Source organism: Erythranthe guttata, chromosome 10, assembly GCF_056151865.1.
Source record: "Erythranthe guttata isolate IM_541 chromosome 10, IM_541, whole genome shotgun sequence".
Lineage (NCBI taxonomy): Eukaryota > Viridiplantae > Streptophyta > Magnoliopsida > Lamiales > Phrymaceae > Erythranthe > Erythranthe guttata.
Genome location: NC_142542.1, coordinates 2,655,936 through 2,798,420, shown reverse-complemented (window position 1 = coordinate 2,798,420; position 142,485 = coordinate 2,655,936). Strand labels below are relative to the sequence as shown.

Genomic DNA, 142,485 nt, shown 5'->3' with positions numbered 1-142,485 from the left:
ATATCTGATATTCTTAATACCACTTCTTTTGTCAATTTCTTTTTATTTTGGCAGAGCTACTCCCCATCAATTTCATGTAGTGTCGTTCAACCTTAAGCATGTGAATTTAAAAAAAATATATTAAATTTATACATTAAGGGTAAATTACCGTCAATCCTGAGTTAAAATTAAATTACAAAAAATCCCTACCGTTTGAATAATTATAACCATTCCTCAATTATAAATTTTCTCACACGTCCACCCTCGTGCTTTCAAATTTAATGGAGTGTCTGTTTTAGTTTTTAGTCTGTATTCGTTTTATCTTATTCAAACTCTATATTTTGAAACAAGATGATTATACGATGTGCACAAAACAAGTACAAATTAGAGAACATTGCACAAAATCTAGAAGATTTTGTTGTATTTGACACTATAATGGTGGATGTGTAACAAAATTCATAGTTTGGTGATTGTAATTATCCTAATAAGATGGTTTTTTTTTTTTTTTTTTTTTTAATTTAACTTTATCTCAGAGTGACCGTAAATACCCTACTCTATACATAAATATAAATTTATATATTTTTTCTAGGTCCTATAATTCTTAAATAAATTTAAACTGATTACATATTTATGGTGTATATTAGTTGAATAAATATGCAAATGATTTGACACAACTGTTTTTATAGAAATAGAAATTGGATCAATCCATCTTATCTAACTTATTTTCACTATGTGATTTAACTATAAGAATGTTCTCAATCATGATAATATTTTGAACATAAACACTATCGTAGAACATCGATACTTTAATACTCTTTTAATTCGTAACATCGGTTAAGTAATTGATTATTGTAACAAAATATGATATATAGAAAACTTCTAAAAATTGACAGTGAACTTATCAAAACTTTGAGTAAATTAACAAATTATGATAGTAAATTTATGAAAACTGATAGAAAATTAACTAATGAGAATCAACAGTAAATTTCTAAAACTGACAGTAACACTGCGTAATCGAGTATTTAAAAAAAATGTTAGTGATAGTCCGAAAAATGTCAAATAAATTAGTGGCAATGGATTTATGAAAATTGGAGGTGAAGTTCAGAAAAATCGTTGACATTGGCACATTGAACTTCTTAGATACATTGAAATAATAAAATACGGAGGTATTTTCGTAAAAATGGCGATCGATTAATAGCAGACTTTGATTTTAATAGAAATAAACGCGGGCTTAGATATTATTTGTCAACATTAAAAAGAATACGTGGTGCCTTGTTGGTTTCAACAACATACGTACTTTTTGCATGGTTTTGTGCATGAAAATAGTGGTGCAAAACAAAATTGTAGATGAGAAGTTACATAGGAAAGGAAATAGAGATGGAGATCAGAACATCGGACATGTTGTGTTTATATATACTTTTTTTCTTTCTTTTTGTACTTATAACTTTCCAGTATGGTTTCTCTCTCCCAAATATCATCTATTTTATTTATTTATATGTTTACTTTATTTTATATATTTTTATTTCCAACAGTTTCAACATGGATCATGGCCGATCTTCGAAACTAATTTCGTTTTTTTTGGGAATTCAGATTCATATCTCCTGATGGTTGACAACCACATATATATATATATATATATATATATATATATATATATATATATATATATATATATATATATATATATATATATATATATATATATATATATATATACATAAATGATTATGATTTTAATAAAATATTTAGGAGATATTTGAATAATAATTATTCTCACAATTACTCTACATTTTGATAGGACCAAATGATTGTACAATAATTTATTAGAAGAAATATTTTATGAATATTTTCTATTATTTCATTTTTGAGTGATTTTGCAAGAAAGACGAACAAGTATATTGTAACTCGTGTTCCCTAGTCAATTGAAAAATATAATAAATACACAATTGAAAAAAATAAATGGTGTGCGCAAATAAATAAATAAATGGCGTGTCAATTGTGCCGCATCATTATAGACAGCTCCAAATTTGGTGACGAAAATGGCGTATGGGTTTGAAAGCTGACTCTGTACTCATTTTGGCGTCAACTTTCAAACTTGAAATAACACTATATATAAACCCTTGAAGCATATCCCCTCCTCAAATATTTTGTAAATTTTAAAAAAAAAAAAATAATAATAATAATAATAATAATAATAATAATAATAATAATAATAATAATAATAATAATAATAATAATAATAATAATAATAATAATAATAATAATAATAATAATAATAATAATAATAATAATAAGGGTCATTACAAATAAGCCCATCAATGAGTACTTATTGATAAAAAGATCCAGACAAAAAACTCCAATAAGTCCACACATGGTCCAGGTTTTTGAAAATGACTAAAATAATCCTTCATACTTTAATATGCTCCAATTTCATCCTTAACTTTATTTAACCTCAATTTGACCATAAATTTCACAAATTATTCAATTTTGACCCAAATTTTTTTTATTATTTTTTTTTTATCATTTTATTATTTATACTCTATATTTTATCATTTTTTATTCTTCAAATCCGGCAATCGGCCACCTCTATTCGATCACCCATTATTATATCCGACAATCATTCGACCCCTCATTTTAATGTTTATACTCTTTATTGCCGGGTCACGATCGAGCCGGTCCGACCAGCCGATTCGGTCCGATTCTAACAACATTGATTAAATCATAATAAAATTATATTTCATTAACAATAATTCAAATTATAATAATTATGAAAATTATAGAGATTAAAACTAATTGCACGAAAATTGGGTTATTGCTATTTAAGATTTGTGAAAGGGCGTGATCTTCGTGCATGGGATCCAGGACTCTCCGTTCCGTAGACGTCTGCTGCGTCGATCTAACCCCGTTCCGAGATTATTACGAGATTAATAACATTGTTTATTAATTAATTAATTAATTAATTAATTAATTTACAAAAACAAAAAGACACTAGTCCCATGAATACAAATTATTAATTAAATATTACAAATTAATTGCTCATTCATATACGCCAAAAAAAAAAAAAAAAATCGAGTTCCAAGAGCTGAGCGTCAACCATATTTTATTAGAACATATGACAAGAATTGCGATAAACAAGTACCAATGAAGTCTGACTTCGTTAAAATGTAAAAAAATAATACTAAGCTGGTGCATGTGTTTGCAAAAACTCTTACAAAAACAGAATAGGAACTTTTACTTTTGTTTTTGCTTCTCTTGTAATAAGTTGTTATAAGTTATAGTTTTAAAACCACTCATCTATCTTGTTTTTTTTTTTTTTTTTCCTCTCCAATTTAGTTGATTTTTCAGCTAATTTGTTCAAGATTTCTTGTTCTATATTGTCGAGATTCTGATTTAGGTGAAATTAGGGTTCCATCTTGTTCTGCAATTGTATATATATTTTTTGCTGTTTCTTGTATCATAACGAGATTTCTGAAGTATAGTAAAATAATATATTAGTTGTATAATTGATGAAATTCTTACTAGTAGGTTAATGCATGTTTTCTGCTGTTAATTTTTGGTCGTTGTGATGCAGTTCAAGTTCTCATTGTACTAAAACTTAAATCAGCAAGACATAATCTACCTTAATAAGTTAATCATTTGAGTTTATTGAAACTTGTGGCATACATATTTTTATTAATTATGTACTAGCAACAAGTTCAACTTGTTTTTGCAGCCATATTTTGGTTTTATATGTATATGCACTGGTAGGGTTGGGCATGGGTCGCTTATATCGGCCAACAGACACTACTTCGATCCGCTTCTTTTCCGTCGATAATTTTGTTTTCGGACCAATTATTTTAACTGACCCATATATAAATGGGTCGTTCGGTGGTTTTCAGTTTACTCAAAAGTCGGTTGACCGATATTATCGGCCTACCGACTTTTTAATAATTTGTTTATTATAAATATTTCATTGTAATTTTTATTTTATTTTAATATTAAAATAATATAAAAGACGTTAAAACTCAAAACACAAATTTATAAACCCTTAGGTGCTATTTGTATTTTATAATTCTTATTTCATATTCTTCATTATATATTTACTTATTGTAGAAGTTTAATAAAAAAACTCTTAATTTTAAAGTAAAGATTTTTACAACATAAGTTTCCCAAAAAATTGAATATTTTTTGAATTTTTTTTTAAAACATCTTATTATTGTTAAAACAATAATAAAAATAGATGACCTGTAATACCAACCAACCAACCATCCATTGTTTACTCGACAAAGTCAGTTGACAACTATTATCCAACCCATAGTGATTGGACCAAAAATGATTTTCAATTTTCAAAAAAATTAGGTGATCGAGTCAATTAGGTAATTGACCGATAATTACCCGATCCGACTCATACGCAGCCCTATGCCCTATGCATTAGTATGTAGAAGCCACCGCAACCAATTATTTAGTTAAATAAATATTATTTATCAGCCACTAAACGTATAGTCATAGCAACCAAGTTAATATTACATTGCAATTGATTTATAATTGGTTGCTAAATAAATATTATTTACCAGCCAAAATGACACGGTCACTAAACTTGGTTGTGTTCTTGTTGGTCGGAAAACCATGAATGTTTTTGGGATTGTGTCGAAGATTAGCCGGTGATTGCCTTTGCTTGGGTAGGTTTTTTTTTCCTCCAGGTGGTGATGCGGCGGCGGAGCAGAAGTTGTGGCGGGGGTGGTGCCAAAAATCTCCCTCCTGTTCCGCAACATGAGGGAAAGAGGAAGAAGATGATGGGTGCCAATAGGGTTGTTCATGGGTCGGGTCGATTGAATATCGGTCGATTATCGGCCCGACCCGACCAACCGACTATTGCAAATATGCAAAACTATTATCGGCCCGACTATTGTGGGTCGGGTAACGGTTGGCAACCGACTTTGTCGGTTGCCGAAACAGTTCGGTTGCAAATTATCGGCCGATATCGGCCACATTAAAAAAAAAATCAGATTTTTAATTTATGAGGAAAAAAAAATACTATTCTCGTTAAGTAATTCTCGAGAAAAACTTCATTTTTTTTTAACTCATAAATAGTATTCTAACAAATATAAAGAATCCCACATATTTATGTTATAGATATATTCTGGCTTGTTTCTTCTCGTTTGGCTTCTTTGATCTTTGTTTAATGTGAGATATAAAAAAAAAAAAAAAAAAAACGAGAATTCTTCCTGGACAATCAGTGAGATTCTAATATTGAAAAAAAAAAGTGAGATTCTAATATTTGAAAAAAAAAAGAGGTCTGATTCAATGATTCAACTACTTCAAATACAGTAACACATTCTAAATATTAGCATCTCTCAAAAACTCAAACATTATTACTCAAAAATTAAATGTAGGGTCAAAAGGCTAGAAAAAAAATATAATATAAAAATAAAAGTCGGTTGGTCGGTAATATCGGCCAACCGACTTTTCAATATTTCAGAAACCATAACCGACCCGACAATGCATGGGTCGGTTGATATTATCGGCCCGACCAGAACGGGTCGGTTGATGGATAATTATCGGCCGCAATAGTTGGGCCGATAATGGATCAGTTGTCGGGTAAAACCGACCCATGAACAACCCTAGGTGCCAATTTCTTCATTCTTTTTCATTTTTTAATTCCTTTTTTCATAAAAATTGTGTGAGTTGGCAAAATTGCCCCTCTATTTTTACTTGTGAGTTGCATATTGATGTAAAGAATATTAATTTGGTAGATAATCAAATCCCATATATTTCGTGATTTCGTATCTATAGAAAATCTTGTAATATGATCAATTGTAAAGGCATTCTTTTGCCAATATACTAGTGTGTTGTTCAATGAATATACGCATATTTTCCCACTCAATAATTATATTCTTATTATGGCACCAGAGCTTAGGTTGTAGAATATACTTCCACTACCATAATTCCTTCCACTACCGCCGACCATCCGTCTCGGCCTAACTCCGTCTACTTCCACCGACCTTTTGTCTTGGGTTTCTTCTTCGTCTGCCATGACTAAGGACAATGAGAAATCATATGCAGCTCCAAAGTCCGAACTCATATAAAATTGAAAGGTGAAAATTACGCATCTTGGGAACATGCTATTATTTTTGCTTTTAATTCGCAAAATAAAACTGGTTTTCTGAATGGTTCCATTACCAAACCAGACAAAGATGACCCAAAATTTGTGGCATAGGAAATAGTTAATTCTATGTTATGTTCATGGATCGCAAATTCCCTTGATGATCCCATTAGAGCTACTGTTTCTCGTCTTACAAACGTCAAAATATTGTGGTAGTGTTTGAAAACTAGGTACTCGGTTAAAAATAGCCCCAAAATCTACAAGGTCTTGTCTGATCTTACCGTAACAAAACAGTCTGGAGCGTCAATTATGTCATACTATACTCAATTCTTGGGCATGTGGGAAGATCTTGATGTATTATCTCAGTTAGAAAATTGTTCATGTGAAAATGGTTCGCTTATCTTAACTTGGTTTAACAATCTAAAAGTTTACCAGTTTTTCATGGGTTTGGATGAGTCATACAATACCCTGCTTACACAAATTATCAATATCGAGCCCCTTCCGGATCTCGATCGTGTATACTCTATGGTTACTCAAGAAGAAAGTCATCGATCTCTCCTACAACTCCGGGAAACAGGACCAGCCGTTGGGTTTGCTGCTCAAGCTCAAACTCCATCTCCGATTACTCAGTCTGGTCGACCATTTTGCACCTTTTGTCAACGTTAAGGCCATATATTTGAGCGTTCCTGGACCAGACTTGGTATAATTCCTACATCAAGTCGCGGTCGGGGGCGTGTTCAGTCGGGGGGGGGGGGTGTACCACTACAACCAAATGACGACAATAATAGCTTCAGTGGCTCTGGCAACAGACTCTTATGACTTGTGGCATCGTCGGTTGGGTCATCCCTCTACCAAACCAATGTCTTATTTAAAAATTGATGGTGATAAACTTATTCCCCAAACAGAGCAGTCTTTATGTGACATTTGATGTTGTGCAAAACAAACACGGGCTAGTTTTCCCACAAGTAGTAGTTGCGCTACAAACTTGTTTGATTTAATACATTGTGTTATTTGGGGTCCCTATCGAAAATCTACTCCTTCAGGTGCAACTTATTTTCTTACTATTGTGGACGATTTTAGTCGTGCCGTTTGGGTTTATCGTATGCATGAGAAAAGTGAAGTTAGCTCTTTCTTGAGACAATTTTGTGAATTTGCTAAAACTCAATTTGATAAAGTAGTGAAAATCATTAGAAGCGATAATGGCTTATGCCCAGCATGGTATAATCCACCAAACTAGTATCGTGAGCGCTCCACAACAAAACGGTCGTGTTGAGAGAAAACACCGACATATTTTAAATATCGCTCGTGCCTTGTAATTTCAAGCATCTTTACCTATCGAATTTTGGGGAGAGTGTGTCCTTAGTGCTGCCCACTTGATAAACCGGACACCCACTCCCCTATTGCATGGCCTCACGTCTCAAGAAAAATATTTTCTAGAGCACACTCTTCAGCATCTTCGCACGTTTGGGTGTTTATACTATGCACATAATAAAGATCGCTCCAAAGACAAGTTTGCACCTCATGGTAGAAAATATGTGTTTTTTGGTTACCCCCATGGACAAAAAGGTCGGAAGGCCATGGATCTAGAAGTACATAGCCTCTTTTTATCTAGAGATGTTCAGTTTGATGAAAAAGTATTTCCATATGCATCGTCTATGGAAAAATCTACTTTGTTCCATACGTCTGATTGGAATTATGAAACTTATGAAAATGAACTTTCTAGTTCTCCACTGATGGAGTCAGGGGGAGCAGCCCCAGCCCCAGTTGATATCTCACCGGAACCGTCTGTCAAACCCAATTCCCCAGAACCATCTGTTGAGCCCAACCCCCTAGAACCATCTATCCAGACCTCTACCTCGACACTTTTGGTTCAAAATCCCGAGCAGCCTCTCGGTTGTGGTCTTCGTTGTCGCCAACCACACCAACATCTTCTGGTACACGGTTCTCTTTAGCTAATTATATTTCTTGTCACAATTTTTCAAAGTCTCACATCAAATTTGTAGCTGTTGTTTATGCTGGGTTTGAACTTCGTACATTTAATAAGGCTGTACAAGATCCAAATTGGCGTCAGGCAATGCAAACCGAAATTGATGCTTTGGAGCGTAACAACACTTGTGCTATTTCTGAACTTCCGCCTGGCAAAAAACCCACTAGTTGTAAATGGGTTTACAAGCTCAAGTATAATTCAAATAGATCAATCAAACGGTACAAAGCTCGAGTTGTGGTTCGCTGTGATACTTAAGTGGCAGGTATTGATTATGACGAGACGTTCTCTCCGGTAGCTAAACTAGGAAGTGTACGGACGTTTTTTGCCGTAGCCGTAATTAAAAGTGGGAGATCAACCAACTCGATGTAAATAATGCATTTCTCCATGGCGATCTACGTGAGGAAGTTTATTGCGTCTTCCACCAGGTTTCTCTTCGTCTCACACTGCGCCAATCGCATAGAAATTGGTTTGCCAAACTAGCTGCCGCTCATCGCCGTTATGGTTTTCTCCAATCTCATGATGATCATACATTATATACTTATCGTAACGGTGATATTTTTCTCCATTTCCTTGTCTATGTGGATGACATAATTGTGGCAGGAAACAATACCCACACGTGCAAGGTCTTTAAAACTTATCTGAACGATTGTTTTAAACTCAAAGACCTTGGACCCCTAAAGTACTTCCTTGGCATTGAAGCAACACGTAATACTTATGGCCTTTTCTTGTGCTAACGAAAGTATACACTTGATATTTTGAAAGAAGCGGGTCTCACAGGTGCAAAAACGGCTATTACACCAATGGAGAAAAATCACAAGCTCTCTATCGCCACAGGGCGTATTCTTCGCGAACCGGATCATTCTCGCCGTTTAGTTGACCGACTTGTCTATCTCTCTATCACTCGATCCGATATTTGTTACGCCGTACACATACTTACTCAGTTTCTGCAAGAACCTCGACAAGAACATTTAGATGTTATATATCGTGTCCCCCCGTTATTTGAAAGGTTCTCCGGGGCAGGGTATTCTTCTTCGGTCCGATAGCTCTCTTCAGTCATACGCATTTTGTGATGCTGATTGGGCCGCTTGTCTCAAGACTCTTCGCTTTCTCACGGCGTACTACGTGCAGCGTGGACATCTGCCATATCTTGGATAACGAAGAAGTAACCAACGGTTGCCCGTTCATCCGCCGAGGCAGAATTTCGAGCTATGGCTATGACCACATGTGAGCTTACTTGGCTCAAATCTTTTTTGGCCTCTCTAATTAGTGTGTTTCATACACAACCCATGCGTCTTTTTTTGTGATAATCAAGTCGCTTTACATATTGCGTTGAACCCAGTCTTCCATGAGCGCACCAAACACATTAAGGTAGATTGCCACTATGTTCGAAAACAGTTGCTTGTTAGTTCTATTGCGACGTCGTATCTTCCATCGTCTCAGCAACCCGCTAATATCCTTACTAAAGCTCTTGGTCATCAACGGTTTCAAATCTTACCACGCAAGTTAGGAGTCATTAATCATTACTCTCCAACTTAATGGAGAGTATTGATGTAAATAATATGAATTTGGTAGATCATAAAATCTCAAATATTTCGTGGTTTTGTATCTATAGAAAGTCTTGTAATAGGATCAATTGTAAAGGCATTCTTTTGCATATATATTAGTCTGCTATTCAATGAATATACGCATCTTTTCCCACTCAATAATTATATTTTTGTTATTGCACGTGTGCAATGCTAGAAACTGTTTTGCTATAAATGGACCTTTAGGTCGTCGGGATATTCTTAAAAACTAATACATATAAGGGTAAGTTAAAATTTCCGTTGATGCCCGACAACACCCCTGATTTTTTTGGGGTTATTCACAAAAAAAATAAAGAAATAAGTTTATATATTTAATTTTTGATTAAAAAGTATAAATTTTAATAGTATTAAATTATATTTTAATAACAAATAGAAAGAAAAAAAATCTAATTATACATAGTGGAGTAGAGAAGATAATTTTTTTAGGAAGGGCAAAATCTCATACTTATAAAGTAATGTGTAAAAACATAATTAAAAAAAAATTAGATATCATATTAATTATGGGTAAATTCCACTTTCCCCCCTTCTACTTTGGCTCGATATCACTTTACCATTTTCTACCCTCAATTGCATCGATTTGTTCCCTTGTACTTTGACTCGATATCACTTTACCCCCTTCTACTCTCAATTGCATCGATTTGGCCCCTTGTACTTTGGCTCGATATAACTTTACCCCATTCTACTCTCAATTGCATCGATTTGCCACACTGTACTTGAAAAATTGTCTCAATGTGGCCCTCGCCGTTAGTTTTCACACCTCTGACCTTAACACCGTTTGATCTAAGTTTGAAATTACAAAAAACTCACCCCTCCCAGTTTAAGTAATTATTAAAAAAATAAAGAAAAAATAGGATATATGAGGGTATATTGGGCAATTTAAATTTATGAGAATGATTGTATCAAAGGAAAGGGGTTCTCTCAAATTTAAAAAAGATAGGGGTTGTCTCTTACACGATTTCCTCAATTGAGGGGGGTCTTGCTAATTTTCTTCTTTTTTTTCACGTCTCAATTAATCTATGACATTCGGTTTCCTATTAAATTAGGCCACTCTAAATTTGTACCCATTTTTATTTCAACTAGCTTTTTTTTGGTACGATGCACATGATAACGTTTCAAAAGTGAAAATGATGATTAGTTTAATAAATAACAATAATAATTATAAAAAAATATTAATGATATTGATAACATTAATATTTATACAAATCTAATAATACAAACTCATTCCGAAAAAAACAATTATTCTCATAATATGAAATTGATCATTAGATAAATGAAGGAAATAAGGATTAGATTAGGGGTGGCAATCGGGCCATGTGAGCCGGTCGGCTCAAGCTCATATACAATCGGACCTCATCATTATAGGCTCAAGCTCAAATATCATCTGGTCTCATGTTATAGACTCAAACTCGGCTTACATATTTTTTCAGATTTATATGGGGCGATAAATAAATTACATATTTTACAACTTTCCAGTTAGATATGTTAAAAGAAAAACAAAAACAAAAAATTGCAATCTAAGAGAAAAATATAAAATACTCATTGAAACTAAAAATAAGATTAAAAAAGACCATAGTATGTTCATTAAAACAAATGAAGTTTAATGTTGCAAATATTTAAACCTTAGTTAATTATATGAAAAAATGCATCCGAGTCCAAAATAAAAAAAAAAAACCTAAAATAAATAGAAGCAATTCGAAATGTCCTCCCAACTCTTTTCGAAAATCTTGAAACCTGAGGGGAAAAAAAAAAGACAACGAATATATATATATATATTTTTTTTTGTCTCCTATTTTGCAGTAACCTTTTTTTTTCTAATTACTTTCGACTAGTACAATCCTAATTAATATCAGCAATTGAACTGGGCCTACCTGAAGCCTGATAGTTCGGCCCGATTTTATTTGAGTCGAGCCCGATAATTGTGAGTCGGGCCAAGTTTTAGCCAATTCATTAAACATGGTTAAAATGTATATATATATATATATATATATATATATATATATATATATATATATATATATATTATAATTATTAATTTAGTCGGACTTTATTAGGGCTGAGCCTTGGTAAGCTCAAACTCGGCCCATCGTTTAACCATGTTTAATGAATTGGCTAAAACTTGGCCCGACTTACAATTATCGGGCTCGACTCAAATAAAATCGGGCCGAACTATCAGGCTTCAGGTAGGCCCAGTTCAATTGCTGATATTAATTAGGATTGTACTAGTCGAACGTAATTAGAAAAAAAAAAGTTACTGCAAAATAGGAGACAAAAAAATATATATACACACATAAATTAATTTCTTTTTATAAATATACCATTACGATTTCTCAAGTTGCTCTAGCGTTTCTTTATTATATACAATTTTTTTTTATTTCTTCTTAGTTAGTTCATAACACCCTCCAACAAACCCCTATACATAAGCAACCACCCTCACTTCCCTAACAACATTTCTTTTCCACACTAATTTTAGCGACAAAAAGAACAAGAAAGAAGAATCATGAGCCCTTGGAATTATCAAGACAGTGATCAGGTGATGAAAGGAGTGACGACGACGATCAACGGATCACGTCCCTCGCCGTTGCGAATCAACAAAGATTCTCACGCCATCCACAAAAGTTCTTCCGATCAGAATCTGATCCATTCATCGTCCGGATCTCCCGCGAAGAACCACGGCGGCGGTGGCGGCGTGGCGTCCAAGCGCCAGCAGCCCCCGGTGATCATATACACGCACCCCCCCAAGGTGATCCACGCTCAGGCGCGTGACTTTAGGGCTCTGGTGCAGAAACTCACGGGAATGTCACGCGCGGACGACGATGTGAAAACCACCGTGAAACCCGAGCCGGAAGAATCGGGGTCTTTGTACTTGTCCGCGGCCGACGTAAAAGATCGCGGCCCTGTTATGAATAGTAATAGTAATAGTAATAATAATGATAATAATAATGTCGGGTACGAGGAAACAAAGCTGACGGATGAGATTACGGAGCAGCAGGATTGTTCGCCATTGTACAAATTTCCTAATTATCCGTGCTATGATGATCCGATTTTCGCGCCGATTTCGAATGATTTCTTCTGCTCGAATAATCCGATTTCACCTTCACTTATGGAGATGATGAATGGTTATCAGTAGATTAATTAAAGGAGGTGGCGTCGTTTATTTTTTATTTTTTGTAGAATTTAGGTTAATTTGATTTTTTGGAAGATTGATTGATTCAATCGAGTTTTAGAAGAATGTTTGATTTTATTCTTTGGCCAGCATCCTTTTCTGCAGCAAGTGCTAATAAAATTAATTTTGGCTTTTTTATACAAGTCAACGCCTTTGTACCTTTCTATTATTTATATTATTGGCAGGTATCGAATTGAACATACTATATACTCTGCATTATGTAGAGTTAGTTTATGATTCTATATGAAAGGGATTGTTTATAATTTGTGAACGCCTATATTGCACGGACACTTCTAGAAGGTGAAGAGTTTAGAGTCTTCGTGTGCGATACTTGGACACTTGGATACACCCGGACACGGCTCGGACACCCGTGTTAGGTCGTGTCGTAATTTCGCTAATTAGGCAGTGTCCACAATTTAAAAAAAGTTGGGATACGACTCCTAATAAAAAAATACGCATTTTCTTTTCTCTATAATAGACATTTCATTTTTCTTCTTTGAGAGTACTCCCAAAAGTCCTTAATTCTAGCGGGGACGGTGACCAAGAACACGAGCTGCAAGGGCGAGCGGTTCTCTTATGCGATTTGGCGACTTATTAATATTTTTTACAATTTATAAATTTACCCCTCTATTTTTTATAATTTATAAATATACCCCTATATTTTTTATATTTACGCGTGTCCGTATCCTAGTTTTTTGGAAATGCCGTATCACCGTATCCGTTTTCGCGTATATCCGTGTCCGTGCAACATAGGTGAACACAGGTACTTGAAGTTCCAATGTATATTTAACTTTTTTTTAATTTTTTTGCAAATTGTTTTTAGAATTTATTTTTACGTACTTATCTATTAAGGACTCGCTTACTTTGCACCTAAAGGCGAATCCCTCGCCCTAGGGGCCCCCATCCCTTGGCCCGACAAGGATTGATGGAGGATGTAAATCATGGTAACTCAACGGCCCGTTAAGGTAGCGGACCCGGACCTGGTGCCCACAAGGAACCAACCCTCATTTGGAGTTGAAATTCCCACACTGCGGCTGCCAGGATTCGATCCTAGGACCTTGCACCAACTTACCACCTCCGGAACCAGTTGAGCTACACCCATGCGGGCTGACTCGCTTACTTCTCCCTATGGGATGTGGAAGAATTGATTAAAAGAAGTAATAATTGTAGGATGAGAAGAAGTAATATATACTTTGTTTACTATATTGTATAATATAAGTGGTATTATAGAAATATGTTGTTTACTTGACAGGATTGACAAGTGGAAGTTTGTGATATGACATTATTACCCTCATTTCCATCTTTTCTTGAATCATTGATATAGAGTAGAATCTCGATAAATTAATAAAATCGTTTAAATAATAGTTTTTCTCCATCCTGGTTGGATAAATATTAGTACATCCATGCTAATAACTAGAAATAAACGAGGCCTAAATACACTAGTAACCATACCCGTAACAAACATATCGTCGTTTCTATAGAAATCGTATCGTATCGCGATACATTTGCACTGGTTTGAAGTCATTGATATATACTTCTTTTTTTTATATATAATTTCAAAATATATAATTTAAATTTTGTGAAAGGTTTTGGCAAATTTATGTTTTGTATTCATGATTATTTGTTCTTTAAACTTATCTTTCGGATACATATATGATTCATTATAATATTTAAATATACATATAAAAATATGCATAAATTCTAGAAGGTTTATCACAAACTTATAAATTACTAGTACAAACTACAAATAAGCATGAGAATATTGCCCTAGATGAGCTTCTATATACAACGTTTTTTATTTATCAAAAAAATAATTATATATCACGCTAATTATCCTAATTAATCCGATCTGGATAAATACAAACACACATCTGAAGATTTAACGTTATCCAAATCCTATCAATCCTAGGGTTTTAAGAGTCCATGTTAATTAATCCATCTGCATGCATATATTATAAATAACACCTTCTCCGCCAACACAATATTTTCTATACTAAAACAAAAAAAAAAAAACAATGGGTTTCTTCAATATATTAATATTAGCAGTCATTTTGTTCACAACTTTCAATTTTCCTGTTAACGCTACCGATGTTTCGTACGATGGAAGAGCCATCAAAATCGACGGCCAACGACGAATCATCATTTCCGGTTCCATTCACTATCCTCGTAGCACTCCCGAGGTCCGTCAGTACAAAAAATATAATATATTTATACTGTAAATTGTGAATATTATTATTATTATTTTTTTTTTACTAGATGAAAATTAAAGTACAAATTTATTGTTTTTTTTTTGGTTATTAGATGTGGCCATCTTTGATCAAGAAAGCAAAGGAAGGAGGTCTTAACGCAATCGAGACTTACGTGTTTTGGAATGCTCACGAGCCGCTTTATCGACAGGTTTAATTTCTTCGATCGTTTACTAGATCTGATTATTTATTTAAAAGATATACATATATAATTTGTATCTATTTGTGACTATTGTTAATGCATGATTTTTTTCAGTATGATTTTTCTGGAAATTTGGACCTTGTCAAGTTCATGAAGCTAATTCAAGATGAAGGGCTTTACGCGATCTTGAGAATCGGGCCGTACGTTTGTGCCGAATGGAACTATGGGTAAGAATATATATACTGTATATATTTTTTTAATTATAACTTTTTATTCTATTTTAATTAGTTCATATCAGTTCTAAATTTCTTAAACTATTTATTTTAATTCTTATGTCCAGAGGGTTTCCTGTTTGGTTGAATAGTTTCAACAACATGACTTTCAGAACCGAAAATGATGCATTCATGGTAATTATTTGATTTAATAACTTATGTTTCGAACATCGAAAATGTCTTTTTTTTTTTTTTGAAAAATAAATATATAAAAAATATTAAATTTATGATTTTTTCAGAGTGAAATGAAGACATTCACAACCATGATTGTGGACAAGGTGAAACAAGCAAATCTTTTCGCTTCTGAAGGCGGCCCGATTATACTTGCTCAGGTTCGTAATACAAAAAAAATACATAATGTTTCGTTTTTTCGTATTTGTTTCAAAATATTTTTTGCTGTTAATGGATAATCGAATGTCTGATATTTGTTTTCTGTATCGAAAACAAAATAAAACAGATCGAAAACGAGTACGGAAACATAATTAGTTCTTATGGTAACGAAGGAAAATCGTATATTAATTGGTGTGCGAATTTCGCCGAATCTTTGAATATCGGTGTCCCTTGGATCATGTGTCAAGAATCTGATGCTCCACAATCAATGGTCAGTAAAAATAACCCTTCATTTTTTTTTAAATACTTATTTTATTTTATTAATTTTCAAAAATGTTTTAATTTATTTATTTATTTTTATTTTTTATTTGGGAAAAGATTAACACATGCAATGGGTGGTACTGTGATCAATTCTGGCCTCATCAAAATAAGCCAAAGCTTTGGACTGAGAACTGGAGTGGCTGGTAATTAGCATTTACCAACATTTATTAGCTAATAAATTATTTTTATTTTTATTTTAAATATAAATTCTGTTTATTTATTCATAAATTTAATTTCGATTTTCTTGTTTTTTCTTACCACCTAAGGTTTAAGAACTGGGGTGGCAAAGATCCTCACAGAACTGCAGAGGATCTTTCGTTCGCAGTCGCACGATTCTATCAGTACGGCGGCACGTTGCAGAACTATTACATGGTTTGTAATTTCTTAAATCTTAAATTATTAAATCCAAATTCGCAATTTTAGTAAATTTAAATATTAACGATTTACTAAATCCTGTTTACGCATTAGTATCATGGCGGAACAAACTTCGGTCGAACTGCCGGTGGACCGTACATTGCCACGTCATACGATTACGACGCCCCCATCGATGAATACGGTAATAAAAACTTCGATAATTCAATAATATCATAATGAACAACTTAATTTGTGATTTATTAATTTTTTTTAAAAATATTTTTTTAGGGAATCTAAACCAACCTAAATGGGGACATTTAAAGAAGCTACATTCCCTACTTATGTCAATGGAAAAGATTCTAACTTACGGACAATACACGAACACCGACTACGGCCGAATGATGTCTGTAAGTATTTTTTATTTTGTTCTTTTTTTTCCCTATTTAATGATTTTTGTATTCCAATTTATTTATTTCGATTTTTTTCAGTCGACGGTGTATAGTTTAAATGGGACAAGGGTATGTTTCTTAGGCAATGCAAATAACAAAGATGACATCACAATCAATTTCGAAGGCAGGAAATATACCGTGCCCGCTTGGTCCGTCAGCATTCTTCCCGATTGTGTCACCGAAGTTTACAACACGGCCCGAGTAATTATTTATTTTATTTTATTCTTTCTTCGTCGAATATTCAATTATTATTATTATTTTTTTTTTTTATATAATTCTTGAAAAACCTGTGTACTAGGTTAATACTCAAACGTCGGTGATGGTAAAGGAACTACCGGCAGAAGCCGAGGAAAAACGTCACTACGATTTCGAGTGGCAATGGAGAGCAGAGCATTTCGAACACTTGAAAACCTCGTTGAATAAAAGTAGCCCTCTTAAAGGTGTAACTTACGCCAATCAACTCCTCGATCAAAAAATCGTTACTAACGATACAAGTGATTATCTTTGGTACATGACTAGGTACTATTGCATCTTTCTCTATTTTTCGAAAAATTGAAAAAAGAAAAAAATATTATATTATTATTATTATTATTTTTCTATTTTTGAAATACTAATCGATTATTGATGCATGATGCTAGTGTGGATGTAAATGAAGATGATCCTATTTGGGGCGAAGAGGTTACTTTAAGAGTTAACTGCGACTGCCATGTACTTCACGCGTTTTTCAACGGCAAGCATATCGGTAAGGAGACTTTAAATTTGTTTCGAAAAAAAAATCGAAATAAACAGCTTCATTTTCATTTTCTAATTAGAGACGACCTGATTTTATAATTGTAGGAACTAAGTGGGTGAAAAACGGGCAGTACAGCTTTGTGTTTGAGGAAAGTGCTAAGCTCAAACGAGGGACTAACTCGATTTCGTTGCTCAGTGTCACAGTTGGACTCCAAGTAAGATAACTTGTAGCGCAAGATTTTTTTTTTATATGTAATATATTTGTTCTTGTGTTAATAATGTTGGATTGTTACTCTTTAATTGTGAACAGAATTACGGAGCTTACATCGACAAAGTAAAAAACGGAATCCTAGGCCCCGTAAAACTAGTAGCACCAAACAGCATAGAGAAGGATCTTTCGACAAACGAATGGGCGTACAAGGTTGGATTGAACGGTATCGAAAGAGGTCTTCAAAATATCGACACTAAGTACAAGCGTGAATGGCATTCGAATATCCCATTCAACCGAATGTTTGTTTGGTACAAGGTAATTAGTATATATTTTATTTCTCAATTTTAGTTTCATTTTTTTTTTTTAGTAATAAAGAAAAATCTCGTGCAGACAAGCTTTAGAACTCCGAAAGGAAAAGACGCTGTCGTTTTGGATTTATGGGGATTAGGAAAAGGAAGTGCTTGGGTGAACGGACATAATATCGGAAGATATTGGCCGAGCTATCTCGCAGACGAAAATGGCTGCGTTTCTTCGTGCGATTATAGAGGAGACTACACCGGTTCGAAATGCTTGACTAATTGTGGAAATTCTTCACAAAGATGGTTTGTTTATTATTAATTTTTTTAATTTCATTTTTTTTTTTCAATTTTCACATGGTGATGTTTCTTTTTTTTTGGGTGTTTATTAAGGTACCATGTGCCTCGATCGTTCTTGAACGAGGAAGAAGATAATACGTTGGTTCTGTTTGAGGAGTTTGGAGGGAATCCAACACATATAAGCGTACGAACCGTGACAGTTGGCAAAGCGGTTGCACATGCTTACGAAGGGAATCGTTTGGAACTTTCTTGCGATGGGAGTCGAGTTATATCGAAAATCAACTTTGCTAGTTTCGGTAATCCAACCAGTAAAGGCAGCTGCCACTCTCCCAACAGTTTATCTATCGTCGAAAAGGTGGGTTTTTTTTTTTGTTTTTTTTTTCTTGTTGGATTATTAAATTATTTTAAATTTTTATTTATTTATTTATTTATTATTATTATTAGGCATGCATTGGCAAAGAAAGTTGTTCAATTGAGGTATCAGAGAAAACTTTTGGAGCAAGTAGATGTGGTAAATCCCAGATGAAGAGGCTTGCTGTTGAAGTTGAATGCTAGAGTTATAGGGACTTTTATTTATTTTTATTTATTTCCTAATTACTAAAGTTTTAGTAGTTTGGAACAATTAATTTATCTAGTTTGTTTTAGGATATGTTTTTTGCAACTTAGGTTACATAAGTAGGTTTCTTTTATTGCTTTTCGAATTTTGTAGTGAACTTCTTATCTTAGTTGGTTTTTTTTACGGGGGCAACTATTTTGAATACTAATTTTTGCTTAGTTGAATACTACCTAGTTGAAAACCATAATTGAGTACATATTTATAAGTTTTTTCTTACTTTAAAACCAAAATAAAAAGAAAATTACAAAAACACCCTTTCATACAAAATATCAATTATATCAAATTTTATTAGAAATTACCTATTCAAAAACCAAATAAAAAAAAAAGAAAAAAACCCTTTGTTGTTAAAAAAAAAAACCTCCACCATTTCTTCTCCTCTCCAACCCTGACCGCCGCCGACGCCGCCGCCGCCGCCGCCGACGCCGCCGCCGCCGAACGCCACCGTACGTGCTCGTAACTGCCGCGACAACCCAATTAAACCCTATCTTTTTCATCTTCTTAAATCCTCCAAAACATCTCCAAATTCAAAAAATCAAAACCTCACAAAACTTATAAAATGGAGTTATAAGACAATAATATGGTAGTATATGTGGAAAGAGAAGCCATTAAGGTAAGTATCGATGTCTTTTTTGAGCTTCGAAGTCGATTTTGAAGTTTTTTTTTTTGAAACCCGTCGGCAATTTTCGACACATACAGGTCGATTTTTGGTCAATTTTCGACACCAACGTGTCGAAAAAGGAAAAAAAAAAAAAAAAAAAAAAAAAAAAACCAAATTTCGACACCTACCTGTCGAAATTTGGACAATTTTCGACAGGTAGGTGTCGAAAAACACTATTGGTAAAAAAAAAAAAAAAAAAAAAAAAAAAAAAAATTTTTTTTTTTTTTTTTTTACCAACAGTATTTTTTCGACACATACCTGTCGAAATTTGGACAATTTTCGACAGGTAGGTGTCGAAATTTGGTTTTTTTTTTTTTTTTTCTTTTTCGACACGTTGGTGTCGAAAATTGACCAAAAAATCGACATGTATGTGTCGAAAATTGCCGACGGGTTTCAAAAAAAAAAAACTTCAAAATCGACTTCGAAGCTCAAAAAAGACATCGATACTTACCTTAATGTGTTCTCCTTTCATATATACTACCATATTATTGTCTTATAACTCAATTTTATACGTTTTGTGAGGTTTTAATTTCTTTAGTTTTGATATTTTTTAGAAGGGTTTGTTGTGAGATTTTTTAGAAGGGTTTGTTGTGAGGAAGATTTTTTAGAAGGGTTTTTGGGGAGGGAGAAGAAGGAGGTGGAGAAGGAGGGAAATGGTTTTTTGAGTTTTTGATTATTTGGTATTTAAGAAAGAAAAATAGTATTTGTAATATTTTTTTAGTTTTAATTTCATTAAGGGTATTAAAGTAATTTACAATTAATTATTTATTTTTTATTTTTTTGGTATTCAAGTAAGCAAAAGTTGGGATTTGAAATACTGATCCCCTTTTTTTACATGCTTGATTTAGGTTTCCTTTTTTTTTTTTTTTTTTTTTTCCTTATATGCTTGATTTAGTTTCTCTTACTAATTCATCGTTTTTGGTTATCACAAAAGATTAAAAAAAAAAAGGAAAAAAATCATAGGGTTTTTTTGTGATAAAATCAATAGATAGCAACTATACTTATTTGTTGAAAAGAGCTTTATAAAAAGTTTAAAGTTCATAAACTATTCTAAAGTGTTTGGAAATTATTAAAAATAAGATCTTGAAAATTCAAAAAATAAGCTTTTGGTAAGCAAAATAAGATATTTTTTAAAAATTACTTCAACACCATCTTTTTATTTAAGATCTTATTATGACTAAAAATAGCTTATAAAATCATTATCTAAACACTTTATAAACTAAGCCTAAAAATAATACGTAACAACTTATCAACTCTTAAAAAAACTTATCAGATATAAGAGTTTATCTACCGTGTTTCAAATGCAATGAACACACACAACCCTTGTCACACTAGGTTTAATAACAAAAAAAATACTAATAGCAATAAAGTATTCCAATATATGACAAAAAGACCCTCTCCATGGAGATGGAACAAAAGAAAACTAAATCTGAGCTCACCACAAAAATGTAAAGAAGTTTGCTTTACAACTCTGCATATTATACTTACATATATGTTAACATTAGCTTCAGACAAATTACTTAATCCGAAGCTTCTAGGACAAAATAAAAACATTAACACACTAATAAAACTAATAAATAAATAAATAAATAAAGAATTGCATCACCAGTTATCTCTGCAAGAGCATTCACCATCAGCAAAGCAGTGAAAACCAGAAGCATCTCTCACGTGTATCTCCCTCTTCGTAACAACCGTAACATACTTCAAGAAAGTGTGGCAATCCCCACACATATGTATATTCTTAACCACCCTAACCGGTTTTCCAACCCTAGTCGTAATTAGACCGAACGAAACGGCTAATTTCGCACTATGGCACAAGAGGAAATTCACCTTCTGATGCTCCTCCACATCGTGCAGCACAAAACTCGTATCGGGTTTATACCCCGCTCTCAAGCACTCCATAAACAATATATCGAGCACACTGTAAATATCCTTCGATTCTGGATGCGACTTATCCCTAGCAAAAAACGAATGTACCTCTTCTTGATCGATAACCCAACTCCTACCCGGGAACTTCCGGAACCTTCTTTCTTTCATCTCTTCCCTAACAAGTTCCGAGCAGTTCCACCTTCCGGAAGCAGAGTAAAGATTCGATTTTAATATGTACGTCGACGGATCTTGCGGCTCCATGCTCAGTATCTTCTTGGCAGCCCTTGTTCCGATAATGGCGTTTTTGTGAATTCCGCAACTATCAAGCAGGGCCCGCCAAACGGAGGCAGTCTCCTCGAACGGAATATTCTCGATTAATTCCTCTGCTTCTTCTAGAAGACCCCAGTTGCCCAAAACACCAACCAAACATGCGTAGTGGTCTGAATTGGGTTCGATGTTGTAAACGGGCTTCATCGACCGAAAGAAGTCTTTGCAGTGTTCGATTAAATTAGAGTTAGTGCGGCGATAAGCTGAAATAATTAACACACATGTAACTGTGTCTGGTTGAATTTTCCCTCTTTGCATCTTCTTCCACACTTCCAAGGCTTTTCCACCCTGCCGATTAACGTTATATCCAGCCAAAAGACTGTTCCAAGAAACTATATCGTGCGCAGGCATTTTATCGAACACCTTATTTGCTTCCTCCATGTCGCCACATTTCGAATACATGCTAATTACAGCATTACCAACTCCAATATCATGCAACAAACTACATTTCAACGCACGGCAATAAAATTGCTCCCCTAGTTTCCGGAACCCTAAATCTGCACACACTCCAAGAATCGAAGCTATTGCCACTTCATCCACGACATCATCGTGTACTTGGTGTAGCCATTGGCAGATTAAGGAGATTGCTTTTTCCGGCTCGGAGTTTCGGGCGTACCCACAAATCATTGCCGTCAGCATAATCGAACTGCTCCGTTCGAGCGGCGAATGATGGAATATTCTCTCGGCATCCTCCATTCTGCCACACCTTGTACACATATCGAGCAACGCTGCCTTGATGTGATTGTTGGTGCTGGATTTTATCTTGAGAACAAAGGCATGAATTTGTTCGCTGGATCTCGAATCTTTGACCAATCCACAAGCATGTAGAACGCTAGTCAAAGTGAAGTCACTTATCTCCATGCCCTCCTCCACCATTCTGCAGAACCACCGCAACGCCCTAAATCCTTCTCCGTTTTGGCAAAATCCAGCTAATAGAGCATTGTACGTGACGCAATTTCTATCGGGCATCTTACTAAAAATCTCCAGAGCCGAATCGACATTCCCAAATCCCATATAAGCATCGATCATTTCAGTCCATGTGTAAACATCGCGTACATGCATCCTGTTGAACAAAGTTTCAACATCTTCCACACATCCACACTTTGCGTAGAACTCGATCAGCGCATTCTTCACACTCAAATTTGTTCCGTACCCTATTTTGAGCGCATATGCATGGATTGCAGCGCCTTCCTTTGTTGCAAAACATCTCGCACATGAAATCACGAGACTTGAAAGTGTAAAGTAATCAACTCTAAAACTCTCCACAGCCAGCATACGATGAAACAATTCAAATGCTCTTTCATGCATACCATCCTTTACCACACACGAAATTACAGTATTCCAAGAAGCAACGTCCCTTTCGGACATTTCATCGAACAGTTTGACGACATAATCCAAACAACTGCACTTAGTATACAATCCCATAACTGCATTGGCCACATAAGTAGAATTGATATGGCCCGTTTTAATCGACAAGGCGTGAACTTGGAAACCCAATCGTAAATCTATCAATCGCATACAAACAGTCAACAGGGCAACAAAAGAGTAGGCATTGGGTTCAATGCCGGAATCTCTCATCTCAAAGAAGAACCCTAGGGCTTCGTTCTCGCAATTCGATTTCGCCAAACCCGAAATCATAGCAGTGTAGGAAACAACATCCGGGGCTAAAATCGAATCGAAAACTCTCTCAGCATAATTTAACTTACCCAATTCGAAATAAGAAGTGATGAGAGAATTAAATAAGCGAACGTCTTGTTCGAATTTGAGAACCGAAGCATGGACTGCTTTACCGAGCTGAATATCGGCGTATTCGATGGACAATTTAAGAAGACGAGAGAGCTCATGGTTCGATAACGGTTGAGAGTTATCAAGCTTCTTTGGGGTAGAAGAAAATTTGGAGAGAGAAAATGATGGGTATGGGAAGAAATGGGGATTGGAGGAGGAGAGAGAAAGAGGGGTTTTAGAGGGAGAAAGATAAGAAGTGACCTGTGAAGGCGTAAAGGGTTTCAGACGGCGGTGAGACGGAGAAGAGATGGCGGCGGAGGCGGTGGCAGGATGATGGCAGTGGTGGTGGTGGTGGATAAGGGCTGCCATTGAAGTGAGGCGCCAAGCCAAGCATAATTAAACTCAAATGAAATGAGATGCCATTTTTCTCAATAAAACAATTTTATTCCTAAAATGAAAAATCCTTTTTTTTTTTTAGGAGAAAACATTAGCAATTCTATTCATGGCTAAGATAAGTCATAATACATATATGTTACATTGTCTTCTTGCATTTTTTAATTTTTTGTAGTTTAAATTTTGTATGCAAATAAAATATTGCCCCATGTAAGTGCTTGCATCATCTGCAATCCTAAAATTTATGTGGCGTTTCATCTTGTAATTGATATTTCATATATTGTCTATGGATAAATTTATTGATGATGTAAATAATTGCATGGTCTACAACTCGATTTTGGAAAGAAAAATTCTTGCAGCAAGTTATGTTAGGTTGTGATGTGATGCACAATATGATAGTCGGAGAAGAAGAACATTGTAGTAATCTCAACGCTATGGTATGCTTAAACAACTTTAAAGTACACGTGGTATACGTAATTACTGCCACACACTTGAAACAATTAATAGAGCCAAAATTTCATGTCCTGGAATTGATATGCAACCGTTAATGCTACCATCAGGGGTGTAACCATGATCAAAATGTAGGGGGGGCTAGCTGCCCCGAAAAAAAATTTAGATGCACAAAACATTGCAAAAAATAAGTTTATACAACTAATTTTTAATTAAAATATAATATATATATATATATATATATATATATATATATATATATATATATATATATATATATATATTTTTAATCATCACAAAAAATTCTAAATTAATTCAAATTATTCTAATAATATACTGCACTTAATATTTCAGAGATTCATGGCACGATCTCATCTTTTTTTTAAGGCGTTAGATAAAAAAAATTCAAAAATAAGTAATATTCATAAATTTTATTTAAAATAATACAAGTTTTAACCATCTTATTTTATATTTTATATTAAATATGATATATTTATCTATAATTTATATAAGATTTTGGAGAAAAAACAAAAAAACTATTGGATCAAGATAAATATTTACAAAAACTTTGGGGGCCAAAAGTAATACAGTACCAAATATCTAAAAAAAATCATTCTTGGGGGTCAACGCCGGTCAACGCCGGCGACCGACGGTCTCCGGTGGTGGCGGGTCAAAATTGAAATTAGGGTTAAAATTGATTAATTGATGAAATTGGGCTAAATTGGGGTGTAAATCATGAAATTGGAGTTGAATTGGGTTTCATTGAATTGGAGGTAATTTTGTATATAAAGAGATTTTCCTTATTTGCAAATAAGTTTGAATGGGGTGAATTTTTTTTAAAGACAAAAAAATTGGATGTCCATATTTTAATTAAGTGCCCTTGTCATGGGCCTATTTGTCATTACCCCAAAAATTATTAAACATATATAAAATAATAATAAGGATTTAAGAAATGTTAGAAGAGTTATGTAACTTCATAACTCAAAGTTGTCTCCACCATCGTCTGAAACTAATAGTCTGTTAGAACCCTAATAGAATAACTTATCCAGTGCATTATTCCGTTAGGGTTACTAACAATATTTGAGGGTGATTGTAATTACTAATACTACAGGGACTTTAAAGTTATTTAAGCATACATCAAGGGTGTATGTGTAATTTACCCAAAAAAAAATCTCATGTTTAGGAAATTACTACCATCCCTCAATTATGAATCTTCTTATACGTCTACCCTTGCCGTGTCAAATTTAGTGGAATTTTCTAGATTATATGGAATCTTCTCCAGTTTGTATCCGTTTTACCCCATTCGAGCTCCATATTTTGAAACAAGATGATCTTAGGATGTGTCTCTTGGCTTGTAAATATCATATTATGGTTCATTCGAAACTGCATTTTTGCGCAAAACAAGTACAAACTAGAAAACATTCCACGGAATGTAGAAGATTGTGTTGATTTGACACCATAAAGGTGGACGTGTATGAAAATTCATAGTTGAGGGGTGATTGTAATTACCCAAACATAAGGGATTTATTTTTTAATTTAACCTTACCTGATACGATCCTAGCAAGCTCAAAGATGAAGAAGTGGAAGAAGCGCAAGCGTACGAGTTTGAAGACGACATTCGAGTTTTCCTTGGAGAAGAAAGGCTGGAATCAAATGTTTGAGATATCTATGGTTTGGAATTGGAAGAAAAGAAAGAGAAGAATTCGTTGGACAAGTCGAATTCCATGCATCCGAGATTCTCGCCTATTCTGGCAGAGTTTACCATTCGAGTTATAACTCTCGCATCTAAAGTCCATTTGACCCGATTCAAAATGATTCGAAAAGCTAACTGAGAGATCTACAACTTTTATGTTTTGAGCAAAGAGATATTCGAAGTGGAACGGTGTCGAAATTGAGCTTTAATTGCATGCACGTGCACAGCCCAATGTCGCGAGTTAAGAAGGGTGATCGAGAAGTCGACTTGAAGATCAAGTTATTTAATTTACTTATTCACGTTTTTAGTTTTTAATTTAGGATTTATTATGTTTTTTTATTATTTTAGAGTCTTTTTTGGTTAGGATTTGCTTATTTATAAGTTTGCTTATTATAGATTAGGTAGGAGTCATTTTCCTTGTGAAAAATGAGTCTTTTTAGATCTTATAAATAGGTTGTCAATTTGACTTATTTTATTGGACGAATTTTTAATGAATATTTGAGTATTTTGAGAGTTAATTCTCCTTCGCTGTTCTACAACAAATTTCGGGATTTTGCAAGTGGATTCTTGTAATTTTCCTAGCGACATAATATTTGTTTCTGGTTCTTTATAACCACGGGGTCAATATTCCACCTTGATAATAATGGTTTGTAGCTATTTATAGGTATGGGGTCATTATTCCGTGCTTCCGTCAAACTTGAATCATTATTTTTTGGTGTTTTCGATCTTGCTTCCGCGTATGGTATTGGGTCTCGTAACGAGTTCTACGGGGTTTGTATCATTACCTCAGGGGTGACCGTAATTTACCTTTAAACTTTTGAATTAGTTATAAAATCCCAAATATGGGTGGAAATTGAAAGTATCATATTGGAGCCAGCACTTTTAAAAAATATTCATTTTTTTTCCAAAAAATTAGTTACAATTTCGTCACAAAATATTGAAAACTGAAATTTCAAAAATTAGAATGGAAAAAACTTGTTCTAAAATCGGATTTTTTTCAGATCGAAAACAACAAAATTCCAAAATTTAGATTTGGGGTGAGTAAATCGGACCCATCAACCCGTTGAACCCCTCAAATTCGGTAAAAACCGTCCCGCTGGGACCGGACCGATAGATCCATCTATAGGATTGGGTCCTGAAATGGACAAGATCCGCGGGATTGGGTCTAAGACGCGTTCAAAAAATTTAATACCCGTGAACCCGTCCCGCCCCGTTATACAAAACAACGTCGTTTTGTTTATATTATGTAGTACAATAAATTAATAATGTATAATACATGAATAAAGTGTCAAAACTTATATCTATAACGACACCATCGCCTCGGATTTATGGTTAAAACGTGTATTAATTCTGATTTTCTCGTGACATTTATCATTGATGTTATTCAAGATTGTTTCAATTCAAAATTTTACGCTTGGTCATCCATTTTTATCTCTAAATAATTTCGCGTAAAACTTATAAATTATTAAAGAAAATAACTTTTTTAAATTACGATGGGTTTTGACCCGTGAAGGTTGGGTTCTACTTTAAACCCGCAATAAACCCGTCTATCCTAAACACCTCAAAACCCACAAATTTGGTTTCTTAAAATCAAGAACCGTTGATTGACGGCACGAGGGCAAGTTTTGTTAAAACCCGCGGATTTACGACTCGCGCAGACCCCTACTTTATATACATTTTATTAGTGTAATTTTCGGAATATAATCAAAAAAATTCGGAAATCGAAATCTAATATGTATTCCAATTCCACTTACAAAAGAACAATTCGGAGATATCAAAAATAGGAACTTTTGGAATTCATAATGAAAAATATTGTTTCGAAATCGAAAATTTTCTGATGGAAATCAACTGGGTTTGGAAAGTTCAATCCAATTTCCACCACAAACGCAACACTGAAATTGGTTTGTGTTTATCAGAAGGAGTCCCTACGGAGAAAACTTATTAGAACTAAATGGCAAGACAAACTTGACATTTGCTTCACATCCTTTACAAAATTCATTCAAAAAATGTCACTCCACTAACAAAATCGAAATCTGAATTCAGTAAAATTAAAATAACATTTTTCATTTTTCATTCTAGCATTTTTTACATTATTATAAACAAGTTATTATTTACCTTATTTTTTACATTATATTGAAAATTACGAAGAAAAAAAAACCATTTTTTCGTGTTTTTTTAAATAGGGGTTTTTTTGCATAAGTCCTTGGCCAATCATCTTTATTATTCTATGTTTAGGGGTTATATTTCTTTCGTCAATAAGGCCATCTCTTTAATATATATTATAAATAAAGAAAAAATTAATGTACATGACAAAATTACCCCAACCCTTTACACTCAATTCTTAATTGTACCCCCAATTTGGCCCAAAAAATTCAATTTTGACTTTTTTTCTTTTAAAAACTTTTATATTGCTTAAATTATTTTTTTGCCACCTGTTTCAGGCGTTGACTTTTTGATTTTTTTTTCTGGTCTGTTTTTTCCGCCGCCAATCTCCAGCAGTCAATTTTTTTAGTGATTTTTTTTTCTCATAAAATTTTTATCCTTTTTTTCCCGCCCGCCGCTAAACATTGACCGTAATTGTACTGTCATTAACAGTAATAATACTATCACTGACAATACATTAATGTAATTATATTATCATTGACAATACATTATCGTAATTGCATTGTCGTTGACTTTACATTTATGTAATCATACTGTCAACAATTAGAACAACGACAAATCATGAAGAAGAAAAAAATCACAAAGAAGAAAGAAAAAAAAGTCCATGCCGGAGACCGGCTGTCAACCGCGGCGTCAGACGATATTGTCCATAAAATTGTGTTTTGAGTCAAAATTGAATAATTTGTGAAATATGCAGTGAAATTGAGATTAGATTAAATTAAATGATGAAATTGGAGCATATTAATATGTGATGGACTATTTTAGTCTTTTACAAACCTCTGGACCATATGTGGACTTTTTTGTAAAAAAGTTTTTTGTCTCGACCCCTCTATGAATAAGTACATATTGATGGACTTATTTGTAAAGTGTCCTTTTAAATAATACACCAGATTGTAAAAATACTACGGTGTACTATGATATGATTTACTATAGTTTACTACGACGTACTATTCTGAAGCCTACCGTCCAACAACTCTCAGCCGTCACCGATCCCTAACGTCCAACATCTTCCAGCCACCTTCAAACCATAGGTCCATAACATATGACAAATTGCAGCCGTCGTCAAACCCTAACAACCAATAACTCCCTAGCAGACGCTAAACGCCTAAACCCCATCTATCAAAACCTAGCCGCCCCACCAACCCTAGGCGCCATTGTTGCCGCCTCCACCATAGATCTAACCTCACACCACAATAGTCATCGCCTCCTTGCCTTCATAACCATCTCCTTTATTGCCATAATCTCCATAACCACCTCCATAATCACCGCCACGATACCCACTGCCTCCATAGCCGTTGCCACCTACCATAACCACCGTCATAGCCTCCACAACCATAACTGAATTTAACATTTATTAAATTTAGATATGTTAAGTAGAATAGAAAAAAAGAAACAAAGAAGGAGAGAGGTTCGGGACTACATATATAAAAACGCGAGAAAGAGGGAGAGAGAGAAAGAGCAAACTAGAAACATAGAAGGGAGACTTGTTTGTCCTTTTATGTCCATAAAAGGTGTTTTATGAGTAGACTCAGTTTTTAATTAGTTCACCATGGCCTGTAGATAAATTCCCCTAATTAATAATGTTTTTGTGAGTACATAAATTACATTATCAAGAGAATTCGAAGGCTTCTTCAGCATTATTAAAGTGTGAAGCGTATATATATATATATATATATATATATATATATATATATATATATATATATATATATATATATATATATATATATATATATATATATATATATATATATATATATATATATCGGTAAAAAAATCGGGTTGCTGATGATTTGGCCGATTTAGCTCACGAGCATAAGGGAGAAGCCTCAATATACTGCTGCAGTTGACTTACCTCATAGTCTTAGGCACGCACGTTGTGTGTTTTAGATACAATTGGTATTAGTCGTTTTCGAAAACAAAGTAAACAGGGGATACTATTTTCCTTGTTCTATGCCGACAAAGTTTTTAACGAGGCCCCCTCTGTATTTCATGCAATGAAATTTCTTTTTTCTTGGCCAAAAAAAATTAATAATTATAAAACAAAAATTATACCTCATAGTCTTAGGCACGTAGTTTTTAGATAGAATCGGTATTGGTCTTTTTTCGAAAACAATGTGTTACTATTTTCCTTGTTGTATGCCGACAAAATTTTCAATGAGGTCCCATGTATTTCATGCAATAAAAGTTCTTTTTCCTTGGCCCAAAAATATTATAATTGTAAAAAACAATTATAAAGAAAAACATTAAATAAAGAAAATTAGCTGTATCTACTCTCTGCGTATACGCCATCTTCTAATAAGTACTTTAATTTCAACTATAATGATTTATTTATCTGGATTATAATGATCTCCATGTATTTTTTGATACGGAGAGCTATATAAAAGTATTTGAAAGTGCAAGTTGTGAACTAATTAAAAGTAAACAACTATTAGAAAATTCGAAAGGAATGCACACAGAAATTTCAGACGGAATATTCCAAGCTTAAAATAACTAATATGGTGATCATGGAAGTAACCAGAAACGTAACGAAATAATCATAATACTCATTCAACTACATAATTATGTGTATATATATAGCCCTTATAATGCACATATTTTAAGGGAAGATATATCCTCTGAAAATATAAATTAAATAAGATGACTAGAATTCTAGGCATTGGGAATTATGGGGGAAGTGAGTCAGGTTTTATGTCAATCATGTCTGTCCTCATTTTCGCCTGCGCTGATCACGGTGGCTCCGCCAAGCCTCCTAGGAAGAGACGCCCTGGCGGTGGTGGTGGTATTGGCGGCGGCGGCGGCGGCGGCGGTGGCGGAGGCGGAGGGTGCTGAAATTTGTGGAAGTTGTATAAAAGTTGATGATGTTGTTCTTCAATATTGGAGAAACATTTATATTTTTTACTTGTCAATATTGTTTGTACATTGTAATTAATGTTGCCAAATAATGTGTTATATTTGTCATATAATAATTATATAAGAACCTGTAATATTAAATGTAATATTGATGTGTGATGGAGAAAATTGCCTATAAATATTATGTGTGTTCATGGCTCCATTTTGTTTGTAGTGTCTATTTCATAAAATAGAGCTTTCCTCGGTAATTACATGCTCTAACAACCTCTGCATCTTAGGTACTTCCATGCATCTTAGGTACTTCCATTCCAAATTAGTTGTCAATTTACGCAGTTTTTCTTATTTCATATTGTCTGTTACTTTATAATTTCAATGATGCATTAATTACTGTTTTCTCAATTATGCTATTAGTTATTAATTTTAATTAGTTGATGTAATTAATTATCTGGGTATTTTAGTCATATTATATGTCTTTTTCTAAAATTCACACATATTTATTAATTTTCTTAATATGTGAACGTCAATTATTTTGAAATGGAGGGAGTAATATGATTTCGGTGGGTAAGTGATTAATATAATTTAACTGACAAAAGGGAGTTTTTGTAATTCGGACATACCTAATGGGATTATTTGTGATTTATATACATGGGAAAATTTGACAAAACTCCCTCATCACACAAATGTAATTCAACAAAATATGCTTAAATCATAAATGCTCAAGTATTTTCTGTTAATATATTCTTTAATTTTTTTGTATTTTTATTATTATTTTTAATTTAGGGGCAAATTAGATATTATCGTGGTCTGCTAAAAGAATTGAAGAACCGTTAATTTTATGGGGTAAATGTAATATTAATTTTACAATAAACAAAAAAAAAAAAAAAAAAAAAAAAAAAAAAGAGTTTCTTGCCCTTTATTTTTGTTTGTTTTAAAGTTTGACCTAAAGTGTAAATGATATGGTTCAAAAGACGTGATTGGTAAGATTATGTATCGATTTAAACATAAATTTATTGTTGAAGATTGTATAATAAAAATTAAAAAAAAGAAAAAGTATATTGCAGAATTAACATTTCTGAATATGAAATACCGTATCAATCGTATTTTATTTAATTTGCAGTCAAAGTAACACAAAATCTTTGAAAAGTATGCTCGAGAAAGTTTTTTTATTAAGATGGTGATTATTTTATATGGATATTAAAAAATCATTTAGGTGATCAAGTGTTTAAGTGTATCGCGTCACCGAATTTCAAACAAAAAAATCGTCTTCATTGTTTGCATGACTTTGATAAATAAAGGTTAATTAAAAAATAAGATTCATTCACAAGTCAATAGATAACATTTTTCATCTCCACCAAGACAATCAACAGGATATACTTAATCCAAATGTAGAGGGTACAAACTTTAATTAAGACAAGCTTAATAAACAAATGACAAGCTTAATTAAGAGATAAGATCAAATCCCTGTTCAAGTAGAGACTGTGCCAATTTCTCATTAGCAGCTTCAGAGGGGTGGAATCCATCCCAGAAAACATACTGTGTTGCATTTGAACACGTGCCCACTGATCTCGCATTGCACAGAAATGATGTTTCTATTGTACCTGTCCCACAACACGCCCTCCTCGATTCAAAAAATCCTGCCCCCCCCCCCCCCCCCCCCCAAAAAATTATTAGTAATAAATTACGGCGTCAAATTACGAAAAACTCCCTTATTCAATTGGTAAATTTGACAATGTAATTTAATCGGGTGCTTTATTTAATTTGTAGGATTGATTACCGTTGTCAGTGGGCTTAGTGATCAAGTCAAGAAGAGGTTGGTAGATATCAAACACAACAAGCTTGAGTCCGGGCAAACTGGGTTTGAGGTTTTGTGACGTGGCGTTCAGTTTATTGTTGAACAAAACGGCGTCGTGGTTGAGCCTGGCCACGCATTGGTTGCTTCCGCCACCGAATAGTGTTATCGCCGCCGGCAAGCATCCCGTCGGCGGGAGAGACGTCACTCCGATTCTCCTTGCTCCCAGACTGTACAGATTCTGTCCAAAATAATAATTCTGTCAATTACACAATATTAACTCAAACCGAAAATAGCAAACTAATATATATTTAATTATTTATGAATATAATGGAAAAAATAAAGTTTTCATCCCTCAAGTTTGCACCAATTTCACAACTCGTCCCTTATGTTCACAAAAAACATATTCCGTCCGATCCCTTATATTTCAAAATTCAACAGTTGTAGTCATTTCCGTCAATTTTCTGTTCAAAACGGAATCAAGTGTGTGCCCATCACTGCCTTAACTAACGGATCAACGGTAAATTGACAAAAATGACTAAAAGTGTTAAATTATTGGAACATGAGGGTCGAAATATGTTTTTTGTGAACATAAGGGACCAAATGTAAAATCGGTGAAAACTGTAATTAATTTCCCCATTTATGAATATAACATGCATGATGACCTGGATTAAGGTAGAGTAGGATCTGATGAGAGTGTCGGAGAAACGATCAGGTGTGTAAGCAGTGTTGAGAATAGGGTTAATGTAATAATTCTGAATGAAATCACTGCTCCCTGCACTTATCAGATGAATCCCTCCTGAAAATATGTCATTAGCTCTGCTCCTTCCCACCAAATTCACCACTTTGCTCTGCCAATCCTTGTAATTTGCTAGCTGCTGCGTCAATGTCAGCGCCCTCTGCAAAAAACACCCGCTCAAAATACATCAACTAATTATAGAGAAAAATGCATTTCTCGTCCCTTAAGTTTACCTGAGTCCTACATCTGGTCCTTCTTGTTGTTTACAGAAAAATAGGTTTAGTCCCTTGTGTTTCAATTACACAACGGAATCATGCATGCATACATGTGCAGGCTGATATAGGGGGTTTTTGGTGCGGGGCCGAAAAATATGGGTTTGAATTGAGAGAAGGAAAAAAATATTTTTCAGGGGCTATACGAAATTTAAATCTTGGGGGGGTCAAAGTCTATAAATTAATAGAAAAATACCAAAATAAAATTAAAAACAATTTGCAGGGACATGAGTCCGCCCTGTGCATGTGTGCTTAGTTTAACTGACAGATTAATGCCAAATTAATGGAAATGACCAGAAATATTAAATTATTGAAACACGAGGGATCGGAGTACATTTATTTTTTTGTGAGCAAGAGGGGCCAAATGTTATACTGAGGTAAATTTGAGAGGGAGAAAAAGTGTATTTTGCTCCTGATCTCTTTTTCTCTGTGTGTGTGTTTTTCTTGTCTGAATTATGAGCTGATCATATATATGTACAGAGTACATAAAGAAGAGAGCTTACATATAGTTGTGCAGTTCTGTCATAATAACCAGAAGCGGCGGAGGCGAAGTTGACACCGGTGAGAATATTCTTACCTGATCTGGCTTCTTGGCTAAAGTACGCCGGCGGGTAAGAATTGAAACCCAGATACTCGGCTGTAAAAAGTATATATACATATACATAGCATGTTATTTACTACACATGCATGTATCTATATATCATATATAGTGTGTGAAAATTAATTAATAAAAAAGATGAGAAAATGTATATACCAGTGAAGTCTGTGGCGAGCTTGCCATTGGAGAACCTTCCGGTAGGTTTGTGGGTGACGAAATCTCTACCGTAAGGAAGGAAATTAGCCTTAATCAACGTCTGCAAATTGTTGTTGTTTCCGACGTCGACAACCGAGTCCCCGAATATGATCAGTGCTGGTACAAGGGGATCTCCATGCACACTACTAATACTACTTGATAATAACACCACCACCATGGTAATTGTTAGTACAACAAATGCACCTAAATTACTTCTTGATATTTCCATTTTATTTTTCTTTCTTTTTTTTTTTTTTTTAATTTATTATGGGTTTGGAATTTGGAGTTGAGTGGGAATGATGAATGGAAGAGAAGCGGTTGTGGGGGTGAAGAATTTATGGAGGTCTGTGGTCTGTGTAAAAAGGTCAAAGAAAATGGTAATAAAAAAAAAAAACAGTATGGGCACCTCTTGAATTGATCAATGGGTGTTTGTTGCAATAAAGTGACTTTAATTTTTGTCATTTATTATCAGAAAGCCATGGAAGTTGCAAAAACAGCATGAGACAATTGATTTTTTTCTTATTTTTTGGAGAGTTTGTTTTTGGTTTTGGGACTAGAAGCTAGAAGCAAAATTTGCGTGACAAAAGAAAAATTCGTTTTTCTAGGATTTGTTCTTTTTATTAGCTCTTTATAATTAGCAATATTGCATTGCAAAACACCTTTAGCAGCTTAACTTATGTTGTGATTTCATCATATGTATATACTTGCACGCTTTTCAAGTAAAAGAGGGGGAAAGAAGAAAAAAGTGTCGAACTTATTGTGCTTTTTGAACTAACTAGTAGATCGGTAAGTTAGATGCTCCACCTGATAAGCATATACCGATTACAGTTAACCCTCTATAAATTAATATTGTCTGGACCAGGAAAATTCTATTAATTTAGCGAATTATTAAATTATCGAGTTAATAATTTAATACGTTTTCACCGAGTCGGGACCGGAAGAAACTATTATATAATCGAGGTTATTAATTTATCGAGTATTAATTTATCGAGGTTCTACAGTATATTAAGGTATTAAGCCAAATGTGTCCAAAAAAATAAGCCGATGAGTAAAATTTAGAATATTCATGAAGAGCAACATTGAATAAAAACTATAGTCGCAAAATAAGATGAAAACCATAGTATGTTCCTTGAAATAAATGAAGTTTAACTTTGCATATGCTAGGATAGTAGACTAAAAGTCTCGCTTTTAGCTACATAATTTTATTATTGAATTAATAAAATAGTATATTAATAAAATTTAAACCGACTAATCTAGAATAGATTGCGAATTTTCATTGACTCGTGGCCCATGGGCTTCACACTCCAACATCATGTTTAATCCTCAAGTAATTATATGACCAAATTAAAAATGCATCAGAAGTCCAAAGTGAAAAACATAAAACAAATAGAAGGAATTCTAGATGTAGGGGTGAGATCGGCTCGGATCGGGTCGGTTTTAGCCTCAAACTGAACCTGGAACCGAAATGGTCGGTTCACAAAGAACCAAAAACCAAACCGGTCGGTTCATGTCGGTTCGTTCTAGTCGATTTTTCGGTTTTTTTTTTCGGTTTCGGTTTTTTTTTCGGTTCCTAAATTATCGGTTCGGTTTCTTAACGGTTCCGGTTTTCGGGTCGGTTTTCAGCCTTTTTTTTCTCTAAAATAAATCTAAATAAGCCCAAAATATGCTAAAAATAATTCATCCCATTTTGAACCAACAAAACCCAAAAGTGTCAAAAAAAAAACCCAAAACTCAGAACAAAATCAGCCCATACACAAAAAAATCACATCACAACATTAAAAAAAATTAAAAAAAGAAACAACAATCACTAAAAATCAGGAATATATATTAGGCCCTATCAAAACGACTTCATTTCGGGTCGGTTCGGTACATCGGCTCGGTTAACCACTTGCAAAACCGAGTGTGAACCGAAAATTTCGGTTTGGCGGAAATAAAAAACCGTGTATGCGGTTCTTGCTTCGGGACGGCATATTTCGGGTCGGTTTTTCGGTTTTCGGTTCGGTTTTTCGGTTCTCGGATTTTTTTTGCTCACCCCTATCTAGATGTACTCCTAACTATTATCTAGATGTTGAGCCATACTGTTTCTTTGTTTATTGACTTACTCGGGCGGGACATATTCGGATTGAGCCATAGTAGGCTCAAACTCGACACATAAATGAATCGATTTCAATAAAATGGCTCAAATTCGGCCCAGTTCACTAAACATTTAGTTCGACTCAAATATAACTAAGTTGAGCCGTTTGACTTCGGTTAGGCACAACTCAATTGCCGTTCCTAATTATAATTTACCTAATTAAATATAATTAATACATATTTTATATATAAAAGTAAGAAATGCTAGGTCAACCTAATAAACTCTAATAGCAAAAAATTTAAATATTTTTTTTTACATTTCCTATTCTCCAGTTTTTTTCTCCAATACCTTTCATAGCCAGTGAGAAACGTTAGGTCAACCTAGAAACCCTAATGATATATTTGTAAAAACAAAAAAAAAAAAAAAAAATTCGTCCCCTATTCTCCAGGTTCTTTTTCTTTAATAACTTTCTTAGCAAATCAAATTTGCAAATCAACTTACAAAATCCTAATACATCCATCCTAATACATTCCGGTAGTGTTTTTTTTTTTTATATATATATAATTTTTTTTCCCTCTCTTTTACAGAAATCCATGTGAATTTATTTGTTAATACAATCTAATTATCATATATTTAAATTTTCTTTATTTATGTATTCCCGTGCATCGAACGGGGAGAATTGCTAGTTAAACTAAAAATTTAGTTAATTCAATTGTAAATTCATTTAACAAACTTATTAAAATTGGTGAATTAATTCAAACCAGTTGACTCAACTAAGTTGATCAACATCTGAACTGTAACATTTGAAAAGGTGAACCAATTTCTACAAACAAATTTGTGAGATTATTTATATGAAAGGGTAGTTAGTGCGAGTAACTTTACCCAACCAAAAAATATGTTGACCTACCTCAAATGAAAATAGAGTTGAGGGATTCGTCCCGCGATGGATGGTCTAGCGGTTGGAGCAAGTAAGAATTGAAACCGGAATGAAATTTTTAAATTTCGTCAATTTCGATCCAAAAATATCCGAATTTGGAACTGTATTTTTCATTCTAGTTCACGAAGTTCCAATTTCCGACTTTCCAAGTTTATTTGAAACGAAATCGGAATGGTATATAAAATTACTGAACATTCCAATTTTCGATCCAATTTTAGTGCTGAATATTTCTATGATTTTTCTATAATATATAATATAAGATATATTTTTTAATTCCATAATACCATAATATAATTTATGTTAGATTTTATATGAAACCTTATAAATATCGAATGGTCAAGTAAATTAAAACCTTAGAAAATATTAATTTGGTAAGCTTTTGGGCTTCCATTTCCATTTTATTTTGGGGAAAGATGTTTTGAGAGAAGAATTTGAAAATTAAATAAAGTTTGTTTGTGTTTTGGGAGGAGACAATTTGTACTGTAGCAAGTCAAATCATGTCTGAAAGGTGTTGGAAAAATGTATTTTGGAAGAAGAATTTAAAAGATAAAGTGATTTGATTTTGTATTTTAGTGAAGACAATTTTCACTGAAGCGGTCAAATCATGTTTGTTAGAGAGAGAAATATTTGAATTTGTTTTGGGGAAAGTTTTTGAAAATAGTGTAGAAAGATAATTTTCATTTTGGGGAAAGTGTGGAAAGAATTTGAAAACGGTAACAAACATAGCCTTTATGTTGCATTTTTACTTATAAGAAAATATATGTTTCAATTTGTTGTTCCTACACGTGTTTTTATTTATTGCATTTTGTGGAACTATCTTTTGGATTTTCTTGTATTTTCCTGAAAAGGAAAATATTGTTGAAAAATTATCTATTATATCCGAATTTAGAACAAGAGATTACAATCTAATGTAATTTCCGAAAAACCGTCGATTTCGAGGCATTCCAAAATCGAAATGATTTTTTTGCAGTGCGATATTTTTGCAATGAAAATTAGACCCACCACTTCCGAAACAATTATAAAAATTTCCGAAAAAGCCATTTTCGATCCATTCGGTTCGATTTTCATCCCTAGATCAACGGTCGTCAGATCGAACTTGTTACACATGGTTAGTCTAGTGTGATTAATGTGACTCATTCTGTTTGTAAGTTATTGTACAATAGTGTAGATTTTACCCAGTGCACATGTATGATTGGCTACGGATTCCTCCATTAAAAAAAAAAAAAACACTAAAAACTTAAATAGGGATTCTCGCTAATTGCCCCAAAACATAAGGACCAATTAGCAAAATATTGCTAATTGTTGTCGATACTTGCGATTTTTATCTACTTTTTTCCGAAAACTAACTGTAGCATAGCATCATACAGAATTGTTTGAAACTGAATCACAGAATTGTAGCAGTGTCTTAAATACTAGATGCAGGCTTCGAGAAGTGTGATTTTCGCTAAGAAGATACTGACACAATGCATTATACACAACTTGGATAGAGATACCAATATGTAAACATATACGCAGAGCTGTATCTATCGTTATCAATTATCATCACCTGAATATATTGACGATAACTCTATTCTTTTTTCCCATCATATATTCGATACGCATAGAGACATCAACAAAAATAGAATCATATCAAAATAAATGCATTTTGATAGAGAGCTCGTGAATATTTGGCAATGATACACGCCATAAACAACAACTATACAGAACGTGTTCGAATTTTCTGAGGCTCGAATTGCTATATCGCAGATGTATTCTTAATAGGCCTTGAAATCTCAAATGTAAAACTAAATGTTCACCAAAAATAAGATCAGAAAAAAAGAAAAAAAAAAGAAATTGAATGTAAGCAAACACATACTAAATTTATTCTTAAAAACATTACAGGCCATTTGTTGTACATAACGTGCAGCCAAATAAGCCAATATCGGACATCGTATAGCGTATTTCATGCTAAATGGTACGGTTCAAGTACTTGGGGGCATCGCAACTCAAATATATAGCTATGCTACCCGAAAAGAATGATTCCATCTTGATGCCAAAGATAAATTAAACTCATAGAGTTCCTTATTGAATATTTTAATAAGCCCGAATAGATTATTAAGTCTCGCCGCACCTTTATATAAAGAAGTCGCCCCCATTGTCTCATCTCATTAAAAGCTGGAAGGCTTCATTTCCGGTTTCCACTTCATACTCGTAACCAAGGTTGTCTGCACGATCGCGGAATTCATCCATCTCAGAGTCTGACACCTGGATTCCGACCAACACATTCGCTCCCGTTTCTCCCTAGAGATGCAATGAAAAGGGTCAGAAATTTATGAACATGTGTGTGTATAATATATATAGATTCTTAGAGAAGTGTGAGATTAAAACCTGTCCACGGTAATGGAACAAGGTGATATTCCAACGAGGGCTCAAAGCATCCAAAAACTTCATCAAAGCGCCTGGTCTCTCGGGGAAAATAAAACGGCAAAAGAGCTCGTTTTTCACATTTGATCGGCCGCCCATCTGATAGATTCAAATAGAAAGCACATGAAGCAAAAGTGTGTAGTCAGTGATGCATACTTTTAGTACATGCAGATTTATCAAGTCCCTTTGTTTGGAGTGCTGATTCTCATGTATATATATATAAATCCAAAAACTTCTGAAGCCACGTGTTAATCAAATTTATTGCCCGACGTAAAATACTTCAAAAATAAGCATATATACAAAATGATTCTAGACTAAAACAGTAGTATTTTAGCAATTCAACCAGAAACAAAACCTATATGCAATCTATAATTTGCAGATCTCATCAAACCCGTAAATTCTAAAGCCAAGATCGACATTCTAAACACCATATTATATCAACTTTCTTCACCGGTACTTGAACTATATGACTTCATAAAAACAAAGAAATAATTCCATTTCCACGAATTCATGACAATATATCAGAAATATGAAACAAAATGTGTCACGAGCTCAATCAAGTTATAAAAGTCCTTACCAGATGTCGCAAATGATCTTTCACCAAGTCGTTCTTTGTAAGATTAATCGTATGCAGTTGAGATGACTCTAGTTTTTCCACCATTGCATCAAGTTCTGCTTCTGTGTGAAGACCAACACTGTAAAACAAAAACAAAAACAGAGAGGGCAAAAATAAACGTAAATTAAAATAAATTCCCGAATTCGTTGCAATGCAGAAAAAAAATGTAATATAAAATGTAACTCTTGCCTGTATAGGACTAGAGATTTTTCTTGATCCGAACTGTATCTGTATTTGAACTCAGTAATATTCATAGGTCCCACCTGCAATCAGAAAAAATAGCAAGTATTAACAATAGGCGAAATAGTCGAGATAATCGAACATTTAAAAGCCGTTAATTTAAGAGATACGCACAAGCTCACAGAAAAGCTTAAAGCTGCCAGGCGCCTCCGGCATGTAAGTTGCCAGCACAGCTTCGCGTCGTCTACCGACATTAGCAAGTTCAGTTACTAATCTGAGTCTGTCGAAATTCATGTTAGCTCCACTCGTCACAGCTACTACATTTGCACCTTTGAGCCCGTAGTACTTGCAATAAGCTTCAGCTCCAGCTAATGAAAGAGCACCCGCGGGTTCTAAAATGCTCCTCTTCTCCTCAAACATGTCCTATGTATACGATGATGAAATCGAAGAACAGACCATCAAGAAAGATAATAATTTTCTAAGAAGTTACTAGAGGCTACGAACCTTAATCGATGCACAAATGGCATCACGGCTAACGAGAACCACCCCATCTATTAGCTCCCTGCAAATACGGAAAGTCTCTTCACCGACAACTTTGACAGCCACGCCATCAGCGAAACCTCCGACTTGATCCAACGTTACTCTTTGACCGTGGTGCAACGACAAGGCCATCGCATTCGCATCGAACGGTTCGACTCCGATTATTTTTATTTGCGGAGAGACCCTTTTCACATAGGCAGCGATACCAGCTATAAGCCCACCGCCACCGATGGGCACAAATATTGCTTCCACAGGGCCTTTCATTTGTCTCACAATCTCCATCCCAACTGTTCCTTGCCCCGTTATTACGTCTGGATGGTCAAACGGTGGGATAAACGTTCGACCCTCCTCTGCGGCCCGTTTTTTGGCATAAGCTTGGGTTTCGTCGTATGCGGCCCCCACAAGTACAACGGTCGCCCCAAGTCTTTCCACCGATTTCCACTACCATTATCAAATTTAAAAAGAATTTCGAAGAAAAAAAGAAACCACTTCGATCAATCATGGAAAGGATTCCGAAAAACCGAACATGTTTAGTGAATAAGGATTTAACCTTTATTTCTGGTGTGGTAACCGGCATAGCAATGATGGCATTACACCCCAATCTCTGGGCAGATAACGCGACACCTTGCGCGTGGTTTCCAGCCGACGAACATATTACTCCTCTTTGAAGCTGTTCCTTCGGAAGCTTCGCCATCATATTGTAAGCACCCCGAAGTTTAAACGAGAAAACCTGCACACAGAGGTAAAGAAACCTTCACTTTTTTTTTTTGTCAATCAAAAACTTTTATCGAAACGAAAAACATCATAGAGCTCTCGTCTCTTCGATAATCTTCAAATTGCTTTCGGTTTCCTTTACGAACCTCAAAATTAACAGAGGTTCCAATTTTTTTCTGCCTAATTAATAGTACATTTATTAAAGCAAATAAACTTGCATCAATTAAAACAAATAATACGCAGCAACACATCAATTAACATACAGGCTGAAGATCCTCTCTCTTAAGCCAGACATTGACCCCCCACCTCTCCGATAGCTTGGTTGCCAGCTGCAATGGCGACTCATACGCCACGTCATACACCTTCGACGAGAGAATATTGGTCAGGTACTCCATCGCATTCGGGCTGCCCTTCCTCACACCGCCATTATCCATATAATCGTTGGGTATCAAGTACCCGCTCTCGCACTGCAGAGAGCTCGGCGAAACTCTCGGCAGAGGCCTGTCCGCCGCCGGATTAGCAGGTGGATTCAACGGCGGCGCAGCCGTGGTAAGCTTCTCGATCGGCGGCGAAATCTCCACCGCCGACTTCGCCGCGGCGTAAATCGACGGCTTCCTGCGGGAGCTCCGGATGGCGGCGGAGGAAGTGTTGACGGCGGCGGCGTCATTGCCGGTGAAATTGGTACGGAGGAGGATCGATTGCGCAGGGGCAAAACGGAGAACTTCCATTGTGGTAAATGTGTATGGAATGTAGATACGAAATTTGTACGTAAGAGAGGTTTTATTTGGTCTCGCTGCAGAGAGGAGAAATGCGAGGGAGATGAATATATAACGGCCCTGTGTGTGTATTTATTACCAAAGGGTTTCTTTGTGGGAGTGGTGTACGGTGTTCATCACTTCATTGTGTGGTGTCCTTTCAATAATTATATACAAGTACTCAAAATTATATATCAAATATTAATTTCTTTGGTAAAGTGAGAAAAATGTGTAAAGTAAGAAAAATGTGTTTATAGTGATTCAAGTTTGAAAATTTGCTCATTATAGATATAGTTAATCATCTATATATTAATATACTCGGAGCCTACAATTTTACAAGTATTAAAAGTAGGGTTGAGCATGGGTCGGGTTGGGTAATTGGTCAATTACTTACTCGATCCGACCACCTGATTTTGCTGAAAATTAAAAACAATTATGGATTGAGTAATGGTTGACAACCGACTTTGGAGCGTAAACAATTGATGGTTGGTTGGTTTGTATTATCAGCCATCAATTTTTTTTTTTTTTCTTACGATAATAAGATGTTTTTAAAAATTGTTTCATAAGATATTCGATATTTTGGGAAAACTTGCGTTAGCAAAAATCTTAACTTAAAAATTAAGGATTTCTTTTAATTAAACTTCTACAATAAGTAAATATATAAATGAAAAATATGAAATAAGAATTATAAAATATAAATAGTATGGAGATGTTTATAAATTTGTGTTTTAAGTTTATGAGTTTTTACCTCTTTTATAAATTATTTTAACACTAAAGAAAATAAAAATTACAATTAAATATTTATAATAAAAAAAATATTATTAAAGTCAGTTGTCCGATATTACCCGATCAATCGACTTTTGAGTACACTGAAAACCACCGAACTATTTATATAGATCGGATAAAATTACCGGTCCGACAACAAATTATCGGACGAAAAAATTATCGGCCAAAAGAAGCGGGTCGAAAGTGGATCGATTGGCCGATAAAACCGATCCATGACCAGCCATAATCCAAACTATATATCAAATATTATTTGATGATCGTAACGATGGTCTAGTTGGTCAAGTAATAAGAATGTGCGTCTAGTGATTCAAGTTTGAAAATTTGTCATTGTACATGCAATTGAACATTTATAAATCAATTATAGTTGAGACGAGCAAAATTCTATTAATTTAACAAAATATTAAATCATCGTTAAATTAATAATTATAATTAATAAATTAGTGTAATTATTTCAATAAATTCATTGGAATTGATAAAGAGGATGAAATGAAAATCATAGTTCTACTAAGCAGCCCGTTTCTCGATCGGACTGAAGGCGATATTTTAATGTTCCATTAAAGGTTGTGGAGGAGCCAGCGAAGAGCTAGGAGATCATTACAATATTCTCAAATCTCTATTAATTTAGGGTAAATTACACCCACACTTTTGAGATATGCTAAAATAATTTTAAGGTTCATGTGGTATCGATAATTACATTCACCTCTTGAAACATAGTTAAAAAGTCTAATGGGATAATGCATTGGATACGTTATTCCGATAGAGTTTTAACGGTATTAGTTTTCGAAAGGGGTGGAGACAGTAAAGAGCTATGCGTGATTTAAGAAATGTTAGAAGAGCAATGTCACCTCATAACTCTATGTTGTCTCCACCACTAGCTAAAAATAATATATAGTCCTTTAGAACTCTATCTGAATAACGTATCCAATGAATTATCTCATTAGAGTTTTTATCTATGTTTCAGGGGTGAGTGTAATTATCAATATCGGTGGGACTTTAAAGTTATTTAAACATACATGTAGATGTAATTTACCCATTATTTTATATAGAAATTACACACACAAAAAAAAAATGCATTCGGCCTTAAGATTAAAATTTTGACTTCGCTGGTGATTAAATGAGTTGTAGCTATTAATAATTGCAACATATCACCAGCGGCAAATTGTATAGTGACACGTGGAAGATAGGTGGGTCAATTTGTGAATGGAGGTGACAAATGAAGTTGGAAATCCCAAGCCACCAGCTTGAGAGGTCATCATATACTGTGGATGCATGGAAATTTGTTTTTTATTTTCCGATATACTCCCTCCTTCCCTTTATATTTGACGTTTTGGCCATGAATTTTTTTTCCAATTTATTTGACGTTTTAAAATTCCAAAGCAAATTTATATTTTCCTTTCCATTTTCGCCCTTACTGTTAATTGCTCTAACTCTTCAGCTTCTAGGTACCTATGGAATTAATGAATAATTATTTGGAGAGAGGAAAGGGTAATCTGAGGTATTTCTATCCAATTACAGAATAATTAATGAGATTCTTAATTTGTGTGAAAAATCCTAAAACGTCAAATATTAAGGGAAGGAGGGAGTATTATGTATCGGCATAATGTAATAAAGATTTATTAATAAAAACCTTGTTAGAATTCTATAAGAATTTTATATTCTAAATAAAATTGCATGGCTTGTAGTTGTTCTACAAATTCCCAAATACAAGGAAGACTTGTGGCAGAAGAATCATTTAGGAAACTACTTAGCTTTGATCTATATTCAAGGTTTTGCTTTGGTTTAATAGTATTCTCATTAATTGGTTAATATTTTATGTTGTAATTTGTATTAGTATTGTCTCTTATAATGCAGTTTCTACGAAATGTTAAAACATCTATCCAATAGTAACAAAAAGTTGAATCTGATATAAATAATTAATATTTGCACGAAATATAAGCGATGTTGTTGCAGTGAATGTTAAAAGTGGTGTTTTAAAACAATGTCCACTTCTCATGTTATAGATATAAGCAATTAATTTTAAACAATTTGTTGGAGATAAAGAGAGAAGAATAATTGGAATAATCAAAATTACATATGTCAAATCCACCTCTTTAACAAATAAGGACATCTCTAATGGAGTAAGCAAATCGAGTCTTCAAATTATATTTTGGAGATCAGGTGGAATCTTAGAATCTCTAAAAAATGAAATATCAGACTCGAGGGCTCTATAATTTTGAGTCTCTAAACAAAGTCCCATGAAATACATATGAGTCTCCAAACAAAGTCCTATATTTAGGACAAGTTTGCAGATTTTGCGAAAATCTGAGAATTTTGAGCTCCACTAAATTTCTTGTTGGTGTTGAATTTTTTTCCACAATTTTTATATTTTGAAGCCAAATGGAGTTTAGTTTACTCCATTGGAGATGTCCTAAGTTAAAAATTCCCAGCTGAATCGTTAAGCAAGAAACTGATTCATTCAAATTTTCTTACCAAACCATGTTGAACAAGGTTATCTCCTACCGAATAAGATTTGAGTGCCATTAGAGCTCGTTTAAGGTTCGTTGAAATTATTAGGTCTAATTACAGTACTAGAAATTCTATAATTTTGAAATTACAAATAGACCCCTTTTAAGTTCCATACTAGGTAACAGTACATATTTGACCATTGAAATTTTCAAGTACCATATTTATCATTAACCAAATATTGAGTTAATTGGATTCTCATCCCCCGAGAGTTAATTATATGTAATTAGATCGAACCTCAAGAGAGGACAATATAATTTACTAAATGTTTGGTCAAGGGACGTAATACTCCCTCTATTCCACAATATTTGTTTTTTTTAATAATTTTTTTTGTTTCATATTTTCTGTCATTTTACAATTCCAATATTGTATTAATTTATAATTACATATTTTTCAATTATACTAGTATTAACTCTTCAACATTCTTTCTGCATTAACTAGTAAATAAGGGTGTTTTTGTCTATTTATATCTATTTTCCTACAATCAAGATATATTTATTGAGATTCTTAAGACTTGTGTCAAGGTGAAAAACGACACATATTTAAGAACGAATGGAGTATTAAATTTCAAAAAGGTCTGCAATCGGTTGGGCTAATTGTTAGTTAATAGTACCAAACATAAAAGCGTACTCTCTCTCATAATATGTAGGTAGGTATTATTATTATTTTTTTCTTCTTTAATTCATGAAAATTATTAGAATTTATTATTCTTTGGATTATCTTGGGAAGATAGATGCAACACCTGGTTATTTACATTGGATGAATTTGAACCGTAGATTTGATTAAATAACTACCAACTAATCAAACATACATATGACAATGTTTGTGTGTGTATGATTATGTATAGATCTACAGTTCAAATTCACCCAGTGCTAATAACCATATGTAGCATTTAATTTCCCAATTATCTTATTTGGTAAAACAAAATAAAAGTGGTTTTATCTTATTATGTTGCGACATAAAGACTGTTGCTATTTGCAGCGGAACTTTTACTGAAATTGGCTTATTTGCAGCGGAACCTTTTTCATTTTTTTTTTCAATTTCTCTCTCCTATTCCCAAACTCTCTCTAGAAATTTGAATTTCGTAACTTTTTTCGACTTTGAAACCGTAGCAAATGAGGCTCGATTCCGATAAATATTCAATATCCTACTACTTTTAATTAGTTTTATTTCCAATTTAGGTAAAAACACATGTTTAGGATTAGATCTAGCAAAATTTCGAAAAAAAAAAAATTGAATCTCCCGTTTTCTGGAGCACGGAAACTCGAAGAAAATTCAAGTTTCCGTGCTCTGCAGAACGGGAGATTCAAACGACTTGAATCCTCCGTTCTGCAGAGCACGGGAACTTGAATTTTCTTCGAGTTTTCGTGCTCCAGAAAACGGGAGATTCAAAGTTTCGTGCTCCAGAAAACGGTACCTTCAAACTGTTTTTTGAATTTTTATTTTCGGAAAAAAAAAAAAAAAATATGAATCACTCGTGCTGTAAAACACGGGAACTTGAATAATCTTCATGTTCCCGTGCTCTGCAGAACGTAGGACTCAAAAAACAAGAAGTTCCCGTTCTGCACAACACGGGAACTTGAAGTTCCCGTGTTCTGCAGAACGGGAACTTAAAGTTTTTTTTTTTTTAAATATCGAATTTTGTACTTATTTGAGGAACATGATAACACATATTCAGATTATTGTACTCGTTTGTATATTCATCGTCAAAATCACCATCATCACCCCACCAAATTATAAAAATTAATAATACAAAGTAATAAAGTAAAAAAAAAAAAAAAAAAAAGAAAAAAAAAATGGAAACTAAAACATATTCCCGTCTAGGGGATGGGTACACGGTACACCCTTTTTTTTTCTTTCTTTTTCATATTCCAGGTGCTGCACAGCACGCTCTCCATACAATTTTTTTTTTTTTTTTAACTTGTAAAAATAATCTGGATTGCCTATCGAAAAATTGTTGTTTTGGTTCGAATTTATCTAACAGCCTTTAAATTTTAAAGTTTTCGACTTTTATTAGTTGAGAGAGTTTCGATTTTTTTACAAAGTTAGAAAATTGACAAATGAGACTACCGCTGCAAATAAGCCAATTTCAGTAAAAGTCCCGATACAATTAGCATTTCAGGAAAAAAAAAAGGCTAGAAACTCAAAGCCACCTCTTTGGGAGGTCAACTCAATTATCATATTGTGGGATGCATTCGTTTGGTTTATGATTTAATATTTATGCCATGAGTTCATGGAAAATAAAGGCACACAACAATATTATATTGCCTAACCCTAATTGTAATTTGTACCTACAAAACTACCAAAGTCTATTGAAAGATAATTATCTATAAGTCTATAAAAGTCTATTGATTAGTATCAATCCTATTGCAAATAAGTCACAAAATTTATCTTCTTAATAGTTTATTTTATTTGAATTAGAAATTATTATTTCTAACTTATATATAAAATATAAAATATAGTTGGCTATTTTTATTTCCATCTTCGGATTTGTTTTAAAAATACCATCACTCATTAGAAGAGTTTATACATCCCATTGATTATTAGGGTTGTGGTTTCAGATTTAAATCATATCCCTCAACATTTTTTTTAATTTGTAACATAATGTTTTTATATTTTTTGATTGCACCCCTAATTGTATTCATAGAAAAAAAAATATATGAATGCTTATAAATAATTTCTACGAATATTTTTTTTTAGTTTAAAACAATATGTTATCGTACTAAATAAAATTTATAAATATTTACTTCATGTTATTTTTCTACTAATACTTCTTAAATATTTTTTTATTTTTTTATTTTACAAATACTTCTTACATTCAAACTCCGACTCATAAGTTTAGGTAAGAAATGGTTAATGGCACCAATAATTAATCTAGTATATGAATTTATCTACATAACTAGTACATTAAAATTGCATTATTAAGATGCTAAGTTATTAAATAAACTTAAGTGTTCAACATCCTACATTTAACATAATGTTCTTATACGTTCACACGTTTATTCAATGTTCAACCTTTAGTGTCACGCAAGAGATGACCCAGTGGTTGGAGCAAGTGAGCATTTATCAGTTGACCCAAGTTCAAATCCCCTTGCTAACGGTTCGTTTGGTTTGTAAGCTATTATACGAGAGTGTGAATTTACTCAATGCACCTATATAGTTGGCTGCGGATTCCTTCATTACGAAAAAAATAAAAAAAAAATCAACATTGAGCACTTTCATTCTATCAAATATAGCCCATTTCAATATATTTGATTCTTTAAATAATTCAACAAGAAATCAACATTGAGCACTTCATTCTATCAAATATAGCCCATTTCAATATATTTGATTCTTTAAATAATTCAACAAGTAGTCCAATAATTCTTATTATGGTCCTTCTTTAAATAATTCAATATCGTAGTCAAATAATTCATATTACGACGATCACATCGGCGGAAGAAAAATATAAATTATTAAGGGTATTTATTATATTTTATAAAAGAGTATTTTAAAATTTAAAAATGAAGTGGTGGAATGAGGGAATTTGATGGTGGAGAAGCAAGCACCAGTAGAAAATATTTAGACGAATAGAGAGCACTTGGCTTTGTTTTCTATCTTTTTTTTTTTTTTTTTTGATAAATTACGAAAATTCTCCGACACTTAGGCTAAATTATGGAATACCCCCATCTATTCGTAATTATCAAAATTCCCTTGACTTTTATTTCCGTCTTATACCGACCCCCTTAAGGTGTGATTTTTAACGGAATTTTTTTTGTCGTTATAAAGTAGCATAAAGAAATATCGCGTCTGTAGGGATAGAATCGACATTTTTCGTGAAATGTTCGCGTTCGCTGGAATAAAAAAAGATTCCGTGAAGTTACAGCACAAGGGGGTCAGTGTAAGATGGAAACAAATATGGGATTACTTTTGATAATTACGGATAGGAGAGGATATTTTTCGTAATTTAATTTAAGTTCATGAGGTTTTTCGTAATTTCCCCTCTTTTTTTGGGTACTATAGTAGGGGTGGAAATTGGAACGGAATTTTCGAATTTCGCCAATTCCGATCTGAAAATATCCGAATCTGGAAGCCTTTTTCATTCCGATTTTCGATATTCCGATTTCCGATTTTTCCGATTATTTTTTGAACAGAGTTGGAATTACATATAAAATTGTTGGAAATTCCAATTTCCAATCCAATTTTATTTTCGAAATATATAATTATATATATATATATATATATATATATATATATATATATATATATATATATATATATATATATATATATATATATATATATATATATTGTATCTTTATAATATAATTTATCATATATGTTATAGAAAAAATATAATACCCAATTAGGCCCAAGTAAGAGCCTAATATTATTGAGAGACTAAAGAGTCTTGATGAATTGCAAGAACTATCTTTTTTTTCTTTTTTTTTTTTTGTTATGTTGGTTTTTTGAATTGTTATTCTATTCATGTTTTGCAAGAACTATGTTATTGACCTTTGTTTTAAATTCTTGTATTTTACTTAAAAATTATGAAAATATTAGAAAAAAAATCTGAAAATTACCATTATTTCCCAAAAAATTAAGAATTGATTCAATTTTCAAAAATTCCGAAATTCCACGGATTCCGAGGTATTCCAAAATTGGAATGAATTTTGAAATTACAACTTTTTTTAGAACGAAAATTGGAATCTACTTTTAACTTCCGAAAAAATTGGAAAATTTTCAAAAAAGGCATGTCCAATCCATTCCGTTTGATGTCCACCCCAGGGTACTGATTAATAGGATATTTAAGAATATATTAGGCAATTTGTTTTCTTCAAACAGAACTTGTAAGATTAAAAAAATAAAATTATTTTAACCGTTATAAGCTATGTAGCATGGACACGGAAACGGCGATACGGGGAACAGAGAAACGGATACGGGAAAACGATATCTTCCGAAAATTGGGATACGACAACTTGGGGGAAATGTGTAAATATTAAAAGTATAGGGATATATCTATTAATATTATACATAAACATATATAATTTTTTATATATATAATTTATATATATATATATATATATATATATATATATATATATATATATATATATATATATATATATATATATATATATATATATATATATATATATATATATATATATATATATATATATATATATATATATATACGGGTCGGTTCTGGGTCGGTTCCAATAAGACCCGTAACCCGACCCAGAACCATCCGGTTCTAGAAACTCAAACCCATTACCCGACCCAGAACCATTTAGCTGACCCATACCCGCCCCAAACGGGTCGGTTCCGGGTCCAAGACCCGCCAAACCCGTACCCATTTGCATCCCTAGGTCTAGGTTTTATATATTTTTCACGGGTCAGGTCTCGGGTTTAGGCAAACCCGGCCCAGAACCGACCCGTTGCCATCCCTATTTTCAGTTGAGTCGGACATAGCCAAAATTTGATGGCTTGATCTGATTATATATGAATCGAGTTTAAATATTTGCAAGCCCGATAGAGTTTGAGTTTTTTTATTAAACCCGATTAAATTAAGAAGTTTTCTGTTTTTGTGATAGTAGATTTGCTTGTTCTCCTCCTCCATAACAATGGAGAGAGTTTTTTATTCCAACTCTATGTCAAGTTAAACATGTGGTTGTAATCTTCGTCTGTTTATTTGTATTTGAATTTTTCTGAAATGAGTAAAAATACATTACGATTAGTAGTTTAATATATGTCCAATATAAACTAGCGACCCTAAATAATACGTGAATCTAGGTCGAGCTACCAACTATGAAACTCGATAATATTTCAGATTGAGCCTATAGTAACAACTGCCACTCGTATTTGATATTGCGGAGACGTGACCTAAGTCTTTATATTCTATTTCTAAGTACATTTATTCAATTTGCAAAAAATATAAATTACAATGTAGGTGTTGGTTACCTTGATCGAATACATTATGAAATAGTGACTAATATAAGTAATAGCGAATCTTGAGATAATTTGAGATTCTACTTGACTAATAATAGTTGTCCGTTTGCATACAATAAATAAACAAAGTATTAAATATTACCATTTAAAGTCAGATCATCATACAGGACCAAAATTATTGAAAGGGTGTGATTTGAACGTTTAATATCTTATAAAATCATTTACTTATTTTGGGAGAAAATCAAACTAGTTGGTACTCTATCCGAGAATTATTTTTAAACAATCCACATAACGAATTATTCTTGACCACATATTTTTATTCGATAAGATACAAAGTTCGACTGACTCGAGATTATGTTCAATTGTACAAATTAAAAGGCTTAATCCCACTTTTCATTCTTGAAATTGACCACTTTGGCACTTTGCACCGTTAAAAGTCAATAGTGACACTTTTCTCCTTCAAAACACAATAAAAAATGAATTATCATTTATTATTCAATTAATGGTGCATCATAAATAATTTATTGGTGTTTTGAACTATATTATGTTAACTATATGTGACAAGCTCGACCTAACAACTGTTGGTAAAATAATTTAAATTTAAGTCAATTGACAAATACTTACTTATTCCAACGACTAACACAAACTTGATCAAATTTGACCAATTGCATATCTAACCAAGTTGAAACGCAAATAAATATCCGAAAAAGTCAAATTTTTTTTTTTTGTTATATATACCTTTGGCTAGATCGAATTCGTTTACAACCCTAACGACAAGTCACATCAATTTAGAATTGCTTACCTTCTCTAGACCGGGAAATAGTTTTTCCATTTTATGTTCTTTTTTCTTAAAATAGTATTTCTTCCTTTGTCATGCATGCATGAGTTATCATTTCAAAGAAATAAAATTATTTAAATGTGACAACAACAATTGTAATAAAAAAAAACGTGCTTACTTGGTAATAATAGTTCAAGAGCTCGTGAGTTCGCTCCTAAATTTCGTTTGTTTATTATTATTAATGTATAACAAATATACGAGCAATAATATTTAAAATTCAAAAATTAAATTTCTCAGCTCGCTCGTGAGTTTTGTTTATTTGTTATTATTAACGTATAATACAAATATGAACAATAATATTAAAAATTCAAAAATGGCAGAAAATTCTCAAAATTAGTAATAAATTAAAAAGAATTGCAATAATGTCATTAGAATTTCTTAGGTTTCCTAATATTTATTACTTTATATCATATATATATATATATATATATATATATATATATATATATATATATATATATATATATATATATAGCATACCGATAATGACTATACAAAGAAATCTAGCATTGATGTACCTAACAACTATTTGTCTATTTGTATAGAATTTCATCACATTTATGTTGAGTTTTTTTTACTCTAATATCGCAGAGTAAATTAATCACACGTATTAAATTAAACAAATCCAGCATGACTATGACTTAGTGGTGGAGAATTCATTAAATTAAACATCTACTTTCTTAAAGCACTTTAGTATTTTCAAATTTCCTGCATAGGAAGTGGAGTAATGAGTGGTATCTACTTTTTTCTTTTACTTTTAAGTTTAATATATAAAGTGGTAGCAAGCTTCTTCAATTTTATTTTTTCATAATTATTATTATTATTATTATTATTATTATTATTATTATTATTATTATTATTATTATTATTATTATTATTATTATTATTATTATTATTATTATTATTATTATTATTATTATTATAATAAATTATAATAATTTTGAGAATGCACGTTAGACTTTTTTCAATAATATTATTCTAAGGGGGCTTGATTTTAAAAGCCCACAATGGATAAACCCAAAAGCAACCCGAATTGGGTAATTTGTGATTCGTAAGTTCTTGAAGCCCATTCCAATACTTCATAAACTAAGATATCACAAATTTGTTCCTAACTTTAACACTTAGGCATCGGCAATGGAGTCTCTAAATTCATTAAGTTTCCATATCTATATATAATATAAAAAGAGAATCTATGCCCTCAATGATTGACATGTGGCAAATTATGATGTCATTTGTCAAAATTGCTTAGTTGGAGTTCAATTGATTAGGTGGATTCTTCAATTGATTAGGTGGCATTTTTATTTATGGATGTTTTTAAGTTTTTTCCTATTTTACATTTACACAATCATTTAATAATTACCACATGTATATATATTATTTCCAAAGTTAATATTATATAAATTCGAAATAAATAAATCTTATTTATATTTTCAGTATTTCAAAATATATTTATTCAAATAAATTCATGAAACTCAATTTTTTTACGAATATTCAAATAATTTTCATAAAAAAAATATTTGTTTAAATACTAAAATATTAAAATAGAGCAATATGTTGTTTTTTTTTATTTTTAATTTTCAATATTTTAGAATATTCGAATATCCATTCCATTAAAAATAATAATGAAAAAATATTTTAGTTTTTAATTGAAGTATTTAATAAATATACACTATTTTTTTATATAATTTTTATTATACCGTATTTCAAATTAAAAATAATTATATTATTTAATAAATATGCAATGCACGGTGAATTAATTCTAAATGCATTAGTTGGTTGTATATTTGGAAAACACTATTTAATATATAATAATATCATCCGAATTATAGAACGAATTATATATTATATTTATTAATATGGAAACATAAATACGATCACAAGTCCATAAATAGATCTTATTCATACTACATCAACAATATACATATTAGATACAGATACACATACATACAACTACAACCCTGCACGAACGAAGCGGATGTAAACCCCCCACATTCGGCTGGGTTATTTATTTAAACTTTACCTAATGAAATATTAAATCACTAATATAAAGTAATCATTAATATTCCAAGATTCCTTCATATCATCTTTGATTGATTTAATTTATACTTTAATTCAAAATTGAATGGTAAAAAATAAAAATCGTATCTTTATATTTAATGTTCTTATATTGCAAGATTTTTTTTCCACAAGTTTTTTTTTTTTTTTTTGGTTGTTTCCAATATTTGTTTGATTTGATTTCATTTACTAAATCTTTTGAATTTTTAATTTTTCCATAGAATTAAGTTCATTTTCAATACTATATAAACCCCTCAATGTTCATTTCATTTTTTTCTACCACCATTCGATTACAAATTCACAATGTTCGTTTTATACAGTTTCATATTACATTTTTTTTTATCATTTCTTATTAATTATTATAATTATATATGCATACTTTTATATTCATAATTATTTTTATATATACATATTAGTACTATTTGTATTTCTTTCTCTTGGTACTATGTGCAAAACGGGCTTTAAAAACGTGCAATTTTTTTTTTGTTTGGGGGGCAAAGTGCAAAACGGGCTTTAATTTAGGGGGTAAACTGCTTTTTACTCTAATTTTAATATACTTTTTTTTTTCATGCAGTTTATTAAATAAAGTCGTGCGTACTTTATGAAGATAAAAAAAATTGTTTGCGCTCAGTCCAAACAATGTGTTCTTTGCAACGCGTATTTTGATCATAATTTCGATCCATGTATGTGCGTCTCATGTAGGGAATCAATCAAAGTTGTTCCACGCTCTGGATCTTGCATTGTATGTGGGATGACTGAAATGGAAGATTTCAAATCTTTCTTTTGTTGTGGGTTATGCGATGAAGCTTTTATACATGAACGATGTATTCCTACAAATCAGTGTTGGACCAATGAATCCACATGGAGGTGTGATTCATGTGATTGGTTATTTAATATGTGATAATCTCAATTTTGATGATGTTGAAGCGGTGGATAATTGCTCGATATGTTATTTTACAAAAATATTTACACGTTATGATATGCAAAAACTGGTACGTTATTTATTATATATATTTTTCTTATTCAAAAGATGCGTTTTAATGTGATTGTACTTTTATTAACAATTTTCATTTTAATTACGTTGTAGTATCTGCGCAAAACTTTCACCGAGACTGCTGGATTGGTTGCCAAGAAATATATCCATGTTGAATACGAAGAGGGTTCGTTGAATAAAATTAGTTTGTATGAAGCAAAAAATAAATCACGCGGGATATACCTCACAATTGGTTGGAGTTCGTTTTGTACATCGAATCATTTTATTATTGGCAATACATATTCGTTATCGTTCGACCCCATAAGAAATATAATAAAAGTTACGAACATAGAATAGTTTATTACATTTTGCAATTATGTTTGTTAGTTATTCTAATATTTTTATTTTCTATGTATTCATATCTTTATGGAGTATTCTAAATATAAATATTTTGATTTTGGTGCGATAATATATATTTTTATTAATTTTTGATACATCTATATATATTTGTTTTGTGTTTATAGATTGTTCCAACTGTATTATCAATTATTTACTATAACTTCAATGTGAATTGTCGTATACAATATGCAATTAATATTCTCGAGAAACATTATTTATAATTAATAATATACATATATATTAATGTGCATCAACAAGACCTATCAATATACATATATGATTGTACGGATTAATTGCCAATCACCCGGATATATGACTGACGTCATTACTCCACCCATTAGTGAAGCAATATATGTATATTAATAATAATAATAATAATAATAATAATAATAATAATAATAATAATAATAATAATAATAATAATAATAATAATAATAATAATAATAATAATAATAATAATAAAATATACGTGAAAAGAAATAACGCCATTGATTATATTTTTTAGACTGTGAGAAAGCGTGTAGATTGTAGAATGATTGGTTACTATTTTTTAGGGTTGTAACTCGAGGTAATAACAGATAATGAGATAAATAGGGAGGGAAATTAGGAAGAACTTAGAGCAAAAAAAAATTAAAGGTATATATGGTATAACTATAAAAGAAACTTAAAAAATAAATAAAAACTAGAAATAATCTTTATCTATATATATAATATAAAAAGAGGATCTATGCCCTCAATGATTGACATGTGGCAAATGATGATGTCATATCTCCAAATTGCTTAGTTGGAGTTCAATTGATGATGTGGATTCATCAATTGATTAGTTGGCATTTTTATTTAGGTATGTTTTTAAGTTCTTTCCTATTTCACATTTGCATAATCACTAAATAATTACCACATATATATTATATTTCATGCATTCAATATTCTATAAATTTGAAAATATTATATTTTTTATAGTTTAATTATCTGAAATATATTTTTTGAATTTAGTATGAATACTCTTTTTTTTTTTTTATTATTATACCTATATATTTTTGAATTTAGTACTTTTTTAAATAATATTTAAAATATTTTAAATCTCACGTTTTAAATAAATTTAGAACACTCAAATTTTTATAATAATATATTTTCAAATTTAGTTTTCTTTTATAATAATATTAAAAAAATAAATTAAACAATATAATAATATTATTTTATAATTTTACATTAATTTTATTTTATTAATGCATTATCATATTATAAAGGAATAAATCATTCGTATTCGTATTGACTTATTAATATTAGTATTAGTATCAATATTAGTATTAATATTAGTATTATAATTGGTAATAGTATTAGTATTGACATTAATATTAGTATTAGTATTAGTATCAGTATGAGTATTAATATTAGTATTATAATTGGTAATAGTATTAGTATTACTATTACTATTAGTATTTGTATTAGTATTGGTGTATTATTATTAGCATTAAATATTTGTATTAGAATTGGCCTATTAATATTAGTATTAGTATTAGTAATCATATTAGTATTGGAGTATTAGTATTAATATTGGTATTCATATTATAATTGGCGTATTAGTATTAGTATTAGTATTAGTATTAGTATCAGTATTAATATTAGTATTAGTATTAGTATTAGTATTAGTATTAGTATTAGTATTAGTATTAGTATTAGTATTAGTATTAGTATTAGTATTAGTATTAGTATTAGTATTAGTATTAGTATTAGTATTAGTATTAGTATTAGTATTATTGGTATTACTGTTAGTATTAGTATTAGTATTAATATTATAATTAGTATTAATATTAGTATTAGTATTAGTATTAGTATTAGTATTAGTATTAATATTATAATTAGTATTAGTATTAGTATTAGTATTAGTATTAGTATTAATATTATAATTAGTATTAGTATTAGTATTAGAATTAGTATTAATATTAGTATAAGTATTAATATTAGCATTATTATTAGTATTAGCATTAGTATTAGTATTAGAATTAATATTAACATTAGTATTAGTAATAGTATTACTATTAGTATTTGTATTATTATTACTATTGGTAGTAGTATTATTAGTGATGGTTTTAATATTAATATGAGAATTGGTATTAGTACTTTCAGTGTTGGTTTTAGTATTAGTAATAATAGTAGTTATTAGTGTCGTATTAGTGTTAATATTAGGGTGAAATAGTCAATTATATGCCGCAAATTGAGAGTTAAAAGTAAATATGAAATAAATATGTTTATCAACTCAGAATCGATCGATATAACTAATATTACTAGCAATGTTGTGTGCACGAAAGAAATTCAGCGAATATGAAGGTAAATACAAAAAATTGTGTATTTTGATACACATTTGTTTTTTTTTTTTTGTGTATATTTAGTTTGCAATATTTACATTTTGTTCGCTCTTTATGCTAATTTTACTAGCGACTTCAATGAAGTTTTTGTTTATCCAAGGTATTTCAGTACAAATTGTATTGTCTTCCTTTACAATTTTAGATAATTTATGTTTTTGTAATGTGTATCTATGATTGCATATGAACAATAAAAAATGTGTAATGTTTACTCTCAAGGTATTATGTGTTATAGATGATGTCAATGCATGTTCTATAAAACACCACTTTTATTTTAAGATTCGAGTGAATTGAAAAAGATAGTTGTAACATTCTAAGTCAAATGATTTATCTTATTTTTTATGTCACAATTTTCTTATTTTATTTTATTATCATTTATTTTATTTGCACCAAAAGACGAAATATCTAGCCCACAGGGTCTCCATCTCTTGGTCCGACAAGTATTTGGTGGAAGAATGCAAATTCATGGAGACTCAACGGCCCGATAGGGTAGCCGGCTTGGAACTGGTCCCACAAGAAACCAACCCTCATTGGAATTGAGATTCCTACACTGCGGTTGTTATGATTCGATTCGAAGACCTTGCACCAACTTACCATATAAGAACCAGTTGAGTTATACCCACGCGGGACATTTTGTTTATATAATGGAAATTGTTTTTTTGTGTGTTTTTTTATTTATATTGTATTATATATCAATTATTCAAAGTTTTCGATAAATTTTCTTAATCAATTTCTTTCTTTTTAATTGTTCAAAGTTTTCGATAAATTTTTCTGTAAAATTGATCCCGTGCATCGCACGGGTGAATTACTAGTTTTAGATATAAAGATCAACATCAATAGAGATTCTAGAGAGTCTTTAAAATAGAAACTATACCTAAAGTTTTTAAATATTTTTCTATATTTGGGATTGTATACAAATACTCTAACCTAAAGTTGCCCCATGGTAAATTAATCAAAAAAATTAAGAATATCAAATTTATATTTGTGTAGTTGAAATATATATTTTTGTTTCTTAAAATATTTATTTTTGTTGTTGAAAATAAAAAAATTCTAGGTGAGCATATATTAAAAAATTAAGATAATGCAATTGGAAAATAACTATAGAAAAATTTATGTACAAAATTAAACTATAAATGTAGTTATAGTATGAAATAATTTATAAATTAATAAATGAAATTAATTTTATAAAACTTCTCACTGGAGATGACTTTTTTTTAGAGACCTCGAGTCTCTAACTGGGTCTCTAAAATGACATTTAAAGACTCGTTTTGCTTACTCTATTGAAGATGCCCTCAGAGCATCTCCAACCATAAAAAAAAGGACCTGTTATATGCTAAAAAAGTGAAAATATACAATTTCTCCACAAAAAATCGTCTCCAACGGGAGAGGTAAATTTTACCTCATCAGCTAAAATTGAATCCTCAACAGCTATATATACCACCTAATGTTCATAGAAGCTAAATGCAAAAAATATTAAAATAATCATGAACAGTTGAAAAAGTAATTACAAATCTCCCAACTGTAAAATTAAATTGGGTGGTTGATGAATTTTTCTAGAAAAAAATGAAATAATTTATGGATTAAAAACACAATCAAAAAAAATCTTTAAGCCAAAATGAATAATCAGATAGAAAAAAAAAATTCAAAAAACATTAAGGTTTATTTCTCCCCTGCTTTCACGCCGTCCTCCTTTTTCCTGGTATTCCGGCAAACTCCATCTTTTTTGTTGTTCTTCTGATAGATGTATTTTATTTGCTCTGTTCTTTCTTCAATTGAAAAGTCAGAGAAAAATAAAATGGGGCAAAATGGCAACTATGGCAGCCAAATTTATATCATTATCATAGTCAAAATTTTGGGGATTATATAAAAAAAATTGTTAAAGAAGTGAGCCATTGAATATCTGAATTGTATTTGTTTGAGACAAAATTTTCAGACTTTGATTTATGATAGCAACAGGCCAAAAAAAAAGGAAAAAAAAAATGGAGGGAGAAAAAAGAAAACCCACGGCTGAGAGCGTGGGAGAATGCAGAGAAGAAGGAAAATCTATATAATACAATAAATTAATTACACATATTTAGAATAGTTGAAAAATAATTAAATACAATATAATGCTAAAAATATAAATGATATGGTTGGAGTAGGTGAGTAAAAATAGGTAAAATTTTACAATCCTCTCAGGCTAATTACATATTCGTAATTACATATTCGTTCACAATCCTCAACATCTATATATACCACCTACATATTCGCAATTACCGAAAATCTCCTGAGATTTGTTTCCGTCTTATACCCACCCCTTATCGTGTGACTTTTCACGGATTTTTTTATTTATTACAGGGAGTAGACTTTACACAATTTCAGATATTTTCTTTTATTTCTCACATATCTAACATAATGTATAATAGACTGCACACATTTTCAGTTAAAAAAAACTCGATCAACATTTAATCAGAGGGAGATTTTGGTTATTACAGACATATTGGGGTGTTTTTCATTATTTAGTCTGAGTTCAGGGGGTTTTTCGTAATTTACCATTATTAATTTGAAAAGTGAAATTGTGGCCGGTATTCATAATATTATCCGCTTCACTCGCGTAAGCCGATTGGGTTTCCCTCCTCAACTGTGAAGCTGAGAGAAACCAAAAAATGGAACTCTCTCTCTTAGACCACCCACTCAAGCCCACCTTCTTCCACCACTCTCTCTCCGCCGCAGCCACAGGTGCGCCGCCGCCTCCCCCTTTATTACTTGCATTTTTCATTCGCTTTTTTTTTTTTTTTTTTTTTTTTAAGTATTCACAATTTTCATCACAACAGGAAAGAGACATTCATACAGGAATGCATCGCTATTTCGCTGCCGTTGTTCTTCATCGTCATCGTTAGACAGATCCGTACAGAAATTGTCGTTGCCGATTGAAGGAAGGAGGGCATTTATGGGTTTTCTCCTTTCTGCAGGTTAGTTGTGTTGTATTTCCTTAATTGATTTTCAGCTAGTGTTAGTTTTTCAACCGTTGGATTCAGCAAAAACTTTGATCAATTTCGTGCTCAAATTGACTCAAGCCCTAGGGTATTTGTCTTGATTTTCGGAAGTTATCGAAACTAGTCCTGATTCAAGGTTAATTAGTATATATCAGTGTAGTCAGTATCGCGTTATATCGCGACACGATACAATATCTGTGGAAACGATACAACTCGGCACATATATCGATTGTAATCAAATAACGCTAAATATCGCTCGATACCGTGCTAAGATACGATATTCGATACGGTGCGATAGTTACGAGATTTGTTTTTAGGGTGATTTGTGCGATTTTCAGCACATTTAGGGATAATTTGTGCAATTTTCAACACGGTTAGGGGTGATTTGTGCGACTTTCAACATCTTTTGGAGTAATTTACTAATTTGTGCGATTTCCAGCATATTTGGGGGGTGATTTGTGCAATTTTCAGCACATTTTGTTTATAACAATCATGTTTTTTGTTTTTTTTTTTTAATTAAGGCAAAACCACAAAAAAAATGCTTCAGATGAAAGCAATTTATATTAGCATACGTAATAACTATGACTTTTGTCCTAATCAATAATTTAATGTTGAAACTTGAATTTAGATCTATTTTGAATGAATGGTTTGGCTTTAAAATATTAATTTTTACATTTTTATCGTATTATTGTTATGTGATGTATATTTTGTACTATTTTTAATAGTTAATCAAATATCTTACAACAAGATAAGATAAATGACACGCTACGATATGTGAAGGAAAACGATACGCGATATGATAACCATGGTATATATATGTATATATCGGGTTTTATTTTGTATGTAATTGACACTCGTTGAGAAGCTATTGTATTTGTGTGATTGATCAGCTGCTGGAATTTCCTTCTCTGAAGCAGCTAATGCAGCAAGCAGAAGAGCTGTAAGTTTTTACTATTAATATTATTATCTATTTATTTAATTTTTATCACATGTGAACATATCTTATTTTATTTTATCGATTTCTTTTCTCTGCTGCAGCTGAAAGGAGCCAAAATACCTGAAAGTGAATTTACATCCCTCCCGAATGGTCTAAAGTTAGTATACGATAAAAGCAGTTACTTATGTTCAGTTTTAAATGTTGTCTTATTTAGGTTTTCGTGTGCATTTTTTGTTATGGATTTTGATGTGAAAACTGTATAGATTATAGCATGCGCCTTTCGCTCATTCTTGCTGTATGTATCGAGAGTTGTGGAATTAAACACGTGTCCTAAAATCTGGTGTAAATCATGGTCAATATAAAAAGCACAGAGTCCTCGAATCACAGTCGAAACTTTATATTTATGAATCCATGTTAGCTGCTAGCATTATTGCTAATGAAATTTTAATTTATTATTCTAAAAATATCTAGTTGCCCGACTTTCTGACAGATACGGTTTTGTAGGTACTATGATTTGAAAGTTGGCGGGGGAGCTGAAGCAGTAAAGGGATCTCGGGTTGCAGTACGACTGTGGCACAGTTGAAATTTTTAATATCTAAGTACATAGATTTTTTTCAATTTCTTTTAAAATGTGGCATTTACACGAAATTCTTCTGATCCGCAAGTCTCCTTTGGTATTAATTACAACTCTAATGTTAGACATATGAATTTGTTCGATAAATATATTTCTCTTTACTACCTTCTAGCGCTGTTTTATTTCAACTCATAATAATATGACTCGTGCGATTTTGATAGGTGCACTACGTAGCCAAGTGGAAAGGCATCACATTTATGACCAGTAGACAAGGCCTCGGTGTTGGTGGTGGAACGGTAAGTTCGAGTACTGCCATACATCATGTGAGAGATTTACGTTTATTTATTAATTAATTAATTTATTTATTCGTGGTGAATTCAGCCTTACGGATTTGATGTTGGTCGATCTGAGAAAGGAGCAGTTCTTAAAGGATTAGACTTGGGAGTTGAAGGCATGCGGGTCGGAGGCCAGGTCGGATTAATCTCTGACATTTGAAATTTATTTACTGAATTAAAAATTTACATTATGATTTAATTAATGAAGTTACTACATTCGGCTCGTTGATCTTATATTAAACTGGTTTCTGTTCTGAAAAACGGCCAAGTTGAAAATTCGTAATTGCTAAAGCAATTTGAATTATCAAGGGATTTTATTTTTACGCAAAGCTGAGAACTGAAGTAGCATATTTTTTTTTTTTGCAGAGGGTACTGATAGTACCTCCTGAGCTAGCCTATGGAAGCAAAGGGGTACAGGAAATTCCTCCTAATGCAACAATCGAGGTAATTAAACCAAATTATTAGTCAGAAATTGAATTGTCGACTATCTATATATTACTTGGTGTTGATTCGAGACAGTATTTGCGTTTTTACGATTTTTAAGAGAAAAAAAAGAAAAAGATTATATGTAAGAGGATTTATTCAAAAATATATCTTTACTGTGCAGCTGGATGTCGAACTACTGGCTATCAAGCAAAGTCCGTTCGGGTAAGTATTTGTTCATATGAACAACGTCTCAATCGTCAGTTTTCGTCATCTGTAGTACTATTATATTTTCGTTTTATTCATTTTCGTTTTTCGGTGCAGGTCTGCCGTTAAAGTTGTTGAAGGATAATTAAGTTTGATCTCTCCTTATGAACATATAAATATGTGTCATAATATTATTCATTCAAAGTTATCTCCATACATTTTTGCTCATGTGTGTGAATTGTGATAGTTGTGTGAATATACTCCACTGATTTTTACTGATTTTTACTCAGTTATTTGTATTTCTCATTTTCAAAGTCTGTAATTATATTTTAATTATTAATATTGCTTTAATGAGTATTTTGTTTTATAAAAATATCAAATAACACTTTAATAAATAATTATATTTTACCTATATATATATATATATATATATATATATATATATATATATATATATATATATATATATATATATATATATATATATATATATATATATATATATATATTTACCTATATGATTTATATACCCATTTTAAATAATTTACATTCATATTTGCTACTAAACTCACTCTTGAGATATATTTTAAGAAGCTTATAAGCTCATTCAAAATATCTTTTAGTCCATCAAAATGATACCCAAACATGATTAAATGTAGTACTATATTTTTATTTAAAAAACTTATAATTAATTATAAACATGCATCAAGTAACTATTGCTTTGGTATCTCAAACAAGAATAGAAAATCATTTTGAGAAAAGCAGAAAAAATATATAAAACAAATTTAGAAAATAAGATGTTGGCATCATCCGTTAGTTAGAGCAACTCCAATGTGAGTATCAAATCCATAAACCACCTTTTTGATATTTCAAGATCAAAATTTTCCACTCCAATGGGAGTATCAAAATGAGTAAGTATTTTGATATTCTACCTCTTTGAATGTAAAAATACATTCCGGAAATTGAGTTATCAAAAAAATAACTACCTAAACATCCAATCAAAAAATGACACGTGGCAATTACAAATAAAACCACTAAAAAACTTCCAATTGATTATTGATTTAGATAACCATGGTTGGAGTAAATAAGTTGTAAATGGATATTCAAATATTGTCTTAATTATCAAATGAGTATTTGATAATCCAATTTTGATGTTTAGCATTGGAGTTGCTCTTATATCGTCAAACTTTATTTCTATATTTTAAATGACAATGCTCTTCGATAAACATGTAACAAAAAGAAAAATAGTCATCCCGTGATGGGTGGCTTAGAGTAGGACGGGGTCTGATTTATTACTTAGGCCTCGTATGGTTGGGGAGATTAATTATGAATCATGATTAAGCAAAATAACTGAAATTTGTACAATAATTTTTAGGGTCGATCAAAAAATATTATATTATCATATATTTATCTTGTTTTTCGGCTTTTAAGGAGCTGTGCCGGGGTTCGATAAATCATAAAATAATTGAGTTTTCATTAGATTATTTAACCTTATCTCGGCTAATCCTATTTTGATAACCAAACGAGTCCTTAATGTATTTCGAAGTGGTTATTAATTCAAAAGAAAAAAAGGGGAAAAAAAAAGAGAAGAAAAACAAAAACAATACATACACAACACAGCCCAAGTTCGAGCTCTCTTAACTACACTATAGTATGACGCTACAGAGTTGGACTCCTTTATAACTTCGCCCTGAGATCTGTTTTCTTTTTCGTTGTCTTCTCCCTCTAGAGAGAGAAAATTGACGAATCGTAGCTACGATGGGGATTAGGGTTTTTCTGCTTCTCCTCCTCTTCTTCTGTACATCGTATCCCACCTTTTCCTTACACGAAGACCAAGTCGGCCTCATGGATTGGTATTCTTCTACTCATATATTTTGATATATATTGTTTTGTAATTTCGATGAATTGGATGATTTGAATTGTCCGCCAATTTGTATGTAGGCATCAACAGTACATTGGGAAAGTAAAGCACGCAGTTTTCCACACTCAGAAGGCGGCGAGGAAGCGCGTTATCGTCTCCACCGAGGAAAACGTCGTTGCTTCACTTGATCTTCGCCATGGGGAGATTTGTGAGTTCTATTTTGCCCCTTCAGAGTAGCATCGACCATTCCGATCTTTACTGATTGTGTTTTAATTTGGAGTAATTGTTTTTTTTTTTAATTTGATTATGGTGCAGTTTGGAGGCATGTTTTGGGGCCCAATGACGTCATCGATCAGATTGATATCGCGCTTGGAAAATGTAACCAAAATCCTCCTTTGTCTTTGTATTTGTTGCTGTTTTTATGCTGAGAGAATTTGAATGTGTGGTGCTGGTTATTCAGTTTATGTAAAAATTAGAAAAAAAAGAAGTTATTTTTCTTGCATATGGGTCGGTATCCATTCCTTTATAACTCAATTCGATTGTTAGCTTTTATATTTTGTTAACGGAAGGCGACTTTTAGCTCTTCTATTTTGTTGACGAATTGGTAGTATCAATTATTTGTTTGATCAGCCTGATTAATTAATGACATGAAAAATTAGTCTTTTGGGAAATTGAAGTTAAAAATAACTTGTCCTAGCATTCTCACGGCAATTAAGTTGTATGTATATTGTTATGTGGTTCTTAGGTAGATTTTTCGTATCTTTGCAGATGTTATTACTCTGTCATCTGGAGGAAGTGTCGTAAGAGCTTGGAACCTTCCTGATGGCCAGATGGTGTGGGAGTCAACACTTCTTGGCTCCAAGTCCTCGAGGCCATTATTACTAATTCCAGTGAGTGAACAGTGATATCCTTCGTTTAAAACAGCCGAAATACGTGTTATGGATCGCTTAATCTCATACTAAAGAAACTTCTTGTTAGATGTGAATGTCCGCTTTATAAACAACTTTTTGGCACAACATTGTACTTGAATGCTGCAATTCTCTAGAATGTGATTTGTATTGGTTCGCACGATCAGTGAGCTGTGGCTTCAATGATTCACTTTTCAAACAAGTACAGTAATTGAGGTTTACGAGTCCTTTTGGTGTGAAATCGCAGCCCCGAGTTTCCATAACCCTCAGCTAGGTCTAAATTTTACCATGCCAAATGTTTGTGTGTCAATCACTGATCTTAGTTAAAGCGCAAAAACACGAAATCCCAAAACTGGCCTAAATCTTGATTGCCTAAACAAAGTGCTATAAATTTCTTTCATTCTTATGTTACTTCTATTTTATTCAGTAAGTGGTTCTATATTCTCGTCTTTAATAGAAGATCAGTTGATGGCTACTTTTCAAAAAAAGTGATTATCACATAATTATATGATTATGAAGGTCGAATGCATATTGCCCTTACTAGTCTTGTTTTGTTATTGTGGAGTGCCCTCTCCTTTCCCTTGATGCCCGACAAGCCTTTGTACTATATGTTTTCTATTTTATCACCAATCTGATGGATGAGACTTCTGCTTGACTAGTTCTGGTGACTGAAAATATATGTGCATTGATGTGCGTAGTCATTACTTCTTAGGTACGTACTTCAAGGTAGTAGCTAAGGAGTTTTGTATAACTATCTTCATTATGCTATCGGTATCAATGGTGAAAGAGCATCTATTTCTGGATTTATTTGCCTTGCACCGCATTCTATTTTTTTCAAATCAGATTATTTTTTCTTCTGTTACTTGAAAGGATTGATTTGCGTGCTGATTCTAGCCATGGTATGTCAATTTTGCCACAATAATTTGCTGACATATTATGCTATTGTGTTGTACAGAAAAATTTGAAGGTCGACAAGGACGATGTAATATTTGTTTACGGTAACGGTTTTATTTATGCTGTTGCAAGCATTGATGGAGAGGTCATCTGGAAAAAGGAGCTAGCTTCTGAAGGGTTTGATCAAATTTTAAACTCAAAACTCAACAGTTTTAATCTCGTCACATTTCTTCCAGACATTGGCTGAATATTTTTTCTCATGTTCTACAGCATCGATGTCCAACAGTTAATTCTTCCGGAAGGAAGTGATACAATATATGCTGTAGGTTTGCTTGGTTCCTCCCGGTTTGATGTTTATCAACTCGATGTTAAGAGTGGTGAGCTGTTGAAGCATAACAGCATGTTCTTTCCTGCTGGGTTTTCTGGGGATTTGTCATTTGTGTCAGAGGGCATGGCTATGGCAGTAGATTTTACTGAAACAGTTCTTGTTTCCGTACTCTTCCGAGATGGACAAATTAGCTTTCATAAGACACATGTTTCTCAACTCATCCCGGGTTTTTCAGGACCAGCTGTGACATTACCTTCCAAAATACCCGGAACATTTATTCTAAAAACAGGTAGTTCTGTTCATTTCATAAAGGTGATTAATGAAGGCAAGTTGATAGTTGTGGGCCAAGTTGGTCATACAGATGCTGTAAGCGATGCTCTATCTCTTCCGGAAGATCAGCAAGGTTTTGCCCTTGTTCAGCAGGGTGATGGGAAGATTTTTCTTACAGTGAAGCTTGGCGATGATTGGACAACCAATTTAATTGATGATACAGTTCAGATGGATCATCAGAGGGGACTTGTGCATAAGGTTTTCTTGAATACATATGTTCGGACGGACAGGTCAAATGGTTTCAGGGTTCTGATTGTCATGGAAGACCATTCATTGCTGTTATTACAGCAAGGCGAGATTGTCTGGAGTAGGGAAGATGGTCTAGCTTCAATTATAGATGTTAAAGCATCAGAGTTACCAGTTGAAAAGGATGGTGTGTCGGTGGCGAAAGTAGAGCACAACCTTTTTGAATGGCTTAAGGTAAGCTGTCGTTCAAGTTTTAAACTATCTATTTATATTATTTGCAGTTTTAGGGTGTTAAGTGAATTTTCTATCCTTTAATTGCTGATACGATCTTCATTGATCGTTTTACATTGCATCTGAGATTAGATATATCATTTATCAACCATATTACTCACGTCAAGAGGGTTTTGATCTCTGTTTTTCTAGAGGTATGATAATGGACAAGGTAAAATATTGTTAGAGTTGATAGAATTTTGTCCTTCTTTAGTTATTGGTGTTGTTCAGTAGTATTTGAAATAAGATTTTTATTTATCATATTTACTTGGAACTCAAAGTAATGGTCTTAAGCTCTCTCTGCTGAGAGGAATTTAGCACATACTGACTTTGTTTAGGCTATTTCCGGTGAGTCCTTTACTTCGTAATAATAATAATAGTTCAAAACAATAGATTAAATATGTCAGCTTATCAGGGAAATGGGGTTTAGCATGCCATCTTGTACCATTCTGTATTTATCTGTTATCATGATCCTTTATGGAGTGGAAGAGTGCTTTGACTATTTCACTTGAATGCAATATCTGGAGGGGCAGGATTCAAACTCTTGACCTTGGCTCTAATAGCCAATTAACTCTCCTGATTAGTGTTGGTAGTGCTTTTCCTGACTGTTTGTTCTATTATTTATATATATGTATATTTTTTGAAGGGGCATCTGCTGAAGCTCAAAGGAACTCTTATGATAGCAACCCCTGACGATGTGGTAGCCATACAGAAAATAAGGTTGCAAAGCTCTGAGAAAAGCAAGATGACTCGTGACCGCAACGGATTCCGAAAGCTTCTCATAGTACTTACTCGATCGGGGAAAGTTTTTGCCCTACACACTGGAGACGGCAGAATTGTGTGGTCCCTCTTACTGAAATCTCTTCGTAAATCGGAAACGTGTGAAAATCCTAGGGGGGTTAGTTTGCATCAATGGCAGGACCCTCATCATCATGCATTGGACGAGAATCCATCTGTTCTGGTTGTGGGAAGATGTGGACAGGGTTTAGATTCTGCCGGAGTTTTCTCTATTGTTGACACATACACTGGGAAGGAGTCATATCATGTAGGGCCCACTCATTCCATTGCCCATGTTATTCCACTGCCTTTTACCGATTCCAGAGAGCAGCGTTTGCATTTGCTTTTGGATGCGAATCGACAGGGTCACTTGTACCCAAGAACTGCCGAGGCTCTCGGCATTTTTCAGCATGATTTGGGGAACGTGTATTGGTATTCTGCTGAAACTGATAATGGTGTCCTAAGGGGTCACGGAGTGCAGAAGAATTGCGTTCTTGAGGTGGCAGATGACTACTGTTTTGGCACAAGGGACCTATGGTCAATTGTGTTCCCCTCAGAGTCGGAAAAGATTGCTGCAACTGCAACAACAAGTTCAAATGAGGTGTGCCTTTTTCTTCTTCTATCCCCATTTCGTTAGAATATGAATTTATGGATGATTTTTAAGTTATGGTCTGATCTTATATGGCTGGTGTTACTTGAAAACCTTCCTTTTTGTGAACCCCTTGCTGGTGATGGCAAAATTGTCATCTACATAGACAACTTCTACCTAGTATACAACTTCTACTTAATTTGCTAGATATACAATAGTAATTAAGCACATAATTACCTTTCTAGTACTCGATTTACTTATTGATCATCATTCTATTACATATATGAAATAAAGTATGTGAACAGAGAGATGGTTGCTTCATCGAAAATTGGTATCTTAGTTATTCAACTCGAGTATTAATATGAGTGGGAAGCACATTCTCATTTCCTGCCTTACTTTGTTAATGTCCCTCATTTAGTTATTTATTCTCTGTGGCCGTCTTGTTGATCAAGTATGAAGCTTGACTTGGTCAGGCTGTAATACTTTCGAATGTTCCCCAGTTACGTTGCAAATTGATTATATTTTTCGGAAGTTAAGTACTGCCTGGAAATAGCATACTTCCATAGATTCGTAAATCTTGTTGCACATTGAGTTGAAGCAGTGGCACTAGCATTCCTTATAGCTGACTCCTGCATTTCATTAATTTCCTATTTCCTGCTTCTCCTCGTGTTATAACATTGCATTTGGTGTTATGGCAACTAGTGCTGTACATGATTCATTGACTTGTAAAGATAAACGAATATCATTAAGAACTACTAGTTTATTTCTGGCTTAGAACCTCATCTGTAGAGACAGGTATTTGGGTTTAGAGAAAAATCGGATCTTGATTGGCCGTGCGTTCAATATTTGAAAATCTGGTTGGTATAGGTAGTACTTTACTGCTAAACTGATTTTGGTCGATTTTTTTTTATTTTTTTTTTCCCGCACTTCCTTTTTGCCCTTTTCGTCATCAGGTGGTTCATACTCAAGCTAAGGTGACAGCAGATCAGGAAGTCATGTACAAATACATATCAAAGAATCTTCTATTTTTGGCTACTGTTTCACCTAAAGCCGTTGGTCCTATCGGTTCAGTTACCCCTGATGAGTCATCTCTCGTCGTTTACGTGATTGATACTGTAACTGGTCGTATTTTGCACCGAATGACCCATCATGGTTCACAGGGTCCCGTAAATGCTGTAAGTCTCCCTTCTCTTACAGTTGTACAAATTCATCTTTGATCTTATCCCTTTCGAGATATATCTCTCGTGGATACCGTAAACTTAATTTTTTTCTTTTTCTTCTGTACAAAAGGTCTTTAGCGAGAATTGGATTGTCTATCACTACTTCAACCTAAGGGCACACCGATATGAGATGTCTGTTATCGAAATCTACGACCAAGCTCGTGCGGTAATTCCACCATCTTAATCTTTTGTAATTTCTATATTCCGCTGTCTGTAATTTACCTTAAATACCGTCATATGCAGGAAAACAAAGACGTCTTGAAGCTTGTTTTTGGTGCACATAATCTTACTTCACCGATAACTGCATACTCCCGCCCCGAAGTCTTCACCAAGTCGCAGTCTTATTTTTTCACGCATTCCTTGAAAACAATCGCCGTGACTTTAACTGCCAAAGGCATAACTTCCAAGCAGATTCTTCTTGGAACAATCGGTGATCAGGTGAGAGCTCTCTCGTTTCAATTGGGGTGTCTATATATTCATCGTATTATTCAATGCATTATCTAGTTTCACTTTGAGCTCTCTTGTTATTATCACCTAACATGTTTGACCTTTTCTCCACTCAACAGGTTTTGGCTCTCGATAAGCGGTTTTTAGATCCTCGAAGAACAGTCAACCCCACTCAAGCCGAGAAAGAGGAAGGAATTATTCCTCTTACCGACTCAATACCAATTATTCCTCAGGTAACATTTATTCGAAACTGTTGCTAAATTAAAAAAAAAAAATGAAAACCTATTTTAGTATTTGAATTTTGCTCCTTTTGTTATAAAAATATATCTTTCGAGTTTTTTTTTTTTTTTTTTTTTTTTTTTTTTTTTTTTTTTTATTTCAATTTTTTGTCTTCCCATTTGCAGTCTTATGTAACGCATGCTCTTAAAGTGGAATCACTGAGAGGCATAGTAACAGTTCCTGCAAAGCTGGAGTCAACAACCCTTGTCTTCGCTTATGGTGTAGATCTCTTCTTCACTCGGCTCGCACCTTCTAGAACATACGATTCTCTTACCGAAGATTTCAGCTATGCTTTACTTCTACTCACAATTGTTGGCCTAATTGTGGCAATTTTCGTTACATGGGTTTGGTCGGAGAAGAAAGATCTTCAGGACAAGTGGAGATGAGTGAGTTACAAACAGTTTGCAAAAAAGTCCATCCTTTGTCCTGTCACGGGATTTTCGGCTTCTTAGATTATGGACCAGTCCTTTTGTAGCTTGATGATATCTCGCTGTGGTTAATTTAATTCTGATTTAATGGTGCCAAAAGTTTTCGACCAAATGTTGTAAATTCAGAATGAGAGTAGAACCGAACGATACAAGAAGTAGGCTTGCTCTTCATAGTTTTTGTTTTCTATCGTAGCGAACTATTGTTACAGAAAAACCTAGTGCCATTGATGGTGAAATATTGTTCTTTTCCTCGCGTAAAACTATATAGAATAATATTCGTCGCCATTGCTTTTGACGCAATTGTTCAAATCATTTTTCGTTATGAAGGTAGATTTTTTATGAATTTTCAATGCAATTTCAACCATAATAGTAAGTTTTGTTCACAATCTAGATGGAATTGTACTAACCATTGGTAAAAGATTGTAGCACAATATTTAAGTGATTGGTTTTGATCAATCTCAAAATTTCTTTTGGCTGCACCTATTTGCAATCTCAAATTTCTAAGGGCAAGATCTTACTTCATGCAACACCAAATATAGATAAATTTACGAAGAACAAGATTGAAAATTACAAGAGCAAGATTGAAAATTACAAATATAACCCCAATATTAATTTTGGTATTGTTAATTCAAAAAAGACCTGGTTGCTATTGCAAGACCAAAAAAAGAAAAAAGAAAAACGACCATACTTCTTCACCAACAAAACCCAACCTCTTCTTCTTCATACTCATTCTACACATTTTCTCCAAAAAAATTCTTTCATATTCTCCACAAAACCCTCAAATATTACTAAAACTTGCAAATGAAGACATTATGGACACACAAGACATCAATATGGATGATTCTAAGGTTGAAGAATACAGTGGGATAAGAAATATTGTACTTTTTTAATCTTTGTAATCGTTTTTCTCGTTTTTTGAAAATAATTTTCCGTACACAAAAAATCGACGTTTACAGGTTGATATTTAGCTATAAAAACGTCATTATAGAGTCGAATTTTTCAGTTTATGAAAAAATTGACGCCAGCATGTCGTTTTAATTGCTAAAAATCAACGCATTGATGTCGAATTTTGAACAAAATATTGACACACAAATGTCGAAAAATGTGCAAATAATCGACAACAACTTATTGTCGAAATTTAGTGAAAAATTCGACACCAGTGTGTCGAAATTTTACAAGGCGGTGGTCGACTTTATCGGCGACGGCGACGGCGGCGAATCTGCAAGTGGTCCTCTTCTTTCTTCCCTCCCGTTTTTCAATTATGTTTTCATTTTTTTTTAAATTTGGTCTCGCAAGAGTAATTGATAGAATTAAGTTTTATTTTGTTTATATTTTACTAAGGTCATTATAGTCTTTTTACACTTAATTTGGTCTTGTCCTAAGTAAATTTTGCGATTGCATATAGTGGCCGCCTAATTGTTTCATCAGTGTTCATAAATGAAAATGTATTATTTCTAGTTGACAGTAAATTACTTACTCTCTTAACCCCTAGATAATTAACGTACACATTTAATTGATGATCTCTACTTTGATGTCACATTGGGAGATATTCCTATATTGAGTCAAACCCGGTGCTTTGGGTAGAGACATTAAGAATTAATTGCTGGAAATTACTAATCAAAAGGAATCCGCATCTCTAAAATATGGGATTGATAATAGCCCTTGAGTAGCTTATAAGATTTGTTTATGCCAAATTCTGGCCAGGTTGATTTCGTATCCGGCATACTCAAATAAGTTAAGCGGGTAAAGACTCATGAAAAAAATTTATTTAATTTGTTGATGGTTATAAGATATCTTAATGTGGGGAGAATCTAAGTAATGATCGACCGGAACTCGAATGTAATATTTGAGAATATAAGCGGGAGTTCAATAATTATTTGGTGGTGGAAAATAAATAATTATTTAATAATTAATTAAATGAATTATTTTAAGAGTTTGGATTTAATTAATTACTAGTTGCGTGATTTATATTTTTTCTCATTTAATCCATATTGTAGCTAAATGGATTTTATAATTAATCGAAAAATAAAGATCAACCAATATTATATATTGGAATTAATATAACCGAAAATTAAGTCCTCATTGGACTGCAGTTTTCGACTTTCGACTATATAGAGTTATAGAAAGAGTGAGATTTGTTTCAATCTAATCCTTTCTATGTGCGATTCTAATTTCTTGTGCTATATTTAATAGAGATTAGATTGATGAGAGATAATTCTGAGACGCCTATTTCACGTCCAAAGAGAAGATTTTTTCTCTTCTTTTCTCTTGAAGTTTCTCAATTCACCATACCGTTCATTGGATAGGATGACAGATAGGATTAAAATTTGTACAATACAAGGGCTTGAAATTTGTACAGTACGAGATATTGTGAAGGAAGAGAGGTTTGAAATTTATACAGTATAGTACGGAGATATCGTGAAGGAAGAGAGACTTGAAATTTATACAGTACGGAGATATCGGTGAATGAAGAGGGCTGTAAATTTCTGGATAACAATTTTTCATTGAAGGCTTGACGTGGATTCTCGTTCGTGCGCCGAATATAGAAACGAAACTGCTCGCGAAAATAATTATTTTCCGATAAATTAGCGGACACAACAATTATTATTTTTTTTAGGGTAAATTACAACACCCCTGAGGTATTGTTAAATTACAAAAATCACATCTTGTTTGGGTAATTACAAACCACCCTCAACTATAACTCTTTTTACACATCATCCATCCTTGCGGTTTCAAATTTAGGGAAATCTTCGAGATTATATGAAATATTATCACTTTTGTACCCGTTTTATTCCATTCGAACTCCACATTTTCAAGCAAGATGATCATAATATGTGCTTTTGGCTTGTATAAAACAGATTGTGGTGTATCAGAAACTGTATTTTTACACAAAACGAGTACAATTCAAAGCACATTCCACGCAGATGATTATGTTAAATTTGACACCATAAGAATGGAGATGTAAGAAAAAAACATAGTTGAGGGCTAAAAATAATTATTCAAATAAGAGGGTTTGTTTCATAAATTGACCATAACAATTGTAATTTACCTTTTTTTTTTTAATATAAATTCTTTTTTTAATATAAATTGAGCAGTCATTCTTTTTCTCTCAAATTAATTTGTTTTCTCTCCCTCTATATAAGCGCACGCAGTCATTCTTTTCTCTCAAATTAATTTCCTCTCTCAAATTTAATTAAACGTCGCAGGAGAGCTTCTACTCAACTACCACCGCCGACATGGCCGACGACAACCCATCTACCACCGCCACCGCCACCGCCACCGCCACCGCCGAGACAAGGCGTTGGGCGGATATCTCTGACGAGGATGACGCCGACGCCAAGGCCGAGTTGAAGACAGATTCACCTGTAGATGTCAATTTAAATTCTTTATGCATCGACGACTCCAAACCCAGCAGCACGCTCACCGATCCCGAAGACTCCCGTATCGAAGCGGTAATTATCGCAATCTTGATTTCGAACATCAGTGCTATTACGTACAATTTAGGATTTTAGAGAAAGGGTTTTTTGTAATTTGGAGGCGACGTTTAAAATTAGATTATTTGGGATTTGGCTGAATTTCGATAATTTAGGGTTAGATTATTTTTCAACTTTTTTCTGGATTAGGCTGAATTTCGATAATTTAGGGTTCTTCTTGGAATTAGGTTTTATATCGACAAAATTTAGCTTAATTTTATTTAGCAGGAGTTATTGTTAAAGGCAAATCCTCTTCTTATTTTGGCAATTTTTGTATTGAAATATAGGTTACATCAGGTGACACTCCGTATACATCAGCTAAGAGATTCGAGGACTTGAACTTATCAGCTGAACTGTTGAAGGGTCTGTATATCGAGATGAAGTTTGAGAAACCTAGTAAGATACAGGCAATTAGTTTGCCCATGATTCTGACTCCTCCCCACAAGAATTTAATAGCTCAGGCTCACAATGGATCCGGAAAGACCACTTGTTTCGTTCTTGGTATGTTGAGCCGTGTCGACCCAACGCTCAAGGCTCCTCAGGCTCTCTGTATCTGCCCCACAAGAGAGTTAGCCATCCAGGTACGTCTACTGACATTCTTATCTTCGTCTTTTTTTTGCTATGTGGGGCTATCTTTATTAGCATATTTCTCTCGGTTTGATGGAAAAAAGAAAATTGGGTCGAAGATTAGAATTAGCGGTGCATGAAAATATGACTACATCTATTCATGTAATCTCGTTCAGTTTTGAATCTGGGATTTGATTGTTTGTAGTTTTACATTGTGACATCAGTCATCGTATTTACGCTCCTTATGCTGGATTGTTGATTGATTTGCAAGTTTTTGGTAGGTATTTGAACCATGATGATGCTCTAAACACTTGATTTTTTAGCTAATATTAGTACATCTTTTAAAGATAAAAGTAGAGTACTCGTTGTTTGTTAGATTGTTGGTCGCCAGTATGACTTATAAATATAATGTATAGGTTTATCATTGCCGACTTGAGTCGTTAAATGCTTACGAAACTGTTAACATGTATCTTACTGTATGATGTGGTTTGATAAGAAAAAAACGGAATAAATGGTGCAGAATTTGGAAGTGCTTCTGAAGATGGGGAAGTTCACAGGGATAACTTCCGAATTAGGCATACCTGCAGATTCTTCAAGCTACATTCCAGTTAATAAGATGCCTCCTATTACGGCACAAGTAATTATCGGTACACCTGGTACGCTTAAGAAGTGGATGACGGCTAAGAAACTGAGATTGAATCAGATGAAGATTCTCGTGTTCGATGAGGCAGACCACATGTTGGGACAGGTAATCAACGGTTCTTAGCTTAATGACGGATTCATCTTGCATTTGTGTACATTCAGTGTTCTGTTTTACTGAGCATCGTTTTTGCATTGAACTTTTTTTTAGCATATATTAGCTTTTCATCACTAGCTACTTCTTTGGTTGTTCACATATCTCGAGACTTTGTATTGCTTGTCTAGCTTCTTCGATGTGCTAATGCTCTAACAACTTTATTAACAAGAGCCATATCCAGGCCTCCAGATATTTTGATAAGGGATTAAAATACGATTGTGTTTGGCTGACATGTTTCATGCAATTTGTCCACATGCGAGTTTGTGCAAATATTTCTGTTTTGTATTTCATGAATTGGTTAAAATATTAAGAAATAATCTTTAATATCTGAAAACTTCTGTGACTTCACTTTTCAAGTTGAGTCCACCATGTAGTATAAATTTTGTTTTTGTTACTTGAGAAATATATGGCAAGTATTCTCTCGTAAGCATGTTAATTTGCGAAATTTCGCTTATACGCAGAGTGGATTCCGAGACGATTCAGTGGCGATAATGAGGAACATCAAGGACGCCAATTACAATTGCCAGGTTAACTATTTACTACTCATGTTTCATGGCTTTTCAAAATCTTTATTATCAACTTGTTATGCATCCAAGTGATTTTTGTGTTGTTTTGAAAATTTACTATCAGGTCCTTCTGTTCTCGGCTACATTTGATGATTCCGTCAAACAATTTGTATCAAGAATAGTTGAGGATATCTTTGTCAGAGACTATAACCAGATGTTTGTAAAAAAGGAAGAACTGTCGTTAGAATCCGTGAAACAGTACAAGGTGCATTGTCCTGATGAACTTTCAAAGATCCAGGTTATTAAAGACCGAATACTCGAACTTGGAGAGAAGGTTGGCCAAACGATTATATTTGTAAAGTCGAGGGAGAATTCGACTATGTTGCACCAATCTTTGGTCAGCCTCGGCTATGAGGTCACTACCATTCAAGGTGCTCTCAAGCAAGAGGATAGGGATAAAATCATAAAGGAGTTCAAGGAAGGGTTGACTCAAGTTCTAATTGCAACCGATCTTCTCTCCCGAGGCTTTGACCAGAAACAGGTGCTTATTCTTCTTTTTTTGTTTATTTATTAATTGCTAGAGTGTTTATTTATTTACTGTTTGTTGGATATTGACCTATTACAATGTGGTATGGTTTCTGTATGTAGGTTAACTTGGTCGTGAACTTTGATCTTCCGGTGAAACACGATAGACCTTCTCAGCCTGATTGTGATGTCTACTTGCACCGAGTTGGTAGAGCAGGGCGCTTTGGTCGTAAAGGTATGACTTTTGCTCGATTCATGTTTATTCTTTTATTATAACGAGCCTTTTTTTCCTGATTAAGAGTTTGGGGTATATAATGTATTAGGGTTACTATTCTGTAAGTCCACGTGTAACTATTAGGGTTACTATTCTGATTAAGAGTTTGTGACTGAACAGGTGCTGTCTTCAATCTCCTATGTACGAGTCGAGATGACTCGATTATGGGCAAAATCGAGGACTATTTCAACACCAAGATAGCCGAGGTGAGCCCGTGGAACAGCGAGGCAGCGTTTGAGGTCGCGCTAAAGGACGCTGGATTACTGTGAGGAAGAAGTACTCTGTGTAGATGTTTTTTATTTTTAAGATATGTTTTTCAAGCCCTGTACTAAACTGGAAGTGGTGTTATGATCTCATCTGTTGTGTGGTTTGTGAGGAAAGTTTTGTACTAATACGTTAATTGCGTTTATTTATTTTAAAACAAGAAATAGAGGGTAAATTCGATTTAGCTCTTAATGATGCTCCTAATATCTGATTCGGAAGAGATAACTAATTAAGAGTGTTTGGTATACAACTCTGATCGGATTCATCTCCTGCTTAGCTTATCGATTCAGTTGAAAATTAGACAAAATTTATCCCCATAAAATTCGTGCCTCTTGATTTGAGGAAGCAATTGTAGTTGATGAGGTTTTGTGTTCGGCTAGTTACATTTAAATACACAAATGAGTATGCGATGAAGCAATTTTTACGATGTTTCAAATTTTTATTGTGAAATTTAATTTATTTCCCTTTCTTCATCTTTTATGGATTACGGGGTTTTAATGAACATTGTAAATTATATTGAAATTTTACTTTCGTATTTTTCAATTATAGGATTTACATTTACAATTATTATTTTTATCCAAATAAACATATATAATATTACAAGGGTGATAATAATTATTGAGACTTTGCAAATAAGCCCATCAGTGGGTACTTATTTATAAAGCGGTACAAACAAAAATCTATTTTTTCAAAAAGTCCACGTAGTGTCAAGAGGTTTGTAAAATACTAAAATAGCCCCTCATATTTTAATATGCTCCAATTTCATCCTTTAATTTAATCTAACCTAAATTTGACTCCAAATTTCACAAATTATTCAATTTTAACCCAAAACACATGTTTATTCAACTTTGACCGAAATATTTGTATTTAGGGCAAAACGCAAATAGACGCATGACAATGGACTTAAATACAAATAGGTCCTGAACAAAAACAGTCTCGTAAATGAACTCATCCCTATGTCTTTTGTCTAAAATACCCCTCATAATATAATTTCCATCAATTCCATCCATTATACTACTTAATCAATATTGTACATTGACCCCAGATTTGAACAAATATATCGCATTAACCCCCATTAATATAATTTTTGAAATTTCTTTTAGAAAATAATTTTTTTTATGAATTTTTTTTCCGGACAGATTCCAGCGTTGACCACACGGACCCTTTTTTTTATTGAAAACTTTTTTTTTTCTGAATTTTTTTTCCGGTTGGTCTCCGCCGTTGAGTATATATATATTTTTTTCAAACTTGTTTTTTCTCTCTAAATTACCGTGTTAACAATAAAGTTATTGTCTGAGACAGTAATATTGAATGCCAAAACAACAATATTACTAATATTAGAGCAACTCCAATGGACAAGTACCAAAATGGAACATCAAATGCTCATTTGATACTTATATTATTTTGATACCTCTTTAAACATTTTTACTTGAACCATAAATATCAAATAGATTATCAAAATTTAAATACATGAATAATTATATTTTTAAATAATAGATGTCAACTCATGATAGATTAATTGGGTGGTTACAATTTTGATACTTCACTTTTTGGGATCCATTTTTGCACCTTCAGGAGGTTGAGTATCAAACTAACCATCATTTTATGCATCCATTGGAGTGGGATATTTTAAGTTTTGAGAATTAAGATGGTAGTTTTATCATTTGATACTCTATTTAATTCCGACATTCGAGTTGCTCTAAACTGTCCCAAACAGTAATATTGACAGTAATATTACGGTCAAAGATAGTAATATTACAGTCAAAGATAGTAATATTACAGTCGCAGACAGCAAAATTGTAGGCCAAGACGATAAAATTAATTAATACAGTAAAATTTATTGTCGGAGACAGTCATATTACTTTCTCACACAGTTAAATTACTGTCCCGGATAGTTAAATTCTCGTCTCCGATAATAATATTGTTGTCTCCAATAGTTAAATTACTGTCTCCCGCAGTTTTTTTTTAAGGCTAATTTTTTTTTATTTTTTATTATTCCATTGTTATATATGGATTGGGACCTCGTTAAAACTTTGTGGGCCTACACAAGGAAAAATAGTACCCCTACAATGGTAATAAAAATCAGAAACAACCCTATCGATTTGTTACATAATAGCCCCAAAACGGGATAGAAAGTGAATAAACAAAACTACCTAGACAACCAAAACCAAATGTACGAGAATGGTCCCCGGCGTGGGTGGAATTGAAAAATCTCAGAATTGCAAAAATGACCCCAGACAGGAGTGAAAATGCAAAGCACCCCGAATTTCCACTATAAAACTCCATCTTCAGCAGCGGCATCATCATTTCGAACGAAAATTAAACAAACCCAATTTATCACTAATATATGCTGCTCGAACCTCATTAGGTAATGCTTCTACTGTAAAGTACTCCTGATGAGATTTATGCCCATGAGCCCAATTCGCTAGCCGATCCGCCACATTATTATTTTGCCTAACGATATGCATGAATGAAAACGAAGGATCAATCTCTCGAAAACATAGTCGAAGAAAATATTCGAGCTCCCAATTAATCTTATTACTCCAATTAGCATTAATCAATATCATCGAATCACTCTCCACCATCACATTGTGTACTCCCAACAATTTACACAAACGCAAACCATACACCATTGTGTACTCCCACAGTTAAATTATTGTCTTGGCCAGCAATATTGCTGTTTGAGAGAATAATATTGCAGGCCAATACAACAATATTAAAAAAAAAAAGTCAACGACAGAGAACCGCAGGTTAACGCCGTAATCTAGCCGAAAAAAAAGGTTAAAAATAAAAGTCAACACCGACTGATTGGCGGTCTCTGACTGTGGCGGTCAATAATATTTGGGTAAAAATTGGAATAAGAGTCAAAATTGGTTAATTAACTAAATTGTGGTGTAAATTATGAAATTGGAGTTGAATAGGGTTTCAAGGAGTTGAGGGTAATTTTGGTATATATGAAAGAGTTTTCCTTATTTGTAAATAAGTTTGACTGAGGTGGATATTTTTGCAGCACAAAAAAGTTGGATGTCCCTTTATTACTCAAGTGTTGTTGTCATGGGACTATTTGCCATTAACCCTTGTATTTATTATGTATATTTTGCATTTTATTTTTGAAATTTAAATATTATTCATTTTTTTTATTATACTAAATATTATTAAAAAACATAATTATAAATAATACTATAAACTTTTAATTGTTTTCCGGCCCTAAAATAATTTTAAATTTCAACTTTGACCCCAAAATAGTGTTTTCCGTTATATGCGAACGAACACGTGACGAAGGACACCAAATGTGTTTAAAATTGAAATTTGGAGGTGAAATTTGTTCAATTTAGAACACGAGGGATGAAAAGCGGAATCGGACCAAACACGAGGGATGGAAGTATAATTCTCCCTATGATTGATGTACATTTCTTATCCATTAAAACATGTAAGCTTCATGGTTTGCACGTCACAAAGTAGTGCCTCTCCACTTTAAAAAAGAATAAAAATAATAATAATTAATCCAGAATCAAATAATTAATCTCTTTATATATATTCACAAGAGAGTTGTTCAATTTTTTCAACACTGAAACAAGTTAAGTACCCAAAACAAAATGAGAAACATGTTGACCAATATATTGCTCATGGTTCTTGCATCATCGTTGCTTCTAGAGTGCTCGGCCGATGCCGCCGCCGGAGAAGACACTCAGGTCTTTCACGTCGCCGGAAAAGTTCTTTGCCAGGACTGCGCTCAAGGCTGGAATGAGTGGGTCAACGGCGCCAACCCCATCAAAGGTAACCCCAACCAACACAATTTAAATACATATTAAAGAATTACAAATCATATATTTATGGTAAATTACGAAAACTCCCCTGAACTTATGCTAAATAACGAAAAATACCCCCACCTATCAGTAATAACCGAAACCCCCCCTAATTAACTTTGATCGAGTTTTTTATCAGAAAACTATACAGTTTATTATACCTTACGTTAAATAGGCGAGAAATAAAATAAAATATCTGAAATTGTTTAAAGTCTTTTCCTAGGAATTGAAAAAAAAATAAAATAAAAAAAGTAAAAAGTCACACCGAAAGGGATTGGTGTAAGACGGAAATAACCTTAGGGGTTTTTGATAATTACGAATAGATGAGGTGTTTTTTGTTATTTAACCTAAGTTCGGGGTTTTTTTTCATAATTTACCCAATTATTTAATCATCTTCATCTTTCATTTTTTTTTTAATTCTTTTCCTTTTGTTGCAGGTAGCAAAGTTTCCGTGACGTGCCTGGACGAGAGGAGTAGGGTGGTGCAGTACGCAAGTGACCTGACAGACGACGCCGGAGATTTCGACGTCACCTGCAACAAATACGTCAACGGTAAGAAGCTGAACCCACAGAACTGCTTCTTGAGACTGGTTTCTTCGCCGGACCCAGTTTGCAACATAGCCACCAACTTCGCCGGAGGAAAGAGCGGCGTCAACCTCCACCGCCCCACGGTGGTGTACAGGGATATGGTCAAGTACGTTCTCGGCTCGTTCTACTACACCACCCCGATGTGCGACGAACCGGACACCACCACCCCCGACGACCAAGACGGCGACGATGATGCGGCGGAACAAGGCAACTACTAGTAGTAGTACTGCTTTATTCTTCCCTCCCATTTTTCTTTTGACCTTTCTGCCCTTGTTTAATTGTTGTTATTACTACTATGTATCTTTGTTTGATAATGTACAAGTAAAGTTGATCAAATACAATACATGCACGATGGTTTTCATGTTGTATTTTGTTGTATCATGCAAGTGTTGATGCGGTTATGTAAAACTTGTTCAATGTTTTTTTTTTTTTTTTTTGACTTATTAAATATGAAATGCACAAAATAACACGCAAGAAAAGATACGCACATAAGTAAAAGTATATGTATCTGTTTAGATGAAATGCAGACAATTATTTTAGTTGGTCTGCAAATTATACATGTATCTGTTTAGATGAAACCTAGTAAATGTATGTGTTTCATAGTTACTACAAACTTTTGTTGAAACCTTCTTTTTGATCTCGCTAATTGTTAGGTAATTAAAGGGTAGAAATATGGTCGTTTCTGAAAAATTAGGGGCCCTAAGTTGATTCTTAAAAATTTGTATATTGTATATGTTAATTCGTTTTAATGAGCATTGTACAATAATTTTTTGCATTAGTTAGCAGTTAAAAATTTTGGAGAAAATATGACTAAAATATTGACGACGTTAAGGTAAATATAAAATTTACAGGGTTTGGGGCAGAAACCCAATTTTTTTTCTTTCAAAATAATCATAAAAATATTATTGAACAAGTAAATATATGTAACATTTGTTTAAATATATGGGGAATTAAAATAGGGGCATTCTATTTTCTTTCTAGCAAATATATCCACTAGTCCAACTTCATTTGCAACTAAGAAAAACTCTATTACATATACCAAATTACCCATAACTTATTATTAAAAAAAAATTACTCTTAACTCTTTGAAATCCTATTAGAAACTCAATTTCATCGTTTAAACCCAAATTTAGTCTCAAGTTTACCAATTAACCAATGTTGACCCCAATTTTGACCGTCACCGTCGGTCTCTGACGTTGAACTTTTTTTTAATACATTTTTAAAACTATTTTTAGTAATATAATTACTGTGTTAATATTAATATTATTGTGTTAATAGAACTGTCTTAGTCTGCAATATTACTATCTCATACAGTAATTTTACTGTCTGAGATTATTGTCTCAGCCTGCGATATTACTGTCTCTGACAATAATTTTACTGTTTCAGTGCAATAATACTGTCTCAAACAGTAATTTTACTGTCTCAGACAATAATTTTACCATATTGTTTCTTAACAAAAAAAACTGAAAAAAAGAAAAGAAAAAAGGTCAAGGCCAGAGACCGGCAGTTATTTGCTTTTTGCTATTTATTTATTTTTCATAGTCATAGAATTAATAATTTGAATTTCAATTTGGTTGCTTAAGTAGTGATATCTGGGTACTTACAAGTAGAAAATAATTTGCTCCATGTGGGTACGATATCCCGACTTTCATGAGCCCACTTTATTACTTGTTAACGGTATGATATTTTTACAATATTATTTATAATATTGCATGTTAAATATGTTGATAAATTATGTGAATCGAATGACAAAGTGTAAGAACTTATAATGACACGATCGAGTTTTCGCCTAACTTGATAATCGCCATTAACATGATAACCATTTTCTGGTTATAAGTCAATCTTTCTTTCATGTTTGAGTGAAAAGAAAATTTATTATGATAACTGAATCGATAATTTTTTTATCTCTATGATTTGAGTTGCATGAATGTATTAGTTTTAAAAGCTACTCTATTCATCCAATAATATACGTAGTTTTGGATTGTTGCTTACATATTAATAAAATCAAGCAATATGCAATGGTTATAGCAACAAATATTGAACATCAACAAAATATCCTTGTCGTTAATTGTTGTTCAATCCGCCTTTGTCCCGAAGCGCCTTATAACGAATAATGTTTTGGTGGCCTATGAAACAAACCATTTCATTAAATTAAATTCTAGGAAGCGAACTAAATTTATGGCAGTTAAACTGGACATTAGTAAGGCATACGATCGTATCTGGTGGATTTTTTCGCCCGATGACGACATAAACAATTCAAGCAAGCTAGAGGGAAAATCGGATAAACATGACAATCTGCCGTTTCCAAAGAGCCCACGCACATCTCATAATGGTCCCCGCCCCCGCCTGGGTTAATCAAAATTAACTTCGATGCCGCTGCTCCACCAAACCAAGAGTAGTTTTTATTCTTGTTCGTTTCGGGGCTCCGTTGGACGATTCCCTTACACTAGCTAGTAGTTTTTATTCTTGTTTGTTCTTTCTCCTTTGTTAAGAGACAAGGTAATAAGCTTGCTCACAATTTAGCTTCCATATTGATGAATGGTTGTACGGAAGGTTCTGAACAAAAAAACTATCTTTCAATTAATTAATTAAGATTGATAAATGACGAAATTGAAAAAAAAAAAATTATTGGACATTTATCTTTTAACAAAAGAATAAAAAAAAAAAACAGTAATCCACCAAAGATTAGAATGGCCTTCAAATTTTTACTTACCTCAATTTCATCCCCAAATCCTAATTTAACCAATATTGTACATTGACCCAAAAGTTAACAAATATTGCATATTGACCCCATTTTGTAAGGGGAAATTAGGGATTCACATTTCCTAGATGGCGTGTATGGGTATGGCAAGCCATTGTATAAGGTCAATTAATTAAGTTCTTGGTCACGCCTTAATTACAATCTAATAAACTATTTAATAGTTTCATCGAGATTAAAGATATATAACGTACGAGATGAGTTGATCGATAATGTTCTCCATCTGATTGGTAGTTTCAGTGGCGAGATCATGAATTTTTAAGAAAGAGTTATAATTTTTGGGTGTTTGGACCCCGAAGAAGCGTTCTAGAAATTGTTTTAGGAGTATTTATATAAAATTGCATAAAATAAGTAAAAAAAATTATGGATTTAAGCAGAATATATAAAAGAACTTTTTTTTTTCTATTCTATATGCCCTTTCTCTTGCATGATCATGTGAGGCTCTACTAACTTGACATAGTTTCTTTTATTCGTCTAAGCCGTAATGAAGTTGTTGACACATTTTGATCAGAAACGGGTTCGACCGTTTGTATCCCTACATTGAGTTTGTGAATTCGACACCTATTGCTATGGTTACAATTTGAAGTTAATGACGAATACAAATACATCACCTCCTACAACTCACATTTTCGGCCATAACTTTAGCTTACAAGTGAAGATTAAAAGATTAAAGGGAGTTTCGTGTAACTATTTATCAAAAAACAAAAAAAAAAAAAAAAAAAAAAAAAAACAATCGTAAAACAATTACAAAAAGAATGTAACCCAAAAAAAGAAAGATAAACAGCGAAACCCAGATATTGTTGATAAATGATAATGAATATGTATAAAGAAACGTTGCACATTATCTCGAGGCAAATACAAATATTCTAGTCTACAAAAAGAAAATTAAACTCTAAAGGAAAATATCATAGTGTTGTGTGTACTCCTGACTGGTTTGAACAGAGACATGAACAATCTGGCTGTGTCAAGTCCCGCAGCACAATCCGTTTGTCGCGGTTACTCATAAGTTTAATAAGAGGCAGCTTTAGTGAAACTTGGCGCCATATCTCTTTCACTGTCCCATTTGCTTCTTCGTACTCAAAGTACCTCTTTACCTGAATGAATTGCACCAAAAAACGAATTTGGATAATAATACTCGATTCAAACTCAAGTCAATTATACGTACAGAAAATGTACCTTTTTCAATTCGTTTTGGAATTCCAAAATCCTCTCCGGAGTCACTTTTCTCAGCAATTTTACCAAGCTTCCAGGTTTAACAGCAGTGTAGGTGTCGAGGAAAATGGCAATCTTTCTATAGTCTATGACATCTTCAAAAGGCAACTCAATGTAGTCGCTCACAATTACAGGAACACATAAACTTACAATAGCGTCAAAAAGCCGGCAAGCTGATGGAGTGTCGCCAGCTGGATGCAAACAAAACTTTGATGTATGCATTCCTTGTGATGCCATACGGCGACTCTCCCTAGACTGTGCCCCGTGTTTTATAATAACTTCTTGTTCGTTCTCAAGAACTTGGAAAAGCATATCTCTAATCTTACCACCCTGTACACCACAATTAAAACAGCTCCATGTAAATGGTGACATAGAACAGGGTTCGGCAAAAAGAAAAGTCCAAATATTACCATGCTATGCATACCATCAACGGAAAAGAAAAGTCTGAATATTACCTCTTTTCGGTATCGATTTCCCATAAAGAACAAGAGGGACTTGCGATTTTCCAGGCCAATCTCTCCTTTGTATGAATTAATTCGGTGTGAATATGGTAGAATCACATCCTTCACTAGGGATGCTTGATTGGCACCCAACCTCCCAAAATCTGAAACTAATAGCACCCCATTCTTCACCCTATCAATGATCTTATACAAAGCATTAGGATCCTGACATATAAATACATGATCCCACCCATTATTTCTCTTCCAATACACTTGTTCTTCCAACCACTCCATCAAAGCCTCCTACATCAACCACAGACTTGGATGAAATATTTTGCTTCTTGCATAGAGAATGTCAGTCAAAATAAGTGAACACAATAAATGATCCAGTAGAGTTCAAGAGCATTTCTAATACATAACTATGAATGAATCAGTGGGCAAAGTTGTTCCTTGGCATATTATCAAATATAAATAACCTAAAGATCATAGATTTTAGCAAACAATATTTGGTTCAAAACAACCCTTGGTATGATAACTTTGTATAAGTAAACAATTAAAATTTTACAAATACCTGGGTTTGCTCATCATTGTAAACTGTCCTGTTAGGAGAGACGTTCACAGTGGCTGATCGGATCGGATTGGCGACGAGACTCAATGAAGAGAAAAAGGGCACGTAGAAAAGGTCGGCTTCTTCCGGGTCCATGACCCTAGTCAGAGCCGAGTCGATCCGTTGGTCACCGGGACGATTCAAATCGGAAAATAAATACCACTCGGCTGAGTGCTGATTCCCAGGATACTTGAGCAGCGCGTCGCTCCCCACGGTTTCTCCTCCACGAGCCTCCGCATAACTCTCAATCACCCCGTATGTAAATCTCCTAGGCAGATCATACATGTATATTTTCACCTTCTTATTATCATCAACAGAACGAAAACTGCGATTGTCGTCTAAATGAATTGACGTATTAGTGTTATAATTGGGAGGATTGTAGAAGAGGAAGGAGTATAGGGCAAACAGGGAGAGGAAGGCGAGGACAAGAGTGGGTCTTAGTAGAGATTTACGGGGCATTTTCGTAAGTAGGCTTTTACTGCTGTATGGCAGTGGTGATGTGGGTGGAGACGGGATAGAGAGGGCGGTAAGGGGCGGCGATCTGAGTTTGGGCCGGAGATTCATTAGGGCATTATTTTTGCATTGTATAAATTAATAAGATGCACACTGGATTCACATAGCCAGGAGGAGAGAGAAATCGATCTGCAGAATCGTTTGTTTCCCAAGTTTCACAAAGCGGAGACAGATGAGTTGCAATAGAAATATTCGAGAACCAGCAAGGAAAAAGAAGCAAAGACGACGAATAATTAATAAGCCCAAAAAGCACAAAATTAAACCCCTATTACCAGGAATATGCAACGCACAAAAGCGGAAAAAATAAAATCTAGAGGAATTACAATTTGGGGAGTGGTGGAAAACTCGATGGGCTAGCGCCGGAAAGCGTCACGCACAACCACAGCCCTGGAGGAGGAACGGCGGGCAGAATCACACCGACTATGCCCGTCCCCACCCGAATCGGCGAGCTCTTTTAGAGAAGAAAGAATAAACCGACGGAGAAGAAAGAAGGAGGAAGAAAAGAAAAAAAGAAGAAAGAAGAAAGGAAGAAGAGAAGGGGATGAGAGGCTCTGTAAAAAGTGAAAACAGACCAGAAAGTAGCAGAAAGAAGGAGAGAGGGGAGAGGAGAGAGAGAGGAGAGAGGAAAAATAAATGATTTTTTTTTTTTCTCTAGAAAAACTTGACTAAGTGGATGATTCATTAAAGTGGGACGAAAATATAAAAGAATATTATATTACTAAAATAATTATATTAAAAAAAAAGTGAAAAACCCGGTTGGACCCCGGTTGAACCGGTCCAACCATGACCTAGTCACTTGTCCGGTTCGATGTCCGGTCCGGTTTTCAAAACATTGAGAGAAAATAAAATAAAAAATTGGTGCAGACGTCATGTGACATGAGACGCCGACCATGGCCCCCCACTAGACCTGGCCACGGTTCGGTTCGGTTCCGGTTCCGGTTCCAAACCGCCGGTTCCAGTTCCGATTTTGGAGGAACCGGAACCGAACCGAAAAAATCCGGTTCCTTGCGGTTCGGTTCCTAACCGGTTCCGGTTCGGTTCCCGGTTAGAACCGTAGAACCGTTCGGTTCTTAATAATATTTTGTTTATTTTATATATATATATATATATATATATATATATAACTTAAAAAAAACTTAAAAAAAAATTTTAAAAATAGTTTTTTTTAAAGTGTTTTTATTTAAAAATAATAAATTTTTTTTAAATACGTAATTTTTTTTTCTTAATACTTATATATATATATATATATATATATATATATATATATATATATATATATATATATATATATATATATATATATATATATATATATATATATATATATATATACTAGTGTAGAGCACCGCGCAATGCGCGGTGCCGGTGCCTCGGGTGAATACAAGAACTTATCGTATTATGTATTTTCGACATACTTTCATATATCGATTTTTAGGTTGCATTTTGTTATCTTTTTTTTACGATTAGGCAAAATTTGTGTCGAATGTGGCAATGGGAAGTGACGATTTGAAGTTGTCTACGGAGGGTGTTGTGGGGTCCACTCCCTTAGAAACAAGGGAATTTGCGGGTGCACAAATGATTGTCAAAATATAAACTCGTTTTTGTGTTAACGAAAGCTGATTAATCAGGAGTTAATTTTTCTTCCTTCCGTTAAAGGCTATCTGAATGACGGCGCGTGCGATGCGAAATAGGTATATAATATAGGGACCATAAATCGTAAAAGTTGATCGATTTGTCGATATTTAAGATTTATTTTAACATTTGAATTGACATATATATGAATGACTTGAATCGTAAGATTTTAATCGTAAATCATAAGGTTTTATGCTCGGCATTGCGAATTCTCGTAAATGTAGCGAATATTTTGGATATTGAAAGAGAGATCAACTTTTGGGGTAAAAATTGCAATTTGGGTGGAGCGGATAGAAAGATGGAGTAAGTATAAGGGTGATTCTGCAATTTTCAGAACTGTTTGAGCCAGGGAGGTGGATTTTTTGAAATTACAAATTGACCTCCACTTGGGGGCATTTCCTGTTTAAGGACCAAAATTAAAAATGGTATATAATATAGGGACAAAAATGTAATTATCACAAGTTTATTATAAATAATATAATAAATTATTTTTTTCATAAATCGTAAATCGCAAAATTTGATCGATTTGTTGATATTTAAGATTTTTTTTGAACTTTGAATCGATTTCACAAAGCGGAGACGATGAGTTGCAATAGAAATATTCGATTTGGAATGAGTTAATCCAGAGAGCCCCTATCGACATAAATGCATTTCATACCAAGAAATTTACATCTCCATACGTTGAGCCAAAAAACAAAACAGAAAGCGAAGAACGAAAGCTCCTAATTAATTTCTTACAGCCAATTTTAATATGACCCAAAAACACAAAAATCATCAAATTAGGTCATCTCTGCCAATTACAGAGGCAATTCAAAATTATTCAATAAACCAATTGTCTATCCTGATTGTTTAATATTATAGATGAAGACAACATAATCGAATTCGCCCTATATCTCACAAAATCAAATAACCCACACAATCATCATACCATATTAATTCATATCAGTGACTACAAGCCCAGATTAATTGACCTCGAACCGTTTCATTTTCATCGAAACAAAAAGGCAAAAAAAAAAAAATTAAAATTAAATCAACTGAACGAAAAAGAGAGATTGGAAAAAAAGGGGTTTATTACCAGAAATTTTTGAACATGACTTCCGGAGAGGTCTCAGTCGTCGTCGATCGTGTAATGGAAAACTAATCAAGGAGGATGGATCGGAATTTACAAACCCTAGAAAGAATTTACTAATCAACTGAGTTTTTAGCTATTTTTCTTTTTAATATGTTTCGTTCTGATCAATCCTAAATTGCAGGTTCAGTTTTGTGATCCTATAATAATATCCAGAATGTGCATTCAGTCCCCATACTTTATGGTATTACCAATTGCGTCCTGAAGTTTGATCATTACTGCACACTTTAGTCCTCCATGTTGATGAGTTGACGGCCAAAACTAGGGGAAGTCACGTGACCACTGGTTTTTGAGGTAATTAGTCACGTGACTTCCCATAATAATTTTCGTAAAAATAAAACTACTAATCAAAAATACAAAAGACGGAATGAATATTGCATATTGAATGTGTGTGTGTGTTTGAGGTGATCTCAAACTTAAATATTGAATGACAAAAGAAGTTAGTAAGAGCAACTCCAATGAGTTATTAAATAGAGTATTTAAATATTTAAACCATCATCTATATATTAAAATATATGAATTATTAATTCTAATGAAGTTATGAGGGTTCATTTTTTATAATTCACCTCATGGAATGTAAGTATACTTGCCGGAAATTGAGTAACAAAAAGATGTAATCTCCTAAAAATTTATTCAGAAACTAACGTGTAACAATTATAAATAAAACCATCCAATTCATGATTAATTTGATAATCATGGTTGGAGTTGATGAATTTTAAATTAATGTTAAATAATATCTCAAATATAAATGAGTATTTAATAACTCAATTTGTATGCCTAGCATTAGAGTTGCTCTAATTAGCATTAGAAGGCTTCTATTCGTAAGTAAGTAATTAGTAAGTTAGTAATAATGTTAGGTCATATTTGGATTGGAGGATTTCAAACGAATGGATTTGAAATACTTTGAGTTTGAAATCCATACAATTTAAAGTCACCTATTTGGATACATGAAGATTTATACAAAGAATTTCAAATCCAATTCACTGTTGGCTAAAAACTAGTAGATTAAATTCTTTAATTAGTTTTACAAATATTTTCATATCATACAAATGTGATGTTGCAATTATTGAACTTCTAAAAAATGTAAGCTAAGTTCTCGGCTCGTTCTACTACACCACCCCGATGTGTGACGAACCGGACACCACCACCCCCGACGACCAAGACGGCGACGATGATGATGCGGCGGAACAAGGCAACTACTAGTAGTGCTGCTTTATTCTTCCCTCCCATTTTTTCTTTTGACCTTTCTGCCCTTGTTTAATTGTTGTTATTACTACTATGTATCTTTGTTTGATAATGTACAAGTAAAGTTGATCAAATACAATACATGCACGATGGTTTTCATGTTGTATTTTGTTGTATCATGCAAGTGTTGATGCGGTTATGTAAAACTTGTTCAATGTTTTTCTTTTTTTTTTTACTTATTAAATATGAAATGCACAAAATAACACGCAAGAAAAGATACGCACATAAATAAAAGTACATGTATCTGTTTAGATGAAATGCAGACAATTATTTTAGTTGGTCTGTAAATTGTACATGTATCTGTTTAGATGAAACCTAGTACATGCATGTGTTTCATAGTTACTACAAACTTTTGTTGAAACACTTCTTTTTGATCTCGCTAATTGTTGGGTAAAAGGGTCGAAATAGAATTTCCGAGAAATTAGGGGGGCCCTAAGTTAATTTTTAAAAAATTGTATATTGCATACATTAATTCATTATAATGAGCACTGTACAATAATTTTTTGATTAATTAGCAGTTAAGAATTTCGGAGAAAATATGACTAAAATAATGACGACGTTAAGGTTATTAAATACAAAAATTAAAGGGTTTGGGGCAAAAACCCAATTTTTTCCTTCCTTTCAAAATAGTCATAGAAATATTATTGAACAAGTAAATATATAAACTAGTCATATAAATATTATTAAACATTTGTTTAAATATATGGGGAATTGAAAAAAAAAAAAATGACAAGAACATTTAATTAAAATAGGGGCATTCTATTTTCTTTCTTGCAAATATATCCACTAGTCCAACTTCGTTTGCAACTAAGAAAAGCTCTATTACATATACCAAAATTACCCATAACTATTTATTAAAAAAGAATTACTCTTAACTCCTTGAAATCCTATTTCAAACTCAATTTCATCCTTTAAACCCAAATTTAGTCACAAGTTTACCAATTAATCAACGTTGACCCCAATTTTGACCGTCACCGTCGATCTCTGGCGTTGACCTTTTTTTAATACATTTTTAAAACTATTTTTAGTAATATTACTGTGTTAATATTTATATTATTGTGTTAATATAATTGTCTTAGTATGCAATATTACTATCTCATACAGTAATTTTACAGTCTGAGATTATTGTCTCAACCTGCGATATTACTGTCTCTGACAATAATTTTACTGTCTGAGACAGTAATATTACTAGTGCAATAATACTGTCTCAAATAGTAATTTTACTGTCTCAGACAATAATTTTACCATATTGTTTCTTAACAAAAGAAACTGGAAAAAGAAAAAAAAAAAAAAAAAAAGATCAAGGCTAGAGACCGACAGTTATTTGCTTTTTGTTATTTATTAATTTTCATAGTCATAGAATTAATAATTTGAATCTCAATTTTGTTGCTTGGATAAAAATAAGTAGTAATAATTTGGGTAGTTACAAGTAGAGAATAATTTGCTCCATGTGGCTACGATATCCCGACTTTCACGAGCCCACTTTATTACTTGTTAACAATATGATATTTTTCAACATTATTTATAATATTGCATGTTAAATATATTGATAATTTATGTGAAATCAAATGACAAAGTGTAAAATCTTATAATGACACGAGTTTTCGCTTAACTTGAGAATCGCGATTAACATGATAACCATTTTCTGGTTATAAGTCAATCTTTCTTTTATGTTTGAGTGAAAAGAAAATTGATTATGATAACTGAATCGATAAATTTTTTATCTATATGAATATGATTTGAGTTGCATGAATATATTAGTTTTAAAAGTTACGCTCTTCATCTAATAATATATATATATATATATATATATATATATATATATATATATATATATATATATATATATATATATATATATATATATATATATATATATATATATATATATAGTTTTGGATTGTTGCGCACATATTAAGAAAATCAACCAATATGCAATGGTTATAACTTATAACAACAAATAATGACAATCAACAAAATATCCTTGTCGTTAATTGTTGCTCAACAAATAATGAAAATAAACAAAGTATCCTTGTCGTTAATTGTTGCCCAATCCACCTTTGTCCCGAAGCGCCTTATAACGAATAATGTTTTAGTGGCCTATGAAACAAACCATTTCATTAAATTAAATTCTTGGAAGCGAACTAAATTTATGGCAATTAAACTGAACATCAGTAAGGCACACGATCGTATCCAGTGGGTTTTTCTGAGAAGAATCTTGAGTCGTGTCGGTTTTCCCTCTAGCTTGATTGAATTGATTTTGTTATGTGTTTCATATGTTTTTATGCATTTTTATTCAATGGTTACGAGTTTGGTTCCATTGGACCATCTAGGGGGCTTCGTCACGACGATCTCCTTTCGCCTTATCTCTTTATCTGATCTGTTGCACTGAGGCCCTTATCTCGATGATCCATAAGGCGGCCGATAGTGGAGGTATTCAAGGCATCAAAATTGCTCCGACGGGGTCGCCGATCTCGAACCTTTGCTTCGAAGATCATACACCTTTTTTTTTTTTTTTTTTTTCTGTTTTATCATGCTACTGTTTTGAGTGCGTCCACCCTTAGGCGTATTCTTGATGAGTATGCGCCTGCATCTGGTCAACTCATTAACTTGGATAAATCGACCATGATTTTATGTACATCTACTACGGAGGAGGATCGGAGAAGGAGATGATCACAAATATTCTTCGATTTCAAGTGGTGGATAAACATTACAAGTACTTGGTTGGGTATGCCGTCATCGATAGGATCATCTCGTAAGGCTGTTTCTGGTTACCTCAGAGATCGTGTTTGTAATAAAATCAAAGGCTGGAGTGAAAAGACGCTATCGAAGGTGGGGAAAGAGGTTCTCATCAAGTCAGTCCTACAAGCTATTCCATCATATATTATGGGATGCTTTATGCTTCCATGTGGATTGATAAAAGAGATTGAATCGGCAATCCATCGTTTTTGGTGGGGAAATGGGAGCGATACCACATGCATGGCGCAGTTTTCTGATGGTTAAAGTCTGGAATTCGCATTACAGTGGGTAATGGTCGAAACTGCCATTTGGTGTGATCCATGGTTAGTGGCTTTAATAAAGGAGGTCTTTCTCTCGTTCATTTCGGGACTCCGATGGACGATTCCCTTAGTTAATTTGACACGTCTTTGCTTTTGTGTTTATATTTTGTTACCAACATCTTCTGTTATAACTTCAGTTTACAACTCATTTTCGGCCATAGCTGTTGTTTACAAGTGACGACGAAAAAATTAAAGGGAGTTTCGTGTAACTATTTATCAGAAAAAAAAAAAAACAATTATAAAACTATTACAAAAAGAATGTAACCAAAAAAAGAAAGATAAACAGTTATAAGCCAACTAAACCAAACACATAATTTCACCGGATTCGCAGCTCCGTTGAATATTTTACTGAGCATTATTTGTCTGGAACAAGAATTTTCCTGAACTTTGTTACTATAATACCGTTCGAAGTCAAAATACAAAACGAGATGAAACCGAAAACAACGAGAGAGAAAACACAATATTGTCACAGTACAAACTATTTTACACACGCAGTATAACTTCCAAAATCACATACAGTTTTACGGCATACCATGGTTCAGCCAGTTACAGTTGTCTTTGCAGCAAGATGTACAAGAGCGCGTTTATGGTAAGTATAACGCATCTTCTTGTATTTCTGTACAAATGCTGGAAGATCAATCTCTCCATCAAGAAGCTGCCTGTGAAGCGTCTCCGATTCCTCTTCTGTTTTATTCATTGCATCTGTAATAATACGACAATTTATTCCAGTTTAATTCACAAATATCATTTGAGTTGAAGCTATCACATATCAACCCTATTCACAATTGTCCTTTCGTAAGAAACTCAAAGACTCGACATGCAGAAATAGATTGACATATGAAGCAAAGCAAAAGTCAAACCACTCTCGTAAACGAATAATATAATGAGGGGGGAAAAAAAGCTCGGAGGCCCCTGCCCCCGTTATGAGGGAAATAAACAATAATGAACCATTACTAAATTATACTAGCATGGCATTTTTTTTTTTTTGTGAATTGTGATAATTCAGTCAGAAGACTATCAATCCAAGGAAAAAATAGTTCATTGAGTTTTGAGAGAAAGATCCGATTTATACATGTTAAGTATAAATTAATGAAAAACAAATTTTGGGTTGTAGTAAAGGAAGCATGATTATTCCTATGATCATCAAAATAATCATAAAATATAGGCAATTAATTATAGAAGGTATTCCATGGAGACGGTCGATTTGTGAATGATACTGTCATTGTTATGGTGAAACTTGAAGAGGTTTTGGGTAAGACGGCATTTAGAAAAAAACGACGTACTTGGTGAAACTGAACTGACAAAACCGACTTGATTACACATTGCCAAAATATTAAGGTTACCCCAATAAGGCACATCAGACTTGTCGTACTTAACAAATAAAACTCGTTGCCAAGCTAAATAAGCATACATACCTTGAAGCCGAACGAGGAGAGATGAGGGTGAGTAATACTTAAGAGTATCTTCTTTTTTCCTCTCTAATTCATGCAATTTTTCTTGAGCAGTTGCCAGCTCTGTAGTTCGAATTATTCTGCACTGAAGCCACGAAAACCAAGAAGAAAAAACAATGTCATAAGTGCATATTGCGTCCAAAAGAAAAAATTAAGTGGAATGCAATCCAAGGCCACACAACTAACCTGATTCCTTAGCTCCATTATGCATGGTTCTTTGTCCACATTTTCTCCTGTATATAAGATCATTAATTATTATGCTTGATAAAAGTGCAGTAATGTTTCAAAAAAGAAAATGAATATGCGGCAAACAGAGGACTTACTAGCAAGCTGCAGTGTTTCGTTCCTAAGTTCGTCTCTGACCTGATTTGAGTAAACATATACAATGAGTTGCGTGATATGAAGACTACATAAACAGAATAAGCACGAAGAAACAAATATAAATACGGTGGAAGTTTGAAAATCCAAACTAGAGCCACATGTGCACACACATATACACACCAAACGTGGTCCAAGTTTAGGAGATACGAGAAATGCATCAAATGAAACTGAAAAAAAAAGAAAAAAGTCCTGGAAATCTAATTTGTGTGTGTGTGTATATATATATATATATACATCACGCAAAACAAACCCAAGTTTAACAGGATAAGCACCAAGTTAGAACCAAGAAGACCAAAACGGTAAATAACGATAGAAATATGAAGGGGAAAGAAAAACCATGAAACTTACCCTGTTTTGAGTTTTAACAGGTTCGAGTGAAAGTAAGAGATTCTGATAAGCATCCTTGTCCGACAGTAGCTTCCTCAGATCATCAACACTATCATTAAACAAAAACAACAAGGCTACATTTTATTCATCAACTCATTACCATCGGTACATTAGCTCAGGATAAACAAAGAATAGCAACTAAGCCACAGTAAACTTATATACTTCAGTAAAGTATATCATCCTACAACCTATGAAAAATATATGCATAAAAAGAATTGTCACCTCTTATCTTTCAAAACAGCAATAATTCCGGCTGCTTCTGCGGGTGAAACATTTGATAAAGAGCTTACTCGATCGGTCGGTCTTGATAAGTTGTTGGAACCAGGCGTTGTGGGGCGAGACGAGCTAGGTGAATTCACAACAGAAGGCGGATACCATGATTCTGTGGGCTGACCTTGCTGCTCCTGAGAGCCCCTGTCGACATAAATGCAATCACAAGAAGAAAATTACACTTTTGTAAATGTAAAATGACATAAGCAAGACAGAACGAAATGCCCGGTAACCTATTACTCATCGTTCGCCCGAAACGGCAAAATCATATTAGGGCATCCATGCCAATTAGGGATCAAATTTTGAAATTATTCAATGAACCAACTGCCTATCACAATATTTCAGTTACATGAAGACAACGCAGAACTGGATTCATCCTATATCTGGAAAATTATTCAACAAAAAATCTTTTATTCATATCAGAGAGTAAAATTCCAGAACGATTGACCTCGACGCCGTTCTTTTATATGGAAAATAAATTTAATCAAGGAAAAATAATTCCGATAATCAAAAGGTATTTTCGCATACTGTATCCATTTGGCCTGTTCACAAAATTCATTAAACTGAACGAAAAAGAGAGATTGGAAAAAAAATGAGTGATTACCAGAAATTTTTGAACATGACTTTAAGCAGTTCTCAGTCGTCGATCTTCCGACGGAAAAACAATCAAGGAGGAGCGATCGGAAGTTCCAAACCCTAAAAAATAATCGATTAGTCGGAACCCACGGAGAATCTTCGAAGATTTTGTTTTACGGGCTTCCGGAGACTGAATTTTAAATTGGGGTTTTTTTTTAATCTATTTTATAATTTTTTGTTGTTCAGACTTTCAGATCAAACGTAGGCGTGTTGAGCTTTGTGATTGATGAATTCGTTTTCCTATCGTAATTTTCAGTTCTTACCCTGTAATATTATACCGATTGTGAATTCATCTACATACTTTACATTGTTTGCAACGTATAAAATTAAACAAAATTCACTTGATTGATACATAACATATATGTAAATTCGACATAAAAGAAATTTCAAGATATTTCATCGAATCATGAAATTCTATACAATTCGAAAAACGGAAAGATCCCTCGGATCTAATCATATCATTCCATTATATTGACAATTTCAAAAAACTGATGATACTATTATCATAGTATGAGGGCGGTTATCCCGAAATTTGATAATTACTTCACATTTAGTCCTCCAATCTACCGTGTTGACACTTGACTAGGAGTGGAAATCGGACAGATCGGATCGGATTTGGGTGTTTCGGAAAATTTCCGATTTTTTTCGGAAGTCCAAAACGCCTTCCGATTCCGATTCCGATTTTTTCGGAATTCAAAAAGTGATTCCGATTCCGATTTTTTCGGAATTTTCGGAATTTTTCAGAAATCTTCATTTTCGTAATTTTCGTAAATTTTCGGAATTTTCCCAAAAAAAAAACAAGAAAAAATTGATAACAGACAAAGTACCCAAATTGCAGAAAGAAACATCAAATAAGTAATCTTCACAAATACAAGAGATTCACACAAATAACAAAACAGAACATACTCACACAAAAACACACAACAGACACCAATATATATTGGTGGTCTTCGGAGAGCCGGGAGGCCTGGTGGCGATGGTGGTGGTTGGAGAATCGGGAGGCGCAAGTGGTGGTGGTCGTCGGAGAATTGGGAGGCGCTGGTGGTGGTGGTGGTTGTCGGAGAGCCGAGATGCGCTAGGGGTGGTGGTCGTCGGAGAACCGAGAGGCAGTGGTGGTGGTGGTCGTTGGAGAAGGCGCAGGTGGTGGTGGGGGAGAAAGAAAGGTCGCAGATTGCTGAGAGAGAGAGAGTCGGGAAATTAGGTTTTCGAAGTAATTCTAATAAATTTTGAGTTTTGACTTTTGTATGTTTTAGAAAATTAAAAAAGTAATATACTAATATATATTACTAGTAATTAGTATGGGATAACTACACTTTTGGTCCCTCATGTTTGGCCCGATTTCACTTTTTGTCCTCCTTGTTCTAAAGTGAACAAAGTTCACCTCCAAGTTTCAATTTTAAACATTTTTGGTCCCTGTCGTTAAATTTCCGTTAGCAAGTAACGGAAAACACTATTTTGGGGTACAAATTGAAATTTTAAATTTTTTGGGTCTGAAAAATAATTACAAATTAATAATAATAAAAAAAAAATAACCAAAAAAATTATTTTTTATTATACTTAATATTATTATAATTATACTACTTATAATTAAATTTTTAATAATAAAAAAAATTAACTAAACTAATTATTTTTAATCATACTTAATATTACTTTTAATTATACTACTTATGATAAAAAAAAATTAATAACAAAAAAATTAATTAACTAAACAAATTATTTTTTATTATACTTAATATTATTATAATTATACTACTTATAATTAAATTTTTAGTGATAATTTTTTTTGTCCACTATGATAAAACGTTTTGGGGCCTCGTTGGTAATAAAAAAATCCGAAGCGACCCTATCGATTCTTTTGTTTTTAATAATAAAAAAGAAATTAATTAAATAAATGATTGTGAATTATACTTAATATAGTTTTAATTATACTACTTATGATTATTTTTTTAATAATAAAAAAAGTAATTAAATAAATTTCATTATACTTAATATTATTAAAAATTTAATTATAAGTAGTCTACTTTTAATTTATAATTATTTTCAGCCCCAATAAAATTTAAAATTTCAATTTTCACCCCAAAATAGTGTTTTCCGTTACTTGCTAACAGAAATTTAACGGCAGGGACCAAAAGTGTTTAAAATTGAAACTTGGAGGTGAACTTTGTTCACTTTGTTCACCAACTCTCACACCTCATCGAGTTGTTTGGCTTCCACCGGATCCGGGTTGGGTGAAGCTAAACACAGACGGAGCCCGTAGAGCATCCACCCAGATTGCAGCTATCGGCGGGATTATCAGAGGTTCGGACGCTGAGGCCATACTTGCATTTCACGAGAGGATCTCTGCCCCGAGCACTATTGCAGCCGATCTTGATGCCCTTGCCTCGGGGCTGCGATTTGTCATTCAGAGGTAATTCACTAGAGTTTGGATCGAGCTTGACGCAGAAGTCGCTGTTCGACTTCTTTCGCACACGGATCAAGGTCATTGGAGTCTTCAGAGTTCTCTCACGACGATCCGGAACTCTCTTTCTACTTTGGAGTACATGATTACACATATCTACCGGGAGGGCAATACAGTAGCTGATGCATTAGCTAACTTGGGGTGTCAGACCGAGTTGGCTCGTACCTTCACAACAGCGGAGCTTCCCCGACCTATTCAGCAGATGATTCGGATGGACCAACTTGGATATCCATCCTTTCGACGACAGTCTCGCACATAGGTGCCATGCATTCCACGTTTTTATATTATTGGCAATTGAGGAATTTTCGTGAACTTTACATGTTAGGAAGGGTTGGGGTGATTATGGATTGTTTGGGTCTATCAAGACTAGACTGTTTGCCGAATGGTGCCACACATTTCGCAGCCGTTATACCTGTTTCTCCCATTTTTCGCGAAAGTGTAAGTGGCTTCGGCTGTTGTGGTGAGGCGAACGGTCTACCTTGGTCTTCCCCGACCTTCTATGATCATTCCCACCCCGTCCTTTTTATTATTTGGGCCACCTGTTTTGTCTGTATTCTTAACGTTTTGTTAGTTAGCTATTGTCTTTTGTTTGTCAATTGCTATTATTAGCCATATGTTGGGCACTAGCAATTTGAGCGAAACTCATTATGTACTTCTTAAATTTTGTTTTATAAACAGGTAGGGAGTCAAGCCTAACCCCCCACCCTCATTGGGTGTCGTTCTCTTAAAAAAAAAAAAAAAAAAAACAAGGGGGACCAAAACTGAAATCGGGCCAAACATGAGGGACCAAAAGTGTAATTATCCATAATTAGTACAGACCGCGGATCGATATAGACATATAGTATATATTATATATAGTAATAAATATTAATAATTTATAATTGGAAAAATCGGAATAAATCGGAAATAGTCGGAAATAATCGGAAATATTCGGAATAATTTCGGATCGAAAATCGGAAATTCCGAAATTTTGTTATGTATTTCCGATTCCAATCCGATTTTTTTCGGAATTTTCGAAAATCGCGGAATTTCGGAATTCGGAATTGAAAAAGTCGTTTCAAAATCGGAATATTTCGGATCGGATTCGGCGGAAATCGGAACTTTCGTTCCAATTTCCACCCCTACACTTGACAATTGACAGATACTTGTAAAATCTTGAAACGAATCGCAAAATCGTTGTCTACAAAATACAAATACAGTTAAACCTCTATAAATTAATACAATCGGGACCAAGGAAATTTTATTAATTTAGCGAATTATTAAATTATCGAGTTAATAATATAACGCGTTTTTACCGAGTCGGGACCAGAATAAACTATTGTTTAATCGAAGTTATTAATTTATCAATTAATTTATCGAGGTTTTATGTAGTTATATTATAATGAAAATAAACACAAATTACTGTTTGAAAAACAGCCTAGAAATACTCATTTACATTCATCCGAAAGCATACAATTACAACGTATTTAAAACCAGTGTTCTAAAAATCGGCCGAGGCGGCCGATTAATCGGTCGCCGAGGCGGAGGCGGTCCAAAACCTTTACGATTTTAGTGTAAAGGTTTGAAAAATCGGTTTTTTGCCTGTGAGGCGGTTTGAGGCGGTCCGAGGCGGTTTGAGGCGGTCAAATCGGCAAAAAATCGGTCAAAAATCGGTTTTTTTTTTTTTTTTTTATATATATAAATCAAAATAAAAATTGGGATTTTAATAAAAAAAAAAAGGAGTTTATGCTTTATTTTGTTTATGTTAATTATTATTTTTAAAGAACTAATGATGTATGCAAAGAATTTATGTAAATTCAAAAAAAATTGCCTTTTTATTTATATTTTATAAGGATATTTATGTATTATAATCTTATTATTATTAAACTTTTATTATGTTATTAGAATATATATACATGATGGAGATATAACTATGTTTAAATATTTTTTATCTATGTTTTGAGTGTTTATAAATAATATCTACAAATATATTATATTAAATTTTAAAAACCGATTTATTTCCGATTTATCACCGATTAATCACCGCCGCACCGATTAATCGTGAGTCGGTGCCTGACCGACTCGGACCCGATTACCGCTTTTTACAACCTTGTTTAAAACATACAAAGTATACGTTAGAAAATGAATTTAAATTTTAGTGATTATTAGTAAAAAGCCCCCAACTTATCTGGTTTAATTAGGATGGATCTCCCCCTTTTCTACTGTTAGTCAAACCCTCTAATTATTAATTAAATAAACATTTAATGAAATTTCAAGTGATCTTCGTAATTTACACTTCTATTAATAATATATAATTTGTTTTTTCTTTCTAAAACCTTAATCCCGTCTCTTCTACTCCTCTCTTTTTTCTCTCCACAAATATCCGCCTCTTCCACCTCTGTGCCGCCACTATCACTCTGCTGCAGCCGCCGCACATCGTCGCGCTCAGCACGGTCCTTACAGATCCTCATCTTCCTCCACCATCCTTACAAATTTATTCATTTTTCCTCTTCCTCTTTCATTTTCGAAATTAACCCCGCCACCGCCGTTTGCCCTCCACCTTGGCACGCACCGCCGCTTGAAGTAAGATTTATAGGTGTCAAGGTGGAAAGCAGGCTATCTAGTAATTTGTATCATCCAACATTGGACGGATCCTTAACAAATCAATCAATTTATGGATAATTTCATATTAGTAGAGATTAAAAAAATAGCTGAAGACATTTCATTCGTCAAGATTGATGCGCATTACTATTTTGAGTCTGGATTGATTTAAGGAGGCGGCTAAAACAAATAACGTTTTTTTCTTACTTCAATACCACCAATATAAAAAATAGATAATAAATAGGTAATGACATTAATACTTTTAATAAAATCAATACCACACAAATTTTGTGTATAGTATTGATTTTCATTAAGGGTGGTAATATCATTACTTATTTATTATCTATTTATTTTTTATTTTTTGTGTTGGTGGTATTGAAGAGAGAAAAAACGGTATTTGTTTTAGCTGCTCCCTTGATTTAATTTATTTTAGGTTGGTATGGTTTGATTTGATTTAGTCTTTTCCACCGAGTTACAGTTGTATGGTTGTTTACATTACTTTGTAGTTGATTTAGTGTTCTGCTATTTTTTTTATAATTTTTTTAGTTGTTTTCGATAGTTTTATAGTTGTTTTCGATTTTTTTTGTAGTTCGTTTCCACAACGTTATATTTGATTTCATTTTTTTTTTTATAGTTAGTTTCGTTAATTTATAGTATTTTATTTTTGGTAAACTTGCTATTGTAAACAACTATTTTTTGTAGTTGTTTTACAGTTTTCTTATAATTGATTATGAGAAAACAAATAAAAAATTTAGTTGTTTTCAATAACTGTGTAGCACCAACCCTCATTAGGAGAGTCAGTACCTAGCTTTTACCAATAGGATAAATGTATAGGGTTCGAGTCCCCCTCCCCTACTTCCCCTTGTAAATGGACTTGAATTTTAAAAAAACATAATTGTGTAGCTCTTTCTGGAAGACAAAAGCAAAAAAAATGAAATAAGAAACAAAATCAAAATTATAGTCGATTTCCAATATTTTTAATTGATTTTGAAAAAAATGAAAATTAAAACAAATATTTAAAATCAAGGGGGTCAACACAAAATTAATTTATTCATTTAAAATTCAAAGTATTTTCTTAAATTAAGTCGAGTATATTTATTAATTTAAAATATAAAAACTAAGAAAATAATACTTGAGATGGAAGTTGGATGTAATTTTCAAATTATTTATGTTCTTTTCTCATATAGCCAACTTCTATAGATCATGCGTATAATTCATTTGTTTTAGGTAAGAGGAATCACATGACTTCAGTTGATTACAGTTTAAAAAAATTATTGTTAAAACAAATTAAGTAATTAATTAGTGTTTTCACATGAAAGTCGAAATATAACTCCAATAAAATAATGTAGAAGAATGTGAATAAGAGTAGAGCTATGGTGAAATTCACTTACGATATGAAGATAATTTAATTATCTTAATATTTTTAATAGAATGTAAAAGAAATTTGTATTAAATGATGAGTTGGCCCTCTAGAGATCATCAAAATGATACTCTAATTTCAGTTTCATCTTAAGAATCTCTAAAATCACAAGTGTCACCTCAATGCCACATTATTTGGAGATTTTTCTTAAGATTTGCATTCGAAATAATTTTTTAACAAAAATCTCAAAATATACTATGTGGTGGCACTCTATGTATTAGAGATTGAGTTTAGCATTGGAGATGCTCTTATTAGTGAATTAAATTTCATCCCTAAAACATAGCGCAAACATTGTACAAAAACTTTTGCTTTATGGTGATTTGTTTCTTTGTTTTCTTGTTCAGTTTTTTAAAATGTAAATGTTATTTTTAAAAAATAACATCTTACTTTTTTGTCTTGCAAATAAATCCACCTCATTCAAACTTATTTGCAAATAAGGAAAAAAAAATTATATATCAAAGTTATCCCCAACTCTTTGAAACCCTAATTCAACTCTAATTTCATGATTTACACTCCAATTTCGCTCAATTTCACCAGTTAACCAATTTTGACCCTTATTAAAATTTTGACCGGAGACCGCTGGTCAACTTCCGGCGTTGATTTTTTTTAGAAAATAAAAAAAAAAATCATTAATATTACTGTCTTGGCCTGTAATATTACTGTCTGAGACAGTAATATCGCTGTATAAGACAGTAATATTACTATCGGTCAGATAAAGTAATTTAACTGTTTAAGACTCCGACAATAATATTAATGTCTGAGACAATAATTTTACTGTAATAATTTAATTATATCGTCTTGGCCTTCAATTTCGCTGTCTCCGACCGTAATATTACTGTCTTTGACCATAATATTATTGTATGCTGCAGTAATATTTGTGTTTGAGACAGTAATATTAGTTTTATTACTGTTTTGGATAGTAATATTAGTAATATTATTCTTTTGGCATACAATATTTATGTCTCAAACAATAATTTTGTTGTTAACACAGTAATTTAGAGAGAAATAAAAAATAAAAAAAAGTCGGTCAACGACGATTGACCGACTTGAAAAAAAAAATTCAAAAAAAAAAAAATCAACGCCGGAGATGACCGTGTCAACGCCGGAAGCTGGCCCGAAAAAAAAATCACAAAAATAATTATTTTCTAAAAAAATATCTTTTCAAAAAAATTATTTTTTCAAAATATTATGAAAATGGGGATTAATATGATATATTTGTTCAAATCCAGGATCAATATGCAATATTGATGAAGTTAGAGTACAAAGGATGGAATTGAGAAAATTATATTATGAGGGGTACTTTAGACAAAAGACACGAGGATGAATTTATTTGCGAGACAATTTTTTGTCTGAACCTATGTGCATTTCAGTTGCTTGTCATTGTCATATTTGCCATTTGCCCTTTTTTTTAAAATAAAGTGTTATATATTTACTAAAACTTATCATGCATTTATCATCACCCTTCATTTATTTTACCAAACTATTTATGTTACCTATGTAGCACGAAAAGTTTGCTTCTTAACGTTTATGTGTTCCGGACACGTTTTGTGCCGGACACTCGAAAACACCATTCATACACCATATGCACTTTTTTGCAGTTTCTTGAAAATAAACATGTTTGAATACCAAATTTTTAAATATTTTTTCTATTCCCTAATTATTTACACGATTTAATGATAGTTGATAGTAAAAATTATTTTGAATATGTTTGTATGAAAATATGTAAAAAAAGTATGTACATAAAAACTTATATATCATTATACAATAAATTTATAAATATACCCTTATAATTTTAATATTTACACATTTCCTCCAAGTTTCCGTATTCACATTTTTAGAATATATCATTTCCCCCTTTTTCAGTATGACAGTTTCCGTGTCCGAGCTACATGTCATAATACTAGCCAATTTTAGAGTTATGTGCTAAAAAAGGCAATAAAAGGAATTGTTCGCTAGTATTGATAATACGTGGAGCTTTTTAGGAATTTGATATAATAAGGGATATTAAATGCAATAAATTTAATTTTTTTTTTCTCATTAGCATAATCTTGTGGTGTGCAACACCGATTTTTGGAAGAAGCTTAAATTAAGATTATGATATGACTATTTTAATAATGACTAAAAGTTGGAGGTCTCACGAAAAATTGGTTAAGTTAGATTTTCATGGATAAAATGGGTAAATTACAATCACCCCTGAGGTATAATCAAATTATGAAAAAGACTCCTCTTGTTTGGATAATTACAACCCCAACTTCTTAAATTTAGTGGAATCTTCGAAATTATATGGAATATTATCACTTTTGTACCCGTTTTATTCCATTCGAACTCTACATTTTAAAGCAAGATGATCATAATATGTGTTTTTTGGCTTGTATATATCAGATTGTGGTGCATCAGAAACTGTATTTTTACACAAAATGAGTACAAACTAGAGCACATTCCACGAAATCTAGATGATTATGTTGAATATGACACCATAAGAGTGGAGGTGTAAGAAAAAATACCTCAGCTGGTAGATGTAATTATCCAAACAAGAGGGATTTTTTTCGTAAATTGACCATACCTCAAGGGATGTTTGTAATTTACACTGGATAAAATTAATGTAAATTATATTGTGAGAGGGATTTTCACAAAAGATAGGGGATGAACCTTTTTGCTTAACTATTTTAGTCTGTATATTTGTGCGATTAAGAGGGTGTTTGGCTAAGCTTATTTTAAACAGCTGATAAGCTCTTACGTCTGATAAGATATTTTTAGAGCTGATAAGCTGTTACATCTTATTTTTAGGATTAATTTTTAGAGTGTTTGGATAATGAGCTTATTTCCTATTTTTACTCATTAAAATATCTTAAATAAAAAGGTGGGGTAGATGTACTTATTTAAAAATATCTTATTTGCTCTCCTACAGCTTATTTTTAAAAAAAATAAGATCTTTTTTAAAAAAAAATTACCAAACACTTTGGAAGAGCTTATAAGCTCTAAAACATCTTATAAGCTCATTTAAACATCTTATAAGCTTAGCCAAACACCCTCTAAGTCTGGATCTATGGGCCGAGATTTAATTTGTCCATGCAACGGGCAAATTACATATAATTTCCATTGGAGTAGACTTATTTGCACTTCTATCGGGACAAAATTCAGTCCAACAAAAACATCCTCTTTCTTTTTTCTGATAAACAAAAAAAAAACAAAAAAGAAAAAAAAAACATCATCTTTTCTCTTGCTCCAATTATCCCTTAAAATATAATTTATATCCATAATATCTTAGCTCAAAAAATATGGCACATAAAACTCGGATTTTAACAATATATCACATCGACTCCCAATTTTCACAATTTAAAAACAAAATATATTTTTCTTCAGAAAATAATTTTTTTTCTGAATTTTTTTCCGTCCACTAACTGTTGTTAACTTCTTTTATTTTTTTCGGAAAAGACCCTTTTTCCCAATTCTTTGTCAAAATAGTTCCCGCCACCGCCCTTGAATGTCAGTCTCCGGCGTTAACCATTTTTTTTATTATTATTTTTTTCCTAAATTATTTTATTTTTCCGCCGTTGATCGGTCAACAAAGTAACATTAATGTGAACACAACACAATTATCTTACCGTCTTACACAATAATAACCGTGTTCATAATAATGTTAAATATTTTCTTATATGTTTTTTAATTTTTTTAAACAAACCGACACAATAATAGTATCGTGCTAACAGTAATACTAATATTAACATAATGATATTATTGTGTTAACAACAATATTATTGTCTTAGACAATAATCTTGTAATACAACACAATAATATTACTTTATATTACTGATAATACAATAATATTATTGTGTTAACATTAAATTATTTTATGACTGTCAAACAACCAAAAGGAAAAAGTCAGCATTGGATATCAATGGTCAACGACAGTGACGGAATTTTTTTTCCAAAAAAAATAAAATAAAAAGAAAAAAAGAAAGTGAGGGTTCAAGACCGGTGGTCGACAAGAGTAACGGCCAAAATTTGTTACTTGGTGATATTGAGGCTAAATTAGAGTTTAATAATGAATTTGTGGAGAATTAAATAAGGCTTCAAATGGGTGGAGGTAATTTTAGTGTATATATATATATACACACACACTAATAACTTCACCCGCGCGATGCACGACATTGTAATAATTAATGCAAAAGTGAAGTCGATCTACTAAAAAATCCATTAGATTTCAAAAAAACATTTAAATTTTAAGTAAACATCGTATTTTGATTAGTAACTCCTCTCGTACGATGCACGACATATATATTTTTTATTAGTAATAGTATTAAATTATGTGCACGCATACAAAATTATAAACATTAGGAATGAGGGAAAATTAAGTGCATGAATACGATAAATTATAAAAATTGAACACATCATACAAAAATGAAGGAAAATTTACACTCAATTATTAAACACCAAAAGGAAAGGGGAACCATAAATTTCTGGTAGAGGAAATGTTGTAATCAAATTTTCCAACTATCAAGTACAGAAAAAAAAATTCAATTTAATAGAAAATTAGAATATAAGAAAATTTGGAAAGAAAAAAAATTAAGATAAACGCAATCCGACATAAGTTACTTGGGACATAACTCCAGTCACAGCATAAACTCGCAATATAAAAATAATTATATCAATGTATTGCATGTATACGAACTTATCAAATAAGAAACAATATCACCGGCATTAGGGGGGGGGGGGGGGGGGGGTGGTGTTAAGGCCTACACCAACCATCTTCATAGAATGTAATTACATAATGAAATTAATCCCCTTCAACAACGACAAAGTGAATTTTAATAAAACATAAAACGAACGTACCATTAAATTATACAGCGACATAGGAAGACGGATTCCCAACTGACTGCAACGACATCAGACAACCAGGATTTTGGTAGTTTACCCGTGTTTTTGACTTATTTGGGTTTTCACTTCTATCGCACTTGACATGGCGACGGTTCCCGGTTGAACCGGTCGGACCGGCCGATTCGGTCTGATTTTCAAAACATTGCTTGCTTGTCATCAACGCATTCAAGTCGGGATCCAACTTTGAATCTTCATTCAGAGGCTACGTGGAGAAGAGTCTTTTCTTAGCATCCTCGCTTATCTCCTATACTTTTTCTTTTGTCAAGCGCTGTGGAAATTTAATGGCACAAACTATTACCACTCGCTTTCCATTTTCAAGTAATGAAAGGGATTCTCTTCCTCTTAACTTGGTTCTTTATAAATGAATAAAGGCTGCATTGCTTAAAAGAAAAACATAAGAGAGATCAGTAATTTCCATAAAATCGTTAATTTATTTATATTTTCTCTAATTTGAGCAAACAAAAATTCGAAAAAACTTAATTTAATAAACAAAGTATATATACCCTGGAAATTAATAATAGGAGTGAATAATTAATTGCATAGATTCGGGGCAAAAGAATAGGAAAAAAACCCTAGAATTTATCAGGAACAAATTTACTTTTACTAATAAATAAAATATATCTAGAAATTTAATAATTAGTATTATACCCTAAAAACTAATAATAGGAGTCAATAATTAATTGCATGATTCGAAGAAAAAAAATAGGAACTAATAATTAAATATTTTTAAAACAAATAATATTAAATGAAATTAATTAAATAAATGACATTAAAACTATAAAATGAGCGGGATTTTTTTCTAGAATTTACCAGTAGCAATTTTACTTCAATTAATAAGACACACACACACATACACAACATATAAGTATTTCTAAAATAATCTTAGTAATATACACACACATACACAACATATATATGAAAGTTTTTCTTAGTAACAAATAAGTATTTATATAATCTTTTCCAAAGTGTTTAGTAAATTTCTAAAAAAATATCTTATTTTTTCTTAAATAAGTTGTTGGAGAGCAAATAAGATCTTTTTAAAACAGTATATCTACTCCCACTGATCTGATTCGATGTCCTTAGGATGATGACTAGTATCTCCTAGTAAGATACTTTGTGTGAGAGTTCGTCGAAGATTTGGCTAGAAAGGTACCTACAGTGCTGAGAAGGGGTTTTCCTGGTGTAGAGTCTCCAACGATCAAGTCAGAAACCATCTTTCTCTCTATATGTTAAAACTATATACAGTATAATGTTGTGCGTATGTGTCTTGTGTGTGAGTTTGTTAAGATCAGGACATCTCTTTTATAGAGGTTTCTTGCCTTGGGAGTCAAGGCTTTCCTTTTAGGATTTCTTCCCCAACTTCTTGGCCCTGCCGCCCAATGTTACGGCTTCCTGGAGCTACTAAGAGCTTCTCTCGCTTTCGGAAGTTCGAGGTGAGATCCATGCTAACCTCACCTCGTATTACTTCTGAGGTTCTTCTCAACACGAGGCGAGGCTTAGCCTATCTTATATAGTGTAAGTACTTCAGGCTTCTCTTATTCGCCGAGGTGGGATGCTTAGGAACTCGGTTTATTCCCTGATTATAGTCTCTATATTGCTTGTTGGGCCAGTTTATGCGATAAGTTGAGGTTCAGGCCGTGGCGAGCCATGATTTCATTACTGGGGGGCCCGAATATGTATTAAAATATAATGTAAAAAATTTAATGAAAAAAATGGTTGCTCCAACAATGGTGAATTTAAGATGTTGCGACATGGTGGACTTTAATTTTTTGAGGGTTCGGGGGTAGCGTCCCCGAAAAAAATATCGGTTTTTTTTTTCAAAACCAAGTGATAGGAAAAGAGAACTTGGTATTTTTTTTTTGCATTTATTTGGACTTTAGGTGCACTAAATAATAAAAATTTGGTGGACTTAGTAGATATAAAGGCGTAATACAGTGGAAATTTTTATTTTTTACAATTGAGGATGACTTGAGTACATATCACTTCCCAATGGTGGATTTGCCCCTAGTTTCAAGTCACAATTTGTAACTTTTTTTATCCTATTTGTTAGATCCATTTATTCTATGAGGACAATGCAAATGCAGAAAACTATACATGCATATATAGTACTAAAAAAATTAATATTTTAGAACGGGCCAATGCCCCCCGGGGGGTGGGGGGCATACACTGGCTTCCCCACTGGATTCAGGCCCTTTACAAGTCATGTTTGTTTACAAAGTGGTTCTTAGAGGTGAAGTGGTCCGTATCACTCACATTTTTATTTAAGATCTTATACTGAGTAAAAATTAGGAAATAAACTCATTATCCAAAGACTTTAAAAATTAACCCTAAAAATAAGATGTAACAACTTATCAACTCTTAAAACATCTTATCAGACATAAGAGCTTATCAATTACTTAAAATAAATTTAGTCATAGACTCATACACCCTCCCGTGTCATGTATTTTTGCGCAATATGTCCTTGTTAAAAATCCCAATAGTTCACAACTTTATCCTATTGGATGGCGATTGTGTAACATAGTTTTGTGCCAAACCTTCGTATGCCGGCAGCAATAAACAAGTATTCTTTGCTTCAATGTCTTTACGAATCTACTAATATAAAAATCAAATATTTTCTTTCTACAAAGAAATCTTTTTAGACTAATCATACATGCCAAATATGTGTAATGTTAGGCCTTTTTCCTTATCCGACCAAGTAACAATGTTGCTCGGTCATAATGGTGAGCAGATATACATTTATTTATAATAATATTGCAAATAAAATAATATTAATTAATCATATATTTACTTTATGCACGAGAAAATATCTTATTATGACTGAATTGAGAGTCTGCATAGCCTCCTCTCTACTTTCTCAATTTGTAACAAGATTTGAATTATTAAAAAAAAAAAAGTTAAAAAAAAAATATTTTTGTTAGAAAAGAATCTTGATGAATTAATTTAACCGATATAGAACCACAAAGTTTAATTTAAATGTCAACGCAGTCACGAGTCAGAAAATCAGAATCCAATAGGATTACAAATAAAGGAAAAAGCTCGAGGGTATTACGGACAATTCACTTTAAAGAAATGAACAACTCAAGCAACAGCAACGACGTCGTATGGAGGTGTATAGTTGAAAACTTGAAGGCACTTGTAGCGTAGCCGACCCTTATGCCTACGTAGAGACGCAAAGAAGATCCCAAAATAAAAAATAATAAACAATAAATAACCAAACCCTTCCACCTCCTTTGTTTCTCTCTCCTCAGATCCAACGCTTCAAAAAAATCTCGAGCCACCCCTTTTCATCTCGACCGTCCGTTGATTAATTATTTCATAATTATTTAGGCTTTCGTCCCTTAGCTTAGGTGTAGTTTTGTTGTTGATTTCTAAGTTGCTGGTTGTTTAGGTTATTAGCCCCCCCACCCCCACCCTCCCTCTCTCTCTTTCTTTCTCTCTCTACAACATTTTCCTCAAAGAAAAGTTATCTCCCAATTCCCCATCGCCATTGCAGCAATCCCAATATTTGAAGATGCAGGTAATGCCTGTACATACATGTGTGTGTATATATAGACCAGTAATTATATATATATATAATATTTTCTCTCTCCGTTACTCTTTATGATCATTTTTGTTTTTTCTCTGTCTAGAGATTTTGGTTTTCACTCAAAAAGTTAATTATGGTATTGAAAAAATCATTGTTTGTTGGTGTAATTAATCGGCGCAGAATGCAATGGCGATGCCGCCGTGGCTGGAGAAACTGCTGAGCACGGACTTCTTCAGAGTGTGCCGGGCCCACGTGGACTCGGCCCGGAGTGAATGCAATATGTATTGTTTGGATTGCAATGCCGATGCATTTTGCTTCTACTGTCGCTCCTCCAAACACAAAGATCATCAAGTTATTCAGGTTGATCCATCATCAGTTTATACTTTATAATTAATTTCCCCCTTTTTTTTTTCTTTGTAGTCATAAATATTATTGGCGTTACAAGAAAATTAAATATGGTATTTGTTTATTGTTAATTTCATATTAATGTTTTTTATATTTTAATTTAATGATGATGATGATGATAAAAACAATGGTATATGTTTTAATGTGTAATAATAATGTAGATAAGGAGATCTTCATATCATGATGTGGTGAGAGTGTCGGAGATTCAGAAGGTTCTGGATATAAGTGGTGTGCAAACGTATGTAATAAACAGCGCCAGGGTTTTGTTTCTCAACGAGCGGCCTCAGCCTAAGTGCGGTAAGGCTGTTTCTCATGTCTGTGAAATCTGTGGGAGAAGCCTTTTGGACACTTTCCGCTTCTGTTCTTTGGGTTGTAAGGTTTGTCCAAACTCTCTCTCTCTCTCTCTCTCTCTCTCTCTCTCTCTCTCTCTCTCTCTCTCTCCTTGTGTGTGTGTGTGTGTGTGTGTGTGTGTTTTATTATTTCACATTCCTTATGTTCATACAAAATCAAAGTATTGATGAGCCACATTCATACACCATATGGTCCTCATCACCATCCTTTTCATTATTACATAACCAACTATTTGGCAATATATCATCATCATCTTTATTTATTCATTTATATTTATCATATCATTCATAAATGTGATCTTATAATTAACACACGCATCTGAATTGATTTAAACCATCGACCTCGTAACAAACAGTCGATTACAGTAAATTAAAGGTTCTTTATTTATTATTTAATTTATAAATATCATTTTGAAAAAAAAAAAAAAAAAAATAGGTTGTAGGAATAAAGGGGGATGGGGATGGAAGGTTTACAGAAAGAGGGGAAGGGGTAAATATGTCAATATCATCATCATCGGAAGAAATGTTGCGTGAAGGCATAGAACAAGACATATACCCGCCGCCCACGCCTCCGCCACCTCATTCCACCGCAAGAAGAAGAAAAGGCATTCCTCAAAGGGCTCCTTTTTGGTCTTAATTATATATTCCCTCTTTTTTATTTTATTTTTTACTCTTTTTAAAAACTACTTTATACAAAAATAAGCAAATTTATAGGTTAGAATATTCCATTTGGGGGGGTGGTGGAGGGGGGTCGTAAAAGAAAACAAACTCTCAATAATGCATAATTTGTTATTTGGAAGTTGTAAATTAAAGTATACATGTAATTTAAATATATATATATATATATATTATATATAAAAAAGCAAGTCTTTATAGTTTTCATGGGCCCATCTACCCACATGGGCCGTTTACATAAAAGAACAGCACCTTTAATTAATTAGTTTTATTTATTTATTATTTATTTATTGCATGGAATGGGGATAATTGGCAACTCTGCACCCTCAAATTTATACTTTTGGTATTTTGTACCCTTAAATTAAAAAAATAGCAGAATACACCCTCTAATTATAATTTGCTTGGCACCTTGCATTATGACATTTTTTTTAATTTAAGGATGCATAGTGCAAAAAGTATGTAATTTGAGGATGCGAAGTGCCCCAATTACCCTGGAATGGGGGAAATTAACTTTTTCTGTGATGGTGACCTAGCTTAGTTAACTTAATCAGAGATTCTTCCTTTGATCGTACTCTTTCAGAATATAACTGTTATTTAATATTTAGTTTAATCCCACTTTGCACCCCTGAATATAGCTTTTCGGCACTTTGCCCTCGAATTATTTTTTTATAGCATTTTGCACCCTCGAAACACAATGAATGATCATGTATAGTGCACCTCGAATGAATATTTAAAGATAATGAAGGTAATTTAATATTTTAATGGTATCTTTTAGGATGTCAAATGTTAAATATTTTTTTTTTATTATTCATCAATCTTTTCGAAACTACGAAGTGCAAAAATAAAATTATATCTCATCAACATATTTCATTATTTTTTTTCATTATTTTTTTTCACAATTTAAAAAAAAAAAATACAAAACGAATCCTTCAGTTATTTTGGTATCAACTTATTTGAAAATTATATTTTCTTCAAAGATTTCTACCAAATACTCATTGATAAAAAAAATTAAAAAATCCATCAATCGAATAATTTAATAAGATTTTTTTTATAAGAAAATATCTACGCTTGAAATTATATTGGGGCTGGACGAAAATAATAATTTGATTTGTTATTTTACAGCCTGGAAATAATAAGTTGATTTGATTTTTTTTTGTTTTGTAGGCTAATGAAGTTTTAAATTTTCAATAAAAAGTAAATTATGAATGATTTATTGTGTATCGGTAATGCAAAGTGATATTAATTTTTTTTAAAGGTGCAAAGTACCAAAATGTAACATTTCAAGAATAATGACAATTAATATAAAACGGATGAAAAATAATGACAAAACCGAAAATATGAGTTTTTTTCTTTACAGAACACCCACGAAATTGTGTTAGGACAGGCAGACCTCAATCGATATATAAACGAGAAATAAAAACTAATGTTCTACACAACTGTTTAAACTTTAATCATATATAATTGGGTAAATTACGGTCACTGATGAGATAAGGTCAAATTACGAAAAATCCTCTTATGTTTGGGTAACTACAATCACCCCATCAACTATAAATTTTCTTACATGTCCACTCATATGGTGTCAAATTCAACAAAATCTTATAAAATCCGCTGAATGTTATCTAGTTTGTACTCGTTTTCTGCAAAAAATGCAGTTTTTGATGCACCACAAACTGGTATTTACAAGCTAAAAGACACATCTTTTTATCATCTTATTTCAAAATGTGGAGCTCGAATGGGGTAAAACGGGTACAAACTGTAGAAAATTGACATAATCTAGACGATTTTACTAAATTTGACACCGTAAGAATTGACGTATAAAAAAATTCATAGTTAAGGGGTTGTTATGATTATATGAAAGTCTTTTTTTTATAATTTAACCTTAACTAGGAAAACAAGATGAATATTCCCTTCATTGAACAGGTAACCGATATTCTCCTCAATCAATTCAGATTGCAAATTCAATCCTATATACAGGCTACAGCTATTAAATTGATTAGGGTCCACCCTAGTATGGTACACTCTACACGTAGGCTATAGCAACATGCATTCTTCCCCTCAGATGTTAACCAACAATTTGGAGTTAATATTATTGACTTATACCAAACAAATTGGCTGCTGCTACTACTATAGTAGTCACCACATTACTAGCTAGGTACAAACTCACTTGATATTTTTTAGAAGATGTATAATTATATCTATGTTGAAATATGAAAGTCAATCCCTTTTTTGGAAGATAATTTTGAGTATCATACTTTAATTTGATTATATATAAATTATGACCGCGCATCTGAATTTACGTGAAACGGAAGAATTGAATACTTAGGCCCTGCTCGGTTGCCAATATAAGCCATGATTAATTAAATAGTTGGACTTAATTTGATGTTTGGTATCCTTAATAAATTGTCTGGTTGATCCGCCAAAATTATATAATCATGGCTTATCTTGCGTTATCTTACCTTCTAATGAGTTTTTTTCGTTGGGCGTTTCAATTTCCAATAAAATAATTGGCCATAACTTTAGTTTACAAGTGACGACGAAAAAATTGAAGGCAGTTTCGTGTAACTATTTATAGGAAAAAAAAACAATTACAAAAAGAATGTAACCAAAAAAAGAAAAGAAAAAAGAAAGATAAAAGCCAACAATTGAAGATTTTACTGAGCATTATTTGTCTGGAACAAAAATTTTCGTGAACTTTGTTACTATAATACCGTTCGAAGTCGAAATACAAAACAAGATGAAACCGAAAACAAAGAGAGGAGAGAAAACACAATATTGTCACAGTACAAACTATTTTACACAAGCAGTATAACTTCCAAAATCACATATAGTTTTACGGCATACCATGGTTCAGCCAGTTACAGTTGTCTTTGCAGCAAGATGTATGAGAGCGCGTTTATGGTACGTATAACGCATCTTCTTGTATTTCTGTACAAACGCTGGAAGATCAATCTCTCCATCAAGAAGCTGCCTGTGCAGCGTCTCCGATTCCTCATCTGTTTTATTCATTGCATCTGTAATAATACAATGATAATTTATTTAGTTTAATTCACAGATATCATTTGAGTTAAAGCTATCCCATATCAACCCTATTCACCATTGGCCTTTCGTAAGAAACTCAAGACTCGACATGCAGAAATAGATGACATATGAAGCAAAGCATTTATGTCAAACCACTCGCGTAAACGAATAATATAACGAGGGGAAAAGAAAAAAAAATCTTGGAGGCCCCTGCCCCCGTTCATGGGGGAAAGAAACAATAATGAACTAATAATATTTATTACTAAATTATACTAGCATGGCAGTTTTTTTTTTTGTTAAGATAATTCCGTTTTGAGAGAAGGATCCGATTTATTATTTATACATGTTAAGTATAAATTCGTTATTCCAATGATCATCAAACTAATTATAAAACAATTAATTATAGAAGGTATTCCATGGAGACGGTCGATTTGTGAATGATACTGTCATTGTTATGGTGAAACTTGAAGCGGGTTTGGGTAAGACGGCATTTAGAAAAATGACGTACTTGGTGAAACTGAACTGACCAAACCGACTTGATTACACATTGCCAAAATATTAAAGTTACCCCAATAAGGCACATCAGACTTGTGCGAAGCTAAATAAGCATACCTTGAAGTCGAACGAGGAGAGATGAGGGTGAGTAATACTTTAGAGTATCTTCTTTTTTCCTCTCTAATTCATGCAATTTTTCTTGAGCAGTTGCCAGCTCTGTAGTTCGAATTATTCTGCACTGAAGCCACGAAAACCAAGAAGAAAAACAATGTCATAAGTGCAAATTGCGTCCAAAAGAAAAAATTAAGTGAATCCCAACCCAAGGCCGCAGAACTAACCTGATTCCTTAGCTCCATTATGCATGGTTCTTTGTCCACATTTTCTCCTGTATATAAGATCATTAATTATTATGCTTGATAAAAGTGCAGTAATGTTTCAAAAAAAGAAAATGAATATGCGGCAAACAGAGGACTTACTAGCAAGCTGCAGCGTTTCGTTCCTAAGTTCGTCTCTGACCTGATTGAGTAAACATATTAAATGAGTTGCGTAAAGACAATTGGAAAGCCGCAGCTTGCTATGAAGACTACATAAACAGAATAAGCACGAAGAAACAAATATAAATACGGTGCAAGTTCAAAAATCCAAACTAGAATCACATGGGCACACACATACATATCAAGAAGAAGTGTCAAAGTTTGAAAAAAAAATCCTGGAAATGTAATTTATGTGTACATATATACATCACGCAAAACAAACTCAAGTTTAACAGGACAAGCACCAAGTTAGAACCAAGAAGGGCAAAACGGTAAATAACGATATGAAGGGGAAAGAAAAGCCCTGAAACTTACCCTGTTTTGAGTTCTAACAGGTTCGAGTGAAAGTAAAAGATTCTGATAAGCATCCTTGTCCGACAGAAGCTTCCTCAGATCATCAACACTATCATAAACAGAAACAACAAGGCTACATTTTATTCATCAACTCATTACCATCCGTACATTAGCTCAGGATAAACAAAGAATAGCAACTCAGTCACAGCAAAATTTCTACGCAATTTCATCACTATCTGATGTCGAGAAATCGGAGAAGGAACAAAACATTAACCCTGGTGAAAATTATATGCTTCAGTAAAGTTGTCACCTCTTATCTTTCAAAACAGCAATAATTCCGGCTGCTTCTGCAGGCGAAACATTTGATAAAGAGCTTGCTCGATCGGTCGGTCTTGATAAGTTGTTGGAACCAGGTGTTGTGGGGCGAGACGAGCTAGGCGAATTCACAACCGAAGGCGGATACCATGATTCTGTGGGCTGACCTTGCTGCTCCTGAGAGCCCCTATCGACATAAATCCAATTCATACCAAGAAAATTACATCTCCATACGTTACGCCAAAAAACAAAACAGGAAACGAAGAACGAAAGCTCCTAATTAATTTCTTACAGCCAATTTTAATATGACCCAAAAAACGCAAAAATCATCAAAATTAGGTCATCTCTGCCAATTACGGAGGCAATTCAAATTAATTCAATCAACCAACTGTCTATCCTGATTGTTTAATAGTATATATGAAGACAACAGAATCGAATTCGCCCTATATCTGACAAAATCGAATAACCCCCACAATCATCATACCATATTAATTCATATCAGTGACTCACAGTAATCATACCATATTAATTCATATCAGTGACTACAAGCCTAGATTAATTGACCTCGAAGCGTTTCATTTTCATCGAAAAAAAGGCAAAAAAAAATGTAAAATTAAATCAACTGAAGGAAGAACAGAGATTGGAAAAAGGGGGATGATTACCAGAAATTTTTGAACATGACTTCCGGAGAGGACTCAGTCGTCGTCGATCGTGTAATGGAAAACTAATCAAGTAGGAGGGATCGGAATTTACAAACCGTGCGAAACCACAGGGCAGTAATTGAGTTTTTAGCAATGTTATTAGGACCGGACCGGTCCGACCGCGACCCGCAACAAAAATGGGCCGATCTGATGCCTAAAACCGGAAAAGTCAAAACCCGGGCCAAATCACAAAAATCCGGTTCGACCGGTGAAAACCGGCTAACCCGGAAACCGGTCAATCACCCGGGTTTTCATCTAAAACACTTCGTTGGTGGCTATTGGCGGCGGGATTCGGCTGAAATTCACCGGGGATGCCCGGATCTAGGTGGAGCAGGCGGTGGGCGACCGGAATTTCACAGATCTAGCCGTTGGTGGCCGGAATTCGACGGGATGAAGAAGAAGAAGATGGAAAAGAAGAAAAATAATAAAAATAAAAGGAAGAGAGACAGTACAAAAACTAGAGAATTTTATGAGCAAGAAAGAGAGAGATAGTGATGAAGATGATGGAGGTGACGGAGAGAGAAAAAATGGAGAGAAGAGAGAGGAGAGAGAAGAGAGTGTAAAAAAATACAAAAGAAAAAAAGGCATGGGATAATAGAAAGAATAGTTTATAGGGTTAAATACAAAAACACCCCTGTACTATGGAGTTTGTATCATATACCCCCTGTACTACACAAAAATACAAAAACCCCCCTAACATTACATTTTTTTCTAAAATATGACGAAAATACCACGTTAAGCCTATAAATATATTTGTTTGAGCCATTTTCCACTATATTTATTAACATTTTCGGTCAATTTTAATTGGAAAATTTTGATATTTTTATTTTTTTCTCCAAAACATTTAATTACTAAGAGTTTTTTTTTTTTTTTTTAATTTTCTGAATAAAACCTTTTATTTTTGTCATTTTGAATTTCTTCCTTTTTTGTTAAATCTTACGGTAGTTCAAATTCTCAACAATCATAGGATTGTAAAGATGTTTGTAATCTTAGGATGTTTGAACTACAAGAAGACATTTAAGAAAAAAAATGAAGAAACTCAAAATGACATAAATAAAAGTTTTTATTCAAAAAAAATAAAAAAAATAATAAGCAATTGGATGTTTTGGAGAAAAAAAAATATAAATACCAAAATTTTCAACGTAAAATTGACTGAAAATGGTAAAATATATAGTCGAAAATGGCTCAAACAAACCATTATGTATATATATATATATATATATTATATATATATATATATATATATATATATATGTGTGTGTGTGTGTGTGTGTGTGTGTGTGTGTGTGTATGCTTGAGTAGGGGAGGGGTATTTTGGTCACATTTTGGAAAAAATGTAATGTGAGGGGGGTTTTGTATTTATGTATAGTACAGGGGGTAAATGATACAAAGTTCATAGTACAGGGGTGTTTTTGTATTTAACCCTAGTTTATATATAAAAAATAAATAATAAAAGTAAAGAGAGTGTAAAAGATAAAATATATATACAAAATATTTAACATTAAAATTAATAAAATATTTAAAAAAATAAAAAACCGGGGTCGAACTCGAACCCAGTTGAACCGGTCCAACCATGACCCGAAAGCCTATCCGGTTTTAAGTCCGGTCCGATTCTGATAACATTGGTTTTTAGCTATTTTTTAATATGTTTCGTTCAGATTAATCCCAAATCGTGTTGAGTTTTGTGCTTGATGGATTAATTCTCCTATCGTAAATTGTAGGTTTTATCCTGTAATAATATCCACAATGTGCATTCAGTCCACATACTTTACGGTATTACCAATTGCGTCCTGAAGTTTGATCATTACTGCACACTTTAGTCCTCCATGTTGAGTTGCTGACGGCCAAAACTACGGGGGAAGTCATCGTGACCACTGGTTTTTGAGGTAATTAGTCACGTGACTTCCCATAGTTGAGTGCAAACATATATATTTGCGTGAAAATAAAATTATTAATGAAACTACAAAAGACAGAATGAATATTGCATATTGAATGTGTGTATGTGGATTTGTTCGACCCTACACCCGGTGATAAACACCGGGTGGGTCTTCTGTTGTTACGTGTCTTTTTTTTGTATTTTATAATATATTCCTCGCTATTGGGTCTTCTGTTGTCACGTGTCTTTTTTTTGTATTTTATAATATATTCCTCGCTAGGATTTAGGAGTTTTAGAAAAATAAAAAAAGAACACGTGGCAGCAGAAGACCCACCCAGTGTTTTTCACCGGGTGTAGGGTCGAAGGAACTGTGTGTCTGATGTGATCTCAAACTTAAATATTGAATTAACTAAAAAAAACTTAAATATTGAATGACAAAAGATATAAACAAATAAAATTGTGTTTTAAAAAAGACATAAACAAATAAAATGGCCAGAGCTACAAGGCCCAAATACAGCAGCCTAGGGAAAGCCCAACCGGCCCAAGGAAGAATAGAAAGCCCAAAAGGAGGGAAAAACCATGCTGCCGCGAGGACTCGACTGAAAGGATGTACTCGAGATCCCCGACCGAGAGGAAAAGAGGTCGGGAAAAAGTAGGAAATGAAGAAATAAATACGTTGACGGGTCTGCACAGGGGCGCATTGAATGCTCTGACAGAAGTATTTAATGGGCGAATGACCATGTGCGGCCAGGGAGTACACAGAGGGACAGACCTGTGGGCATGATAACGCCTAGGAAAATAGGGATGCCATGATGGCCCAGACCGTCCGGCCGAAAGATAAAAGGACTGCCGAAAGCAGGTCTTCTGAACCAGAGCCCGAAGAAGCTGGGAAACGGCCCCACCAGGTACTATAAATAGGCATATGTGCCCAGAAGAAGAGGCAGGTCTTTTTTATCTCATACTCTAACAAACATACAAAACATGCACGTTACATAATATTCCACAAAAACACTGGTAAATAGATACTGACTTGATCGTCGGAGTGCTAAATCCCTAAATCCGGCATCAGTCCGGTCTCCCTTTTTTGCAGGTCCACCACAAGGACTGGGAGGTCACTGTTTCGGCCACATTGTTTTTGGGCGGGATCATATATATATATATATATATATATAAGTGATATTTAGTGTAGTTTATGCATTTTATCCTCCTTCACTAATGTTACAATATATTTATTTTTGTTTTTTATTTGTTTTATTAAGTTAAATAAGTTCGAATCATAAAGGTGTCATTTTTCAAAAGCTCGTTTAAGGCCCCGAAAATGTCAGGACCGACCGTGGAAAAGCATATAGAAAAAAAGAAACATTTAACTTGTACAAGTACTTAGAATAAAAGTAATCAATAAAATTATTTAGCTATTCTATATACATTCAAAGGCAAGCCTAACAAGAATTTAAGTATGAAATTCAAAAAAAAAAAAAAAAAAAAAAGAAAGAAAAATTCTCTATTTCTAGTAAGGTAGAATTCTGCGATTGCTAGGCTTGCCCAAACGCATTAGCGAAAAGGACCTGAGCCACTTAACCGAAACTCGGTCAAAATGACTCACCGATCCAGCTGTACTCCACGTCAGCATACCTCCCGAAAAAGAAGGCGACAGCGAAGAAGCGTTCGTCTCACTATTATTAACCCCTTCCAAATCAATTACCACAAACGACGTCGTCTGACCCGTAGACACTGACCGTTTCAACTGCGGCGGCGCTCTCCTCTCCGCCGGAATCGGTAACACCACCGACGCGCAGTGGCGGAGCAAACCGAAATGCGATTGTTGTTCCCTGGGAGACGTCTCGCTGCTCCCGCTCGCCGCAGTACTGGACTCGCCGCTCTCGGGATAATCATCGGCGGCGGTGGCCGGATCTAAGATCGGAGACTCCGCAATTATCGCCTCCGCGATCGGAGACCTGCACATCGGGCAGCTGGCGTGCGCGGCGAACCACAGGTCGATGCACGGCACGTGGAATGCGTGCCTGCAGTTGGGCAGCAGGCGCACCTTTTCCTCGTCCATCAATTCCCCCAAACACACGACGCACTCGTCCTGATCAGCGCCGGCGCCGCCCTTGACGGCGGCGTAAGTGAGGATCGGGATTGTTTGGAGGAGTTTGACGTCGACTCCGGCGGGGTGAGGTAATTGAGCCTCCTCCTCCTCCTCGGGGGCGGTGGATCGGCGGCGGGTGGAGATGCAGTACTGGACGAGGAAGAGGTGGTAGGCGATGATGGCAATGCAGGTGCCGATGATGCCAAGCATGGAAATGAGTAAGGGACTGTAAATTGAAAGGGAATTATCTATAGTAGTAGTGGTGCTGCTGCTACTCTGTTGTACTTGTATCGGCGGTGGATTCATGGTCGCCATAGATCATCGTAATTGTACGTATAATTAAATCTAGTTTTATATGGGATTTGGGAATTAGTTTTAGTAGTAGAAAAATGGGATTGAATTAGGTGACGTGGATTTGTGGACACGTGTCAAACAGAAGAAAAGTGTGCAGGTGAAAGAGAGATTGGTGGTAGATGCGACAAGTGTATGTGAATTGGGGGTTTGTGGGGTTTGTTCTGTTCACACTCGACGGGAATTTAGGAAAGACAATGCACAGAGTTGGTTGCGAGTTTGGTGGTGTTGTTGTTGTTGTTGTTGAGGATATCGTCTGATTTCTGCACAGACATTTGACAATTTTTTTTTTTTTTTTTTTTTAATGTCAGACTGTCTGAAGTTCTTACACGTAGACTTGAAAATTGAAATAGTCCCTTGAAATTATTTTTATTTATATGTTTTCTTTCCCTCAAATTTTCTCTTATTACATTTTTTTTTAGTTGGAACAAAATTAGTAGAAATCTTATATATATTAAAAAGAAAGAAACGCTAACTCTAATGACATATTTATAAAAATAAATTAATTCATGTGCAGATATAATTTTTTTTATCTCCTATTTTGTAGCTATTTTTTTCTAATTACTTTAAAACCAAATCTCGGCTATCACAATCATAATCCGCTACATCTATATTCTTTTAATTATTATTATTATTATTATTATTATTATTATTATTATTATTATTATTATTATTATTATTATTATTATTATTATTATTATTATTTTCAAGCCTATGTTTTCTAAAAAAAATATGCTTCATTTATTTAATGGTATATTTCATATTATGACATTAAGTTTTTATAGTTTTTTTAAATGAGTTTGTATTAAATTCATATAAATATTGATGTTATCGATATCACTACTAAATTTAATTATAATTTTTATTATCATGTATTAAACTAATCATCGTTTTCATTTGAAATGCTATCGCAAAATGCTAGTTAAATTAATAGGAATGGTATTTTAATCATATTATACATTTTACTTTTCCTAAAACTTAAACATAATTAGTAATTTTCCTAATATGTGTGCACAAACACATAAAAAATAGGAGTGTTCTTAATATCGTTCGACGTTCGTGGATGCCGATATATCAACCGCCATATCGATGATGGTTGTAAATATTTACAATACTGGTGAGGTAGTTTGAAAAATCAGTTTTTGGGCGATGAGACAGTTTGCGACGGTTTGTGGCAATATGTGGTAGTTTGAAGAGGGTCGAACTGATATATCAGTTCAATAAATCGGAAAAATATATCTTGTTTTTTTTTTTACTTTTTTTTTTTCAAATTTCAATCCAATTTATGTTAACAAAATCAAACGAAGTCACCACCCCATAAGAAAGAAGAACCTGACCAAAACTTACAAAACCCAAAACAAGCCACACTCCTCCGACAGCTGCTAAAGACTGAGATGGCAATCGGCGGCAGGCGGTGGGCGATGGTGGTGATATAATCATGTTTATATATTTTTTAATATATGTTTTGAGTATTTACAAATAGTATTTAAAAATATATTACATTAAATATATAAAACTGATTTATTTTCAATTTATCTCTAATTAATTACACCCGCGTTGATTTATCCTGTGGTTTTTTCTAACTGTCTCGGACCCGATAACCACATTTTAGAACATCGCAAAATAGAGGGAGTATATTTTTTTTCTACACATTCTATTTTAACATTGTTTGATTGCATGGGTCATATTATTTTGGATTACTAAACTAACTAATTATTTAGTTAGTACAAGATCTAGTTTCTTAAAAAGAAATTTTGGTCAATGTGAATCTATTTCATAGTGTTTGTACATTTACATTAATTCAATCCTATTCTAGACCTACATAGCGACGTCGATTCTCCATGCACGAGTTGAGAGCCCCGCTGCATGTCGATATCCCAGACAACACCGAATGCATTGTCGCCATGTCTTGCATGTCGATTTTCGTTGTCAACCGTCGTTCGAACTTCATTACAATCTAGTCTATCGATCACCATTTGGACACTGTTCAAGTTTGACACACAACTTTTCAGTGACTTCACCACTATGATGATCTCTATAACCTTAATAAGAAGAGTTAGAAGTATTCAGTAGCTTCAATATACAAATATCTATTTACATATATCGTTAACAGGGCCGGCCCTGGGGTGGGGCGAGCAGGGCCCACGCCCAGGGCCCAATTGGCTAGAGGGGCCCAATTTTATATATTATATATATTTTTTATATATAAAAATTTATTGTTTTATTATTAAAAAAACATATTCTTTTATTTAAAAAAATCTTCTGTTATTATTTTTAAATTTAGTATTAAAGTAGACATAAAATTTTAATATTTTATTTAGTCAAACAAAAATTTATTACATATTTCTCTAACATTTGTTTAAAAAAAAAATCGGGGGCGTTGCTCTTGAATTCCCGTATTATTAGTCATACAAATTTTATTCTCGCCCAGGGCCCCCGAATACGCCGGACCGGCCCTGATCGTTAACTCAAGCATAAATAATTTTTACCAACAGCTATGTCTTACCGTTTAAGCATTGCTACATAATGATTTTAATTTTTTATTAATACTTATTATATCATTAAATATGCATATCTATTTATATTTTGAGTAACATTTTCATTTTTACAAAATGATTTCCGATTTAACTGCTATGTTTCGCTGCACCAAAGAAAAGTATGTTGCTATCGCTTTAATCTACATAATTTTATTTTATTTAATAAAATAGCATTTTGTCATTTAATGAGAATGTAGTTAACGAAAATTAGCAAACCCCCATCTTAGAAAATGTAGTTAACGAAAATCCCCTCCAAAAAATAATTAGAAAAAATCCCCTTAGCTATTATTTCACTTAAATGTTGTTTTTATAATTCCAAAACTACTTTTAATTGTCAAATCTATTATTTCAAAACCCTAATCTCATTTTTCATTTATCCCATCTCTTTTCTCGTTTCTTTCTTCCCTCTTCTCTGTGTTTTTCCTTTTTTTCTTTATTTTTTTCTCTCTTTTCTCCGGCAAGAGCCTCAACATTGGTCACGAGGGCCGCCGCTTCCACCGAAAAGGAGAAGAAGAATCAGCCGAAGAGGAAGAGTAAGCGGAAGAAAGTTATAAGGAGGAGACACCCCCGCCACCGCCGCCAAAAGATGGAGAAATGCAGGGAGTCTCCACCGCCACGACCACCGCCCCTTCTGTCTCGGCGATTACGAGCCGGATCGACAAGGTCAATCCGGTGGGTCGGGGAGGAGATCGAGGCAGATTTTCGACAAAGTGTGGTGGAATTTTTCCGGTATGGGGAAGATTTCGAGGACGGCGATGACTGACGTCGACGAGGCGGCGCTCCTACGAGAGGTGGGCCCATGTGGTGGTTCTGCTCTGGTTGGTGATGCGGGTTGTGATTTACTTTATTTGTAATAAATAATCGTCGAAATATCGAAGAGCGGGTGGTGATGGTGTGGTGTGGCGGCGGTGTGGTGATGATGAGGAGGCATGCATATGTAGGAGTTTTTGGTAGATCTAGCGGATGACGGTGTGGGAAGAGAAATTCGCGTAGGCTGAACCCTTAATCGATTACGTGTTTTGGTAGTCGATTAAGTTAATCGACTATGCTCTAGTAGTCGATTAAAGTGTTAATCAAGGTTACTCGATTTCATATTTTAATTTATTTTTGGATTTTTGTGTATTGATTCCGATTTGTATAAATCAATTACAATTTATGTATATTATTTGTTTTGTAAAAAAATGTTGATTTTCATTTGTATGTAGTGTTTTTTTTTTAGTAGTCAGTTCATTAATCGACTATGCTTCACCATAGTCGATTAGTATACCCGATGGAGAACAAATGAAGTTAAGAAAGAAAAAATAGAAAAAAAAAAAAAGGCTGGTGAGATAGCCACATAGCAGGTGATAGTGCTGATGAGGTAGTAGGGGCGTACTTAAAAAAAATGACCGACTAATTTAGGAGTGTGCTTTTTCCAAATGGTGCAAAATAGTTTGAGCCTCCCCTATTAAAATAAGTATTAACGGGTTGTATCAAAGAACCCCTATATTGTAATAGTCCACAAAATAGTGTGTTACCCTAGATGTAACACACAAACGATTATTTTGTTGGTTCGCTTAGAATATAAAATTAACTCATTCAAATTTAGATGGAATAGGGCAAATTATTATTGGAATAAATATTGTGCTACAATATTTAAGTAATATGGCTCGATTACAATAAACATAATATAACAGAGAAATTATTGTTTTACTTAGTGTGCTAGCACATTTGGTATGTATTGAACTGGATAAAGTCAAATAATTGTTTCATCGTTAATGAAAATCAAAATGTGTTATTAGTTCTCATCATCAAACAATTACTTAATCTCTTAATTGCTAGATATTTGACATACACATTTGATTAGTGCCTTCTACTTCTATGATCCAATCGGCGATCTTATGAATTAGTGAAGGGATTTTTGGTATTTGGACAGTTACCCAAAAAAAATTCACATCCTCAAAATATGGGATTGCAAAATAAAGTAGCTTATAAGTTTTGTTTAGTTTGTGACTCAACTGTGTCGATTTTCTCCCCGTCATACTGAAATAGCACTGTAAGACTCGGAATAAAATATCGTTTAATTTATTTATTAGGAATTACATTATTTGATTGTTATCGAATATCTTTATGTGGGGAGATTTCAAGAAATAGTAATCAGAGCTCAAAATATAATTTTGGAAATACAAGTACCGTAATTATTCTATAATACAAGAATCAATAATTTGTATAATCAATTAAATGGATTCACTTGTGGCTTAAAATTTAATTTAATTTATTATTAAAAGCTTGACCTATTTTTCCTTTTGATCCCTATTGTAATTCTATGGATTATCAAACGAGTCACTATAAAATTCGACGAATAAGACTAGGATCGATGAGGTAGCTGAATTCTCCATGTGATTATTTTAATGTAGCCGAAATTAGTTTATACTCACCTAGTTTTAGGGGTGGAAACGAGCTTGACTCAAATCGAGCATGGTTGTTTTGACGAGTTCGAGCTCATCGAGTATTGTTTTTTAGCTCGACCACGAGCCCTTATAGTAGATTGATTGTTTTGACCTAAAAGCTAAAATTCATATCAATATTATAAAAAAAAAAACTAGTTATAATTAGTACTTTAAATTATTTTCCTATTGTTTTTTAGCCCCAAATAATTTAAATTTTTCAAATTTAGCCAATGTTTTCCATTAACATCTAACGCTTATGTGACGGAGGGGATCAAATATGTCTAAAATTAAACTTTTTAAGATGTATATTAGAATAACATGGGCCAAAAGTGGAATCATGTGAAACATGAAAGACGAAAAGTGTTATTCTCCCATATCAACCCACTCTAATAATATTTATCTGAGAATATGGTAGAAGATCGAGAAATTTGGGTTTGAGCAAAAAAAAAATAATAAATAAAGGCGTAATAAATCTGGAGGAACTATTCGTGTGACTGTGTGCGTGTTCGTGAGGATTGGAGTGCCTTGTGTCCGCATCCATCAATTAGAGATCTTTCGGTTCGAGAATTAAACGACGGGCGTTATGATCATATTTGAATCATACTTAACTCTAGGTTTAATTCCGCAATCATCTACATCAGTTGCTTTTAAACTGCGATTGTATTACGAATTTAACTGGATAACTGGACAAAAACTCCTAGTGATTCGATTGCCAACACTTAATTAGCTGTTTCTAAGACAAAACAATATAATATTTTGGGAATGTGATACAAAATCATGTAATAAACTTCTTTAGTTGGTGATGGTGTTGCTAATAGTTAAATTATAATTGATGATTGAAATGGATTCGATTCGTGATCTAATCGTGCTATATTTATGGGTAAATTACAACCACCCATGAGGTATGGTCAAATTACGAAAAAACCCCTCTTGTTTGGGTAATTACATGTACCCTCAACTATGAATCTTCTTACATCTCCACCCTTATGGTGTCAAATTCAACATAATCATCTAGATGTCGTAGAATGTTCTCTAGTTTGAACTCGTTTTGTGCAAAAATACTGTTTCTGATGCACCACAATCTGATATATACAAGCCAAAAAACACATCTTATGAACATCTAGCTTCAAAATGTGGAGGTCGAATGGGATAAAACGGGTCCAAAATTGAGAATATTCTATATAATCTAGAAAATTCAATTAAATTTGCAACAGCAATGATAGACGTCTAAGAAGATTTATATTTGAGAAGTTGTTGTAATTACTCAAACATGAGAGGAATTTTCGTAATTTGAGTATAGGTCAGGGGCGTATGAGGTTGTAATGTACCCTATATTAAAATATGTAAAAATAAACCCCAAATTAATTTGACAGCTTGGAGGAATCAAAATTATTGCAAGTAATAAGAAACAAAAATAATGAGTAGATGTGACATTCAATTATATATCCACCACTCATCATCTAATTCCAAAATATGAAATAATCCTTGGCCAAAACATATACCACACAGATTCCCAACTGCCCATCTGAATCTTCTTCCTCTGTTTCTGATCAATCATGCTCACCACCAAGTGTCTGAGCCTCCACCCCCACCACCACCACCACCCCAAACCCAAGATCTTCTCTACCCTGAAAACAAAGCCTTATTACAACTCTACCCTTCCCCAAAACAAATGCAACAGATTCTCCCCATTTGCGATGACGTCATCATCATCATCATCTGGCGGGGACCACCACCACCACCACCAATCTCTGTTCTTCGAACCCGACCCGACCCTAACCAACGACGATCTCAAGCCGACCACGTCCGATCAGCGCACCTTCACCGGCCTAGAAATGGCCAGTTTGTGGGTGGGGCTAGTCGTCGGAGTTCCGACGTACTACCTCGCCGGAAGCTTGGTTGACCTCGGAATGGCGTGGTGGCAAGGAATCGCCACCGTCGTCGCCGCCAACGTCATCCTCTTATTCCCGTTAGTCCTCACCGGCCACCCGGGCACCAAATACGGAATCTCCTTCCCGGTTCTGGCCAGATCCTCCTTCGGAATACGTGGGGCCCACATCCCGACCCTCCTCCGGGCACTCGTCGGCTGCGGCTGGTACGGAATCGAGACTTGGATCGGCGGCGAGGCGATCTTCCTCCTCCTACCGGAAACAGTCAAACAGTCAACGCTCGCGAAACCCTTGCCCTGGCTCGGAACCTCACCCGTGGAATTCGCCTGCTTCATCGTGTTCTGGTCGGCGCAGCTGGGGATCGTGTGGCGCGGGATCGACGGAATCCGCGAGCTCGAAAAATACTCCGCCCCGATCCTGATCCTCCTCACCTGTTGCCTTCTTACCTGGTCGTACGTAAACGCCGGCGGATTCGGACACATGCTCTCTCTCTCTTCGTCGCTCTCGAACTCCGAGTTCTGGTCCCTCTTCTTCCCTTCGTTGACCGCCAACATTAGCTTCTGGGCCACACTCGCGCTCAACATCCCTGATTTCACGCGCTACGCCAAAACCCAAAAGGATCAAATCATCGGCCAAGCGGGGCTCCCTATATTTATGGGCGCGTTCACGTTCGTCGGCTTGGCCGTAACTTCTTCGACCAAAGTGATCTTCGGGACTTTGATCTCGAACCCGATTCAACTCCTCGGCGCGATCGGAGGAGTTTGGACCAAGATTTTGGCCATCGTGGGGATAAGCCTTGCCACCATAACCACCAACATTGCCGCCAATGTGGTTGCTCCGGCGAACGCGCTGGTCAATCTCAGCCCGTCCAAGTTCACGTTCCGTAAGGGGGCGATGCTGACGGCGTTGCTCGGGATCGCGTTTCAGCCGTGGAGGCTTCTCCAGTCGAGCGAGAGCTTCGTGTACACGTGGCTCGTGGGGTACTCTGCTTTGATGGGGCCGATTGGGGGGATTATTTTGGTGGATTATTACTTGATTAGAAAAGCGAATTTGAGTGTTCGGGATTTGTACACGTTGAGTCCGAAAGGGGCGTACTATTACTCCGGTGGGTACAATTGGGCGGCGGTGGCAGCGCTGATCGTGGGGATTTTGCCGGTGGTTCCGGGTTTCTTGAATAAGGTTGGGGTTTTGGGTTCGGTCGGTGGCGTGTTTACCGTAATTTACAACAATGCCTGGTTCATTAGCTTCTTCTCGTCGGGGATTTTTTACTTGATGGTTTCATATGTTAAAAGAAATCAGGATAATCAACAGCAAATATTGGAACCCTTGCTACCTCAATCTTAGTTTTTTTACCATGTTTGTTTTCACCTCTTTTTTATTTTGTAATATTTGTACATCTTTTATGTGGTGAAAATGTTCTCGAGCTTTGTAGAGCCGGGCTTATTGAGCTCACGGACCAGCTCGGCTCATTTACAACTTTACTTTCGACTATGGTTTTTTAGTTAGTCGACTAGTAATTGTCAATCAACATTTTAGTTACTTGTCTATATTTTTTAATTAGTCCATATGAAGTTTTTTAGTTGTTCCCTTGAGTTTTTTTATTAGTCAACTAACATTTTTTTTCTAGTCAACTGAAAATAGTAGGGACTAGTAAGATGTTATAACCGACAATGTTCTTGTAGCTTTTGAGGTTAATCATTTTATTAAACTCAACTCAAAGAAAAAAACGAATTACATGGCTATCAAACTAGACATAAGCAAGGCATACGATCGAATTGAATGAATTTTTTTGAGAGAGACCCTCTTCGCCTTGGCATTTCCTCTGATTTTGTCGAGTTAATTATGTTGTGTGTTTCTACAGTCTCATTTTCTTTTCTATTTAATGGTTCTCAGTTCGGATCCATGCTCCCTTCGCGAGGCCTTCGATAGGGCGATCCGCTTTCACCGTACCTGTTTAAAGGTTGTGTAGAAGTCTTGATTGGTATGATTTCCAAAGCTACGGAGCGCGGTGACTTTAGTGGCGTTAAAGTAGCCCCGACTGCGCCGATCATCTCCAACTTGTGTTTCCCAGATGATACCCTCGTCTTTAATTTGGAGAAGCTACTGTAACATATGCAGCTTGTTTGAAGGGGATTTTGTCCAAATATCCACAGGTACCCGGGCAGGAAATCAACTATGAAAAGTCTACAATGGTCTTTAGCCCGTCCACAACGCCAAGCTTACGACCCTCTCTATAGCACATCCTAGGATTTCAGGTTGTGAAGCGGCACGACAAATATCTTGGAATGCCGGCCTCCATGGGTGATTCGGTAAAAAGTAGCTGTTTCGGCCCATTGAAAGAAGGCCCAATAAGGGCCCAATAATGGGAAGCCCGCGAGAGTCCACTCCAGGGCGAGAGGGGAAGAAGCTCGCGGTCGCCGAAATGGAAGGATGGGAACAACATCGCCGACTTACATTTAATGCGTGTCTACTCAAATGTCAGGAATCGCAGAGAATATACAGGCTAGATTTTATAAATCAAATGTTCTGGGTCTAGCTAGGAAGCCTAATCAAAGACTGACCCTGGGTGCGAGAGGAGAGGCCCTCTCAGTAACGAGAGGACAAAGGCGAAAGTTATAAATAATGATTTATATAATATCCGACATAATTATCTTTGCGTTTAATTCCCCCCCCCCAAATGTCAAAAGCGTTCAGAGAATATGCAGTCTAGGGAATAAGCAGCTCACAACACTGTTCATAACACTGCTCACCGAGAAGACAGGTAAGTTTAATTTAATAGTTTCGAAAAGTCTGAAACGTCCCTGAAATGACAGTTAAAATGAAATTGAAGTCCGTATTTGAAATCCGTTCTAAAACGAAAAAGTTCTCTATAAATAGCCATAGATTAATTCTCCAAGAACAGACTTCGAAGAAAGGAAAACAATAAAAACCAAAGAAAACCTATAATCATTTCTCTTTTTTCCTAAATCAAAACCATACTGATTTGATCGTCGGAGTGCTAACTCCGGCATCAGCCCGGTTTCCCTTTTTTGTGTTCTTATTTGCAGAATCCAAGAAATTCATCAACTTATACGGATCTAGAAGATCCATCAATATATTCGGACGAATCAAATGGCGCCGTCTGTGGGAACGATTTAAATACAAATAGCATAAAAGCCCTTCCAAAAAGTATCCTGTTCTTTTTTCCAAAATCACTTTCTTCCAAATTCAGAAAAAATCTAAAGATGGATACCCCAGTTGAAAGGGTCAACCCGATCCGGCGGAGGCTGAAATTAGTCCAGCACCTGACCCTGACTTACAGGGACCTTACTTGGGAAGTACGTCTGCCCGCCAGGTGGAGGTTTTGCACACTCCGGACCCTGCAATCGCCGGGCCCACGATAACTATAACCATGGAATCACTCCAGGCTCTACTCACATCCGTAGTCCAAGGGGGGTCGCTCAGCGAGAGAAGAGAGCGAGAGGGTTTGCCTCCCACGAAAAGGCGTTTGAAATATACGGACCATGCTGAGCTTGTCCCGGAACGAGAGTCATTGAACGCGGCATTCGCTCCAGAGGAGTCGCGAGAGCATGTGCAGACCAAAAGAAGCCCGTTCACTACACAAATATTGAATGATGAGCTTCCAGGTTCGTTCCGACCTGTCACGTACGAATATCTAGGAACCACCGATCCTAGCGAGCATCTATGCAGATTTAACAACACTGCGGACCTGCATCGTTTTTCGGAAGGAGTAAAATGTAGGGTATTCACTACTACTTTGGCGGGACCAGCTCAAGCATGGTTTAGCCAGCTCCGACCCTCCTCAATAGGCAGTTTTGATCAGCTCGCTTCTGTTTTCCTCGATCATTTTGCGAGCTCCAAGAAACAGAAGAGGAGCACTTTGACTCTCTTCGCGGTTAAGCAGCGAGAAGGAGAGCATCTACGAAGTTTCATTAAGCGTTTTATAACGGCCACTTTGGAGGTGCCTATAACTTCGGAGGAGGTCCTGATCAATGCCTTGGCCCAAGGATTACGACTTGGAGATTTCTTCACTTCCATATCCAAAAAGCCGCCTCTTTCATTTAATGATTTATTAAGAAAGGCGGAGCGATATATGAATGCTGAGGAAGCCGAGCAGGGTAAAGCCGTAGACAAAGGAATGGATAAAAGAAAGGAAAGGCGAGAAGAGAAAATACAGAGACTTGTCCCTTCAATCAAAAATGAAGGATTGGTGGAAAGAAGAATGGGCCCTCGATTCGAGAACTATGTCTCGTTGGTGGCACCTCCTGCCGAGATCTTGATGGCCATCGAGAATCATCCCAAGTTGAAATGGCCTCGCACCTATTCTGAAGTCCCCAAGAGGAACCCGGTCGCGGGAAGTTTTTGTCGTTTTCATAATGATTATGGACATACGACAAACGAGTGTCAGCATCTTAGAGATGAGATAGAGAGGTTGATTCGGGCGAAAAATTTGCCCGAATTCGTCAAACCTGGACAGCCTCCCGCGAGCACACCGGCCCCGCGTACCCGGCCTGGGGTTAATCGATCGGAGAATGTTCGAGATAAGACCGACGAGAGGAAGGACCAACCGGCAGCAGGAGGGTTTATCCACATGATACACGGAGGACCTTCGGGGGGTGATTCAAATAGAGCTCGAAGAGCCCATCTAAGACAGTTGAGGGAAACTGAGGAGCTATTCGGAGAGGTCGAACATGCCGACCTGGCAAGTCGTGCGAACTTGCAAGTATTATATGAAATGGAATCACAGCTCGCCGAGGTCCAAAGGGTGTCGCAAGTTCCTCCATCATGTTCGGGAGGATAGACGAAGAGGGGATACAGCAGCCACACACCGACGCCTTGGTAATCACAGCCATGGTGGCCAATTTCGATATCGCGCGGATATTAGTTGACACGGGGAGTTCTGCGGACGTCATTTTCTACAGTTGCTTCAAGCAAATGAATATGAATTTCGAGCTGAAATATGTGGAGACTAGCCTAATGGGATTCTCGGGGGAGACGGTTCAGGCTCTCGGAGAGGTCTGCTTGCCTATATCATTGGGTATGGAGCCTGTGCGAGCCACTAGGTCAATAAATTTCCTAGTATTGGATGTACCTTCTACATACAACATGATACTCGGTCGACCGTCCATGAACTTATTCCGAGCCGTGGTATCTACTTATCATATGAAGTTAAAATTCCCCATGGGAGATCAGATTGGTGAGGTGCGAGGAGATCAAGAGACCGCGAGAAGGTGCTATTACGATGCGCTAAGACGAACGGGGATGATAGATACCATTCATAGCGGGCGAGCTGACACGATGGAAAAAGATGAGCCTCGCCCTAAAATCGATCCCGAGAAGGAGGACAGTCACGTGCGGCCCATGGAGGAATTGATGACTGTGCAACTCTGCGAGAAGGACGCTAGCCGCACAACTAGAATCGGGAGAGATATGGACCCCACAATGGCAGAGCAATTAATAGAATTCTTGCGCAACAATTTGGATATATTTGCATTCTCGCCAAAGGATTTGGTAGGGATCGATAGTCGCTTAGTTGTTCATAAGTTGAATGTCAAAGCGGGCACCAAGCCGGTCAAACAGAAAAGAAGGCATTTTGGAGCTGAAAAAGATAGAATAATCCATGAGGAAGTGCAAAAGTTGTTGCTGGCAGGTCAAATTCGGGAAATACTATTTCCCACCTGGTTATCCAATGCAGTACTGGTAAAGAAGGGAACGGGCAAATGGAGAATGTGTATCGACTTCCGAGATCTCAACAAGGCATGTCCCAAGGATTATTATCCCCTCCCCCGGATCGACCAACTCGTAGACTCAACCGCAGGATGTGAAATGTTGAGTATGATGGACGCATCCCAAGGTTACCACCAAATACCTTTGGATCGAGAGGATCATGCCAATGTAAGCTTCATTACATCAACAGGCACATATTGTTACACGGTGATGCCCTTCGGTCTGAAGAATGCGGGCGCAACATACCAACGATTGATGGATCGGATGTTCCGAACACAGCTAGGAAGAAACATGGAGATATATGTGGATGATATGCTGGTAAAAAGCAAGGAAGCTAGAACACATTTAGAGGATCTTGAAGAAACTTTCCACACCTTACGGCAATATGGAATGAAGCTCAACCCAGATAAATGTGCTTTCGGGGTCCGGACGGGCAAATTCCCCGGTTACATGGTCACCGAGAGAGGGGTAGAGGTAAATCCAGAAAAGGTTCAGGCGGTCATCGACATGAAAGCACCCAGGAGCATTAAAGAGGTCCAAACACTGGCGGGAAGGATCACAGCTTTAAGCAGATTCATATCTAGATCTGGTGAGGCGAGTTACCCTTTCTTTAAAATACTGAGAAAGGGCGCTGAATTCAGATGGACGGAGGAATCGGAGATCGCTTTCACCCAGCTGAAAGGGCTTCTCGCTCAGCTGCCATTGTTAACCAAACCTAAAGCGGGAGAGAAGCTGTATGTCTACCTTTCTGTGGGCGAGTATTCAGTGAGCTCGGTACTCATTCGGGAGGAAGAAGGAAAGCAGAATCCAGTGTATTATGCGAGTAGATTATTACGAGGGCCGGATGAGCGATATTCCGAAATTGAGAAAATCGGGCTAGCCCTAGTAACCACAGCGAGAAAGTTGCGACCTTATTTCTTGTCGCATACCATAGTGGTCCGGACTAACCACCCCATGAAGACGGTGCTAGGAAGGATTGACGTTTCAGGAAGGATGGTGAAATGGGCGGTCGAGTTAGGACAATTTGACATAGAATATGAGCCGCGGTTGGCCATCAAAGGTCAAGCTTTAGCGGATTTCCTGCAAGAAACCACAAGGGTAACTGAAGAAACAGAATGGAGGTTATTTGTTGATGGCGCTTCTAATTCAATGGGAAGCGGGGCGGGAGTAATATTACACAAAGCAGGCGAGAGTGAGGGAGTAGAGTATGCTATCAAGTTACCATTTCGAGCCTCCAATAACGAGGCGGAATACGAGGCAGTGATACATGGTATGAAACTGGCAGCGATAGCAGGCGCAAGAAGGGTGACTGTCTTTTCGGATTCACAATTGATAGTCCAGCAGATAAAAGGAGAGTTCGAAACCAAGGATAGCCGGATGAATAGTTATTGCGAGATGGCGCGAGCCCTTATGGAGGAATTTGAAGAGGTAGATTTGAAGCAAATCCCGAGAGAGGAAAATATGAAAGCAGATTTTCTTTCCAAAATAGGAAGCATGGATATAGGATGCGAGTCGCGAAAGATTCAGATAATCATGGGAGAATCATCATTGAAGGTTGGACATGAAATCTTGGGAATGACGGAAGTGCAGGATTGGCGAACAGAAATAAAAAATCATCTGAGGGGTAAAAGCCAAGGGAGTTCGCGAGAGATAACGAGACTAAACCAGCAAGCGAGGCACTTTTGTCTCGATGGGGATATTTTATATAAGAGAGGATATACAAGACCACATCTGCGGTGCCTGGACACGCGAGAGGGTCAATATGTATTGCGAGAGATCCATGAAGGATGCTGCGGCGATCATGCGGGAGGAAGAGCCTTAATAACACGGGTTCTGAGGAGCGGATACTTTTGGCCGACTATGAGGAAGGACGCAATGCAGTTTGTCCAAAAATGCAACAAATGTCAGAGACATGGACCGTTAATCCATGTTCCGGGAGAAGACATGACGATCATCACATCTCCGCACCCATTCGCACAATGGGGGATTGATATTGTGGGGCCATTACCGCTTGCTAGTGGACAGAGAAAATTTTTGGTAGTTGCAGTAGACTACTTTAGCAAGTGGGTCGAGGCCGTCGCGGTCGCTAAAATCACAGATACCGAAATTATGAAGTTCATGTGGCAAAATATCTGTTGCCGGTATGGATTACCAAGAAACATCATCTCAGACAACGGCACACAGTTCAATTCAAAGAAGATACGTGAATGGTGCGAGGGTTTGGGGATAAAACAACGATTTGCAGCGGTGGCACACCCGCAGGCGAATGGCCAGGTTGAAGTAATCAACCGAATACTACTCGAGGGGATAAAAAAACGATTAGAAAAAGCAAAAGGAAATTGGGTGGAGGAATTACATGCGGTCCTATGGGCATACCGAACAACACGAAAGGAATCAACAGAAGACAGTCCTTTCTCGTTAGTATATGGATCCGAGGCAGTAGCCCCTGTTGAAATAGGAATGCCTTCAAGCAGAATTATGAATTTCCAACAAGTGGCTAATGATCAACGCCTACGAGAGAACTTGGATTTAATTTTGGAAAAACAGGAGGATGCTATGCGCAAGATGGAGGCAAGTAAAGCGAGGATCAAGGCTGCATACGATAAAAAGGTAAAAGCAAGAGCATTTCAAGTAGGGGACTTGGTCCTTAAACAGGCAGATGCCCTAAAGCAGGTAGGAAAACTAATGGAGAGATGGGAAGGACCATACAAAGTAGAAAAAGTTCTCGCGGGAGGAGCATATAGGCTGTGCGATATGTCTGGAAGACAAGTCCCGCGAGCATGGAATATTTGTCATTTGAAAAAATATTATGTATAAGACAGGGAATATGTTGGAATGTCCCGTTTTTTGAAACTTATATTTTGTAAACATGTAAGGCTCATATTGTAGTTCGTCTCGCCTAAAAGAGATGAACAATTTTCTTTGTCGCAACACAATATGAAAGGCCCTCCTTTTTTGATATTGTATGAAAAGCATAATTATGCTTAGAACGATACTTGATAGAATTCAAGAATCATAAAAGCTGCGAGAGAGCATGCTTAGAAAGATACTTGAATTCAAGAATCATAAAAAGCTGCGAGAGAGCATGCTTAGACAGATACTTGAATTCAAGAATCATTAAAAGCTGCGAGAAAGCATGCTTAGAAAAATACTTGATAGAATTCAAGAATCATTAAAAGCTGCGAGAAAGCATGCTTAGAAAAATACTTGATAGAATTCAAGAATCATTAAAAGCTGCGAGAAAGCATGCTTAGAAAAATACTTGATAGAATTCAAGAATCATTAAAAGCTGCGAGAAAGCATGCTTAGAAAGATACTTGATAGAATTCAAGAATCATTAAGGCTGCGAGAGAGCATGCTTAGAAAGATACTTGATAGAATTCAAGAATCATTAAAAGCTGCGAGAAAGCATGCTTAGAAAAATACTTGATAGAATTCAAAGAATCATTAAAAGCGGCGAGAAAGCATGCTTAGAAAAATACTTGATAGAATTCGATAGAATTCAAGAATCATAAAAAGATGCGAGAGAGCATGATGATAGAATTTAAGGATGTAAATTCTGCAAGAGCATATGCTCAGAAATATCCAGGGAATAATCCCAAGGTCATTAAGGGCGCAAAAACCATGCCCAAAAAAAGAGCCTTGGATAAAATTAAAGACCATGGATACTGGACAAGGAAACGCGAGTTCAAAAGCTCTCGATAAAGAACGAAAGGCATAATAATATAAAAACATAAGGATCTTGCACGAAACAATTTCAAGTAGACAATATTCGAAAGAAAATAGCAAATAAAAAAAAAAGGAGAAAACGAGAGTTAAACAAAAAGTCTTTGAATGCCAATATCTAGTGAAATTACATAAAATATTCTTAAGAATCGGGAATAGCGTCCGTAGCAATAGGGGGCTCGTTTTGACCAGAGCCTGCGAGAGCAGGAACCGAGGCGAAAGGAGGATCTGAGACGAAGGGATGACCCTAATCCATTAAGGCGACCGTGGAGGGAGCATGCGATGCATAACGGTTTAAGGAAGCGAGCATCTCTTCCAAGACCCGGGACCACCAATCATGGTCGAGCGGTTCTGCAGGATTGCCTTCCCACCCGGGGATCTCATCACCTAGCTGGTCGAGCAAGTAACCGATGACTTCAGTGGGGTCAGGATAACCGTTCTTTTCCGCATATAAACGAACCCCACGTTCGAAGTAACCAACCCCTATGGACGCGGCCTTGGAGGCAAAGTGCATCGATAGGGGGTAGTTGTTGATTAGCGCCTCACGGTACTTGCTTAAAAAGTGTTGCCCGCTGGGCGAACAAAGTACCTCATACAGACCTTTCGCCCTCTCGTGCGCCACTGCTCGTATACACTCTATCTCCATATTCTTCGTGGTCTCGCGAGCCACAGCCATCGTCTGTTCTTTCTCCGCCTCCAATCTTCTAACCTTACTCTCGAGGGAGGACTTCATCTCCCGGTATTTCTGGGCCTCCATTTGAACCTTTTCATCCGAGGTCTCATTCGCTTGTTTCAGCTGGCGAGCATAATCTCGCAGTTGGACCACCTCTACTGACTTCTCGTTTACCTCCCTCTTGAGGCGGTCGACTTCGTT

General features: G+C 34.1%; 15 protein-coding genes and 1 long non-coding RNA gene across 22 annotated transcripts; 9 read left to right on the top strand and 7 right to left on the bottom strand.

The window, feature by feature from the left end:
- The first annotated feature begins 11,952 nt into the window (after positions 1–11,952).
- LOC105952688 (uncharacterized) lies at positions 11,953–12,937 on the top strand. The gene has a single exon (XM_012976273.2). The coding sequence runs from the start codon at positions 12,129–12,131 to the stop codon at positions 12,756–12,758; it is 630 nt and encodes a 209-aa protein (XP_012831727.1). The 5' UTR covers positions 11,953–12,128; the 3' UTR covers positions 12,759–12,937.
- A 1,798-nt stretch (positions 12,938–14,735) lies between these two features.
- On the top strand, positions 14,736–19,186 carry LOC105952837 (beta-galactosidase 15). Its single transcript, XM_012976413.2, has 18 exons — positions 14,736–14,974; positions 15,096–15,191; positions 15,297–15,409; positions 15,523–15,589; positions 15,694–15,786; positions 15,912–16,055; positions 16,163–16,248; positions 16,372–16,477; positions 16,574–16,661; positions 16,748–16,866; positions 16,948–17,109; positions 17,207–17,427; positions 17,547–17,650; positions 17,746–17,855; positions 17,951–18,166; positions 18,242–18,453; positions 18,541–18,802; positions 18,892–19,186. The coding sequence occupies exons 1-18, from the start codon at positions 14,810–14,812 to the stop codon at positions 19,000–19,002; spliced, it is 2,475 nt and encodes an 824-aa protein (XP_012831867.2). The 5' UTR covers positions 14,736–14,809; the 3' UTR covers positions 19,003–19,186.
- Positions 19,187–21,057: 1,871 nt separating this feature from the next.
- EMB175 (Pentatricopeptide repeat (PPR) superfamily protein) lies at positions 21,058–24,091 on the bottom strand. Its single transcript, XM_012976415.2, has one exon. It carries the CDS (start codon positions 24,009–24,011, stop codon positions 21,324–21,326), a length of 2,688 nt encoding a protein of 895 aa, XP_012831869.2. The 5' UTR covers positions 24,012–24,091; the 3' UTR covers positions 21,058–21,323.
- An 8,543-nt stretch (positions 24,092–32,634) lies between these two features.
- On the bottom strand, positions 32,635–35,031 carry LOC105952840 (GDSL esterase/lipase At5g03820). Its single transcript, XM_012976417.2, has 5 exons — positions 34,749–35,031; positions 34,498–34,631; positions 33,649–33,882; positions 32,969–33,224; positions 32,635–32,828 (listed from the first exon to the last, which is right to left on the bottom strand). The coding sequence occupies exons 1-5, from the start codon at positions 35,014–35,016 to the stop codon at positions 32,635–32,637; spliced, it is 1,086 nt and encodes a 361-aa protein (XP_012831871.2). The 5' UTR covers positions 35,017–35,031.
- Positions 35,032–39,620: 4,589 nt separating this feature from the next.
- LOC105952839 (threonine dehydratase 1 biosynthetic, chloroplastic) lies at positions 39,621–43,290 on the bottom strand. Its single transcript, XM_012976416.2, has 8 exons — positions 42,515–43,290; positions 42,088–42,267; positions 41,502–41,978; positions 41,172–41,420; positions 41,007–41,080; positions 40,779–40,896; positions 40,166–40,300; positions 39,621–40,078 (listed from the first exon to the last, which is right to left on the bottom strand). Exons 1-8 carry the CDS (start codon positions 42,977–42,979, stop codon positions 39,938–39,940), a joined length of 1,839 nt encoding a protein of 612 aa, XP_012831870.2. The 5' UTR covers positions 42,980–43,290; the 3' UTR covers positions 39,621–39,937.
- A 13,884-nt stretch (positions 43,291–57,174) lies between these two features.
- Positions 57,175–59,598, top strand: LOC148767276 (uncharacterized). The gene is made up of 2 exons (XR_016033944.1): positions 57,175–57,331; positions 59,250–59,598. It is a non-coding gene; the product is annotated as an uncharacterized LOC148767276 (long non-coding RNA).
- A 1,812-nt stretch (positions 59,599–61,410) lies between these two features.
- On the top strand, positions 61,411–64,641 carry LOC105952841 (FKBP-like peptidyl-prolyl cis-trans isomerase family protein). The gene is made up of 10 exons (XM_012976418.2): positions 61,411–61,571; positions 61,667–61,804; positions 62,719–62,768; positions 62,867–62,922; positions 63,270–63,327; positions 63,561–63,635; positions 63,721–63,810; positions 64,041–64,118; positions 64,282–64,322; positions 64,422–64,641. Exons 1-10 carry the CDS (start codon positions 61,499–61,501, stop codon positions 64,447–64,449), a joined length of 687 nt encoding a protein of 228 aa, XP_012831872.2. The 5' UTR covers positions 61,411–61,498; the 3' UTR covers positions 64,450–64,641.
- A 1,183-nt stretch (positions 64,642–65,824) lies between these two features.
- On the top strand, positions 65,825–73,121 carry LOC105952842 (uncharacterized). Its single transcript, XM_012976419.2, has 12 exons — positions 65,825–66,157; positions 66,246–66,373; positions 66,481–66,543; positions 66,934–67,055; positions 68,029–68,144; positions 68,238–69,045; positions 69,728–70,459; positions 71,401–71,622; positions 71,738–71,833; positions 71,911–72,105; positions 72,234–72,347; positions 72,519–73,121. The coding sequence occupies exons 1-12, from the start codon at positions 66,063–66,065 to the stop codon at positions 72,777–72,779; spliced, it is 2,952 nt and encodes a 983-aa protein (XP_012831873.2). The 5' UTR covers positions 65,825–66,062; the 3' UTR covers positions 72,780–73,121.
- A 2,789-nt stretch (positions 73,122–75,910) lies between these two features.
- On the top strand, positions 75,911–79,410 carry LOS4 (P-loop containing nucleoside triphosphate hydrolases superfamily protein). The gene is made up of 7 exons (XM_012976420.2): positions 75,911–76,273; positions 76,582–76,875; positions 77,382–77,609; positions 78,119–78,184; positions 78,288–78,704; positions 78,812–78,923; positions 79,083–79,410. The coding sequence occupies exons 1-7, from the start codon at positions 76,058–76,060 to the stop codon at positions 79,229–79,231; spliced, it is 1,482 nt and encodes a 493-aa protein (XP_012831874.2). The 5' UTR covers positions 75,911–76,057; the 3' UTR covers positions 79,232–79,410.
- A 3,372-nt stretch (positions 79,411–82,782) lies between these two features.
- LOC105952845 (Pollen Ole e 1 allergen and extensin family protein) lies at positions 82,783–83,980 on the top strand. The gene is made up of 2 exons (XM_012976423.2): positions 82,783–83,003; positions 83,470–83,980. Exons 1-2 carry the CDS (start codon positions 82,823–82,825, stop codon positions 83,835–83,837), a joined length of 549 nt encoding a protein of 182 aa, XP_012831877.1. The 5' UTR covers positions 82,783–82,822; the 3' UTR covers positions 83,838–83,980.
- A 3,194-nt stretch (positions 83,981–87,174) lies between these two features.
- On the bottom strand, positions 87,175–92,020 carry LOC105949085 (putative arabinosyltransferase ARAD1). 3 transcript variants are annotated; one of them, XM_088824465.1, is made up of 5 exons: positions 91,857–92,020; positions 88,601–88,904; positions 88,045–88,332; positions 87,554–87,919; positions 87,175–87,471 (listed from the first exon to the last, which is right to left on the bottom strand). In XM_088824465.1, exons 1-5 carry the CDS (start codon positions 91,871–91,873, stop codon positions 87,283–87,285), a joined length of 1,164 nt encoding a protein of 387 aa, XP_088680591.1. In that variant the 5' UTR covers positions 91,874–92,020; the 3' UTR covers positions 87,175–87,282. The 3 variants fall into 3 exon arrangements, with proteins under 3 accessions (XP_088680591.1, XP_088680590.1, XP_012827808.2); XM_088824464.1 differs by lacking the exon at positions 91,857–92,020 and adding an exon at positions 89,473–89,807 and having other exon boundaries at positions 88,601–89,278; XM_012972354.2 differs by lacking the exon at positions 91,857–92,020 and having other exon boundaries at positions 88,601–89,432.
- Positions 92,021–96,512: 4,492 nt separating this feature from the next.
- Positions 96,513–100,590, bottom strand: LOC105952846 (vacuolar protein-sorting-associated protein 37 homolog 1). Of its 2 annotated transcripts, none has more exons than XM_012976424.2 (8): positions 100,250–100,590; positions 99,308–99,399; positions 98,656–98,847; positions 98,395–98,482; positions 97,989–98,028; positions 97,852–97,898; positions 97,630–97,750; positions 96,513–96,916 (listed from the first exon to the last, which is right to left on the bottom strand). In XM_012976424.2, exons 2-8 carry the CDS (start codon positions 99,322–99,324, stop codon positions 96,753–96,755), a joined length of 669 nt encoding a protein of 222 aa, XP_012831878.1. In that variant the 5' UTR covers positions 99,325–99,399; positions 100,250–100,590; the 3' UTR covers positions 96,513–96,752. The 2 variants fall into 2 exon arrangements, with proteins under 2 accessions (XP_012831878.1, XP_012831879.1); XM_012976425.2 differs by having other exon boundaries at positions 100,246–100,587.
- A 13,435-nt stretch (positions 100,591–114,025) lies between these two features.
- LOC105952848 (protein RGF1 INDUCIBLE TRANSCRIPTION FACTOR 1) lies at positions 114,026–115,906 on the top strand. Of its 3 annotated transcripts, none has more exons than XM_088824426.1 (4): positions 114,026–114,192; positions 114,382–114,561; positions 114,768–114,983; positions 115,393–115,906. In XM_088824426.1, exons 1-4 carry the CDS (start codon positions 114,187–114,189, stop codon positions 115,591–115,593), a joined length of 603 nt encoding a protein of 200 aa, XP_088680552.1. In that variant the 5' UTR covers positions 114,026–114,186; the 3' UTR covers positions 115,594–115,906. The 3 variants fall into 3 exon arrangements, with proteins under 3 accessions (XP_088680552.1, XP_088680553.1, XP_088680554.1); XM_088824427.1 differs by having other exon boundaries at positions 114,086–114,189; XM_088824428.1 differs by having other exon boundaries at positions 114,093–114,211.
- Positions 115,907–117,984: 2,078 nt separating this feature from the next.
- Positions 117,985–121,580, bottom strand: LOC105952847 (vacuolar protein-sorting-associated protein 37 homolog 1). Of its 2 annotated transcripts, XR_016033806.1 has the most exons (8): positions 120,949–121,570; positions 120,282–120,473; positions 119,993–120,080; positions 119,621–119,660; positions 119,483–119,529; positions 119,262–119,382; positions 118,340–118,642; positions 117,985–118,035 (listed from the first exon to the last, which is right to left on the bottom strand). XR_016033806.1 is itself a non-coding variant. In XM_012976426.2 (7 exons), the coding sequence occupies exons 1-7, from the start codon at positions 120,963–120,965 to the stop codon at positions 118,479–118,481; spliced, it is 669 nt and encodes a 222-aa protein (XP_012831880.2). In that variant the 5' UTR covers positions 120,966–121,580; the 3' UTR covers positions 118,261–118,478. The 2 variants fall into 2 exon arrangements, 1 of the variants encoding a protein (XP_012831880.2); XM_012976426.2 differs by lacking the exon at positions 117,985–118,035 and having other exon boundaries at positions 118,261–118,642; positions 120,949–121,580.
- A 2,663-nt stretch (positions 121,581–124,243) lies between these two features.
- LOC105952689 (E3 ubiquitin-protein ligase RING1) lies at positions 124,244–125,303 on the bottom strand. Its single transcript, XM_012976274.2, has one exon. The coding sequence runs from the start codon at positions 125,265–125,267 to the stop codon at positions 124,371–124,373; it is 897 nt and encodes a 298-aa protein (XP_012831728.2). The 5' UTR covers positions 125,268–125,303; the 3' UTR covers positions 124,244–124,370.
- A 6,374-nt stretch (positions 125,304–131,677) lies between these two features.
- Positions 131,678–133,743, top strand: NCS1 (permease, cytosine/purines, uracil, thiamine, allantoin family protein). Its single transcript, XM_012976428.2, has one exon. It carries the CDS (start codon positions 131,826–131,828, stop codon positions 133,500–133,502), a length of 1,677 nt encoding a protein of 558 aa, XP_012831882.2. The 5' UTR covers positions 131,678–131,825; the 3' UTR covers positions 133,503–133,743.
- Positions 133,744–142,485: the final 8,742 nt, after the last annotated feature.

Coding starts and splice junctions, on each gene's coding strand:
- LOC105952688 (XM_012976273.2), top strand. CDS start 12,129: ATGAGCCCTTGGAATTATCAAGACAGTGATCAGGTGATGAAAGGAGTG.
- LOC105952837 (XM_012976413.2), top strand. CDS start 14,810: ATGGGTTTCTTCAATATATTAATATTAGCAGTCATTTTGTTCACAACT. Junction 15,590..15,693: donor CCGAAAATGATGCATTCATG/GTAATTATTTGA, acceptor TGATTTTTTCAG/AGTGAAATGAAGACATTCAC. Junction 15,787..15,911: donor GCCCGATTATACTTGCTCAG/GTTCGTAATACA, acceptor AAAATAAAACAG/ATCGAAAACGAGTACGGAAA.
- EMB175 (XM_012976415.2), bottom strand. CDS start 24,011: ATGGCAGCCCTTATCCACCACCACCACCACTGCCATCATCCTGCCACC.
- LOC105952840 (XM_012976417.2), bottom strand. CDS start 35,016: ATGGAAATATCAAGAAGTAATTTAGGTGCATTTGTTGTACTAACAATT. Junction 33,883..34,497: donor ACAGAACTGCACAACTATAT/GTAAGCTCTCTT, acceptor TGTTTTTTGCAG/AGGGCGCTGACATTGACGCA. Junction 33,225..33,648: donor CCTACTCTACCTTAATCCAG/GTCATCATGCAT, acceptor TATTTTGGACAG/AATCTGTACAGTCTGGGAGC.
- LOC105952839 (XM_012976416.2), bottom strand. CDS start 42,979: ATGGAAGTTCTCCGTTTTGCCCCTGCGCAATCGATCCTCCTCCGTACC. Junction 42,268..42,514: donor AGAGAGAGGATCTTCAGCCT/GTATGTTAATTG, acceptor CTCTGTGTGCAG/GTTTTCTCGTTTAAACTTCG. Junction 41,979..42,087: donor TTACCACACCAGAAATAAAG/GTTAAATCCTTA, acceptor TGATAATGGTAG/TGGAAATCGGTGGAAAGACT.
- LOC105952841 (XM_012976418.2), top strand. CDS start 61,499: ATGGAACTCTCTCTCTTAGACCACCCACTCAAGCCCACCTTCTTCCAC. Junction 63,328..63,560: donor TAAAGGGATCTCGGGTTGCA/GTACGACTGTGG, acceptor CGATTTTGATAG/GTGCACTACGTAGCCAAGTG. Junction 64,119..64,281: donor CTCCTAATGCAACAATCGAG/GTAATTAAACCA, acceptor TTTACTGTGCAG/CTGGATGTCGAACTACTGGC.
- LOC105952842 (XM_012976419.2), top strand. CDS start 66,063: ATGGGGATTAGGGTTTTTCTGCTTCTCCTCCTCTTCTTCTGTACATCG. Junction 70,460..71,400: donor CAACAACAAGTTCAAATGAG/GTGTGCCTTTTT, acceptor TTTCGTCATCAG/GTGGTTCATACTCAAGCTAA. Junction 72,106..72,233: donor TTGGAACAATCGGTGATCAG/GTGAGAGCTCTC, acceptor TCCACTCAACAG/GTTTTGGCTCTCGATAAGCG.
- LOS4 (XM_012976420.2), top strand. CDS start 76,058: ATGGCCGACGACAACCCATCTACCACCGCCACCGCCACCGCCACCGCC. Junction 76,274..76,581: donor AAGACTCCCGTATCGAAGCG/GTAATTATCGCA, acceptor ATTGAAATATAG/GTTACATCAGGTGACACTCC. Junction 78,924..79,082: donor AGGGCGCTTTGGTCGTAAAG/GTATGACTTTTG, acceptor GTGACTGAACAG/GTGCTGTCTTCAATCTCCTA.
- LOC105952845 (XM_012976423.2), top strand. CDS start 82,823: ATGAGAAACATGTTGACCAATATATTGCTCATGGTTCTTGCATCATCG. Junction 83,004..83,469: donor CGGCGCCAACCCCATCAAAG/GTAACCCCAACC, acceptor CTTTTGTTGCAG/GTAGCAAAGTTTCCGTGACG.
- LOC105949085 (XM_088824464.1), bottom strand. CDS start 89,200: ATGAATCTCCGGCCCAAACTCAGATCGCCGCCCCTTACCGCCCTCTCT. Junction 88,333..88,600: donor ACAATGATGAGCAAACCCAG/GTATTTGTAAAA, acceptor TGGTTGATGTAG/GAGGCTTTGATGGAGTGGTT. Junction 87,472..87,553: donor TCCAAAACGAATTGAAAAAG/GTACATTTTCTG, acceptor CAATTCATTCAG/GTAAAGAGGTACTTTGAGTA.
- LOC105952846 (XM_012976424.2), bottom strand. Junction 98,029..98,394: donor CTGTTAAAACTCAAAACAGG/GTAAGTTTCATG, acceptor TACTCAAATCAG/GTCAGAGACGAACTTAGGAA. Junction 96,917..97,629: donor TCTCCTCGTTCGGCTTCAAG/GTATGTATGCTT, acceptor GTATTATTACAG/ATGCAATGAATAAAACAGAA.
- LOC105952848 (XM_088824426.1), top strand. Junction 114,562..114,767: donor AAGATCATCAAGTTATTCAG/GTTGATCCATCA, acceptor ATAATAATGTAG/ATAAGGAGATCTTCATATCA. Junction 114,984..115,392: donor TCTGTTCTTTGGGTTGTAAG/GTTTGTCCAAAC, acceptor AAAAAAAAATAG/GTTGTAGGAATAAAGGGGGA.
- LOC105952847 (XM_012976426.2), bottom strand. Junction 120,081..120,281: donor GCTGTTTTGAAAGATAAGAG/GTGACAACTTTA, acceptor TGTTTATGATAG/TGTTGATGATCTGAGGAAGC. Junction 119,661..119,992: donor CTGTTAGAACTCAAAACAGG/GTAAGTTTCAGG, acceptor TTACTCAATCAG/GTCAGAGACGAACTTAGGAA.
- LOC105952689 (XM_012976274.2), bottom strand. CDS start 125,267: ATGGCGACCATGAATCCACCGCCGATACAAGTACAACAGAGTAGCAGC.
- NCS1 (XM_012976428.2), top strand. CDS start 131,826: ATGCTCACCACCAAGTGTCTGAGCCTCCACCCCCACCACCACCACCAC.